At 32.0% G+C, this 121,896-nt stretch overlaps 1 pseudogene across 1 annotated transcript; it reads right to left on the bottom strand.

Annotated features, from left to right (window-relative positions):
* Positions 1-1,897: 1,897 nt before the first annotated feature.
* LOC118200716 (uncharacterized) lies at positions 1,898-105,150 on the bottom strand (annotated as a pseudogene). The gene is made up of 3 exons (XR_015042701.1): positions 104,683-105,150; positions 49,801-52,615; positions 1,898-9,112 (listed from the first exon to the last, which is right to left on the bottom strand). The product of XR_015042701.1 is annotated as an uncharacterized LOC118200716 (transcript).
* Positions 105,151-121,896: the final 16,746 nt, after the last annotated feature.

The raw sequence follows: 121,896 nt of genomic DNA, 5'->3' as shown, positions 1-121,896 counted from the left end.
GGTTTTGGTATGCATTTTCAGGTTTTTCTAATTTTTAGGTTTTAATTTCACATTTCTTAAATTCTTATTTTGTATAGTTATAGGATATTTTGAAATTTATTGGTACTGAATTTAACTTTTTGGAGTCTTTGTTTAAAATAGGTTTTAAATTTCTTACTTTTTGTCTTATATGTATATATACAGAGCCATTCGCTACCTGACCAACAAACTTGCAGGGTGTGTAGGGGGTACAGAGATGACTCGGAATCACATAGGAATGCAAGGTCGCAAATGCCGTAGTTGCGTTGTTGTTTAAGGAAAGCTATAATGAATCGACGTAAACGCGCAGGTCACCTGCCAAAGAGGAGGCTGTTTTGCGCCTGGCAGAAAACAATCAAAGCACGAATGCTCGAGCGATAGCCCAACAAGTGAGTTTATCGCAATCCGTTGTCTGGGGAATACTCACTGCAAACCAAATGAGTGCATACCATCTTCATCCCATCCAATCGTTACAGCCTGAGAGTTATCCACTCTGTAGGATTTTGCTACATGGTTTTTGCAGCTACAGATAGCACATCTGCTGTGCCCATATTGTTCACGGATGAAGCATACTTCACATGTGAGGGAGGTTCTGGAGAACCCTCATTGTACGCAACCACATGTAGCTCAAGAGCGTTTCTCGGTCAATGTTTGGGCTGGCATTCTTGCAGACTACCTCATTAGACCGTTCCTTCTGCCCAGTCCTACCAGACAGTAGGGCATAACTAATGGTACCAGCATGACAGAGCTCCTTCCCATTACACGACTGATGCCCACCAACACCTCTGGATAGGTCGTAGTAGCCCGGTTCATTGGTCTGCCAGATCACCGGACCTACCATGTATGGACTGCTTCTTATTCTGGGATCACATGAAGAGTGTGTAAGAAACGCCCATTCCTTCAGCTGAAGACTTCGTCACATGAATATCTGTAGCTGCCGAGAGGATACGTGACATGCCAGAAAACTTCCAGAATGTAAGGAATTCCATTGAGTGCCGCTGTCAGGTCCGCCGTTACGACTGTAATTTCGAACACCTGTTGTAGTATAACCTTTCAATAAAACGTTTTCTGTCCCATTAAAGTGTTGCTGTTTTTGTTCTTTTCACCATAACTCGCGACTACGGCATTTGTGACCCTGCATTCCTTTGTGATTCTGAGTCGTCTCTGTACCCCTACACACCCTGCAAGTTTGTCGGTCGGGTAGCAAAATAGCAAAGGAAAAAAGAGTTAAATTCCTTGGTTTTCATACAGATAAATAATTGATTGAAATATGTTTTTACTGCGAAGTCCATTTCAATATAAAACGTTAAAGAGAATTTTTTTTTTTTTTTTAAATTAAGGCAAAGCATGAAAGGGCTATCTGTCGAAAGGAAAGGATGACTTTGTGGAGGACTTTCTAGCTAAAAAGAAGCACAAGTGAAATTTAGTTACTTCTTTTTTCTTCTTAGATCTTTTGCAGTGGGGTCTTGTAACATAACATAGATACAGATATAAGTAAGTGGATATTTAGAAAAAAATCTGTGGGGATTTAGAATTCTTCTATCTGACATTAAAAAATAAGTGAAGCAGTAATACTTGCATTTTGTATTACTAGATTTAAACTAATGATCTAAAATCTGGAATCACTTGAGCTACCAACTTGAACTTTGTACTGTAAATTACAATACAGACAACTTGCATAGTGATAAAAAATTCTGAACAATATGGCTAAAAGTAAATAAGGATTATGTAATAATAAGCAAGCATTTATTTTACAGTGGTACTGCCCCCACCTGTCTAAAACAAAGACACGCTATAAATACTTTATGTCAAGGAATTAAATTTACAGGTATAAAGAATTTATTAAAAAAAAAAAAAAACTTTGAAACATCAACTCATAGAACCTTCAAGCCATTAGATTTTAATAAATATTTAAGATTTGTTGCATATCCATGTTTGTCACATCATATTAATGAAAGAACAAAACCATTTTTATTAAGGTATTTTACATTCAACAATGGAAGTCACAACAATGTACTTTTCAATGCTTTCATTGTTTTCAAAATTTTAAAGAAAATCTTATTTTAGCAAATTAAAAAAAGTACATATTTACAAAATGATTATTCTTAAACATCAATACATTTTGCAAAACATATTTACAAGCAAGAAACAATTTCAATTACATATTTAAACTTATTTAAAGCAACATATCATTACATTAAATATAACCATATGCATTACACTACATAAGTAACAAATAAGCTGAAAAAGCAATAAAATAAAAATCTGACATAATGCTACAAACATTCATTTAACTGCAAAAATGTATCTGAATAAAAATTCCTAATTTTACAGATGAGGATTTACAGAAGCACATTTCACAACAAATCTTTTTAAAGAGAGGGATGCAAGTTAAAAAATAATATATAATATCTTTTCATTCAATAAACACAAAATACTAGAATCATTTTCAAATTTCTAAGCAAAATTTTATCAGTGCAAGATTTATGTATAAGCTACACCAGCCATAGCTTAGGCCCACCCCAAAATTAAAATATAGTATAACAGACTTATAAAGGGCCCCATATTTCAAATAGCTTAGGGCCTTATCAAGTATAAATCCGGCTCTGAATTGTATCATAATACAGTTTCACTAAATACCTACACAAATAGATAATTTACATCCAAATGGTATAATATTTAATATTTTTCCAGCAATGAAAATAATTACCATGAAACTGAATCTGATGCCAAAGAAAGCTTAAAAAATTTTAAACTTTATTTTTTAAAAATAAAAACTTTTACTTTTAAGCAAAAAATACTTAGTCTTTGAAATATCAGAAAATTAGGATCAATTACACACATGCATGTAATATTTTACATATGGCTTCAGGTATGTCACAACTGCTTATACACTACTGGATATACAGTCAGTTTAGATACTTAGCATGCATCAAACCATGTATTAAGCGACTTCAGCCACCTACATGGTGACCACATTTATTATTAGTGTTCCACTGCACTTAAAAAATAATAAGAGAGAATTAGACATATGAATTTACACCTGACCTTGAGTGCAACAGAAGACTTAATTATTAAAATCACTTTTGTTTCAATTACATGACAAACTCTCTCAACTGAGGCACATTTGTGTCTCTTAATATTAATGCTGACAAAAATAATAAACTAGATTACTACATTTTGCTATATAGAACCTTCATTTCTATTAATTCATTAGTACGAAATATAATGAAAATTATCATGAACTATTTTTTGTCAATAAACTTGTAGAGACATTAGGTTATTTCGAAGCAGGAGAGATGAAAAATGAGAAACACCTTCACCAAGACTCAAACCACGGGCCTCTCGAAATGTGTCAAGCGTGCTGACCACTACACTATGAAAGCAGGAGAAATTCCTTATATACTTCCCTTTTCAAAGATTGACTGAGGATTAAGAGACCCAATCATCAAATTCTGGGGGTGAAGAATCATCACTAACCACCCTTTTAGTTCAGGTGCCACTGTAGAGACATTGGGTTATTTTGAAGCAGGAGAGATGAAAAGTGAGCAACGCCTTCACCGGGACCCGAACTACGAGCCTCTCGAAACGCGTTGAGCATGCTGACCACTACACTATGAAGGCATGCAATGCTTTTTCAATTTAGCTAATATACATTAAACAATGTGATATAAATCAAACTATGCTAAATTACACAAGAATTAAAAGCACATATGGGATATTAAAGAATCAAAAATAAATTTCACTGATAAGTGAAAAAAATAACTTAAATACTGAACTTACGTAGAAGTAGAGAAATTTTTGTAATTGATAGTAAGTTTAAATAATTATTGGGTACATATCAGCTAAACGACACTGTCGGCTTAATGCCCTGTTGACTAAATGTCCTGACAGTTAAATGTCCTGACGGCTAACTCTCTGTGTCACATAAATGTCCTGTTGGCTAAATGTCCTTGTCGGCTGAATGTCATGCACCCTTCTCACCAAATAAGCATATATCACTTAATCTATTTTTATACATAAACTTATTCATTGAACTTCAAATTATACTTCATGGAATAATGATTTGTATAGATATACATAAAGCAATAACTACTGCAGACCAACTATTCAGTAAATCATTCACATATTATCGGGTTGGCAAGCAGTTTGCACAAATAGATAACATTATGTTTGTTTTGTTATTCTTCTGTCCTTAGATATGTCTTCTGTTTTCTGCTTTTGAAATTTGACAGCTGACACTTTTAGGTTTCTACAGAAACAAATTTTGCATTCTGCATTTTGTTTACTAGGGGGTCAAATATAAACATTTTCAACATATGTTACATCTTTATTTCCACAAAGGCAAAAAAGCAGCTTAGGCTTAAAGAAATATGTAAAGTGTTTAGTGTTGATTATTTAACAGAAGCATGTGTCCGAATTGGTTTAAAAATTTTTGTTGTGAAGATTTTTAACTTGAAATTGAACAGCATTCTGGTTGACCTTCTGAAGTTGACAAAATTAAAGCCATAATTGAATAAAATCATCATATAACTGTACAATAGATTGCAGAAAGGTTAAATATAGCACACACAACAATTAAAAATAGCATAAGATGTCTTGGACTCGTTAAGAAGCTTGATATTTGGATTCCACATCGATTGGAAAGACATTCATTTAGCATAACAAATCAATATTTGTAACACACATTTCAAATGTAATGTAACTGACCTTTTTTGAAACAAATTGCCATTGGTGATGAAAAAAGGATCATTTACAGTAATATTCATCGAAAAAAATCACGGTCCAGACAAGATAAATTAGCACAAATCACACTGAAAGCTAAATCGTAACACAAAAAGATCACGCTATCAATTTGGTGGGAAATTGGTGTGCATTTTAAGTTTCTTCCAAACTACCAACTCAGATGTTTGTAGAAAACAACTGAAAAACTAGCCCAATGCTTTCAAGTAGTTCATGCCCACGAAATGTATATAACAACTGTAAATTCAAATTTGGACATAGATTAGGCTCATTAAGATCAGCATTGAATTTTTTCCCTTCTTCCCTTATGTACAAAAACTAATCCATAATCTATCTAATTATTTTTGTTCAATAATTGAGACATTATACAAACATAATGTCGGTTGTATTTCATGGGTATCCAGGATACCCATGAAATACAACCATATTTTGAACAAGAACATGGCAAATATTGCCAATAGAAAAAAATATAAACCAATGAAAATCATTTTTAAGAATTTAACTTGAAGTAGGTATTTTTTTAAATTTATTTTCAATTAAGCACTGGCCACATACATGTAATAATCTAATTATGACAATTTTATATTTTTAATTCAAAATAATTTATGTTTGCATTTGTTAAATACTATTAACAAAATTAAAATCTCAATGTGAACAAAACAAGTTTATAAATTGTTTAATTTCCTTTTATACACAGAAATCTACACAAATTATGCATTTTGGCAAGTAACAATTATATAATAATACAGCAGGACAGCCTAAATAAATTAATAAATTCACATATTATTATGTTAAAAACTGAAATAGTTTAAGAGTATTTAAATAATTAATCAAAAATGCTTTATTTTTCATCTAAGAAACTTCATATTTCAACTACGTTATTTCCCATAAACTCTTCTTAGAAAAAATATTACATAAATCCCAAGCAGTGTCATCTTTCCCATTACGCCCTGCTTCTAAAAGGAGCCCAATGCTATTCTAATATTTAATCTCTTTACACCAAATATTTTTAAGCAACTGTAGATAGTGTTTTAATAAAAAATAGCTGTTTAATTTTCCCCAAAAATTATTGCCACTGATAGATTAAAACAGCTACCAAAGATCCTTTTCACAATGAATTGGAAAGACATTCATTGTGAAAAGTTATGCATCCAACGAGTTTGGAAACAAGTAAAAGTAACATAAGTTGTGAAACTTTGTAAAAAAAAAATATAGAAAGATCCCCCCTTTAATCTGTTCTTTATTTAAAACTGTTATGTGTACATGTAAGAGTATCTTAACTAAAAATATAACATATATAATCTAATATTATAAAAAGTAAACCTAGGTAAGCAGAAAACAATAGCAATTGTATTGTATATTAATACATTTCTCATTTACTTTGATATATTAAAAGAACACACAAAAGTTTGGATGTTTCTCACTTTAATTAATAAAAGTATTCTTTTTTAATTACCTAGTTTTCTGTCTGTATGGATTAAAAGAAATGGTTATTTATCTTTTGAACTTCAAACCACACGTAAAGACGTTATTGGTTCTATGTACAACAACATGTTATTGACTTATCTCACATAACCAAAAATTGGCACTGACCACAATATCATTCTTAGAAGTTTATTTCATATTTACTCTTATGCTAAAGCGAAGTCTAATGATATTATTACCACTAAATATAAAATTGATACAATGATTTAAAACAATTCCTATTAATTTTAACAAACAATTTGGCATTTTTCTCTAACTACAGTTCAGTATAGCATAAGTCAATAATCTTGCATCAAGTTTGCCCTCTTCCTTGACAGGAGAGTGAAAAAAACTGCAGAAGTGAAATACTTCACGCACATACGCAATCAATGATTTACAGAAAATAAATAATAGATGCTCATATATGAATATGTAAATGCAGCTTTGAAATATTTGCCTATTCATGAAAGTACTTTGATCAACATTTCTAAAGGAAATATAGTTATTAAACCTTATCAATGAATAAATTGTATTATATGTAACATTTATTAAGCTGAATGAAGCTCGTCTCAGAAATACATATTGAAAAACTGGCAAAATTTCCAGAATAAATATTACATATCTTTACTTAACATTCTTTGCTAGCAGAGAAATATAACCACACACACACATACGTCACCATTCTAAATTGAATTAAAGATATATTTTCTTTAAAATAGCTTTTAAAAAATCATGGCTATTTTATATATACAAATCAATATTTAATATATATATATTCAGAATTTATTACAACAGATGCCACTTCATGTTGCCATTTGGATGCTGTTATGAAATTGCCAAGTCCCACCCATTTGTACACAGAAACATGAAAAAATATATTGCTTATTGCATTAAAAATTTGGTTAATATTATCAAAGTATTGTAAGATCTGTCTCTGTTATTCCACATAAACTAAATTAAATCCTACAATAAACTTGGCGAATTCTTGCACAGGCATGAATAAATTACCAGCACAGAAGAAGGTGAAAGTAACACTTTATTTACTTCAAATAATTAACAAAAAGGCATGATCTTCATGCTTTACAATGGCACCATCAACTTGCAGTGAAACTAAAATGTATATTATAATTCAAGTCAAAATCTAAAGTAGTGCTGGATTAGTACATTAAATTACAGATAACAGGTTGACTCACAAAAAAGTAACAGGCATGACGATAATCCGGAATGGCGAAGAGGCTTACTAGCAGCAAAATAGCAACGAAACATGCACTGGCTAGCGAACACACGCTCTGATTAAACTCAGCAGCAATTCACCCGTTTAAATACTCACTTCCCTTAACTTTAAATTTACATCCTGGCAAGAAAATGTGAGGGAAAGTTGAGAAGTGCAGTAAAGGCATCAAACTTAAAATAAATTTGTTATGCAAAATAAGGGACATCATTATAAAATATCTTTTTTAACTGATACTTGATAAGTCACCAAATATGGTCAAAACAGATTATAAAAACAAGCAAGTGAGGGATTACATCACTACACAGCTTGTTTTCAATATTAGTCAGCCCCTTAAAGCAAAGCAAAAAAACAGCCTTAGTTTGGCTTAAATTTTGAATAACTTCATCAATTTTGAGGATGATCAGACACAGGTCTCTCTTCTCAAGAGCAAAAAACATTTCTCCGGAATTTTTCCAGGATTCTTAAAAATTTCCCGGAAAATAATCTACGCTAAATTAAGGTTTCTTTAATTCCTATTTTTAAAATTTTACATTTGGATGTTCTCTTCCAGTGAATGAGGGATGTTCTTCGAGTATTAAGATTAGGGTTATAGCATTGATCAAATAATTTCCAAAAATGTTACGAACAGTTCATAAACAAGTTTTTGCATTTTTCTAATAAAAATTCTTTGAAAGTTCTTATTGATATTTTCTTCTAGTGTTTATATTAAATTAGTTAAATTTCAGCACTATTTTGAAGCTTATTTTTTCTCATTGTTTATTGTTATCACTCCATTAATGCTATCCAAATAAGCCATGATCACATTAAGCAATGCCTACTATATAGTCCTTTATACTAAATAATACATGCATATTTAAAATTTACACAAAAGTATATAGTTTTAGATAATCTAATTATCTTGCATATATACCGCCTTTACAATATCAAAGACATAAATGAGAAATTAAAAATCTTACATCATGATTCCATTAGTAAGTTAAACAATCTTAGATTCAAACATACACATAGAATCTCCACCTGCGCTGCAATCTTGGAATCAAGTGAATATTCCATATTTGATGTAATTGTATATAATGATGCAGACCTGTACATCATTTTACCATATGTGAAAAATTTGCATTGATATTAAAAAGCTTAGCTTTGCTGCAATTATAGAAAATGGGACACAGAAAATCAAGGGTATTAAATCCATATTAAAAACAAATAAGTAAATTATCTCCTGAAAGTTTTATAGCATCTTCATATTTTTCACTCATATGAGGATGATTTCACATACAATATAATCACAGCATGAAAATCCTTTAAAAAAAGAAAAAGAAAAGAAAAAACTGATATATCAGAAAACTATGCTAAATCAGAAATTTAAATAAAAAAAGAGTAGTAAAAAAATGTTTTACATATAGCTTTGATTTATATATTTATACAATTAGACAGGTTAGATTATTGAACTTGCCAAAGCACACAAGAGCTTTCTGTATTTGGAAAGGATCGCTTCGTGGAGGAAGTTCTAAGGGAAACTGTCTCATAGTCACTATACACATGATGAAAGCCATGAAAGCAACCATGTAGACAACCCATTTGCCTAGGATCAAACCCATGTCAAACTCCCAGTATTCAGCGGCCTGAGCCACTGGTAATGTGGGGGGGGGGAAACTAGATGGAAATGAAGAGAACTAATAAGATAAATAATAAAATGAATGATATAGAGAAAAAATACTAAAACACACAACTCATTTAAAATTTTGCACACCAAAATGCAGATTTCTATACAAATACTAAACAAAATGCTTATTAATAAATTAAATAAGTAAATAAATAAATAAATATACACAGTTACAAATTTTACACAAAATAATATCTTTCCAAAAGTAAATTAACTTGCTATATATAATACAGAAATATGACATTTATGAGCTGCACTAGCATTATAATTTATAATGTATTGTAATAATCCATACTCAGCCCCTACTTTGAAAAAGAATAGTTACTAAAAAAACTTATCCATAAAGCTAATTAGAAAACTAATTATTTTTTTCATATTTTTTACATATCATCCTGATTTGCAGAAACATCAAAAAATACTTCCCCACTTCAAGATAATATATATAACTGAAAACTTTCATTATTCTGTCTTTTTATAATAAATAAATACAAACATACAGGTTTTAAAATGTTTTCATATTTTCAAATCTGTATGTAAAATACATTATAACACTAAATGCTTTAAGTTAATTTATAATATTACAATGGCACTACAATGTGCCAGGTTTCTAAAACATGTATTGTATTCAAACATAAAACCAATATAGGAACTACATATAATCTTACATTTATTATTCAAGTTTCGTAATGAAACAGACCACACCAGGAGGGAATAAAAAAAAGAATTTATTTAATGCTTTTCTTTTCTATTCAACAGATAAGATACATAAAAAGTCTCATCAAGACAACAAACTTTGCAGGACAGGATTAAATGACTGAACAACTTTAACTCTATGACCCACAGCTTCAAGAAAAATGTGCAAAGAGAAGGATAACATAACCCCATGGTGTGCAGAAAATAAGCTTATATGCAGCTTATGTTTAGAATCATGAGTTACACAATGGAGAAACCTCGCAAGAGAAGATAAGGTCATCAAGTGCAAAGCTAGAAATCTGGCACATGCTTACCTCAGCTTGAAAATGGATAACCCTTTCTTTAACAATTGCTTCTTCCTGCATGAAGTCAACTCTCCAAAAACTGGAAGAGAGCAACTATTATTCCAATTAGAAAATCAGATAAGAAGGCTAGCTGTCCTGAAATCTACACACCTGTAACAAAGCTTTCTCCATTCCATGTAAAATCATAGAAAAAAATATTCTATTAGAGTTATTTTTTATCTTGAGTCCAGAGATATTTTGCCGAGAGAAAAGTGTGATTTTAGAAGAGATCACAGCACCAGTCACCAAGTTTACTTTGTACACAGCTGGAATTAAAGAGGTCATACCCATAAAATGTGAGGCTGGAAAGTTTGCTGAAAACACTGCCATGTGGTCTCTGATTCTGACATCAATCTTATTAAATCAAATATAAATTTTACCTTAAATGACATGTTAAAATGTGTTAATGAATACAAACTGCCATTCAATTTTTCACAATCCTAAATTAGTTTTTTTCAATACTAACAAGTATTAGTACTCATATCATACCTCGATTTATTGCAATTATCAGACTCTTTCATATGTTAAATATCCAATGCACTTGGATTTTGTCATGGACTCAAGAGATTATGGGCTATGGGCACATCGTAAATCTGGCTAAAAAGGAAAGTGGGAGTCTCAATATTCTTTAACTTATTTCTAGTACAAATTGAGGTGGCAATGCTAAAACATTCCCGAGAACGTGTACTGCCATTATAAGAAGTATCCTGGAATACGAGTTTCCGGTATAGATTAGTGCCTCCACTATCAATCTTAAAAAACTTGAGTGAGTTCATTTAAGTGTAGCTCGTACCAAAATATGTTTAAGAAACAGGTGCCTAAATAAAAGAGTACTTTATGAGGGAAAACTCCCACAGCTGTTTCATGAAGAAACTCGATCATTGTGAAATATTTCAATGAATTAAAAAGCTACGTAACTCACAGACAAATTTCTGAATATCTTTGTGAATGAAGAAATAATCAATGTTTAAAGAACAACACACAACACATTTAGTTGGGGGGGGGAATGAATATCATCTCCCATTTAGTGGAGCTTACCTTACTGAAACTCTGCATTTGTCCAGCAGAGAGCTTGTCGGGTGTGTTGTTGCATAGAGAATTTATGTCTTACACAAATAAGAATTATCAGGTCCTTGACTATCTATAACAAATAGGTCTCAAGTCTATAAATGATATTCCGAATGATGCCATTAGGATATACACAAATGGCATTAAAAAGAATATCAATAATAAGAATTATCAGGTCCTTGACTATCTATAACAAATAGGTTTCAAATCTATAAATGATATTCCGAATGATGCCATTAGGATATACACAAACGGCATTAAAAATGAGCTAACTGTACTGGATGTAGTGTTTTTATTAAATACAATGATTATACTGCTGAACTTTCAACACAAAATACAGATAACAGCTCAGTTTTCATGAATAAATTAACTGCAATAAATGAAAGCCTGAGGGCCATTTTAAGCGATACTGGTTTCAGTAGTATCTACAGACAGCTGCAGCTCTACTCAACATTTACAGAATTGGAATCCAGCTGAAGATCATGTGGTTATTCAAATACTTATCAGTTGAAATACATGACAATGATCACAGATATCCACTTATTGGATATTTTCTCATATAAATGTATCCAGCAATGAAATCGCCTATAAACTGAGTAAAAGGGACATTATTGAGAAAATGACTACTGATTATTCTATTAGTTTTTTTAGCGATTTTCTCTAATTAAAAAAACTGTTGTTCAACAGTAATGGAGATTGGCCCAAATGAAGAAAGAAGAGAACCTTTATATGAAAGACAACGAAAACAGTACTCCTTGCCACGAAACTTTTAAAGAGTTGCATCTGTTAATGTTCCAAACAAAAAGACCCAAACTTTTTTAAAAATTAAGTGTACCATGTACTTATTAAGCAGTGCTAAAACTCCTTTCAATTAACATTTGTTTCATTCCCTCTCCCTTTAATTAAAACAATATTTAGGTTTGTTTAAATTATACAAACTATCTTAATCTGAATTATACCCAATATATTTTTTCATAAAAAGTTAACATCGCGAAATGCATTTTTGTCATTCATTGCAATTTATTGATGATAAAATTCCCACAAGAGTTTACTGTGGTCTAAGACCAAATATATATATATTTTTATTGCAGATAATATATATAAATTTTAATGTAAAATTAGAAATACTATATTTTATTATAAGGTTGCATATAATAACAGAATTGTTAAGTAGAAGAGTAGTAGAAGAAAGATTATTCGTTGCTGAAAAAATAATTTTTAAATTTTTGACTAATAATGTGCAACCAGGACTAAAAAGACAATAATAATAATGTACATAAATGTTTATAAAATAAGCTTTTATTTAAAACTCATAAAATGATTAATCAAATAAAAGAACAAAATAATTTATCACATAGTTGTGAACAAATATTCTCTACAATTGTATTTCACAAACAACAAAAGTATGGATGCCTAAATAATGAAATATAATAATCAAACATTTTTATCATTTGTGATATAAAATTGCAGATGAATTCTGTGAACAAAATTATTTAATCATTTGTTGTATTAAACTATATGGTAAACTATTTTCTTCTTTTAGTATATTAATTATTTTGTGAGTTTTAAATTAAGGTTTATTTTATAAGCACTTTTTTTTTTTTTTTTATTTGATATCTTCAAGCTGTGTTAATTTTTGCAGACACCCTGCAGATGAACCTTGTCTAGTTAGCCATTCCACAGCTTGTAATAGTACGTTTCACTACAGACATTTCTGCCATCAAAATAAAATAAAGATTTAAATTGCTAAGAAATGCATTTTAAGCAATTACATTTTAAAAGATGAATTGTGATGAAAAGATGAACTGAGAGGCAGCACTCTGGAAACTTGCTATTCCTAGGCTGCAGTGAAGATTAATATGTGTGCTGGTCATTTTGAACAAATTCACATTTTAATATCACATGCTTATACTACTAGTGTTCGTATTTTATAGAAATCCTATTTTTCGAATATTGGATGAAATATCACTTTCTTTGTATTTTTCTCAAAAGCTATGGCATCTAGAGGTATGGTTCTTGGATCTTTTTTTATGCACTTCAAAGGTTCATTTTTTCCCAATTAAATTAAGACTGAAAATATATTGAAAACATACCAAACTGAACATTTGTTATTAAAGTTTGCTTTGAAAACATTAATTTATGAAGATTTCAATTTAATGAAAAAGAATCTGCTTTCCAATCAAATTTTTATTTCAATGAACCAACAGATTGATTCATTAATGAACATGAACTAATAAAAGTACTACAAGCATGCACACTTCCATTTTACACAACAAAAGAAAACTCAAAAAGTATGAAAGTCTTACCTAAAATGTCATTTTAGAATTCATATACATGCATACTTTTCAGATATAACTGCTTTAAAAGCAATGACTCAGTTTTATTGATCAGGAAAGCTTATCTGACTCTTTTTAAGAAAATAAATGAACAAAGAATGAAAAAAATTCAGTCTCAATTTCATTTATTCTAATAATTTTGCATCTTCTTCAGATGAAAATATAAATAACCTAATTAAGAATTTACAATTAAAAGCACTAAAACAGAAATAACATTAATATCATACATACACTCTTCCTAATAGTTTTTTACTTTGTATGCATCATAATTTAGCTCACATTATTTAATAAAGAACGTACACTGCACTTTTCTGTTTACTATACAACAGAAAGACTGACAAAACTGCACATTACTTATTGCCTTTAAAATTAAACCATAACAAAACCAATACTTAGGCATCCCTCCTTTGCAACCCCCCCCAGAAAAAAGATCACAGGTATTATTTATATTTTTTCTAACCTTCTCGAAAAAAAAAAAAAAAAAAACTTGAAAGTTTTTATTATTTGACTATTAAAAAAAAGAGGCATTAGAAAGATGAAATCAAGTCTTTTTAAGTTTATATCAAATAATATGTAAAACAAATTAAGGAAGAACTAACATTTTATGTTGTTATAAATATCACGTGGTACTTAACAAAGACAGCTTGAGAAAATAACATATGGAGATAAGTGGAAAAATAGCAAACCTTCTCATACATCTACTTAAGAAGCATAAGAAGTTAAATTACACAAATGGATTTTCAAACCAATAAGTTATATATAATATATGAAAAGATTTCAAGGCTAAATAACTCTAAAAAGGTCTATCACGTGCCCCTGGTATAGTTTAAGAAATAAATTAAATATGAAGCTTTCACTACAATTCTGTTTATGAAATTTCATTTTGCTAAAAATTCTACATATACTCTCTCAAATCACACTAATTGCTAAGCTATTTTTTTATTTTACTAAAGAAGTTTTTAAAAGATGAAAGGGTTAAAAGTTTTAGAATTTGACCTTGAAAGCATCAAAATTACATTATAAATCAGTTTTACTTAATGGAAGAGACAAAAATATTGGTTTTATAACAAAACCTGAATTCCATCAATATTAATTTAAAATTTTAGCATTTCTATGTATAAAAAATTGATATCCATGCTAAAGTACTGCATTCTTAGGCCAAAAGGATCTTTTCGAAATCTGTGTTTACAAATTCAATATGTTCAGTATATCTTTCATAGTGTTAACAAACACTCCAGTCTCCAAAAATTTTAAATAATGGTATGTTAAGTAATTTTAACCATATGAAGACAACTCTTAAATAATTTCTCTACGGAAAACATTCAGACATTTTGTTCTAAGAGGTCAGTAATAAATTAAAGTTTTATAGATTTTTACTATAATAAAAATTAATTTTCATACATTTTTGGTAATCAAAACAGCCAAATTTTCAAATTTATCCATCATTCATTTTTTAATTCGAACACTATAAATAAAATACTTTATAAACCACATAAATCAAACCAATCATTCAAGAGATTAAATGCAGTTGTACAAATTTTAGATAATAGATAAATAGGTTGTCAAACTTCCCTTTATAAGTGCTGGCAAGTATTTCTAGAACTCTTATTTGATAATTAAAGATAGAAAAATATGTCTATATAGTTCAGAGACATAAGCAATAAATTTAAAAGAAATTACAATAAATATGGCATAGAATATAAATAGCTAACAAATTATTTTGCAAAATACTCTTCCAGATTTTAAGCACACAATCCTTATCCATTATCACAGGCAAGATGACTAATGCAGGTATTAACAACCTTTTTACAGCATGCTTTACGATTTCAAGAACACAAATATATCCCGATAATAATAACATTTTATATTTATCTTGGGAATGGCAATTTTAATTTTTAATTCATCACACACAACAAAACATTTCTGAAACAAATATGAAACAACAGCATTACAAAACTAAAGCATAACAGGTGTCACACATAAAGTATTTACTGAGTAAATATACTTTGTGCTATAATTTCTCCAGTAATTACTGTCTGAGTGCCTTTTTCACTCATACAAGTTCTTTGTGTATCAGAAAATCTTACATCTGTCTGATCAGTATTAGTTGGTCTGTCTTCTAAATCAGTCTGTATTCCTTTTTCTGAAATGCTTGTACTTTTTATTGAAGAAGCCACAGATGCTTGCCCCAGTGAAGTATTCAATATAAAATTCACTATATCAGATGATATAATGCTTAAAGAATCCTGCATACAAGAATTGGAAACATTTTAACTGCATATGTAATTATATGTTCAGAAAATAGAACAAATATTAGAAAAATAAAAACATACCTTAGAACAATTAAAATTTGAAGTCATAATAAATTACTAAATAGTTTCATGCATAATAACAATAAAAATCAGTTAAAATTTTTAAAATATATATATATACATTGTTTTATTCTCTGCTGAATTCTGAAAATAATGGGTGGCCATAATTAAACTGACAGTGCTCACAGTGTTCTGTAGTGCGATCTATTTGTGAGAATGACGCCACATTTTGTAGGAAGATTAAACAAGACGGGGGGACAAAGGATTCCGTGGAAAAAAAAATAGTTTCAAAAGTCACTGCTAGGAGAATATTTGCCGCTGTGTAATAGAAAATGGAGTGTTAGCAAATGCAAATCAATACGGAAATTACCTTTTATTTTGCATTCAAATGAGGTTCAATGTGGCTGCCATTGTTGTGGACCCCATATTGCATTCTGTGCACAGTATGCACAACAGCAGAAAGTAACATGTCTGCAGGAATCTCCCGTACAGTCCGTGATATGTTATCCTTCAATGTAGCCAGGTCCTGGACCACTACTTGATAGACCTTGGACTTAAGGTAACCCCATAGCCAGAAGTCGCATGGGGTAAGATCAAGCGACCGAGGTGGCCATGCAGTTGGAAAGTAGCGGCTAATGACTCTTTCTGTTGTGAATTTCTGTCGTAGCATCTGTTGCACCCGTACAGCAACGTGTGGAGGGGCTCCATCTTGCACGAAAATGATTTCCCCCAAGCATTGTGTTTGCTGAAGTGCCGGAATAACAAAGCTGTTCAACATGTGGCGATATTTCTCTCCGGTAACAGAACAGGTTTCCGGTCCTGTCGGGGTAATGTTCTCATAGAAGAATGGTACATACCTCATAGAAGAATGGTATTATCTCATACAGCAATAAATTCCGCTGTGAACCCACACCAAACAGTTACCTTTGGTGAATGTAAGGAAATTGCTGTGACTGCATGTGGTGATTTGTCATCCCAAGTTCGGCAGTTCTGGGTATTCACAGTTCCATTCAGGTAAAAGTGGGCCTCGTCTTCCCATAAGATCATCCATCACGGCCAAGCATCATCCACCTCCATTCTGACAAGAAAGGTAAGAGCAAAAGTCAATCGCTTATCATGATCGGGGTACAGTAACTCCTGTACATGGCTGATCTTGTACGGATAGAAGTTGATAATCTTTCGTAAGATTTTCCATACCGTACTGTAAGGCATATCCATATTCCATACGGCATATCCATAATAAAAGGTAATTTTATTCCATATAATTTGCATTTGTTAACACTCTATTTTATATTACACAGCGCCGAATATTCCCTTAGTGGTGAATTCTGAAACTAATTTTTTTTTGCGGAATCCTTCGTCCCCCGTCTTGTTTAATTTTCCTACAAAAAGTGGCATCATTCTCACAAATAGATCGTGCTACAGAACACTGTGAGCACTGTCAGTTTAATTATGGCCACATATTCATCAAATTCCTATCAATGGTAAAATTAAAAATTATCTGATGTGGACACCACATGACTTTCTTGTGCAGCTTACTAAATTATACACTTCATTTAAACTTCATTAAAATCCTGAAATTTCATTAGAAATATATTTCTCATTCGATCAGTTCAGTTCTGACTTTGCTGTGGCATAGATATTTGCCGTGTCACTGTTGGGGCACACATGGGACATCTATAGAAACTTAAATAATTATAGATTCTTTGTAAATTTGATTTAACAAAATAATTAGAGCATTCTCGGGTATGCTTTGTTTTTGTCCCATTGAATATTAAACAGCCTGTATTTCCTTTTTTTTTTTTTTTTTTAAAAATTTTAAAAAAATTTTAAAAACATTTTAAAACATTTTAAAAAAAAAAAAAAAAGATAATCAAATAAAAACGTGAACCATTTCACATGCTGGAAATTTGAGATGAAAATAACAAAAAATTTAGCTGAACTAAAATTCAGAAGTAAGAGTAAACTGGGAGAAATATGTTGTAAATCGGATGGAGGGCAGACAAAAATTGGGAGAGTTGGCAAATCTAAGTTATCCTTGATATGATACAAACGAGTTTGCATAAGGAATTTAAATCATCGTTTTGTCGGTGTCCTTTGATGAAAAGCATGATTTGTATCCCCTGAAAGGGGAAGATGCTAAATGTACATGCAGCAGCATTTTTTCATCATTCTATCACATCTTGATGTTACTGTGAAAGACCGAAATTGGAGAATGTGGACTTTCACCGGAGAATGTCAACATTCACCAAAACGTCGGTGAAAGATCGAATATTGCATTACATTCTTGTACATTCGGATGTTCACCGGTGTATGTCGACAATCACAGATATGCTCTGGTGTAGGTCGAAAAGATTGACTCAAACTGGTGATACTGTACGAATACAAGTCCCTGATGTTGAGTGTGGTTGTACAAATAACCGAAATGTGTTAGCGGTTGTTGTTGGAATAGAAAAAAAAAAGATAATCAAATGAAATCTATAAACTTGCAAATGAAAAAGGTACTCTCAAGTAGCTTTACACACATAACCAGTAAAGAAAAGTTATATTCCATAGATGAGATTTATTTACAAGAAATGTCACTGAGAGAAGCAGCTGCAGCTTATTCAAGAAGCGGTGCGCAAGCTGTACACGTTGTCATTGCAAAAGGAAGTGTTCCACAAATAAATGCAGACGTAAAAGCAAGGGCGTCTTGTGCAATTCAAAGTGTCATAATAGTTTAAGTTGTTGCAATAAATAAGATTTGAATCACATAATTTAGTAATTTTTTTATTACTATTATTTTATTTTCTCATTTAGAACGTACTGTATCATCGAGTAAGTTTTTAACTTCTATTATTTTCCTTTCTCATTTTGAATGTACTATGTGTTTTAAGTTCTTATGTTCTTAAGTTCTTATTTTAAGTCTCAAGTGCATTGTTTCATGACTGAATTATGGAGAAGAAAATATAATATTCTTATTTGTTCAACATTTACCATGTACTAATGGTGAATGTCGACATTGACCGGTGTAAGTCAGAAATAAGAGTATTTGGAAAATATTTTGGACATACACCAAGCGAATATGTGAATGTTGACATTCACCAGTGAAAGTCGACATTCTACAGATTTCGGTGTTTCACCATCACATTGATATAGAACAGCGAAAAACCAAATAGCTAAAACATCAGAAACCTTTACTTTTATATTTTCAAGACTGAGAAACAAGACGCATATCAGGACCAGTTTAGGGGCCCTGAAACATCCACAGTTGTGGAAGGCCTCAACCTTGAATGAAGTCCTGCAAATTGTTTTGACATTACTTTTCATACATTTACTGCAATTCTGAATAATAATTACAAATTGCATTGTGATTTTGTGGGAAAAATAGATGACGGACTAAATGTCAATGGGCTAAAAATGATACATAACAAGCATGAGCAAAAATTAATCAGAATAAATATAATTTCTCATTTTAAAATTATTTCTCTTTTATAATAAATAATAATAAATAAATTATTTCGCTCTTCACTTTAATCTGCAATGATATCGTTTTTGTCTTTTCCGTTAGCACAAGCTCTATTAATAGTATTTGCTGGTATTAGCGTTTAAGTGCTTTTTCTTTGAACACCCAAATTCCTTGAAGTATACTGAAAGCATATTCAGGGTTCACAGTCACATTTTAGTTAAAAAAATAAGCACCTATAAGCACTTTTGAACCACATTTTAAGAAAAAAAATAAGCACCTGTCTAATTACATTATACACAACTCCATAACCTTCAAAATTAGACTCGTAATTTAAAATATGAGAAATGCAGTATTTATTAAGAGAGAATAAGCATTACCTCAACCATGGAAAATAATTACTTTTTTTTAAATTTTAAATAACAGTTCAATTTATAGAACTAGTTTACAATGATAGAAAAAAAAAAACTATGCAGAACTAAACTATATTACAATATTTAATGATGAAATTTCAGTTCAAAATAGAGGAAATAAATAATAATATGGCATATTTATTCTATTCGCTTGGAACCTAATAATAAATACAATTTATATTGATATTTAAATAATTTAAATCTAAATTCTGAACATTTTCTAATTTTTCATTCTACATCAGTTTTCCCTTAACAGATATTGCAAGCAAAGTAATTTAAGTAAAAAAGAGGCACATTTCTGAAATCAGAAGACAGAAATGTGCTTCATGCAGTCATCCTTTAACAGTAAAAGCTTAACTACCCACATACTTGAAAACTGGCTAATATTCGGAGAGTCGAGTGGAACTTGAAAAAGATGAGTGGAGGGAGGGGGATAGATTGTAGCCGTTCTTTAGATTTTCCCGTTAAATAAATGCTTTTGACATTTCAATACGTGCATCATATAAAAACAAACCAACGGAACAGAAAAATATTCTGCTTTGCACCCTACTAAAAATGCCCCATAGAAACCAGTAAAACTTTTTATGGATACCCATTGACTTTTACTGGTTTCTGTTGGTCTCTGCGGGTTTTTTTTACTGGTTTCAAAATGATCCATAGAAACCAGTAAAACTTTCTACTGGTACCTATAGAATTTTTGATGGTCTCTATTGACTTTTACTGGTTTCTATTGATCTCTGTGGGTTTTTCTTACTGGTATCAATTGACACCCATACAACCAACATTCAATGGCAGAACTTTGTACTGGTTTGTATAGGTTTATATTGACTTTTGCTGGTTTTCTTACTGATATCAATATAATAATAAATCTTCTGTTGGTTTATATGGGTTTGTGCTATTTTTTTATCTGACGTTAATATACTTCTTGTAAACAATAAAATTAACAGAATGAAAATATGATCTCTTTAAGACCACCAGAGTAACCTGTAAACGCAGGTGGCCGTTTTAGAGAAAGTTTTTACTAAATATGCTATTTTTTTTATTTAATTTTTTTTCAGAAAAATAACAGTAATCATATACACCACACACAACGAGGTCTCTCCAAGGCGACCAGCCGCAAATAAAAATTCATCTTTGCAAGTGGTCGCCTTAGAGAGGTGATACTCAATACCAATAGATACTCATGTTCTCAGAGATACGTTTATCTTTTAGAGGTGGTCGTCTTAGGGAGATTGCATCTACGGAATGAATCTCTCTAAGGCGACCAGACACACTTGCAGAATTTTCTTTGTAAATGGTCGCCTTACAGAGGGAATATTCAATACCAAAGTATATTTATGTTTTCAGAAATACTGGTCTCTTTCAGAGGCGGTCATCTTAGGGAGGTGGTTTTTGCTACGAGTTGGTTCTCTGAATACACACACATAAGCACTTACATTTCTGATATTACAAATAAACACCAATCAACCAACATCTCTTTAACTCGAACAAGTTCATTCACAATCGCAAAACTTTTCTCCCTGTTAAAGTTGACGTGAAGAAAAAAATTCCCCCTCCCTCCCCCACTCTCAGAAGTTTCTCAAACAAGCAATATGGCGCCGCTCTAGTTGTTGTGTGATGGTGGTGTTATTTTCTTCATGGTTGTAGTAATGCAATATATTATTTACTAGGATTTACTGTATTACAAATTTTACTATGTTTTACTGTTTAGAAATTAGTAATAAATAATAAAATACCAGCACTGACTATGAATATACCACTAAAGCCATGCACGTGTAATCGTGTCTAATGTTTTAGAGAACGTTGCTGATAACTGACTAGTTGTGAAATGGAGTTTCTGAGCGTTAAATTGATTTTCCATCTTTACTTTTATCCTGAAAAACAATGTGCTTAAAGACTGAAAAGTGATAATTTCAGGCTTGATAATTTGTTTCAGTGTGCAGATGCAGAAATGTAGTTTTTGCATTCTACTGAAACTGTATTTTGGAAAATTTATTTTTTTGATTACAGTTTAGAAATACTTTTTTAAAGCTTGTTCATGTAGATGCTTTATCATTTGAATATTATGTACTAATAAATTTGAGCATACCTTACTTAAAAATGATCTTGCATGATTCAATTTTGAATTTTTCGACTAATGTTATGTGGCCGAGCAAAAAGAATGTTTTTTTATGTTTTAAAAAATGTACTAATTATATTTCGCGAGCAAAAAAGGTAAGTTTTATTAATGAAATAAACATTGAAGTATTTAATGTGTAGACATTGAAGTATTTAATGTGTACTTATTGAATGGGGTAGACAAGACATACAAGCTTAAGGAATCTTTTTTCCACTATTAAAATTATGTGAAAATTTAGATGATCATAGTAGCTTACATTGTTTTTTCTTTTTGGTCTATTTTTCTTTACAAGTATGAGACTAGAACCACATTTTTACATTAAATATTTTGTGCTATTTTGTTAAAACACATATAATCATTTTTATGCATACTTTAATTTTCATTATTATTAGTTTGATGAAGAAAATTTCAAATGTGTTTTTCATAAATTGCTTTTGAAATAGAAATAGATTTGTGAATAAGATTTATGTAATATCAAATGTACTAGTCTTGGGAGTATAAAAAGTGAATTATTTATTTGAAAAAAATTACATTTAGTTGAAACCTCATATAGTGGTTATTTTCTTAAATGACCACCTCTGATAATGGCACATTTGTCAGGACAATAATTAAATAACAGGACTTAAAAATCATTCATAGTTTTGTCAGGCTACAGGAAACTCGCATTATCTAGAATTGTGGAGTTGATTGTTTTAGGAACGTTTTGCTGTATAATCAATTGACTTCGGTGTAGTAATTTTTACATGGGTATGAATTTTACAGAAGTAATTGAAAGTTTTTACGAGACATTTTAAACCAAAGTTTTTCGGATCATGAGTCTTATAAGGGCACTGTTATAGCATTGCTTTCAAATATAGTTAGAGTAATATTTAAACATTATTTTCGGAATCACTTCCACAGGGAATCCGGTTGTTCTCTGCGGATGAAAACCCATATAAATAAATCTTCTGTACAGCCTTATACAAATGCAGTTAAAATTACTGTCATTACAATTAAGCGAATATAGCCACATTTGTTTACAAAAAGTTATTATTGCTAAATACTGCACTATATCAATTTCATTTCGCATTGCAATTTCAGAAAATGCTCAGCATGAGGTGTTTTATATTATATAATCTACTGTCAAAAACAATAGCTACCTTTTCAGTACTTTAAATTTTACTATTGAGAATTTTTATGGTTCAAAATAATATTTCTATACATTATTTCAAGTATTCTTTCTACAATAGAAATCTAAATAACTTGCACCTAAAACACTGACTCAAATTTATTCCAATAATGCATCGCTTTAATTAAATTTATGTTCCCTTGAGATGATATATGAAAAACCTTGTGTAATAATAAATTATTAATATATATAGGTAAATAGTATTTTTATATATTTTTTCGGGTAAAGTGCAAAATCGCCCACTTATTTATTTGGCACTTTGTACAAAAGTAAAAGGAATTGGATTTTTGTCAATTTTCTTTTGACTTTTAAAGTGAAAATAGGTTGATGTGTACATGGATAAAGTCAAAGGAGTGCACAATGGCATTTTTGTGCAATTCTAAGATGTTTTTTTAAGTGAAAATAGGTCGATGTGTACATGGATACCGAGTATGTGCAATTCTTAAAAACACGCCAAGCAGTGGGCGATTCTACACTTTCCCCATTGTTCTATAGGAATTTAGTTTCATTAAATTAGTTATTTACTATAATTATGTGTATATGAGTATATTCATACTTATTCACATAGATGGAATTTTTACAGTACGAAAGTTTATCTTTTTTACATCAAGAACTACATATACTATAAATACCCATTATGTTATAGACTTTATTTATATAAAATCTGTGGAAGATTATATAGCACTAAAAGTGAGATACGGAATAAAACATTATACGCTATGAGATATTTTCTTAATTCCCGAACTGTGCGTTGAGAATTGGTATTTGTTGAAACTTGTAAATTTTTTAAAATTCATTTTGTTACAATATAACTTATTGTATTTTGGGTACTATTAAGTTTATTATATGTTATCTTCATGTTGCATTTATCTTTTGAGAGATACAGGTAACATTCAAAGTATTGTAATAAGGGGTCGACACAGTGTTTGTATATTATTATTTCTTCACTACATTATATTCTTGGATTCATCCTTTCTTCCATGCAAAACATCTATGTGTATGCATGTCATAATAAGCTGCAGGGTGTTACTATCATTGGTAAGCGAGCTTTAAGGGGATAGCAAGTATGTTAAATTTGAACTCTATGTTAAGTTTCTAATTTGCAAGTCCCGTATTCTTTTTGCTTGCTTGTTAATAATGTTTCTCTTCCTGAAAATTTGGGTTTCTTCTAGTTTTGTTTTTTTAATTTGGTTTAGTGCATTGTAGGTAACTTAAAATTTAAGCAGATGCTAGAAAATACCATCCTTTGGCAATACATTTCTCATTAGGTATCAAATTGTTAAACAAGCTGATGTGATTAAATACAATTGTTTAATTTCCCAATTAAAGAACTGAAATACAAATATATGCAGTGAGGTACAGTACTATATGTATATATTTATAATGAAATCAATAATATATATACAGTCAAAGTAATGATTCGCAACCACTAAATGAAATGATATTATATATATATGTAATAGATTCTGTAGTCGAATACAAGCAGCTGAATCCATAATGAACAGCAAGAATTTTGATGGCTTAGAGATGTTGAAACTCCAATCCACAATGAATAAGAAATTTGGCAGTCGAGGTAGATTTAATTCAACTTTTCTTTCAGCAAATATGTTGCAGCCACAAACAAGTTGGCACATTATTTATGCCTATTCCAAAAATTAACATTTTTGATAAATGTGTAGTAAGAAACAAGGAGCAGACAGACTGCAATCCAGCTAATACAAAGCGTAAAAAGCAAATGCGTTACGTTAAGGGTGAAATCTTAATTCAGACCGAGTTAATTTTGGTTCTCGATGCATTTTTACTTGTCTTTGATAGTTAATACTGCTGTAAAATTACTATTGGCTGTTTGAGTTTTAGTTTCTTTTACAACATCAAATTATGTAAGAGTCATATGACATGAATTAATCTCCAAATGATGCAGTGCAGAAAGATTACTGTTTTTAGAATAGAGAAGGAAAATTAATTTTACACTGCTAATTTAATCTTTTGCATATTCCTTATTTTTCTTACATATATGTAAGTACATATATCATTCGATGGTTGTGAATCATGACTTTGGTTATTATCTTTCTATTCATTTTATTTTCAGAATTATATAAAGGTAGTTTAAAATTTTGTAAAGAGAATTTAAACAAATATTTTGTAATATGTTTATAGATATTGACGTGCATTAAGAAGGACAGGCTGGTAGGCTTCTAGATATTTTAAAATTTTTATTTATTCGCATTGAGTTTTATTTAAAATTACTTTACATACTTTCTCCGCAATTTAGTTCTGTACATTCCATCAGTGCTAATTATGTACTTCTGCTGGTTTATGTTTTTATGGAAATTTGATTTACAGTTCTATTTTTGTGTATTGTTTTTTATAGGGATTCTGTATATGGATACCCGTTCTATGTACGATTCTATGTATGGATACTCCACTATGGTATAATGCTATTGGTTCTGTTTATGGGTTTTGTGCAGCGATTTTTTCAAGAGGTACCTTTATTGGTCTGTGGATTTTTGTGTAGTGGTTTTTACAGGATTTGGTGTATGGGTGCCTGTATAGGTGTACATGCTTTTGTTTACTGGTTTTTACAAGGCATAGACCTACGGAATATCCATTTTTTTAACGGAAATTTGGCCAATGGATATGCATATAAAGTTTTGATTTTTGGCTATGGGTTTTTACTGGGATTTTGTTTATAGTGCCTACAGTTCTACAGAGATTTTGCCTACTCGTAACCGTACAGTCGTACGGGTTTCCGTTTACAGGTTTTTTACGGGTATTTCGCCTACAGGTACCTACACAGCCGTGCAGGTTTCTTTCTATGGGTTTTTACGGGTATTCGGCCTATGGACACCCGTACAAACGTACAGGTTTCTTTTTATGGGTTTTTATGGGTACCCGTACAACCGTACAGGTTTCTTTCTATGGGTTTTTACGGGGATTTGGCCTACGGGTACCCGTACAACCGCACGGGTTTCCTTCTATGGGTTTTTACGGGAATTTGGCCTACGGGTACCCACAGAGCTGTACGGGTACCCGTAGGCCAATTCCCCGTAAAAAAATTTTATGGGTTTCTACGGGGCATTTTTAGCAGGGCAAGCACAGTAAAATTCTTTTAAGTGTTCATAAACAAATCTCGGACCGAACATCAAAATTAATTATCTCTGCAAAATATCGCAAATGTTATTGTGCAATACGTGCACCGTAATTCTTCCCTACATAATATTATGCAATCGGATTCAACAGCCGCCAGCATTGGGAGAATAAAGAACTAAAAAAAGGAAAAGAAAGAGACTTACCAATCTGGGGTGTTTTTCATTCTAATTTTCAACAGACTGCATTAAATTTCCGGAATAGAATCATTCTTCGCTTGGGTTGGTAGACCGCAGAACTTTTAGTCAAATTCAATCCCGATTGGAAAGTGACAACAGAAAAAGGTCCGTTGCTTGTTTTGCAGCGAACTGTAACAGTTTCAATATTCAAGATTTTGCGGAGAAAGGGGAGAACTTCCCAACCTTCGTACTGTATAATGTATTGGCCAAAAAAATGAAATTTTTTTTACTATTCGATTACTTTCCCTTTATTTAAGCCATTCCTTAGAAAGCTAATCTGTGTTAAAACACAACCATTTTTGGAAGTTTACTATAACTTCAGCAGTTGCTGCAACTATGTTATTATAAACATTCATACATATACTCATAATATAAGCATAACAATCATAATAAACACGAATATGAACTGACCAAGCAGAACGAGAATGCAAATTATTAAGATCTTGATAGAAATTCAAACGTGTGTCATATTTGGGTGGGAGGAGAAGAATGCCGAATGTACCGGAATTTTCTACAGCATTCGCAATTCTTTGACCAACAGAACAACAGGCACCTGTCTGTACTCTCCGCGCACACCAAAGGTTATGTTAATGCAGAGACAGGGGGGAAAGCTATTTCCGGGAATATGATTCACCATCTGACATTCCATATTAGGAAGAAAAGTTGTTTATTTAGTTTCAGCTTTGGTACGGGGTAAAATTACGAGTTCATTTAAAAAAAAAAAAGAGCACTAAAAGCAAAAAATAAGCACTAAAAACAAAAAAATAAGGTCTTTAAATAAAAAGTAAGCACCTATAAGGGCCTTTATATTTTATTTTCAAATATAAGGACTTATAAGCACTTATAAGGACCGCTATGAACCCCGATATTCAAAAGCATCCAACTTTTCGAAACACCTTGGTATTTCTGACAGCAAATTTCAAATTCCCCTTCAAATTTTTGCTTACTTTTCTTCCTAATTTTCTGCTTTCCTTCTACATTTATTTTCAGTGCTCACCACAAGAAATTTAAGATTTTGTTACACTTCCATAAATTTTGCATTCTTGTCAATTTTTCTTAAATTCCCGGAAATAGCTTTTCCCCCTGTCTCTGCATTAACATAACCTTTGGTGTGCGCGGAGAGTACAGACAGGTGCCTGTTGTTCTGTTGGTCAAAGAATTCAGTTGAAGACAGCTTTTCATTTTCTAAGCATTTTAACTACAATAAATAAAGTTTAAAGCAAAGTCCAAAAGATAAATATTTTAATAAAAAGATTTTTTCCTAAATGATAAAGAAATAAAACAGTCCAGCAGTGTTAACCCGATTATTATATCGGCAATAAACAATCTAAATCATATTAAAGATCATGTTTTTTATACAATCTACAACACAAGAGAAAATTAGCTACTTAAAAATTCTTTCGAAGAGAATTAATGTAAGAATTTATATTTATATATATAATTTTTAAAGCTGGAACATGACCGAAACTGTCAATGTCCTGTTTGCTTAAAAACATTGAGAAAATAAACATCAAACTAACTTTTTCAATTTTAGACAATTCAATTTAAATGCAGTCAAAGTAAAGTAGCAGACGATAATACAGCAAAGGCAAAAATTTACTCTTACAAATATTTTTTTTAAAAAAAAGGAAGAAAGAAATTTTTAAGAAGTTAAAAATTTGAATAATATCATCTATAATTTTTTAAAAAATAGCTTTTCATACAGTATTAATAAATATTTATTTGAAATTGAAGGTTAAAAATAGCTATGGCAATTCACTGTAACGAAAATTCATAAACCACATTTGGCGTTATTATCGTTAAAAAAAATTTCAATACACGAAAATACGAGGGCTATCCAGAAAGTAGATTATGTTTTGAAATAAAAAAATAAACAAAGTATAGGAAACAAATTTTATTATATACAGATGAAAGCCACACTCAAATACTACTTTTCTACATAGTCACCATACAAATTAAGGCATTTATCGTAGCGATGTACGAGCTTGGAAATTCCTTCGTCGAAAAATTCGGCCGCCTGCGCCTTCAACCACTTCGTTACCTCTTCTTGCCTTCCATCTTGCACAAAACTTGTGGTAACCAAGCTTTTCGCTGATGATTTCGTGCAACAAACTTCGCGAAATTTGTGGAAAACTCAAAGAAAGTTCCGTTATTGTGAAATTTCGATTTTCACGGACTTTAGCATCGACTTTTTCGAGAAGTTCGGCGGTCACTATGCTGGGTCTCCCACTTCGATCTTCGTCGTGAACATTGGTTCGGCCATTTTGAAATCTTATGACCCACTGACGCACTCCACCTTCAGTGATAATGTTGTCCCCATACACTTCACGAAGCTGCCGATAGATTTCTATCGGTTTACAGTTTTTTGCAGTCAGAAACCTTATTACTGAGCGCACCTCGCGGGATTTTCAATTAACGCAGACATTTCAAACCGTCACAGTATCTGAACGGAGCACAGCACGAACCTCTCACTAGCACGGCTAGATGCAGACTGAGCTGCGCAACGCTCTGACCCCAAGATGGCCGCGCTAGCCCCGCCCCTAGCGGACACAGACGGAAACGTAATCTACTTCCTGGATGGCCCTCGTATGTATATTCGTGTATATCTTAGAAAATTTTCAATAAAAAAGTCTAATTTTTTGCTTGTATGCTTAGAACTAAACCTACTTTAAGACGATGGTAAAAATTTTATAGGTTATAATTCAAAATGTTTTTAAAAAAATTTATAAAAATTATTCAAAAATAGAAATTTTAAAAATAAAACAAAAAATGGCTGAATTTTATTTGGAATGAACCTAAATTTCGAAATGTGAAAAGAAGAATAAAAAAAGTTTAATAAAAAGAGAGATATTAATAAATATATGCCAAATTCAATTAACATTGAGGAGCTAAAATTGTGAGAGTTAACTTTTTAAAAACTACTCATACGATTTTTTACAAAACCTGGCAGTCTGGCATAATCTGAGTTGTAGAATTGAAATATGTAAAAAAATTGATATGTTATTTCAGAAAAAGTCCGATTTTGTGTCAAAATACCTATGTTGGAATAGTGCTATGCATAAATCTAATACAGTCAAAAGTCTTTAATCCGGACTCGTCGGGACTGTGATGATTCCAGATTATCCATTTTTTTCGGATTATAGATCATCATTTTAAATCTGGTAAGATGGCATGCAGAAATTATAAAATTAAAAATATGAAACCGTAATTTATGAAATAAAGAACATTTATGATCTAAAGGGTATCAAAATTTACACACAAAAAAAAAGCTTAATATTTATTTGTTTACTTTACTTTCTTCGCTATCGGAAGCGAATTATAATGACGAGAAATTTGATTTAAATCATATCAAAGACAAGTACATCGAGATGAAATACATTTAGTAAGGAATTATAAGCCAAATAAGATAAAAACATCTTCCCTGAAGATAAGGATAGTGCTGACAGATCAACTTCCAATTCATTGCGCGCCGCGGCGTCTTCCCGCCGCAGAGCAGCGTAAAATTGATAAACAGATTTCGGAATGGTTAGATAAACAAAGGATATGCCTTTATCCATTTTTTTGCAGTAATTCCACTTTTTGTTTGATGGACTTCGAAACATACTTTTGCTTTGTAGATCATTTACATATTAGTAAATATATATCGGAAATTCTATCTGACATAATCGAAAGTTCAAACTTACTTTTATGAAATTGCTCTAACAGTCTGCAAAAATAATAAGCCGGATCCAATTCGAAGATTAAGGAACAACGCAATCTGCAACATTAACTGAATTAGATCATTTTAGCTTAGCTTATACCGTCCGTTATACATTAAACGCGCATGCGTAAATATATTTTGGGCATGCGCACACGCATATTCGCTGCCGTAAAGGTCTTATACGCATGCGTCAACGCGAAGCATGCGCAGAAAGTTTGTATCTTTGAGGTCCGGATTATAGATCATTCCGGATTATGGGTGTCCGAATTAACGACTTTTGACTTATCTGACTCAATCTCTTTATGTTTATTTGATAACATAGAAGAGTAAACATATATACATGTAGGATAAGTTATGTAAGTCTTGCAAGTTATTAGAATATTATAAGACACTGATTAGCAAGGTAAAAATCATTTGTTTATTATTTTACACCAGCAATAAGTTTTTCATTCAAAATTTTTAATAGTGAATACCAAAACAGGTTATTATTGGTGCCTGTGTTGCAAGGTCAGACAAAAATAAACTTGATTTAGCAAATTTCTGAAAATGATTCAAGCTTGTCAGGAAATAACTAGTTTAGAACCAAATAAAGGCATTTTATCAGCATTTTTTGAAAAAACTTTGCAGGAAATATTTCATTGTTACTGCTGCTAATATGAGATTAATAACAGCAGATTCGACTGAAATATTATCACTGCTAAAATGTAACTTGTGTATCATTCAATGGCCAGTGGATAATACTACTGAACATTGAACGCTCAATTTCAAATCCTAGTGAGCACATTGGGTACTTGAGCATTTGTATATTATTTTTCATGTGTAATAGAAATAAACGTCAATGTGCTTAAGAAAGTCTTCCACTGAAGTATCTGTTCCTTTAGGCGAAGAACCATCGGTTTTTAACATATTTGATTAAATAGCAAGCCATATATGAATTGTTCATTAATTAAACATATGATATGTACAGCTCCAAGAAAACAGTAGTTTTACATCATTAAAACAACTAAGCAAAATTTATTTTTCAGTCCAACATTAAAATGTCTCATTGTCAACAGGGATGAAAATACTCAATTTATATATGGTTGGTGTGATTTGCATACATATAATATATTCATCTTAAGCATTTAACCATAAGTAACCTAAAGTTTTCGTAATTCAAAATGAAGGATATGGTGGATGATGAAAACAGAATTAAAATCAATAGCATTTAATTACAGTTAGATGTATTTAATGATTTTAATTAAACTTTAAGAAAGCAACTGTCTAATAAACTTCAATTCTTATACAAAAACTGAGAAAATGAAGATAAAGTGACTAAGATAAAGTGACTAAAATTAAAAATATGAAACCGTAATTTATAAAATAATGAGCAATTATGATCTAAAGGGTATCAAAATTTACAAAAAAAAAAAAAAGCTTAATATTTATTTTTTTATTAAACATTTCTTTCAATGCGCGCATGTGTAAAGCATACATTACGCATAGCCGAAATTAGAAAATTGCAACCAGAAAACTATTTGATTTGTATTCGTGATATTTATAATGACGAGGAATTTGATTTAAATCATATCAAAGACGGAGTACATCGATATGAAATACTACATTTAGTAAGGAATTATAAGCCGAATTAAATTAAAACATCTGAAGATAACGATAGTGCTGACAGATCAACTTCCAGTTCATTGCGCGCCGCGACGCCGCAGAGCAGCGTGAAATTGATAAACAGATTTCGGAACACTTAGAACGCCGCGTCGTTCCCCCGCAGACCAGCATGAAATTAATAAACATATTTTGGAATGGTTAAAGAATCAAAGGATATGCCTTTATCCTTTTTTTGCAGCAATTCCACTTTTTGTTTGATGGACATCGAAACATACTTTCGTTTTGTAGATCCTTTGGGAGCTCCAGCATCGGAAATTCTATTTGACATAATCGAAAGTTCAAGCTTACTTTTATAAAATTGCTCTTACAGTCTGCAAAAAATAATAAGCCAGATCCAATTTGAAGATATTACGCAATCATCGACATTAACTGAAATAGATAATTAGATAATTTTAGCTTATACTGTCCGTTATACATTAAACGCACCCGTGAAAACGTATTCTGTGCTCGCGCACACTCATATGCGCAGTCGTAAAGGACTTGCGTGCACTCGTAAATGCCTATGCGCATGCGTCAACACGGCGCATGCACAGAAAGATTTTAGCTTTGAGGTCCGGATTATGGGTGTCCGAATTAACGACTTTTGACTGTATATTTCCTAGGTCGTACTTTCGAGACATGAAAAATGCAATTTGAATTTCGTCAATTGGCCCAGTAGAACGGGAGATAAGAACTGTCCCCCCTTTTTTGTGTGTGTGTGTGCAGTCTACATAATATATTTAACGATTTGAGGTATAATAAATTTTTCATTAGTTAGAAATTTGGTTCAATGAGGGGGGTATATGAAACCCACCCACCCCTTACGCAAAAGGCTTTCTTAAATAACTCAGGGTTCATAGTCACATTTTAGTTAAAAAAATAAGCACCTATAAGCACTTTTCAAGCACATTTTAAGGAAAAAATAAGCACCTCTCTAATTACATTATACACAACTGCATTGTTGGCTTTAGTTTTCCACATGCAAATTTTGATCGGAGGTCAATCGGCGGTAAGCTAACGTGGTTGCCGCTGATTGGCCGATGACGTCAAGATCGGCGGGTTGGCCGAATATAATATATATGTATGCCGGTATCGCCAAAAAGTTTTTGGTGTTCTTGTTCTCTTGTGTTATTATGAGTTAGCATAATGCTACTTTGCTTTCACTAAATGATTTTAAATGTAAAGGCTAAAGTGTTAGCTCTTTTATTTTATTTACGGAATAAAGCAAGGATTTTATTTAGTTTAGTCTTAGCTTTATTTTAAGGGAAGCAAAACATGCTTTGCCTTTATCACCAATGCCAACAGGGTTATGGGCCCAGCGTCAACAGCTAATCAGTCATCCAGTTCAACTCAGCTTTGAAGGAATGTAGGTGAAGAGGGCCGTTATCCACGAAAAGAAGCTGACCTGTCTTAGAAGTTTGTTTCAGTCGTTGTGCTCACACTTAATTGAAGATGTCATTACTACCTGAAGGTTTTGAGTTGTTAAACCATGACAACTGGGATCGATGGAAAGTCGACATGAAAATGCTGTTACTGGATAGAAATTGTTGGAGCTTCATAGAGGACAAAGAAGAAGAATTAGATAAAAGTGCAACAAAGCGTGAGAAGCAGGAGTTCACACTGAGGGAGAACAGAGCCTTCACTACATTATATTACGGAATTAAAGCTGAGTTCAGACCGCTGATACAAGAATGTTCAAGTGGTAAAGAAGCGTGGGAAGTTCTACAGAAGCAATTCGAACCCAAAACAAGAGCAAGGATAATTCAGTTACTGGATGAATTTTTTAGTATTAGATATACGCCAAATGAAGAAATAGGATTATTCGTCGCAAGGATAAGAATAACTGCAAAGAAGTGGGCTGAAGCTGGTCACAACTTGGCAGATCTTTTTAAAGGATTTCAGGCAATAAGGAGATTACCCCCAGAATATTTTGGCATTGTACAATTGATCTATAGGTGGAAAGACGAAGATTTTACGCTGGAAAGAATTACTGAAGAGCTGGTAAGGGAAGAAAGCCGACTTCGCCAGGTAAACGCCGATTTAGAAGACAGCAAGGTAAGCGTGTTTAATACTATTAGTTTAAACGCAGGGAAAGATAAAGTTAAAAATAAAACTAAATCTAAGAAAAAAATGGGGAATATGAAAATAGGACCTTGTTCCAGATGTCATAAATTTGGGCACTTAATTACTCAATGTAAAGAAAATGTAAGTAAAAATCAAAAGTTTAAAATAGACGATAAAAATGGACAGCTTAAAGATAAAGAATTAATGTTAGTAGAAAATTATGTAACAACTACAGATAAAGGAGGTAACGCAGATAAATTTAATTGGGTCGTAGATACTGCAGCTACAACTCATTTCTGTAATAATAGAAATTTAATGACAAATTTCGAAGAAATAAACGATATACGTATGTCTTTAGCTGTAGGAAATTGTGAAAGTAAAGTACTAGGAAAGGGTAGTGTCAAATTTGCAGTAAAAGTAGGCAATCAAATAAATTGGATTGAGTTAGATAATGTGTTATATAATCCAAATCTAAGAAGAAATTTATTATCGGGAGAAAGGTTAGAAAAGGCTGGTGCTCATTTTGTGATTTCAAAAGGGAAGATGTGGATATACTTTAATAATTGGGATAGATTATGCTACGCTAAACGATATGACGGACTTTATCACGTAAAACCATTTAGATATGCAACAGGTAAAAGGGAAGCTGGTCACGGTACAGAAATTGGAAAGTTAAATAAAATAGACGATGCAATGCTATGGCATCGGAGATTTAGCCACGTAAATTTTGATTATATTGAGAAAACTAGTAAGAATCAAAGCGTGAAAGGGTTACCAGAAATTGAAAAACCAATAGAGAGGTGTAAATCATGTATTATTGCTAAATCTAGTAGAATAACTTTTAAATCTGTTCCGAAGAGATCTTATAAACCATTGCAGTTGGTTTATTTAGACGTTTGTGGCCCACTACCAGTTCCATCTAAGGGTGGGAGTAAATATTTTCTTGCTATTATAGATGACTATAGTGGATTAGTAACAGTGTATTGTATGAAAAATAAAAACCAATTGTTCTACAACTTTAAGAATTATCATAGGCAAATGGAAAGACTGACAAATAGAAAATTAATAAGTATACGCACTGATAATGGTGGGGAACTCTGTAATAGGCAATTCAAAGTGTACTTAGCCGAAAATGGAATTAGTGTTGAACGCACGAACGCGTACACCCCAGAAGAGAACGGTGTGTGTGAACGTTTTAACCGAACGGCATTAGACGCAGTTAAAGCTATGCTTAATGACAGTAAAATGGGAAAAGAATGGAGGGCAGAAGCTCTTGGCTGTTTCGTACATACGTGGAACAGAGTATGTCATAAAAGCAACCGAACCCCTTATGAAATGTTCCTAAATAGAAAACCCAGTGTTGTTTATTTTAAGGTATTTGGCTGTAAAGCCTATGTTGGCGTGCCAAAACAGATTAGGAATAAATTAGAAATGAGGTGCAAAGAAGGAATCATGGTAGGATATGCGAAGGAAACTAGAGGTTATAGGATATGGCTGCCAGAAGAACGCAAATTAACAGAAACCTGTAATGTGAAGTTCTATGAAAAACTGTATGCAGCAAATGGCATCCTGGAACAGAAATCTAAACCTAAATTTAAAAGACTAGAGGAATCTGAGCTATTAGTAGAATCAAATGAAGAACAGAAAATTTCTAGAGAAGAAATAAAGTTGTCAGATGACAAATCTACTCCGAAAGAAGTATCAGACTTAAACTGGCAAAGAAAAGCAGTTAAAAGGCCAGATGGAACACGTACAGACATATATTATTATGTAGAGGGAACAGACACCCGTTTTAGATCCTATAATGATATTGAAAAGTATTGTGAGGCAAGAAATATTAAATTTGAAAAAGATAAGTTCGATTTTAGTGGAAAAAACGAATACTCGGGGAAAGTTAATTTCGTGGAACAGGAGACTCGCTCTGTGTCTGAAGAGGCAAATTCCGTAGAAATAGTTATCCCACAAAATTTTAAAGAAGCACGAGAATCAGTAATTGCCGAAGAATGGGATAAGGCAATGAAAGAAGAAATCGACACAATAAAGAAAAGAAAGGTTTGGGAATTAGTCGAAAAGCCAGAAAATAAAACTATAATAGGAAACAAATGGGTCTATACGCCAAAAAGAAATGAAAAGAATCAAGTGGTTAGATACAAAGCACGCTTAGTAGCGCAGGGATTCAGGCAGAAAAGGGGTGAAGATTTTGATGACGTTTACAGTCCTGTAGTAAATTTTTCAATCATAAGAATATTTTTCACTATACTGGAATGTTTATATGGATGGACTAATTGTCAGTTAGATGTAAAGAACGCATATTTATATGCAAACCTAAATGAGAAAATATATATGACCCAACCAGAGGGATTTATCGAAGAGAAAAATAAAGTGTGTTTATTACACACGGCCATTTACGGTCTACATCAAAGCGGCCGTGAATGGTTTTGTGAATTTGAAAGTACTTTAGAAAATCTACATTTTAAGAAAATACAATGGTGTAATTGTGTTTATAAGGGTTCAAATGTAATTATCTTGTTATATGTAGATGATATGGTGATTTTTAGTAAAGATCAATATAGTATAGATAAAGTAATTTCACAGCTGAGTAAGTTTTTTGATCTTAAACTATTAGGCAAAACTAAAACATTACTTGGAATTGAATTCTTAGAGAATGAAAATGGGTTTTTTATACATCAGCAAAAATATATCGAAGAAATTTTTGAAAAATTTAAACATTTCCAGATACCAATAGCTTCACTTCCCATAGCTAAGGGCACTATTCTTACAAAATTAGATTGTCCATCTACAAGTGCAGAAATTACGGAAATGCATACATTACCCTTTAGAAATCTGTTAGGATGTTTAGTTTTTGTAGCTAACAGGACAAGGCCTGATATTACATATGCAGTGAATATCTTATCACAATTTCAGGAGAATCCTGGAATTAGGCATTGGGAAGCATTGTTGAAATTGCTTGGTTATTTCAATAGTACTAAATTATATAAGATAAACTTATCAAAGATTAAACATCTAAATTTACATTGTTATTCAGATGCTGATTATGCAAGTAATAGAGATGACCGCGTGTCCATGGGAGGATATATATTATATTTAGATGAAGTACCGGTAATCTGGAAAACTGTTAAACAAAAATGTGTAAGTTTATCAACCATGGAAGCGGAGCGCCTTATCTGAAGCAGCGAAGGAATTAATGTGGACGAAAAATGTCTTACAAGATGAAATTTTAAAGTTTAATTTAAGAGAGTGTAAACTATTTTGTGATAACAAGTCTGCCATTGATTTTTCTAGATCGCCAATAGAAAATCGCCGAACTAAGCACATAGACGTAAAATATCACTTTGTTAGAAGACTAGTAAATGATGGAGTGTTTGACCTTGAATTTATCACCAGTAAATTAAATACTGCCGACTTATTTACAAAAGCAGTGACTGCTGTTAATTTAAGAAAGTTTTGTTTAGATGTTTTCAGTGTTTAAAGACAATAAGTATTTTTGTATAATAGAACTGAACTATGAACTTCTGTGAAAGTTTTGTTTTTGTCTTTGCATGGGGAAAAGAGGGCCGTTTGTTGGCTTTAGTTTTCCACATGCAAATTTTGATCGGAGGTCGATCGGCGGTAAGCTAACGTGGTTGCCGCTGATTGGCCGATGACGTCAAGATCGGCGGGTTGGCCGAATATAATATATATGTATGCCGGTATCGCCAAAAAGTTTTTGGTGTTCTTGTTCTCTTGTGTTATTATGAGTTAGCATAATGCTACTTTGCTTTCACTAAATGATTTTAAATGTAAAGGCTAAAGTGTTAGCTCTTTTATTTTATTTACGGAATAAAGCAAGGATTTTATTTAGTTTAGTCTTAGCTTTATTTTAAGGGAAGCAAAACATGCTTTGCCTTTATCACCACTGCCAACATGCATAACCTTAAAGGAAAAATTAGACTTGTAATTTAAAATATGAGCAATGCAATATTTGGCTAAATCGCAGAATAGGCTGCATCAATTGATGCTGTGTTTACTTCTCTTATGCTTGGACACGCCTTTTTATGACGTAATATTGGACACGCCTTTTTATGACGTAATATTGGTTACGCCTCTCCTTAAAAACAAGTTATAAGTATGCTATAGCTTCGTATTTAAAGAAAACTTAAATGAAGTTTTAACTGAGTGGAAACGGTAGGTTTATAATGCTCTGCGCGAGATTTTTTTAATTATAAATCTACTTTTGTGTGGTGTGTGATAGTGTTAGCATTTAACGCAACGAATTATCTCTGACAAAGGTATTATTAAGATACCAAACGATTGAAAACGATCATTACCAAACGATTGAAAGCATTGAATGCATGAGTTAAAAGTTATAACCGCAACTTCTGAAAATACAAAAAAGAATTCTTTTGCTTAAAGAATGTTTTGATTATTGATGAATGTGTCAAAATCGGTGCTTATTGCAGAATGGACGAGTATCTGAATCTGGATTTTTTTAATCAGTTGGAGCGAAGAGGCAAAAAGAGCGTTATCGAGTGGTGTATGGAGAAAAGTTTGATTACAATATCGTATAAGAGCCCAATTTGTGGAACAAATATGAAACTTAGTAGAGAGACGTATAGACGATTTTGTTGGCAGTGGTGATAAAGGCAAAGCATATTTTGCCTTAAATAAAGCTAAGACTAAAATAAATAAAATTCATGCTTTATTCCGTAAATAAAATAAAAGAGCTAACACTGTAGCCTTTACATTTAAAATCATTTAGTGAAAGCAAACTAGCATAATGCTACCTGATAATCACACAAGAGAACAAGAACCAGAACATTCGCCGATACCGGCGTACATATATATTATACTCGGCCAACCCGCCGATCTTGACGTCATCGGCCAATCGGCGGCAACCCGTTAGCTTACCGCCGATTGTCCTCCGATCAAAATTTGCATGTGGAAAACTAAAGCCAACAAACGGACTTCTTTTCCTCATGCAAAGATAAAAACAAAACTTGCACAGAAGTTCATAGTTCAATTCTATTATACGAAAACACTTATTGTCTTTAAACACTGAAAACATCTAAAGAAAACTTTCTTAAATTAACAGCAGTCGCTGCTTTTGTAAATAAGTCGGCAGTATTTAATTTACTGGTGATAAATCAGTAAAACACTCCATCATTTACTAGTCTTCTAACAAAGTGATATTTTACGTCTATGTGCTTAGCTCGGCGATTTTCTATTCGCGATCTAGAAAAACAATGGCAGACTTGTTATCACAAAATAGTTTACATTCTCTTAAATTAAACTTTAAAATTAATTCTTGTAAGACATTTTTTGTCCACATTAATTTATTTGCTGCCTCCGATAAGGCGATATACTCAGCTTGCATGGTTGATAAACTTATGTATTTTGTTTAAAAGTTTTCCAGATTACCGGTACTTCATCTAAATATAATATAAATCCTCCCATGGACACATGGTCATCCCTATTACTTGCATAATCAGCATCTGAATAACAATATAAATTTAGGTGTTTAATCTTCGATAAGTTTAACTTATATAATTTAGTACTATTGAGATTACCAAGCAATTTCAACAATGCTTCCCACTGCCTAATTCCAGGATTCTCCTGAAATTGTGATAAGATATTCACTGCATATGTAATATCAGGCCTTGTCCTGTTAGCTACAAAAACTAAACATCCTGACAGATTTCTAAAGGGTAATGTATGCATTTCCGCAATTTCTGCACTTGTAGATGGACAATCTAATTTTGTAAGAATAGTGCCCTTAGCTATGGGAAGTGAAGTTATTGGTATCTGGAAATGTTTAAATTTTTCAAAAATTTCTTCGATATATTTTTGCTGATGTATAAAAACCCCATTTTCATTCTCTAAGAATTCAATTCCAAGTAACGTTTTAGTTTTGCCTAATACTTTAAGATCAAAAAACTTACTCCGCTGTGAAATTACTTTATCTATACTATATTGATCTTTACTAAAAATCACCATATCATCTACATATAACAAGATAATTACATTTGAACCCTTATAAACACAATTACACCATTGTATTTTCTTAAAATGAAGATTTTCTAAAGTATTTTCAAATTCACAAAACCATTCACGGCCGCTTTGATGTAGACCGTAAATGACCTTGTGTAATAAACACACTTTATTTTTCTCTTCGATAAATCTCTCTGGTTGGGTCATATATATTTTCTCATTTAGGTTTGCATATACATATGCGTTCTTTACATCTAATTGACAATTAGTCCATCCATATAAACATACCAGTATAGTGAAAAATATTCTTATGATTGAAAAATTTACTACAGGACTGTAAACGTCATCAAAATCTTCACCTCTTTTCTGCCTGAATACCTGTGCTACTAAGCGTGCTTTGTATCTAACCACTTGATTCTTTTTATTTCTTTTTAGCGTATAGACCCATTTGTTTCCTATTATAGTTTTATTTTCTGGCTTTTCGACTAATTCCCAAACCTTTCTTTTCTTTATTGTGTCGATTTCTTTTTTCATTGCCTTATCCCATTCTTCGGCTTTACTGATTTTCGTGCTTCTTTAAAATTTTGTGGAATAACTATTTCTACGAAATTTGCCTCTTCAGACACAGAGCTAGTCTGTTCTACGAAATTAACTTTCCCCGAGTATCCGTTTTTTCCACTAAAATCGAACTTATCTTTTTCAAATTTAATATTTCTTGCCTTAAAATACTTTTCAGTATCATTATAGGATCTAAAACGGGTGTCTGTTCCCTCTACATAATAATATATGTCTGTATGTGTTCCATCTGGCCTTTTAACTGCTTTTCTTTGCCAGTTTAAGTCTGATACTTCTTTCGGAGTAGATTTGTCATCTGAAAACTTTATTTCTTCTCTAGAAATTTCCTGTTCTTCATCTGATTCTGCTAATAGCTCATATTACTCTAGTCTTTTAAATTTAGGTTTTGATTTCTGTTCCAGGATGCCATTTGCTGCATACAGTTTTTCACTGAACTTCCCATTACAGGTTTCTATTAATTTGCGTTCTTCTGGCAGCCATATCCTATAACCCCTAGTTTCCTTCGCATATCTTACCATGATTCCTTCTTTGCACCTCATTTCTAATTTATTCCTAATCTGTCTTGGCACGCCAACATAGGCTTTACAACCAAATACCCTAAAATAAACAACACTGGGTTTTCTATTTAGGAACATTTCATAAGGGGTTCGGTTGCTTTTATGACATACTCTGTTCCACGTATGTACGAAACAGCCAAGAGCTTCTGTCCACCATTCTTTACCCATTTTACCATCATTAAGCATAGCTTTAACTGCGTCTAATGCCGTTCGGTTAAAACATTCACACACACCGTTCTGTTCTGGGGTGTACGCGTTCGTGCGTTCAACACTAATTCCATTTTCGGCTAAGTACCTTTCGAATTGCCTGTTACAGAATTCCTCACCATTATCGGTGCGTATACTTATTAATTTTCTATTCGTCAGTCTTTCCGTTTGCCTATGATAATTCTTAAAGTTGTAGAACGATTCGTTTTTATTTTTCATATAATACACTGTTACTAATCTACTATAGTCATCTACAATAGCAAGAAAATATTTACTCCCACCCTTAGATGGAACTGGTAGTGGGCCACAAACGTCTAAATAAACCAACTGCAATGGTTTATCCGATCTCTTCGGAACATATTTAAAAGTTATTCTACTAGATTTAGCAATAATACACGATTTACACCTCTCTATTGGTTTTTCAATTTCTGGTAACCCTTTCACTCTTTGATTCTTACTAGTTTTCTTAATATAATCAAAATTTACGTGGCTAAATCTCCGATGCCATAGCTTTGCATCGTCTACTTTATTTAACTTTCCAATTTCTCTACCGTAATCAGCTTCCCTTTTACCTGTTGCATATCTAAATGGTTTTACGTGATAAAGTCCGTCATGTCGTTTAGCGTAGCATAATCTATCCCAATTATTAAAGTATATCCACATCTTCCCTTTTGAAATCACAAAATGAGCACCAGACTTTTCTAACCTTGCTCCCGATAATAAACTTCTTCTTAGATTTGGATTATATAACACATTATCTAACTCAATCCAATTTATTCGATTGCCTACTTTTACTGCAAATTTGACAGTACCCTTTCCTAGTACTTTACTTTCACAATTTCCTACAGCTAAAGACATACCTATAGCATTTATTTCTTCGAAATTTGTCATTAAATTTCTATTATTACAGAAATGAGTTGTAGCTGCAGTATCTACGACCCAATTAAATTTATCTGTGTTACCTCCTTTATCTGTAGTTGTTACATAATTTTCTACTAACATTAATTCTTTATCTTTAAGCTGTCCATTTTTATCGTCTATTTTAAACTTTTGATTTTTACTTACATTTTCTTTACATTGAGTAATTAAGTGCCCAAATTTATGACATCTGGAACAAGGTCCTATTCTCATATTCCCCATTTTTTTCTTAGATTTAGTTTTATTTTTAACTTTATCTTTCCCTGCGTTTAAACTAATAGTATTAAACACGCTTACCTTGCTGTCTTCTAAATCGGCGTTTACCTGGCGAAGTCGGCTTTCTTCCCTTACCAGCTCTTCAGCAATTCTTTCCAGCGTAAAATCTTCGTCTTTCCACCTATAGATCAATTGTACAATGCCAAAATATTCTGGGGGTAATCTCCTTATTGCCTGAAATCCTTTAAAAAGATCTGCCAAGTTGTGACCAGCTTCAGCCCACTTCTTTGCAGTTATTCTTATCCTTGCGACGAATAATCCTATTTCTTCATTTGGCGTATATCTAATACTAAAATTTTCATCCAGTAACTGAATTATCCTTGCTCTTGTTTTGGGTTCGAATTGCTTCTGTAGAACTTCCCACGCTTCTTTACCACTTGAACATTCTTGTATCAGCTGCCTGAACTCAGCTTTAATTCCGTAATATAATGTAGTGAAGGCCCTGTTCTCTCTTAGTGTGAACTCCTGCTTTTCACACCTTGTTGCACTTTTATATAATTCTTCTTCTTTGTCCTCTATGAAGCTCCAACTATTTCTATTCAATAACAGCATTTTCATGTCGACTTTCCATCGATCCCAGTTGTCATGGTTTAACAACTCAAAACCTTCAGGTAGTAATGACATCTTCAATTAAGTGTGAGCACAACGACTTGAACAAACTTCTAAGACAGGTCAGTTTCTTTTCGTGGATAACAGCCCTTTTCACCTACATTCCTTCAATGCTAAGTTGAACTGGATGACTGATTAGCTGTTGGCGCTGGGCCCATAACCCTGTTGGCAGTGGTGATAAAGGCAAAGCATATTTTGCTTCCCTTAAATAAAGCTAAGACTAAAGTAAATAAAATTCATGCTTTATTCTGTAAATATAATAAAAGAGCTAACACTGTAGCCTTTACATTTAAAATTATTTAGTGAAAGCAAACTAGCATAATGCTAACTGATAATCACACAAGAGAACAAGAACCAGAACATTCGCCGATACCGGCGTACATATATATTATACTCGGCCAACCAGCCGATCTTGACGTCATCGGCCAATCGGCGGCAACCACGTTAGCTTATCACCGATCAAAATTTGCATGTGGAGAACTAAAGCCAACAGATTTTGAGTGGTGCGCAATGTCGAGTTTGTGCAACTCTGAGATGTTTTTTTAAGTGAAAATTGATCGATGTGCACATGGGCAAAGCCAATGCTGTGCGCGATGGCGAGTTTGTGCAATTCTGGGATGTATTTTTTAAGTGAAAATAGATCAATGTGCACATGGGCAAAGCCAGTGTGGTGCGCAATGCAGAGTTTGTGCAATTCTTGGATTTTTTTTAAAGTGAAAATAGATCGATATGCACATGGGCAAGCCAATGTGGTGTGCAATGCCCAGTTTGTGCAATTCTGACATGTTTTTTTAAGTGAAAATAGATCGATGTGCACATGGGCAAAGCCAGTGTGGTGCGCAATGCCGTGTTTGTGCAATTCTGGAATTTTTTAAGTGAAAATAGATTGATGTGTACATGGGCAAAGCCAATGTGGTGCGCGATGCTGAGTTTGTGCAATTCTGGGATGTTTTTTAAGTGAAAATAGATCGATGAGCACATGGCCAAAGCCAATGTGGTGCGCAATGCCGAGGTTGTGAGTGATGCCGAGTTTGTGCAACTCTGGGATTTTTTTTAAGTGAAAATAGATCGATGTGCACATGGTCAAAGTCAATGTGGTGCGGAATGCCAAGTTTGAGCAATTCTCTAATTTTTCTTTAAGTGAAAATAGATGGATGAGCGCATGGACACCGAGTTTGTGGAATTCTTTGATGTTTTTCGAGCGAATACTGATCGTTGTGTAGAAGAGAAAATGAGGTTGTGTGTGATGCCAAGCAGTAATGTAACTTTATTTATGTGCAATGTTTAACATATCGTTAGTGTATTTTAAATTTGTATTGTTGTTTTAATTGTGAATTATATTTAAGACGTCATTTTTCATTTAAATCATATTTTAATTTTTTGGCTTTGATATGTTTATAAAGTTTTCCGACTTACGATATATATCGATAGCCCGACGATTTACTCAACAGTAGCAAAATTGTGAACTTTAACTCTTGAAGTAACGTTTACCTCATATTTTAATACGTAGTGTTTGGTGTCGTAATTGCACTTGATAATACGAGTTCAATGATAATATGTGCGTGTGTGCGTATGTGAAGCATTGCTTAGTGTTCCAAGTTTGTAGTATTTATTTTATTATATTATTTTCTTTCATTCTGAGGAATTAGATTTTTTTTTTATTTATTAATGCGTAGAATTCTAGCATGCCTACACAGAATATGATGTGATTTAGGAATTTTAGAAACTGATATAAAAGCTGTGTAATGATTTCATATGCAATAAAAATATTCTTCTTTTTTTATTAATGTAAAGTTTAAAATTTTTAGAAATAATTAAAATTGTCTAATTATTGGTATGTAAGGAATTATGTCGTTACGTAGCAAGAAGGTAATTTGTAAAAATGATAAAATTGAAATGTTCCACAATATGAATTAAAATTTTTTAAAAAATTATTTTATTTGTATAATAAAAAAATTAATAAAAATAATAATAATAATTTAATAAAAATCTTTGAAAATATTGAAGCTCTACAAGTATTAGAGACTGTGATGTTGTTTATCGTTTTAATAATTGGTAGAATTCGCTCACTGTATCATGGTAATTTTAAATATAAACAATTTATTATACTTATTATCAGTAACGCCTAAGCTTAAATGTTAAAAATGTAAATTGAAAGTAAAGAATTTGATATTAATTTACAATAATAAACAATTTATTATTGTTATTTTTAAGAGAAAATAGAAAGTACACATAGTATAAATGTGACACTAGATTGTGACGTCATAAGCTTAGTCCCACCCATTTATTGACGTCACACAGCTCCTCCTACTGAACTTTGTTGATGCAGCCTATTCTGCGCTTTTACCCAATATTTATTAACAGAATGAGCATTACCTCAACAATGGAAAACAATTTTTTTTATTTTTATTTTTATTTATTTTTTTTTTTTTTTAATTTTGAATGACAGTTCAATTTACAGAATTAGTTTACAACGAGAGGAAAAAAACTATGCAGAACTAAATTATATTACAAGATTTAATGATGATATTTCAGTTGAAAATATAGAAAATAAATAATAATAAGCCATATTAATTGTATTCATTTGGCACCTAATAATAAATACAATTTATTTTTCCACTCATATTAATATTTAAATAATTTAACTTAAATCAAAATTCTGAACATTTTCTAAATTTTCATTGCATACAGTTTTCCCTTAACATATATTCCAAGCAAAGTAATTTAAGTAAAAGAGACGCACATTTCTGAAATCAGAAGACGTGAAATTGCTTCATCCAGTCATCCTTTAACAGTAAAAGCTTATCTAACCCGTATTCTCGGAAATTCCCGAATATTCCAGATAGTAACTGGAAAAAGAGGAGTGAGGGAGACTGTAGCCGTTCTTTAGACTTCTCGGCCAAATAAATGATTTTGACGTTTCGATATGTGCATCATATAAAAATAGACCAACGGAACTGAGAAATATTCTGCTTAGAAAGTACAGTAAAACTCTTTTAAGTGTTCATAAACAAATCTCAGACTGAACATCAAAATTAATTATCAATGCAAAATACCGCAAACGTTATTGCGCAATACGTGCGGCATAATTCTTCCATATGTGATATTACGCAATCGGAATCAACACCTGCCGGTATTCGGAGAACAGAGAACTAAATAAAGGAAAAAAAAAAAAAAGAGAGAAAGAAAGAGACTTACTAATCTGGGGTGTTTCTGATTCTAATTTTCAACAGACTGTATTAAATTTCCGGAATAGAATCAATCTTCGCTTGGGTTGGGTAGACCGCAAAAACTTTTTAGTCCTATTCAATCCAGATTGGACAGTGACAAATAAAAAAAAAAAAAAAAAGTCCGCTGCTTCAATATTAGAGATTTTGCGGAGAAACTCCCAACCTCCGTACTGTATAATGTATTGGCAAAGAAAATGAAATTATTTTGATTATTCGATTACTTTCCTTTTATTTAAGCCATTCCGAATATTATTCCTTAGAAAGCTAATCTGTGTAAAAACACACCCATTTTTGGAAGTTTATCTATACTTCAGCAGTTACTGCAAGTATATTATTATAAATATTCATACATATGCTCATAATATAAGCATAACGATCATAATAAACACGAATATGAACTGACCACGCGGAAGGAGAATGCAAATTATTAAAATCTTGATAAATATTCAAACGTGTGCAGTATTTGGGTGGGAGGAAAAGAATACCAAATGTACCGGAATTTTCTACCGTTTTCAATTCTTTGGCCAATAGAAACGACGTGCACCTGTCTGTACTCTCGCGCGCACCATAGGTTACGTTAATGCAGAGGAAGGGGGAGGAAGCAATTTCCGGGAGTATGATTCACCATCTGACGTTGCATACAAGGAAGAAAAGTTGTTTATTTAGTTTCGGCTTTGGTACGGGGAAAAAATGCGCGTTCATTAAAAACAAAAGATTTTTAAAAAAAAGCACTAAAAACAAAAAAAATAAGGGCTTTAAAAAAAAGTAAGCACCTATAAGGGCCTTTACATTTTATTTTCAAATATAAGGACTTATAAGCACTTGTAAGGATCGCTACGAACCCTGTTCAAGACGTTCTCCAAAAAGTAAGAAATTCATCGCAAACTTTCCGTAAAATGCATCCATTACATGTTGATATGTTGATACCATGGAGACATTTTGTCACATATTTCTCGAATCTCTAGAATCGTGGGTCTATAAATCTTGCCTTCAAATCCTTCTAAACTTTCCATGCTGCAATGTCAAAAATACTGAAGAAAAATTATCCCAACCAATTCTGTAACAGCAAAAAGACAGAAATATTTCGGGGAAAAAAAGGAAGGAAAATGTGTAAAATTAATTTTATAGAGGAAACTGATGCATATTCTGAGAATTTTGAATAATCTGTGACAATTACATGGGAAAAACACTTACCATGAAAAAATTAAAAAGAAGACATTTTTAATTAACTACATAGCTAATTTTGCTTTTACCAAGAGCTGTTTCGTAAATTATGCTTTATAGCTATATACCTTATTTTTTCAGATTTAAAATAAATCATAAGTTGCCAAAATGAAGCTTTATAATATGACAGTGAAAAATAAAAATGTTTTATTTTAATGTTATTTTTTAAATATAATTCTAATATATTACCATTATTTTAATGAAATTTATCAATGTTATGATGTTTAAAAAAAAAAAATCGCTGAAAAATTCTCAGATCTCAAAATTAAAATTTTTCTATAGAAACTGATCTTAAAATCGCCAAAATGTTGACAAGTAGTCAAATTTAGAACCATTTAATAAAAGAATTCACAATCCCCAAAAGTGTAAAGTTGTTTAGGAGCTCTTTATTAGAAAAAATGAATTTGGAAATGCTTATGTTTCACTTCTTGCTTAGAAACTCGAGTATCCCATCATTTATATTAGAAATACAAACAAATTATAACCCATAAACCCATTCAAAAGATACCATATATGTCAGTGAATCACGTAAAATATTCCTCCAAAATGCTAATTCACACTCAAAATGACAGTCGTAAAAACAAACAGAAGTTTCAGATGATTAAAATTAAGGACCTTCTACTGATTTTGGCCAAAATTAAGTACTTTTAACGACCAAAAATCAATTTCAAAAAGTTTAAGGACTCTTAAGGACCGTACGAACACTGAAATTCCAATTGGGGGGAGGGCACACAAAGTACTTAAACCATTTCTGAATATACGAGGGCTATCCAGAAAGTAGATTACGTTTTGGAATAAAAAAATAAACAAAGTATAGGAAACAAATTTTATTATATACAGATGAAAGCCACACTCAAATACTACTTTTCTACATAGTCACCATACAAATTAAGGCATTTATCGTAGCGATGTACGAGCTTGGAAATTCGTTCGTCGAAAAATTCGGCCGCCTGCGCCTTCAACCACTTCGTTACCTCTTCTTGCTTTTCGCTGATGATTTCGTGCAACAAACTTCGCGAAATTTGTGGAAAACTCAAAGAAATTTCCGTTATTGTGAAATTTCGATTTTCACGGACTTTAGCATCGACTTTTTCGAGAAGTTCGGCGGTCACTATGCTGGGTCTCCCACTTCGATCTTCGTCGTGAACATTGGTTCGGCCATTTTGAAATCTTATGACCCACTGACGCACTCCACCTTCAGTGATAATGTTGTCCCCATACACTTCACGAAGCTGCCGATAGATTTCTATCGGTTTACAGTTTTTTGCAGTCAGAAACCTTATTACTGAGCGCCCCTCGCAGCTCGCGGGATTTTCAATTAACGCAGACATTTCAAACCGTCACAGTATCTGAACGGAGCACAGCACGAACCTCTCACTAGCACGGCTAGATGCAGACTGAGCTGCGCAACGCTCTGACCCCAAGATGGCCGCGCTAGCCCCGCCCCTAGCGGACACAGACGGAAACGTAATCTACTTCCTGGATGGCCCTCGTAATAAAGCTACAATGCAACAAACATTTAATTTACTGCTATATTACTGGCTGTTATTGTCTTTCTGTGCATATTTTACCAGCCCCACATTATGAATACTGCATTATACAGAACATCTGATATTCACTGTAAACTGAATGCATTCCCTCATAAATACAGAGATGCTTCTGCTATAAGGTATTATGCTAATTAACCTAGTTAACTTCTTAGTTTGCTTGCACTTTCATTTCTACATTTGTCAATTCTCAATTAATTAGTGCAAATTAGTATAATGCAAGTATATTTTTTACTCAGTTCAATATATATATATATATATATATTGATTTTATATATATTTATATATAAATTATAAATATTTATTTTTTTGATTTACTCTGTTTTAACTACCTATTTGTTAAATTTTACTTTCTCAGCTTTATCTTTGGTAAAACATTTTTATTTTGTGGAAAGTTAGGGCCAAGCCAAAGCTACTATGATGTGCTGAATTTGAATTTCCATATTCAAATAGAAACGTGTGTTCTGATCTAACTGCACACAGCAGAGTTATGTTAAACTTTTTAAGCTTTGCATAAACCTTTTTTTTTTTATTATTTTTTTTAACAGATTTTATTTTAAACATTCACTTTGAGTTGTGATTCGCATAATTATCAGAAAGACAAAATGACAAGTCATGTGATTGCCTTTATTGTTCTAACAGGCAATTGAAGAGTTGAAAGGGAAATTGAAAAAAATAAGTTGGGAAGGAGGAACTATGAAGAGTGAGAAAACGTACACTGTACTTCATGTGAAGAGATCTAGATCAAAATATTCATTAATAGAGCATCTTAACATTTGTATAAAATTTTCAAGAAAATTAATGCTTTTAATGCTCAAATTTATTGCATTTTACTGAATGATTCACCAGATTACATGAAAAACTTCAAAAACAAATATCCGAAACAGTTATAAAATAAAAGAAGTACGAGAGACAACTTTGAATATGCAGAAAACAGGCTCTTATGTTCCATCATTTCACAGACAGTTTCAATTAGCTGCTTTCTGTTTGAAGTTGAAGATGATGCTACATCATAATTTAATTCCTTTGGTTCTGAAACATACCTTGATTTATAAACTGCATTTCCTGATAAAGATATAATGATGCTGCTCTTTTAGACTGTTCATTTCAGAGTGTATTGATACACTCTGTTCAGTATCACTACTTACTTCATCACTATAAACAACAGATAAAAATTTTTGAGGTGCTTCACTTTCTTTGTTAAGAAGTCTTATGCTCTCAGATATTACTTCATCTTGCTTTTCATCTGCTTTTGCTTCAACAATAGTAACTGACATATTATTCTGCTTTATATACTGTTCAGGTGTCATTAGTTCAATTTTAGGTTTTGGACCACTCCAAACAACAGTCACCTTTTGACAGAAATCTCCAAAATCATCAACTATTTCAAAACAATCAAATTTAACAATATCTCCAATTTTTATAACTTCTCTTAAATCATCAAAATGATCCAAAACAGATACTCCATTTCGATATAATTCATTCCAAAAGAATGCTGCAGGTTTTTTCAGCAAGCTATTTTCCATTTCAGCATACCTGTGATAAACTTTTGTTATTTTACCATCAATATCTTGAAAACGCTTAATGGATGCTTTCTTTTCAGACTCAGATGCAACCGGTTCATTCATTAAATCAGACTCTACCACTATATTTGCATAATTCTCTTCAAGATTATGTGCATCTGCTTTTGCTTCAAATACCTTTATAAATTTATTACCCACAGATAATAGGTCTTTTTTTGTTTCTGGTATTTCCTTTTGCTTATTTTCCTTATTAAAGTTATTTGAATCAGAAACACTATGATTACAGTCTTCAAATACTTCAGTATCTAAGTTTTCACTATTTTCATCATCTGGGTAGGGTGTATCACCCCAGTTCAATGTTTCTGAATGATCTAAAGTTGAACTGTCACAAAAACTAAATTTTTTAAAGTTTTCTACATTTTCTTCAGAACCTGTCGGTGGCAATTCATCTTGAATAAGATCTGATTTATTGAGACTAGCAGCAGAATCGAAAGACTTTCTGTAATTTGAAATTTCATTATCAGAATGAGGGGCATAACTATACTTTTTCTTTTCCCCAGAACCAGCCAAAGAGTATTTCTGTTTTAAATCCTTAGATTTTCTGAAAGGGGCATAATTAGCATTAGAAGATAATCGCTGTGAAGAATGAGTTGAAGATTTCAGAATTTCAGAACTAAAACTTTTGTCGGCCAACTTTTGTCGATTATCATAAGAACTTGATCTTTGATTCTGCTTAAAATCTTCAGATTTTTTGGATGAAGAGTCAATACTAACTTCCGATAACACGGAAATTTCTGATGTCTTTGAAGTACAGCTACCAGATTCTGGTATATCATCAAGATCATCATCATCATCTATGAATGCACTAAAGTCACCTATACATGTTGGTAAAACTACATCTGGCTTTTCACCAACCCATACCAATACAGCCTTCCAATAAGGTGCAGATTTGATTTCAACAGCATCAAAATACACATCCTGACCATCAGAAAATTCCCAACATACATCTGTCACTTGATTACCATGAACATAAAAAAGACTAGAATCAGCATCAACTAATTCTTCAAGGTTCTTACCAAATGTAATTACCGTTCCTTTGTTATTAGGGCTAATTTTACCAGCAGTATTTTTAATCATTTGAGGAGTAGCTTTATCTTTTTTTTACATCACCATTTTCTTTTTTAAGCGATCTATTTTGTGTGGATGACTTTCGACTCTCAACATCTAATGTGTCATCTAGATCAGAATCTAAATCACCATTTTTTAATTTAGTGCTTCTTTCCTTTTTAAGCCATACTTGAGTCGCCTCCCAACGAGCTCTTGCCTCTTTCTTTGTACTTCTTATAGCCTTAAAATTAACAACATCTCCCTCTTTTAATACTTTAGTTAAATCCATAACATTTTTAAATTTACACACATTATGCCTGTGAAAGAAAACTGTATTTTTTATGTCACCATCAATTATAATAAATCCAACAGAAGGAAAAATTTTCTGTATTTCACCAAAACCGTCCAAAAAATTTCCATCATATAATCCAGTTTCACGTTTTTTACGTGTGTTAGGAATAGTAGGTTTTTCTTCATCATCAGAAACAGGAGCAAACCATACGCTGGTGGCTCGATATTTACTTTCATAATTCATATTTCCTTTTATAGCATTAAAACAAACCTTACGTCCAATAAAAAGTCCATTAAAATCTGTAAGAAGAGTTTTCTCTTTGTCATTAAAATTGGCTGGTGTAAAATAGACTGATGTTTTGAAAGGTTTCTGTGCATTTATAAAACCATAAGTAGGAAATATTCTTACAACAATGCCTTCCCCCATCATTTATATTAAAAGGCAATGAGCCACCTGACTCTGAACTGCTATCATAAGAACCATTTTTTGACTTTTCTTTCTGAACTGAAATAATGGATGAATTTACTGTCACTATACCATGCTCGTCAATACTGAACAAATTTTTATGCTTTCGGATGAATTTCATCAGCTCTGATTTACTTGTACCCAAAGCTTCTCTTACTCTGAAATCAAGCTGAGAAAGATGACCAGTAAGATGCTGAAACTGAATTGATCCACCAGATTTCTGAATTCTCTCCTTTATGAAGTCTGCATACTCTTCTTCTACACTTTTTAATGAAGAAACACTTTTTTCACTCATGTTTCTAATGAATTGGATGCAAGTCTCCAATTTATGACTGTACTATAAACCTAAAAGAATGAAATAATTAAATCTCAAATTGATATTTACTAAAACAAACATAAAAGTAAAACAACAGCCAAAAGTACAGTAAAAGCTCAACTATATACAGTCAAAAGTCTTTAATCTGGATGTCCATAATCCGGACCTCCAAGCTACAAACTTTCTGTTCATGCGTAAACGCATAATGCATTTCCGCATGCACGTAATACCTTTGCGCATAATACGTTTACGCATGCGTGTTTAATGTATAACGGACAGTATAAGCTAAGCTAAAATTATCTATTTCAGTTAATGTTGCAGATTACGTTGTTCCTTAATCTTCGAATTGGATCCGGCTTATTATTTTTTGCAGACTGTTAGAGCAATTTTATATAAGTAAGCTTGAACTTTCGATTATGCCACATAGAATTTCTAATTCTGGAGCTGCCAAAGGATCTGCAAAGCAAAAGCATGTTTCGATGTCCATTAAACAAAAAGTGGAATTGCTGCAAAAAATGGATAAAGGCATGAAGAAAGTGACAGAGAGGTGATTTGTTTCTCTAACCACTCCGAAATCTGTTTATGAATTTCACGCTGCTCTGCGGAAGGGGGAGGGACGTTGTGGTGCGCAATGAACTGGAAGTTGATCTGTCAGCACTATTCTCATCTTCAAGGGGCAGATGTTTTTATTTTATTCGGCCTATAATTCCTACTAAATGTACTGTTTCATCTCGATGTACTCCGATATGATTTAAATCAATTTCCTCATCATTATAAATATCACGAATACGCATAAAACAGTTTTCTGGTTGCAATTTTCTAATTTCGACTATGCGTAATGTATGCTTTACGCAAGCGCGCGTTGAAAGAAATGTTTAATAAAATAAACAAATAAATATTAAGCTTTTTTTTTTTTTTTTTTTTTTTTTTTTTTTTTTGTGTGTGTGTGTGTGTGTGTGTAAATTTTTTTACCCTTTAGATCACAATTGCTCTTTATTTCATAAATTACGATTTCATATTTTTAATTGTATAATTTCCACATGCCATCTTACCAGATTTAAACTGATGATCTATAATCCGGAATTGCCGAAGTCCCGACAAGTCCAGATTAAAGACTTTTGACTGTAGAATGCGGAATCAAAGTTACTTGAAATTTTCAAATAGTTGAGAATATAAAAAATGCAATTCACAATAGAAAAGCATAGGAAGGGGTTAATGCAGTTCCAATATCAGACTGCTATTCACTTGCATCTAATCATTTGACTTTCAGTTTCAAGCACAATGTAATTTCATGTTGCTTTACTTTCCTCTCCAATCACCAATTGTAAAAACAAAAAACTGCCACATTTAAAACAAAATAAAATATTATGTTTGCATCTTTATACACGCAATAATATCAATAATTGATCATAAATCAATTAGGATGTAGTAAACATGCATTTGTACAGTAATGATATCACAAGCTGCAATGATATTAAAATTGAAATAAATAGAATATTTGAGGTTAGATGTTACTATGGCCTTAAAAAACAATTTAAAGCCAAATTAATGTAAAAACTAAATTAAATTTATATAAAATTTTAATAAGGCTAGTTGCCATTTACGGAAGTGAATGTTGGATACTTGACAGAGCAGAGAAAGACCTGATATCAGCTTTTGAAAGAAAAATCCTAAGCAGTGGCATAGCGATGGGGGGCCAAGGGGCCATGATGCCCCGGGCACCGCTCGTAGTGGGGTGCCAAATGGTCTCCAAACAAGATTTTCCGAAAAATTTCAGTTTTTATTTTGATAGATTTCTGGAAAGTATATTTAAAATTAATAACTATTGTAATATAATTAATTATTTATTTTCTTGATTTGCCTGATAAAATGTGTAATAAAATGTTTGCAGTACCTCAACCAAAACGTTCTTTCTGACCACTTTATTTCTCCAAAGTAGAAATATATTTGTATTTTTTTTAAATGAAATGCACATATATCTCCCGCTTTTTATTTTAAAACGATAACACGACCTTGTCCCGAATTTCTCAAACATATCCAATTTCCAAAATCCGATTCCATAATCTGGAAATGACATTTTGGGGAAATCCTAACGCTTCTGCTACAATGGATTGCATTTGACTCTCCTGTAAACGACTGATGACCTTCCTGGCTAATGATTCAACTAGAGACATCGTATACTCACTGCTACGAAGCATTCAACGCATGTCAATTGTTTTTAATGTCCTATTACAAAAGGAATACTGCAGGTCGCTCCTTACTCCTTATCTAAAACGCATAGTTTTTGACGTCACAGACTAAATTTGCATATTCCCAACTTTGTAAACGTTATAATTTTCCTTTATAATCTTTTCTATTTCCTTTTGTTCAAAAAGGTTATCGATTATATGGTTATTTCATACCAAACCCACAATATCCCCTAATTGTTTTGAGCAGTGAATGTGACTGCATGACGTTACTCCACAGCAGAAAAGAAACGGAACCTAAAACTCCACTACAGATTTATAGAGAAAAAGTTTTTAAAAACCTAAGAGTCGCACTTCAAATACTACTTACTATTTCATTATCAAATGCTAGCTATGAACGTTCGTTCAGCAAATTAAAATAAATTTTCAGATATTTACAATCAACGATGGGACAAGATCCCCTAAGTCATCTAGCATTTTTAAATGTGTAAAGAGAAAAATTTGAAAGGATCGACTTTGACGAAGTAAATGATAAATGCGCTTCTTCCAAGGTAAGAAAAATGTGCATTCATGTATTATATTAATTAATAAATATAAGTGCCCAATCAAGTCGAGGTGCACGTGTTTGAAGTAAGATGAGGGCAAATTAAAACTTTTCAGTTGGCTGGTGGTGTGTCTGACAATTTTTTATCTTTGGCACTCCAAGCACCAGTTGTGTCCAGTTGGCTATGTCTTTTGCATGCTAGGCCATACAAAACGTTTCTGTATCAGTTTAATCGAAGCCTTGATGCCAAGATGTGACAGACGATGTAACTGACTAAAAATGACATGGCAAAACCCGGAGGGAACATAAGGTCGAAATCTTGAATCCCGAACATCACAATAAAGTGATTTTTCAGGTGACAGCTGCATAGGCTGCAAGTTGAGATTGGTGGAAGATTTGCTTTTCAAGAGGGTTTGTAGTTCTGAATCCTAGTGTTGTTCATCTGCAAGGGCAGCAAAGTTTATTGGAGAAGGAACGGCTAGTTCTTTAATACGAGACAAGGTGTCTGCTACAATATTCTGCGATCACTCAATATAACGGATATATGTTGAAAATTGTCCTATGAAGTCTAGTAGGTGTCTCATTTGACGAGAAGCTTTATCCGAACATTGTTGAAAAGCATAGGTTAAGGGTTTGTGATCTGTGAAGATCATGAAAACGCATCCCTCTAGCATATGTCGAAAATATTTGACAGCTTCATAAATTCCTAATAATTTGTGATCATAAATATTTGACAGCTTCATAAATTCCTAATAATTTGTGATCATAAGTGCTGTATCTAGTTTGTGCTGGTGAGAGTTTTTAAGAAAAATGTGAAAGTGGTCTCCATAATTTTTTATCTTTCTGTTGTAAAACTACTCCTATACTTGTTGTTGATGCGTCAATGTGTAGAGACATTACGTTATTTTTTGGAAGCAGAAAAGATGAAAAATATGCAACGCCTTCGTCGGGAATCGAACCACAGACCTCTGGAGTACCGGCCCAGGGTAAAGAACCACTACACCACGAAGGCACGCTAGGCTTATACTCCCCTTTTAAAGGGTGACTGGGGTTTTTATGGGACCCAGTCACCAAATCCTGGGTGTGGAGAATCCTCATCCAACACCCCTTTTAGTTCGGGCGCCACTTTAGAGACATTGGGATATTTGGAAGCAAGAAAGATTGAAAAATTAGCAACCGCCTTCACCAGGAATTGAACCGCGGACCTCTGGAGTACCGGCCCAGCGTGCGGAACCACTACACCACGAAGGCACGCTAGGAAAGCGGGAGAAATACCTTATAAACGTAGAGTGATAATAGTTTCGATGCGGAAGGATACTGCAAATTTGTTGCCAAAATTAAATCATTTTCGCATTTTTGGAACGCTTCGCGAGATTCTGTGGTGCAGGTTATAACACGTTCATCATTTTTCTTGCTTCCAACCAAAAAAGAATTTAGAGGTGCTTGTACGGTTGCTGCATGAGGTAAGAAACATCGATAAAAATTGAGCACAGCAAGAAATCTTTTTAAGTCCTTCACTGTAGATTGTTCGGGCATATCGCAGATAGCAGTGACTCTATCTGGAAGGGGTCGAATGCATTCAGTGGAAATTTTATGACCAAAAAAGGATACTTTTGGTTGGCCAAAAACGCATTTGGTAGGATTAAGACTGACACCATACATTTGAAAACGTTCAAAAACTGTTCTCAAATATGATAGGTCTTCTTGCTCTGAAGAGGAGGCGATTAAGACGTCATCAAAATAAAGTACACAAAGTTGAGGTCGTTTAACACCTTCATTCGTCGTTTAACATTCATGAAGCGTTGGAACATTTGAGCAACATTGCATAAGCCGAAAGTCATGACCGGAAACTCAAATAGTCCGAAAGGCATAATAACCGCAGTTTTTGGAATATCAGCTGAGTTAACAGGCACTTGGTAATACGCCCGCTCAAGATCAAGGGTTGTAAAACTAGCTTTTCCCTCTAAAACTTGCATACATTCTTGAATTTGCAGGACTGGGTAACGATCAGGAATTGTAGCTGCATTTAATCAGCGATAATCGCCACTTACCATTTCGTTTCCGAACTACATGGAGCGGACTGGCCCATGAACTTTTTGAAGGACAGCAAATTCCCTGTTCCATCATGTGTTGAAATTCCTCATTGGCGGCTATAAGCATGTCCGGAGGTATGCATCTTGGTTTAGCGGCAATTGGAGGTCTGGTAGTTTCAATATAATGTAGTACATCATGCTTGGGTTCGGAAATACACATAACTGAGTGCGTGTTTGTAGGGAATTCTCTGAGAAGTTGATGCCATGGGGTGTTACCCGAAATCAGTTTAATGCTCAAATCTTGACTATTGCGAATTACTCCCGGATAAGTTGGTTGAGAAATCTATCAAAAGGCGATTCTTAAGATCGACAAACAAAGAAAATTTTTGAAAAAGTCGGCGCCAATAATAGGACTTGAAACACTAGCAATAATGAATAGCTATTGGAAGCAATTCTAAATCAACAGATATCAGGCGTTCACCAAAAGTTTGAATAGGAGTTCCATTTGCTACATAAAGTTGTAACTTGGTAAGGCGCTTTTGTTCGTGAAAATGTGGTGGAACAACAGAAACATCAGCTGCGGTATCTACAAGAAACCTTAAGCCCGAATTCTTTTCAATGACGAAAAGCGTGCAAAATTCCGGCCTCTGTCGTTCAGAACTTCGAGCAACGGCCCTTCTTGTTTCCCTGGTCGTTATAACGACACAGTGAGTGGCATCCGTTTGCCTTGTTTCCAAATTTGTGGTGGTAAAAACAAATACCCGGAGGAGGGCTTTCATAACGTTTCCTCAGTGAGCTACGACCTGTATTTCGACCACGTGATGTGGATTGGTTGTGCTGTAAAGGCTCAGCTCGGATAGCTACTGTTACTGGCGGCTAAGTCTGACATTTTAGACAGCAATTGAGAAGGCCTCATATCACCCAACCGTAAATCGTGCAACAGCTGCTTGATTTTAACTGTCTCGAATTCTTCATAAACAGAAATTAATTTTAAAAAAAAATTTGTATTTGTCCGTCGCCGGTGGATTCAAAATTATTTCGCGAGCTAATTGCAGTACCTCTGATTCTAAGGTCCCAATCACATTGTTTCGGTTATGCGGGACTTGACGTCAAAAGGGACAATTCTCAGAACCCGCACAATTCCAGGAAACACATGTAGCTAGATTACCATTCTCACTTACTACAAAGACTTGAACGCCAAACAGTAACCAATTATCGCTCAAATTGGGATCACGTGATCCTTCAGGAGCAGAACGTACGTCTGATTGGTCGTCTCTACCCTGGACCCGATACATTTTTGGTGAGGTTTGAAAAAATCCCGCGTAGCCGCAACATTTTTCCGTAGCTAGGCGGGACTTCGCTTCTACCGGGATTCTTTTTTTTAGGAATCCTCCCATTTAACCCAGTGCTACTAGAATCTCGTTTCTCAGAAAAGTCCCGTCTAGCAGGGACTGTAGTCACATGTGATAACCTCTTAACGCAGTGATCGCTGTATAAAATTGAGTTTCGTCGGCAGTAATGTGACTCAACTGCACATCCAATTGAATGAACCATAACGATGGATCTCTGCAACAAAAAGGCGGTGGCTTAACTGTCACTTGCGTCAATTGTGAAGCAGCATCGTTGTCAACCACTTTAGATCAATCAAATATGCACAATAATAATATGTATAGAAAAATAATCAATATATTATATAGTGATACAGTTTCTTGTTACTTGAAATCAGAGAAATTGGCAGTTCAAATGCAGCAGACAATACATATATCCGCTGAAATTATGATAGAAATATGTTGACTCACTGGAATGCGGCACAACGCTTGAAATGACAGGTGAAATGTTTTACTTGCATCTCATCACATTGGATAACTTACTGCTGCTCAGAATTTTGACATATAAACTCCATATTCGTGCAACATTGAAGGTTGCTATTTGTAATAAATATGGGTCACCAATTATGGCAGTACAATTTTTCAAGACAGATCGTTAAATAATTATAACAATAGAATATATATTAATTGAATAGAACAAATATTATTTTGTTTTTGGTTGCTATGGGTTACCAGACTAGCTGAGTTGAGTTGTAGTAGGCAAGTTGCCACATATCTATTTATCTATAATGTATATTACACTTTTAATTGTTTAAAAACTGTACTTTTAAAAAACACTTATATAAATATGTAAAATAAATAACACCTTTTTAACTAATTATAGATCATTGTATGTCTGATTTTTCTGCCGACACAGATGCATTTCCGAATCCAAGCCTAATGTAGTTAAGTAGTGACTATTCTTAATATATTTTTGAGTATTTTATGGCAGATTGAGCATTTTATTATTATTTGCATTATTTTCTTATTACGAATAATTTCTATACATTATATTACTGAAAGTTTTTTTTTTGTGGGGTGTGGCCAAAAAGGTATTTTACCCCGCGCGCCAGTTATGCTTGCTACACCACTGATCCTAAGAAAGATCTTTGGACCAGAACAATAAAATGGCATGTGGAGGATTCTCTATAATCATGAACTACATGGAAAATATTGGAAATATGGTGAAACTGATACTGTGAGAATTGTAAAGGCATCTCATATCAGATGGCTGGGCCATGTGTTTAGATATGATGAAGCCTTTTCAACCAAAAAGATAACCTTCTCGAGAACTGAGGGCATAAGACGAAAAGGTAGACCACCCACTAGATGGATAGATGATGTTGAGCAAGATTTAAGGTTAACTAAAGTTAACCGATGGAAGGCGATTGTGTCAATGGTGTCAGGTGGAAGAAACTTGGAGAAAAAGCATTGAGCTGTAACAGGCTGTGGAGCTTATGAAGAAGAAGAAGAGAATAGTAATGATATTGTGGCTACCACTTCAACATGCTCACCTTGAAACCAACTGCAAAAAATTAAGAAGCCATGTGTACTGTGAAACAATGGGCTTCACTGATAGGCTAAAAAGCGCTCGCATTGATACAAACTAATCCAGCAATACCAATACCACATGCAATTTGGTAGAATACCAACATTAACACATAATACTGAAACAGCATTAAGGTCTTACTGTAATCAAACAAATGTAGATGTTAAAAAACAGCTTTTGAGTACAAAAGAAATAATGAAAAATAAGTGTTTCAAGAAAGGCACTACACAATAAGACAAATTTGGATGACCATTATAAGAATAACGAAGGTGTTTTAAATCCAAAGCGCAAGAAGATTCTAGTCTTAATGATGAAGATACCATTAAATATCATTTCATAAAAGATTGCTTTAAGAAGAAGAGTATTTGAAATATTTCAAAACAATAAAGTTCTGAAACTGATCAATTGACATATACTACAGGAGTTCTCAACCCAGGAAGGAATTCCTCTGGAGGGGTTTTCATAGTTTCAGGGCGGATGCAGTCAGCTTTTAACTGATTATTATTAAGTATTTAGTTCCAGTTTTGGGACACTTAAAAACTACCACTTTTATTCAAATTTTAGTATTCACAACATTTTCTAAACTTTTTGTTGTTTAGTTCGTAAAACACATTAAAAATAACCTAAATCTAGGAAAATGTATACATTTATTTTCGAGTGTTGGAAAGGAGGGGAGAATGATCTGGCAATGGTGAAAGGGATGCACGAGATAAAAAAAGGTTGACTCCTGATATACTATCATGATTCAAAAAAAAATATTATTTATTTATTAGGAAGGTAAACAAAAAACACAGAAAAATTATATACATATAATTTCTCAACAGACGCACAATGCACATATTTCAACGCTTTAGAAGTGCAAGACTACCTCTTGAGAAGAATACTTTTGGTTGCAACCATAGCCACTTATGTACCACAATTTTCATCCCTTGGAAATGATTACCTCCCATCAACTCTCTCAGGCATCAGAATGCATGAATTTGATTGAGGACTCTCTCTCTATATATAAAGTGGATATTCGAGACATTCAGATTTCATATCCTGGATTGTAGCAATTGTTAAATAGGAAGTATGGCATCAAGTATTCTCAAGCTGTAAAAAGAATCCTTAATCCCAAATCCCTTTAATGCTACAAAATATTCCATTTTGCATCAATAGTCTGAGCTTATCATGGTTAAGCAACGTAACAAAAGTGATGTGACTTCTTATACAGAAGTGATTAGACTTCCTACATCACTCATACACTTGCTGCACCTGCACTCACACATATAAATCATTGCACTGCAATCTCATCCTGTGATACACTTCAAGAGGTTTAACACCTTCATTACCCAAAAAGTATATCATAGATGGCTATTCTAACATGGTGCATGTTGAAAATGCTGTGAGCGAGGCATCTTTGCACTAACAATTGCTTCCTTGTTCTGCAATGCAGCATCATAAAATCACTTGCTGGTCTTCTTTGAACTACAATGATAACACTCCTAGCACTTAAAAATCAATCATATAGCATTTCAGAATTTTACTACACTTTTAAGTTTTTCATTTGAATCAGTCACATAATTAGTCAAAGTTTTAAAACAAATTCTGAAGTATATGACCACTAAACTAAATCCAGTTTTAAAACAAATGGCCAGATAATGAATGTTTGGAAGAAGTCTTTTTTATGCTTTTTACAGGGTTCGTACACATTTCTGCAAACGGAAATTAAGTACTTTTAAGGGCCATTAATGAAAAAAATTAAGGACCTATGAGCAACTGGGAACTAAATAAATTCAACTGAAGATATTATCTATGCCTGAATTTCACTTTTGTAATACCATTCTAAAAATAAAATAGATCCCTAAGCATTATTACTAAACATGAATTAACTAACATAATTATTAATAAGTTTGAGAATAAAATAAACTTCATACAGTTTATCAAGTAGCATTAAATATTTTAACACTTATAATAGTTGGACATATAAGTGACATTTACATTTTACTAATAGTTAGCTTTATGGTGAATTTTTTTTTTTAATGTCTCATTTTGTCACATAGTTGGTCAGTCTAGAGGTTTAGTAAATAGTAGGGAGATTTTATGTTAAACGGCATAGGTTAAAATGGGAATTAAGATCATAATCAGCATGATTCATAACAAAAGACTGAATGTTGTCCCTCTGCTGCTTGTCTCAAGAGACACCTGCTGATTGGAACAAACCTGAAAGGCCTTATGTAGGCACGGTTGGGAAAGTGTTGAAAGTTAATCAGGCTCTGCTTAAAGCAGTTAATGTCATAGCTTTGTGTAGAGTTCCAGGGGCTGTAACCCAGTTTATATACTTATGTTCCAATAAGCCATTAAAGCACCAGAGGTTATAAGTTGTTTTGTATATATTAAAGGCAATAACTCGCTTTAATATGTAGAGATAATTTTTAAGGGAAAGTAGTTACTAATTCAGAAGTCAAACAACAAAAATCAGCATTATATTTTCAAATTTTCACAGGACTAGTTTTGATGGTTTTATCGAACCACCATCAGCTGCAAAAGCGCAAATAGGTATGTCTTAATTAAGATAAGTAGTTAGTTATAAATAATTAAATTCGGTAATTAGATAACCTTAGTCATTATGGATTTACATGGCCACTATTAAATTTTATTTTTAACAACATTTTTTCACAGGACTAGTTTTGATGGTTTTATCGAACCACCATCAGCTGCAAAAGCGCAAATAGGTATGTCTTAATTAAGATAAGTAGTTAGTTATAAATAATTAAATTAGGTAATTAGATAACCTTAGTCATTATGGATTTACATGGCCACTATTAAATTTTATTTTTAACAACATTTGTTAAAAAAAAGCCTAAAATCAAAATCTAATAAAATTTCACAGTTTAAAATACATGTAATTTATGATAGTGGTTCTTAAACAATATTAAGATAATTACACATTTGTAACAACAACACTAAACTACCGGTATTCCAGAGATCCGCAGTTCAATTCCCGGTGAAGGCATTGTTAATTTTTCATCTATCCTGCTTTCAAAAATACCTAATGTCTCTACAGTGGTGCTCTAACTAGAAGGATGTTGGATGATGGTTCTCTACAACCAGAATTTGGCGACTGGATCCCCTAAAAATCCCAGTCGCTCTTTAAAAGGGAGAGTATATAATGTATTTCTCCCACCTTCTTGGCGAGCCTTCGTGGTGTAGTGGTTTGCACACTAGGCTGGTGTTCCAGAGGTATGTGGTTCGATTCCCGGGGAAGGCATTGCTAATTTTTTATCTTTCCTGCTTTCAAAAATACCTAATGTCTCTACAAGCCTTTTCAAACATTTTGGCTTGTTTATATCGAATTCCTTCTCTTTAAGAATCTTTTCTAACAATAATTAGAAATTTGTCTCCAATATGCAAACCAAGGTTCTCGCTTGTTTCTGTGTACTTTATCTCCTAACTTGTCAACCTCTCCACAATGTACCTATGAGGGTTTACTTGATCTTGTAAAAGTTAAATAGTCCCAAAGCCCCCGATAGATGTGAAGCAAATTATCACTGTGTCTGAAAGTAACTACAATATCAGACAAAGGTTTAAATAAGCCTCTTATTTAAAAGATCTTAGAACATAAAGGCATGTTCTGATGAAAACAAAGTCAATTGCCGCTCATGCTGACGTAATTAAACAAGAGCAGTGAAATTCAAACTCAATGTGGACTAGTGGTCACAGACTATACAATTTAATTTTAATTTAATCTGGCTCAGTAGCTCTGTTATACGAGGAAAAAGAAATGGAAAGTTATAGTAAAGGATGAAATCATAAACACTTGGGTAATTTGCATAATAATAACTGCACACATCTTTGAAGAATAATTTTCTTTATGTAATCAGTTTCTTTCTTCAACATGAAGTTAGCGACACACAGAACAACAAAATCTAGAAATGGCAAAACTTTTAGAATTTAGAGCAGGCATTGGAAGCAAAATTAAAAAAGGCACTAGGCAGCAGAATTTAGGATCCACAGAGTTTGCATCAGGTGGGAAAATGCCTAGTATGCCAGCTCTGTGTATGATGCATTAAGGAAAATTACATGAATCTTTTAAATTGCAAGTTTTCAATTTCTTTATTAATAAAAAAGTCTCTTTCTATAATGCTTGCCGATGTGATAAGATTAGAAGCATTTTTCATATTATCCATGCTTGTGTCTAGTGAAAAGTAGAGAAAATACAGGGAAGATAAACATGTTAAGAAAACGATTCTAGTATCAGGAGTAAAACATTCAAATATTATGTTTCCATTGTTCTTCCAGACATTCTCCAAAAAGTAAGAAATTCATCGCTTATTGCCACATATTTCTCGAATCTTCTAGCATCGTGGGTCTATAAATCTGGCCTTCAAATCCTTCTATGCTGCAATGTCAAAAATACTAAAGAAAAATTATCCCAACCAATTCTGTAACAGCAAAAAGCCAGAAATATTTTGGGAAAAAAAGGAAGGAAAATGTGAAAATTAATTTTATAGAGAAAACTGATGCATATTCTGAGAATTTTGAAAAATCTGAGACAATTACATGGGAAAAACACTTACCATGAAAAAAATTTAAAAGGAGACATTTTTAATTAACTACATAGCTAATTTTGCTTTTACTAAGAGCTGTTTCTTAAATTACGCTTTATAGCTATATACCTTTTTTAATTTTTCAGATTCAAAATATTGTACAGTCAAAAGTCTTAAATCCGGACTCGTCGGGACTTCAGCAATTCCGTATTATCAGTTTTTCCGGATTATAGATCATCAATTTAAATCTGGTAAGATGGTATGCAGAAATTATAAAACTAAAAGTACGAAATCATAATTTATGAAATAAAGAGCAATTATGATCTAAAGGGTATCAAAATTAAAAAAAAAAAAAAAAAAAGCTTAATATTTATTTGTTTACTTTATTAAACATTTCTCTCAACGCGCGCATGCATAAAGCATACATTACACATAGTCGAAATTAGAAAATTGCAACCAGAAAACTATTTGATGTGTATTCGTGATATTATAATGACGAGGAATTTGATTTAAATCATATCAAAGACGGAGTACATCGACATGAAATACTACATTTAGTAAGGAATTATAAGCCAAATAAAATAAAATCATCTGCCCTGAAGATAATCCCCCCCCCCCGCAGAGCAGCGTGAAATTGAGAAATAGATTTTGGAGTGGTTAGAGAAACAAAGGATATGCCTTTATCCATTTTTTGCAGCAATTTCACTTTCTGTTTGATAGACATCGAAACATGCTTTCACTTTGTAGATCCTTTGACAACTCCAGAATCGGAAATTCTTTTTGACATAATCGAAAGTTCAAGCTTACTTTTATAAAATTGCTCAAACAGTCTGCAAAAAATAATAAGCTGGATCCAATTAGAAGATTAAGGAACAACGCAATCTGCAACATTAACTGAAACAGATAATTAGATAATTTTAGCTTAGCTTATAGCATCCGTTATACATTAAACATGCATGTGTAAATGGATTATGCGTATGCGTGAAGGTTTTTATGCGTTGACGCATGCGCAGAAAGTTTGTAGCTTTGAGGTCCGTATTATAGATCATTCTGGATTATGGACGTCCGGATTAAAGACTTTTGGCTGTATAATAAGTTGCCAGAATGAAACTTTATAATATGACAGGGAAAAATAAAAATGTTTTACTTTAATGTTATTTTTTAAATATAATTCTAATATATTACCATTATTTTAATGAAATTTATCAATGTTATGATGTTTTAAAAATATCGCCGAAAAATTCTCAGATTTCGGAATTAAAATTTTCTATAGAAACTGATCTTAAAATCGCCAAAATGTTGACAAGTCATCAAATTTAGAACCGTTTAATAAAAGAATTCACAACCCCCAAAAGCAAAAAGTTGTTTATGAGCTCTTTATTAGAAAAAAATTAATTTTGAAATGCTTATGTTTCACTTCTTGATTAGAAACTCAAGTATCCCATCATTATTTATATTAGAAATAGAAACAAATTATAACCCATGAACCCATTCAAAAGATAATCATATATGTCAGTGAATCGCCAAATATATTCCATAAAATGCTAATTCGAATCGCCAAATATATTCCATAAAATGCTAACTCACACTCAAAATGGCAGTCGTAAAAACAGAGAGAAATTTCAGATGATTAAAATTAAGGACTTTCTACTGATTTTAGGCAAAAATTAAGGACTTTTAAAGACCAAAAATTTATTTAAAAAAATTTAAGGACTTTTAAGGACTCTTAAGGACCGTACGAAGCCTGTTTTTATCCTTATTTTCCTTTGTTTGGGGCTTATTCAGCTCTTAAAATTGCTCTTATTTCTTTGTTTGTTCTTTCTTTTTCTTTTAAATCTAAATGTAAAAATGTTTCTTTTGCGACCTGAAGTACAGAAAATTAGAATCCACATAACCATCTGGTCTGAAACTGAGCAGATTTTTGGTCTATTATATTTTTTTAAAATGTCCAATCAAGACCAGTGCCAGAGCATGTACAAGCAGCATGGCCGCACCAGGCGATAAAAATTTTTTAATTCAGGAAGAAAAAGTGCTGCAGAATTTTCGAGTTGCAGCATTTATGTCAGGAGGCAAAAAGTATAACTACTGGCTATTCCAAGAAATGTAAGATTAACATGTCAAAAAATTAAAAGTAAAATTTTTAAGTACTCAGTGTATTCATAGCATGTGAATTAATTCTGATATTTAAACTAATTAATCCCTGAATACTGATAGGTTTAGTTAATGTTTAACTCATACCCCCTCCTCTCATAAACAAAATATAAATTTCTTCTTAAAATGTCCACAGAAAAAGCAGTTAGTGTTTACACACATGAAAAAAATTCAATGAATATTGAAAGTAAAACAGGAAAATAAATAAAATTCTAAAAATATAACATGTTTAAAGAATGGATATCTAGATATCCTTGAACTACACTAGGTTTCAAAAATGAATAAAAAAGGGCAACTTAACATTGCCAAAAAGAGATATTTACTACATATATTACTACATACACATTTTGAGATTTAAATTAGATAGTTATCCTAAAGATTTTTGTTATAATGGAAATTTTGTAACAATTGTTTTAAGAACAATTTAAAGTAATTGTTTTCTTTAATTGATTTTGCAGCAAAATACTGTATTTCTGCAGACATTTTGCAGCAGTTACTTTTACTACAAACAAATCCCTCAAGGGTATATTTTAAAATTTCTTTGAAGACAAAAATTATGACTTTTTTTTATAAAAGCCATCTGACTGCAACAAAAACAACACATACAAAAATGCCAAAAATGGTGACATTTTTGTATGTGTTGCTAAAACTGAAAAAAATTTTATGAGCATGGTTGCAACATACTTGTGCATTCTAAAAATTTGGTGATTTCTACTAAGATGGTACCATTAACATGTAAGCACAAAATTTTAAAATACACACATCACAGATCATGAAAAGTTGGCCCATTGTAAAAAACATTTTATGGCTTTCTGCAACTAACAAGGACAAGGTTAAAATGAATTTAATGAGAAAGATAAAAATACTTTACATGAACATATTTTATACATACATATATTTTATACTAATTACAATAAAGCATGCATATATTTTAGCACAAAAATTTCCACTACGGAAAAGTATTCAAAGAACTCAATAAAACACTATATAAATCAACTTTATTTCATTCAGTTTTACATAATTTCTCGAACAATCTGAGATAAATAAAGAATCCACCAATAAACTTAGTTTACTTGGTACTTTTTGATTCACACCAAATAGCCATGAAAAAGCGTTCATGAGGCAAAGCAGTATGCAGCCAAAGTAACTATGCAACAACCTAGAATGTCATCAAAAAGTATTTATGTGGCAACCCACGTATGTGCATAGCATGTATGTTTTGATCGGTGTGCGGAAGTTGTACAAAGCCAAGTCTACGCAATTCTCTAACATTTTATGAAGTAAAAACAGATTGCTGTGTATACAGGGTATACAACAATGCTTTAAAAAAATGGAATTTTTATAGTGCTGCAATTTTGAAAATAGCTTTTGCCTTTCTTGCATTAGCTTGGCAAAAAATTAGCCAAGTTCACAAATGCTCTCCCAAAATCACCAAAGTGCTTGTTATTGGCGGATGCAGATAATTAGAAAATGCCCTTTACTTTGACTAATTCAGCGACTGATTTTTAGGTTTGTTTTATTCCAAACAACTTGCATCTCAATACAAATTCAAATATTAATTTTCATAGTTTTTCATTGATAAATTCTGTAACAGTAATATTACTATTTCAAAATCTTTTAAAACATAGTGCAAAAATTACAGACTGGAATGATGAATGGAATAAGTTAGTTTACCTTCCAGCCAGGTAAAATATGGAAAATCTTTCTGCAGCTCACCAAGATGAAGTGAGAGAAGACTAGATTATTTATTTAGAGCAGTGATTCTTAACCAGTGGTACACGTACCAGTGTTGTATGCAAAAGAAAAATAGGTGGTATGCAAAGAAACAAAGTATTTTTAACTATTAAGTTCAAAAATTAAGTATCCCAACATCCTGTTTAAGTTTTTTTCTCTAACAGTCATAAATTTATGGGATCTGAGCTTTGTTCAAGTTCAATAGCTGCAGACTTCAGCAATATAATCTGTTTTAATTTTCACAAATATTCTTTGAGCCACAGACATAATAAAATTTGTTATAAATGATGTTTTTAAGAGGAGTAATAGAAATAGATGTATTTAATATAAAATAAAATAAGTTCCTATAAAAAGATAACAGTATCTTGTTAATTCTTTTAGAGTTGATCAATTTATTAGCATGTCTACACTTTATATCACCACCATTTCCGGGCTCATATTGCTCTTTTTTTCAATTAGAATAATTTCTTTACTACATTCTGCTTATCTAACAGCAGGTATACTGTCTTCTTTTTGCTTTGTATTCTTTACTTTTCTACGCAAATTAAGAATACTGTCATCTGTTTCGGAAGAACTAGTAATATATCATGAATTTAAATATTTGTGAAAAAATAATAAAACAAACCTAAATTTTTAAAATGGAAAAATGACTGATTGACTAAGTGGAAAATTGATGATTCACAGGTGATGGATCTATGACAATCTACTAGTACTAATAATACCGAAAAGAAAATTGTTTGTAGAAAATATGAAAGTTATTTATCATGTGCATTTACTTATAATGGAGATGAAATGGACACTCAACCTCAATGTGTTATTTGCAGTGAACTGTTATCCAATCAAAGTACGAAACGATCGTTTTTTTAAAAGCATCTTGAATCTATGCATGCCAATTTAAAGGATAAATCTGATGAGTATTTTAAGAGGAAATTATTGGAGTTAAAAATTAATAAACAAGTAATGAAAGGTTTTGTTACTTCAAGTGATAGAGCTTTGGAAGCTAGTTACCTGGTAAGCCTAAGAATTACCAAGACTGGGTAGGCTCACAATATTGGAGAAAAGCTTATACTACGGGCAGCTTTAGATATCATTTTAATATAACCAGGGTTTGTACACATTTCTGCACACGGAAATTAAGTACTTTTAAGGGCCATTAATGAAAAAAATTAAGGACCTATGAGCAAATGGGAACTGAATAGATTCAATTGAAGATATTATCTTGGCCTGAATTTCACTTTTGTAATACCATCTTAAAAATAAAATAGATCGCTAAGTAGTACGCATTATTACTAAACATAAATTAATTAACATAATTGTTAATAAGTTTGAGAATAAAATAAACCTTATGCAATTTATAAAGTAGCATTAAATATTTTACACTTATGATAGTTGGTCATATTTGAAGAAGATAAGTGACATTTACGTTTTACTAACAGTTAGCGTTTTGTTGATTTTTTTGTCTCATTTTGTCACATACTTGGCGAGTCTAGAGGTTTAGTAAATATGCAGGTAGATTTTTATGTCAAACTGCATAGGTTAAAATAAGAAGTAAGATCATAATCAGCATGATTCATAACCAAAAGACTGAATGTTGTCACCGCTGCTGCTTGTCTAGAGAGAGACCTGCTGATGAGAACAAACATAAAAAGCCTGATGTAGGCAAGGTTGGCAAGTATTGAAAGTTAGTCAGGCTCTGTTTGATGCAGTTAGTGTCATAGCTTCATGTATAGTTCCAGGGGTTGTAACCCACTTAATATACTTTAAGATTCCAATAAGCCATTCAAGCACCAGAGGTGATATGTTGTTTTGTATTACTTTAAGTCTAAGTAGATGCACTAGAATATGTTTTACTTGAACTTTTACATTTTTATATTTTATCTTGTGACCACAGTGAGTATTAATGAAAGGCAATAACTCGCTTTAATATGTAGAGATAATTTTTAAGGGTAAGCAGTTAGTTATAAATAATTAAATTAGGTAGTTATTATGGATTTACATGACCACTATTAAATTTTATTTTTTTACAATATTTGTTAAAAAAGCCCTATTAAAATCAAAATCTCATAAAATTTCACAGTTTAAAATACATGTAATTTATGACACAGATTTTTAAACAATATTAAGATAATTACACATTAAAAGCTACAAAACATTAATGTTCTGTAACATTTATATCGATTTCCTTTTCTTTTAAGCATCTTTTCTAACAATTAGAGATTTGTCTCACTATGCAAACCAATGCTCTCGCTAGTTTCTGCATGCTTTATTTCCTAACTTGTCAACCTTTCCATAACGTACCTATGAGGGTTTAATTGATCTGGTAAAAGTTAAATAGTCCAAAACCCCCGACAGACGTGAAGCATATTATCGCTATGTATGAAATTAACTACAATATCAGACAAAGGTTTAAATAAGCCTCTTATTTAAAAAGAACTTAGAACAAACATAAAGGCATGTTCTGATGCTCACAAAATCAATTACAGCTCACGGTGATGTAGTTAAACAAGAACAGTCAAATTCAAACTAATAATGTGGACTAGTGATCAAAGATTATATAATTTAATTTTAATTTTATCTGGCTCAATAACTATCATATGAGGAAATAGAAATGAGAAATTATAGTAAAGGTTGAAATCATAAACAATTGGGTAATTTACATAATAATAACTGCACATATCTTTGAAGAATAATTTCCTTTACATACACAGTTTCTTTTTTCAACACGTTTCCTTTTCATTTTAGAATTTTTGGATTTAATTAAGGATTTGTTATTCTAAAAAACACTAAATGCATTTAGAATGTACAGAAAAATCAACTAATTTTATTTCTTTAGTAATATGAGCATTCAGAAACAATATGAAATATATAAAGGCAAGTTACAGAGCTGATGTGGCAGAATTTCTAGAATTAAGTGACACACCGAACAACAAAATCTAGGAATGGCAAAACTTTTAGAATTTAGAGCAAGCATTGGAAGCAGAATTTAGAAAGGCAGTAGGCAGCAGAATTTAGGATCCACAGAGATTGCATCAGGTGGAAAATTGCCTAGTGCCAGCTATGTGTATGATGCATTAAGAAATATTAGACGAATCTTTTAAATTGAAAGTTTTCAATTTCTTTATTAATAAAAAAATCTCTTTCTATAATGCCTGCCCATATGATAAGATTATAAGCATTTCTGATATTTTCCATGCTTCTGTCTAGTGAAAAGTACAGAAAATAAAGAGAAGATAAACATGTTAAGATTCTAGTATCAGAAGTAATACATTCAAATATTATGGTTTTATTGTTCTTCCAGATGTTCTCCAAAAATTACGAAATTCATTGCAAACTTTCTGTAAAATACATCCATTACGTGTTGATACCATGGAGACATTTTTCATTTTGTCAGATATTTCTCGACTCTTCTATAATCGTGGGTCTATAAATCTTGCCTTCAAATCCTTCTAAATTTTCCAAGCTGCAACGTCAAAAATACTAAAGAAAAATTATCCCAATCAATTCTGTAACAGCAAAAGACTGAAATATATAAAAAAAAAAAAAAAAAAAAAAAAAAAAGGAGGGAAAAGTATAAAATTTCCAAGCTGTAATGTCTAAAATCCTACAGAAAAATTATCCCTACCAATTCTGTAACAATAAAAAGGCAGAAATATTTTGGAAACAAAAAAGGAGGGGAAAAGTGTAAAATTAATTTTGTAGAAAAAACTCATGCATATTTTGAGAATTTTGAATACTTTTGACTGCAATTACATGGAAAAAAACTCTTACTTTGAAAAATATTAAAAAGAAGACATTTTAATTTGGCTCTGTTGCTGCGTATCTACTTGGCACACACATCTCAAACCGAAACACTCCACATAAATATCTGACACCAACCTGGCAAATCATTAATAATTATACTTTCCTTCCATTACCACGTGAAAACTTGAGTAATGACTCATGTAGCGATGCCTAAACAATTTTTATATATTAATAATTGAATAACAAAGAAATATGGTAACCTTTTATGTTGACATTACGCTCGCGATGATTACAGATTTAAGTTAAATGCACTAAAGAATGTTGCCGAGGATAAATTTAACAAAAGTTTCTTTCCATATGCTAAAAACAGATTTTATTGATGATACTCATAGACCCAAAGATTACATTTAGGGCTATTTGAATTAAGAATAAATGATTTGTTATTCACATAAACCCAGAACCAGCACCAGGGCTTGTAAGGCGGCACAGGGTCACAGAATTTAGGACCCACAGAGAAATTTATTCAGCACTCTGATAAGCCTTCAGCATGTGCAAGAAATACACATAAGTATAATAAACAACTAAACTAATACAATTTAAGCTTAATTGTCTCAGTATACGATGGAAGTAAGATAAAATTTAACAGAACAACTTGTCGTTAGTCGCCAAGCTCATGATACATAGCCAAACATGTATAGTGAATGATAGCTAAATTTTATGATGATAGCTGTGAATTTTAAAGGTTTTTCGGATATCGCAAACCAAAGGTGAAATTTTCCAATTAACAGATTTTGTAAAGAAATGTAAAGCGGTAATAAAAGAAGTTTTTCATTGTGATGATCTCAATCATTAATCAATTAATGAATGGCGAAATCTGTAGTACGGTTCTAAATCCAGAAAATACCGCTACCGATAGTGCAGTAAGTGACAGAGAAGTTGCTGAAAACGAAAAAATTTTGACTGACAAGTTAGTTGGAATTCTCAACACAGCAGTTACAGGACTTCAACAATGTCACTCAACAAGAGATTACGTCTGACTACAGAATTAAAGAGAAAGTATTAGCACAAAAAATGAAGCAATATAAACAACTTACATTGAAAGAAATGTTTAATAAGGTAAACAAATAAATATTAGTTTTTTTTTTTTTTTATAAATACTTCATTATTTCATAAATCACAATTTCATATTTTAATTTTACAACTTCTACATGCCATCTTACTAGATTTAAACTGATGATCTAATATTCGGAAAAATCCCAAATCCGGAATTGCCGAAGTCCCAATGAGTCCGGATTTTGGACTTCGTACTGTACATGGAGTCGGAGCTTGGGGTTGCCGAGCAGAAGAGGTACTTGGGATTAGAATGAAATGGGACAACCTGCAGAGAGGGTGGATGTTTGCCATTACAAGAGCCACCAGAACCATTTCGACTGAAGTTGCCTGCATCCTTGCGAGTGTTCTGCCCCACCAGATTTTATACAAATTATACTACAAAAAGTTTCTATTAGCTAATAAAATTATTATAGATACTGAAATTGGACAAAAAGTACTCACGAATAAGGCCTTTCAACAAAAGAATGAGGCTAATATTCAACCAATATCAAGATTTGGATTATTTTATGATCTTCCTTCTGCTGACAAAATAAACGTTTTTACAAGAGGTTCTGGAATTTATGGGGGAGCGGGTAGCACTGTGGTAATTTATTTTCATAGAGTAGAGATAGACAATTTGAGAATAAAACTTAAACCAATGAATTTGGTTTGTCAAGCAGAACTATACACATTGACAGAGGCTTTGAATTGGATTTTAAAAAAATTAACAGTTTGATGCTTTATAAATATTTATACTGATGTCCTATCTGCGCTACAGGCACTCTCCCAAACAGATCATAAAAATCGACTGATTAATGAAATAAAAGATTCGTTTAAAAAGGCTGAAAGAAAACATATTGTTAAATTACACTGCGTGAAAGCACACAACGGAACTGTCGGAAATGAAAGAGCTGCTTAAATGGCACTTGGGGATGGGACTGATAAGTTTAATATTCACGATTCAAGAAATAAGACCATTGCTGAAATGGAAAACTGAATTTATACAGAATGGAATTTTTGCTGGGAGTCATATAAAAGGAAAAAAAGTTAATGAAAAATATAAAGTTAAACAAGAAGATGAATATTATAAATAATGTTGATATAAATTATGTACTGACTAATCATGGGTGTTTCCTGTCTTATTTTAATTATTTCTAACTACACAATAATGAACAATGCTTAATATGTGACAAGTTTGGGGACATCAGGCACTTCGTTGATGAATGTACGCTTACCTGCAGTGCAAGAGAAAAATATAAAAAAAATTTTAAGGAAGATTTTAAAAGGAACTATTCAAATTTGAAAGATTTTGCAGAGACAATAATAAAAATTATAAAAACAAAAACAGAACTGGAATTTGACACTGAGACTCAGACTTTGGACCTATTTTCCCCTTATATTTGTTTTTTCTGGCCAGTCCCATTTTTTTATCATATGGCTAGCTAGGAGGATCAGACATCATACAGCTAGCTAGGACCCTTATAATGATAATGATAATGTATCCAAGGGGGAAAATATAAGCATATTGATACACTGAAAGAAGATACATAGTTTCAAAGAAAAGTTATAACTTTGGTGCCGATGATTTAGAAGATGGACTCTTAATTGCATCACTAAAATAAATCTGCATTTCAAGTATATGTAAAGAAATTTCGGATATAATTTGGAAATATTATAAAATCATTTGATAGGCATTTTTGAGGAGGTCAACAGAAAACTTCAGAAACATGGATTATAAATCCATACTCTTTCAATTTGGATAATATGTTGGATGCTGAAGAACTGAAGGAAGACGTTTTAGAATTGTGGGCAAGCGCAAACAATCTTCTTGAAATGTAGTTTGAAGGCAATATTTTGGAACAATATTGGTATTTGGCAATGAATATGTTCCTAAAACCTGGTGAAAAGGCATTAAATGTGCTCATCCCATTTGTGATGACATACTTACATAAGTTTGGATTTAGTGTCTTATTGTCAAACCAAAGAAAATTCAGAAATCATTTGCAGATGCAGGTATGCGAAAAGCTATTGGCAACAAAGTGCCACAATTTGAAAAACTCTTATCCAATAAACAGGAACAAATAGTCACTCATTATTTTTAAAAAATGTATGGAAATGTTAATTTTTGCAATACTTTTTTTTTTATTTCTGTGTCTCATTTTTTATTATTATTATTTAAATTTAATGATGTAACTTTTTTCAACGGCTTTAAGGCAAAGGTCTCAAACTGGTGGCCTAAAAGTAGTTTTATGCACCTTAAAAGGCATTTGAAGAATGAATTTGTTGCATTCTTCAAATATTTTAATTATTTGAAGTCCAAGTTTGCATTATTTTCATTGCCATTAAAAATTAATGTGAATAATGCATCAGAGAATCTATAAATGGAGTTAACTAATTTATAATATGATGTAAATCTTATTCACAGATCTGATGATACAGATTTTTATTAACTTTTAATCGTATATGTCAAAAAACAAATAAGGTCAGTTATGGAATTTTGTACAAAGAACAATCTCTTTGGGGATATATTGGGTCATATAAGAAGTCTCCAAGGTTTTTTGCCACTAGATAGTGTTGATGTCTGTATATCCAGGTACACTCAGCCGATTATCTCAAACGAACATGTACATAAAAGGTCACATTCAGCCTCCACTGTTTGTGAAGATAGTTTTCAAATTCGTTGTTTATGTAAAAAGTTATACTGATTTGAAAATGAGTAAAATATCTGAAGAAATACTATGTGATGCTTTTTTACTATAAAAAATGTAAAAATGCTGCAAAAACATGCCAAAAAATTTGTGAAGTGTACGGTGGGAATGCTGTGAGTGAATGAAGGACCCAGGAATGGTTTTCTCGATTTCGTTCTTAAAATTTCGATGTCAAAGATGCACCTCGCTCTGGTCGGCCAGTCACTGAAAAAGGTCAGTGAAATTTTGCAACTGGTGGAGAAAGACTGGCATGCAAGCTGTCAGGAAATAGCGGAGGCACTAAACTGCAACCACATGACAGTTTGGAATCATTTCAAGAGAGCAGGTGACAAAAAGAAGTTCAATGTTTGAGTAGCTCATGAATTGATTGTCCATTATGAGCTGCTGCAACCTGGTGAAATCATCAATTTGGCCCTGTATAAGCACAACTGGACTGTTTGAATGAAGCAATCCAGAAAGAGCGACCAAAATTGGCCAACAGAAAGGAAATTGTGTTCCATCATGACAATGCACGGCCATGCACATTTTTGATGACGTGGAACAAATTGACAGAACTTGGTTGAAAAGTTTTGATGCATCCAACATGCAACCCAGATCTTGCACCTTCTGACAACCATTCGTTTCAGTCTCTGCAAAACTCTCTTGATTATAAAAAATTGGCCGACTGAAGGCTGCTGAAAATCACTTAGCCAAATTTTCCACTGCTAAACCACAAAAGTTCTACACTGATAAAATTATGAAGCTACCCGAAAAATAGTAGAAGGTCACAGACAATAATGTTTAATATGTTCTTGATCAAAATTAATTTTCAATAAAGAAAATTTTTGTTTAAAATTGTACCAAAAAACACAGAGACTTTTTATATGGCCCAATATTTATATATGAGCAACTTTTTTTTCCCCCACACTTGAAAATTAATAAGAAAACACTATAGACTTAAGAGATATCTACAGTCCATAATGAGGATAATTTCCAATAATTTCTGGTCTTTCTACAAACTTTATCAAAATGCCATCAAGCTGTAATAAGAAATAGAAGTTTGTAATTATTTACATACAAACATATATTTTTTATCTATGCATCAAAGAAATATTTAATAAATAAGAGAAAGTGATTAGGTTGTCATTCATCCTCAAGTTTTGTCCTACTTGGAAATTTCTCCGAAAAGTTAAGATCATAATTTTTTCATAAAAAATAAATAAAAGTTTGAATTTTTTCATTTGCTATATTGAAGCAACTATCCAGTTCCATGGAATATGAATAGTTAGTAATTTAAAATGGTAAATTATGTTGTTGCATTAATTTACAATATAAAAATTTCAATATCAAAGAAGAAAAATATTGCCATACATAAGGGAAAAAAGGAGAGAGAGTAGCAATTTAAGTAGACCCTAATGGAAACACTTATGTATAAAAATTGCATATCTGTGCAAAAAGTTGAACAAACTTATGCCTTTGTGCAAAATTTTATGAATCACTAGTTCATAATAAAATCATATTGCTAAATTTATTATACAGTCTAAATGGAAAAGAAATTTTGATCAATTGAAAAGTTAACTTTGTATACAAAAAAACTTACAAATAATTCATTTTTCTCTACATTTAAAAAAAGCGAAGGTTAAAACCGCACTTGATTTAGTATTGTCACTGAATTCTACATTTTGTAGAATAAAATAGCCAAGCAGATTTCAAGATATATAACATTAGATATGTTTCCTACAATAATAAAGGGGGGAACTGTAAAATTTCTCTTGTAGCTGACGAATTGCAACATCATCAAAAATAAACATTTTGGTTATTTATTAACAAAATAAGCTTTCAGAGCTGGAATAATCTTTATAGATCTGGAGTTATTATTATTGAACATTTATATGCCTCTATAATCAATGCTTTAAATTTATGAGTTTTCAAAACTATTTAAAAAATTATTTAATATCATTTATTTCTGATGAAGCTAGTGCAATAGTAGGAGGAGGAACAGAAGGTTGTAACCAAACTCCTACAAAAATTTCTTAATGTTGCAATCTGGCACAGAGTAGCTCATCACTTACAACTAGAATTAGACAATTTGATTTTAAAAAAAAGTTAATAAACTGAATCATTTCAAAATACTTCATGACAAATCATGTTTTTTTTTTTTTTTTTTTTTTTTTTTTTTTTTTTGGCCGATCACATAAAAATATAAAAAGTCAACCAATTACTTGGACCAACTAAACCGAAAAGAAATGCCTCAAGAATTAGTAAAAAAAGAGAATCGCAAAAGGTGAAAATGTTGCTTTTCGTCGAGGTAAAATTCTTGCCATGAAGTGGAAAGATAAGAAAGATGTTACCATGTTACTACAGTTCACACAAATGATATGGTAGATGTGCAGTGTCATAACAAAGTTGTCAAAAAAACCTACAATTGTCACAGATTACAATGAAAATATATACAATGAGCAGTAGATATTGTAGACCAGTATCTTGGAGATTACTCTATTGCTCGAAAAAGAGGAAAGAAATATTATAAGAAAATATTTTTTCATTTGTTAGACCAAACTATTTGAACTCGTATTTTATTTACAAAAAACAGGGCGGAAAAAAATCCCAATTGATGTTTCGTTTATTTTTAGTAGATGAACTTATTGAAATGTATCAGTCATCAGACACCATTTCAAAAAGAGGCCGGCCAAGCTTGGAGAATAATCCAAACCGTTTGGTTGAAAGACATTTTAATAGACAGATAGACATTTTAATAGACAGATACACCCAACTAATAAGAAACAGCAACCATCAAGAGAATGCAAAGTTTGTTGTTCCAGAAGAGATGAAAACAATAAGAGATGTAGGAAGGAAACTCGGTACTACTTTTCAGATTGTGACGTTGGCTTTGCATCTCTTGCTTTGAAATAAATCACACAAGAAAAAATTACTAAGCTTTGTTTATATTATGTAAGTTTAATAAAATTCTCTTTTAATGTTTAAAACACATATCTCTGAAATTTCCCTGGGTTACTAGAAAACCAACATTCAGTCAAAATAAACCTGAATGTTGGCTTTTCCTAAAAAATTATATTTTAAAAATTTCAAGCTAAAAAAAATCCAGAAATTGAAAATGAATGCATATACTGTACATACATTTATTTCTATACAATTTTCTTCAATAAAAAAATAGGCACTTTTATGACCGTTTTCTTGAAAAATATCTGATCGTTAAGGTGTTAAGGGTGATGTCACAATAGCTGGCTTTTATGGGAAGTTGGGCTCTTTTTTTTTCTCTTTCTTTTTTCATGGAAACTGGCTTTTTTCTTTTCATTCTTCTTGGCTTTTTTCTTTCTGGCTGGCTTTCTTCTTTTGAGTTCTTGACTTGAAAGTTGAAAAGTTGAATTTATTTTGTTGTTTTACTTCAAAGTTGTCCAAATATTGTACTGAAGTTTTTAATTCTCAATTTGAATCAGATTGCTGAATTAATTTTTAGATTATTTTTAGTATTTAGATTAGGAACTAAGCAAGCATGAATAATAAATGAAATAAACAAACACATCTAAGTTTTTATCAACTTTTAAAGAAAAAATAAGTTGATTCCACTTCTTATGATGTTAGTTCCAGGATAGCAAATGATAATATTCATATTGATGTAGAACACCATACTTATGTGCCTGCACATGAAAATTTTACAAAATGTGTAGTGACTAGCGTCAGAAGTTTTATTCATTGCGAATATATTAGAGCTATATGGCTTGTATGTCGATAATACAAACATAAAATCTGACAAAGAACAATATATATAATGTCATCCATGGCTATCAAAAGAAAATTACAAATTTAGGTGTGTTGAGCAAGGAAAGAAAAATCGGTCTTTTAAATTATTTATTGGTTTAAAGAATTTCCAAGGCCATCCTAATGTCATAAATTTGGTAATGGCTTGTGTAGATCATGTGCATTGCTTGGGACAACCGAGGAAGGTTAAAATCATGGTAAATTAGGAAAACTGGTAATTACATACACCTGTAACTTCATATAACGCTGCTAAAGAAGCTATTAAAGCACATCAAAAAATTATTATCATAAAAACAATGTTAATTGAAGCTCAGAATTTTGTTGACACCATTAAGGGTAAAAAAATAAATACTAACATGGTACAGTCAAAAGTCGTTAATCCGGACTCGTCGGGACTTCGGCGATTCCGGATTATAGATCATCAGTTTAAATCTCGTAAGATGGCATGCAGAAATTCTAAAATTAAAAATATGAAACTGTAATTTATGAAATAAAGAACAAAATTTACAAAAAAAAAAAAAAAAAAGCTTAATATTTATTTGCTTACTTTATTAAACATTTCTTTCAATGTAAGTTGTTTAAGTTGCTTCGTTTTATGTGATAATACTTTCTCTTTAATTCTATAAACAGACATAATTTCTTGTTCAGTTACAAAGTTCCACTGTTCAAGTCCCGTTAATTGCTGTGCCGAGAATACCGACTAATTTGTCAATCGAAATTTTTTCGTTTTCAATAACTTCTGTGTCACTTTCTTCTTTATCGGAAGCGAATTATAATGACGAGAAATTTGATTTAAATCATGTCAAAGACGGCATACATCGAGATGAAATACTACATTTAGTAAGGAATTATAAGCCAAATAAAATAAAAACATCTGCCCTGAAGATATGGATAGTGCTGACAGATTAACTTCCAATTCATTGCGCGCAGCGGCGTCCCCCCCCCCGGCCCGCAGAGCAGCGTTAAATTGATTAACAGATTTCGGAATGGTTTGAGAAAAGAAGGATATGCCTAATTAATGACTTTTGACTGTATCACAATACAGTCAAAAGTCGTTAATTCGGACACCCATAATCCGGAATGATCTATAATCCTGACCTCAAAGCTACAAACTTTCTGCGCATGCGTCACGTTGACGCATCTACATAGGCGTTTATGCGTGTGTGTAAGACCTTTACGGCTGCGAATATGTGTGTGCGCATTGCACATGCGCGATTAATGTATAACGGACGGTACAAGCTAAGCTAAAACTATCTAATTCAGTTAATGTTGCACATTGCGTTGTTCCTTAATCTTTGAATTGCATCCGGCTTATTATTTTTTGCAGACTGTTAGAGCAATTTTATAAAAGTAAGCTTGAACTTTCGATTATGTCAAATAGAATTTCCGATATATATTTACTAATATGTAAAGGTTCTACAAAGCGAAAGTATGTTTCGAAGTCCATTAAACAGAAAGTGAAATTGCTGCAAAAAATGGATAAAGGCATATCCTTTGATTATCTAATCATTCCGAAATATGTTTATCAATTTCATGCTGCTCTGCAGGGGGAGGGAAACGACGTGGCGCACAATGAATTGGAAGTTGATCTGTCAGCACTATCCTTATCTTTAGAGCAGATGTTTTTATTTTATTTGGCTTATAATTCCTTATTAAATGTACTATTTCATCTCGATGTACTCCATCTTTGATATGATTTAAATCAAATTCCTCGTCATTATAATTTGCTTCCAATAGCGAAGAAAGTGACAGAGGTTATTGAAAACGAAAAAATTTCAATTGACAAATTAGTCGGTATTCTCGACACAGCAATTATAGGACTTGAACAGCGGAACTTTGTAACTGAACAAGAAATTATGTCTGTTTAAAGAATTAAAGAGAATGTATTATCACATAAAAAACGAAGCAACTTAAACAATTTACGTTGAAAGAAATGTTTAATAAAGTAAACAAATAAATATTAAGCTTTTTCTTTTTGTAAATTTTGATACCCTTTAGATCATAATTGTTCTTTATTTCATAAATTACGGTTTGATATTTTTAATTTTATAATTTATGCATGCCATCTTAACAGATTTAAACTGATGATCTATAATCCGGAATCGCTGAAGTCCCGACGAGACCAGATTAACGACATTTGACTGTATAATTCTATTTCGGAAGTTGGAAGCTTAAGTTTTTTCAATTGTAAAGAATTGTTAATGTTAAGTATGTATTTTAACTCATCATCTCTTGATTGTGCTTCAGCAATTTCTTCATGATCAATAGGACCAATAATTTTAATTTTTTGAATGCAAGATAATAAGTCAGCAACAATATCATCAGTTCTTTTAATGTACTGAATATCAGTTGTGAATTGAGAAATAAAATCTAGTTAACGAGTTTGACTTAAGAGGCATTTTTCAAGTTTTTCTTTGAAAGCAAATAATGGTTTGTGGTCAGTAAATACTGTAAATTTGTGTCCCTCTAGCACGTATGTAAATTTGCAAATGGATGAGTATACTGCTAATAATTCTCTCATACTTGTTAACCTATGACACTAAAAAATCAGGAGACTTTTCACAATGTTAAAAAGACTTTTTAAATGATAAAAATATAGTTTTTAATAATGAATTAACTTTAAATAGTTTCTAAGTCTTAAATGCAAGCAATACAAAAATACCTTAGACATAAAAAACATTTTTATTACTTGCATCGTTTAACCCGGCAGAAGGCCCGCACCCAACACTGACGTTGGAGATCGCGCGGGGTGACAGCGTCACCTCAAGCAGTTTCATTAGGAAAATGTGTTATATATTTTATAGAAATCATTTGATTATAAACAATAATTGCAATATTTCATTTAGAAACTATACTTCTTTATTTAAAAAACTTATTTCAATATTTAAGGAAAAAAATCCACTCAAAATAATTATATACCTAATCAGGAGTCAGAAGCTAACATACACTTCTGGCAAACATAGGAAGAATGAATTTTACATGAAAAATTATCACATATTTTGCAAGAAATTGTAGTTTTATTGTCTTTGGATCTTGGAAACATAGCACGTTGGCCTTTGTCGAGTTTTGGTTTCTTTGATGGGTGTTCTTCTGATACACTAAAAGTCGCATTATCGATGCTTTCACGAACCACTTTAGGAAACATTGAGATATTTTTTGTAATCTCTGTGTAAGGCACTGTATAAGAGATATAGCCAAATTTTTTAGGAATTTTCTACTATTTCCATATTGTAAGGGTTCTTTGTTGGGAATAAAGCAACTCAGGTATTTATTGCAGTGAAGAATAAGAAAAAGTCGGGAGAAATATATTGTAAATCGGGTTGGCGGGTGAGCGGTCGAAAATCGGGAGTCTCCCGCCTAAATCGGGAGAGTTGGCAACTCCGATTCTCTATCACAGGCACTGTATTTTGTCTCTATGGTGTTTAGCTTTCTAGGAAAAAAAATTGCTAGGAATTCGAGTCCTTGTTTAGTAACATGATTCAGAGATCCACCAATAGCGTACTTAGATGAATCAACTTAAAGAACAATGCATGCATTCGATGAAGGACGTGCTAATAATGTAGCATTTGCTAACTCTTGTTTAGCATTTCCAAAAGCTTCACTTGTTTGAAGAGACCAAGAAATTTTGCACTTGTCATTCTTTTTTTAACCTTTTAAATATTCACTGAGTAATTCCTGATTAGGTGCTGCATATAGCAAGTGTATACAGTAAAAATTTAGTAAATCTATAACTTCCTTCAGAGTTTCACATTTCATGGTCTTTTGAAGTTGACGATTACATTCACCTGTTCAGAGAAAGGTTTAGTGCCATCCTTGGTTATTAAATGGCCTAAGAACAATGATTTCTTACCCTGATCTTCTGAACATTTCAGAAACCATGAAAATTTTATTTCTATTTCAGAAAAACACATTTTGAAGTATTTAAGTCCATATTCATTTAATTTATGTAAAATTTTAAAAATATGTTGTTTATGAAGTATTTTGTTTTCTGAGAATATTAGACTGTCATCTAAGTATGTGTAACAAAAATCTAGTCCTCGTAATACTATGTGCATTAAACGCTGGAATGTTTGAGCAACATTTCCGAGTCTACAGTTTAAATAAGGAAATTCAAAAAGACCAAAAGGGATAATTATCACTGTTTTAGGTATATGCTTTTCATAGATGGGTATAAGATGATAAGCCCTTGCAACATCTAGTTTAGAGAACACTGTCTTGCCATAAAGATATTGAGCGAAATCTCGTACATGTGGAATAGTATATGAATCAAAAACTGTAACCGAGTTAAGTGCTCTGTAATCTCCAACTGGTTTAATGCCAGTCGGCTTTTTATGCACTACGTGTAGATGTGATGAACATTACTGTTATAGGGTCAGCAAATTCCATGTTCTACCATAAATTTAAACGCCTTTTTTGTTTCCTGATAAACTTCGGGTTGGAGTCATCTTGCTTTGGAGTGGACTGGCTGTCCTTTAGTTTCAATATAATGAATTGTCATGTTTCATTGCTTTGCTATGAATAGACAGATTAGCTAGTTATGAAAATTATCTAAGAATTTGGTGATATTGAGAGCATTCTGAAATAGTCTTATAATTCACCCGAGTGTCGTGCTCCAATTTGGCACTACCAGCAAGAGTTGTTAAAATTTTCCGGTACGCTACTTTTTAAAGTTGGAATTTTGATAAAAAAAAAAAAGGTCTAATTAGGCCTAGAGGAGTACACAAGTAAAATTTTATGAAGATAGCACTTATCGTTTTGATTCTGTGGGTGTGCCCGAAGCAGGCACACTGATTGAATGGAGCTTCGAAAAGAGTGCTGAAACGAGCATTGCTGGGAAGCGAGTAAAAGAGTAAGAGATTTTGCCTACAATTAAAAAACACTAGATTCTGAATACCTAGCAGATTTAGCATTACCTAGGGCAGTGCTCCGCAACCTTTTCTCACCTGCGACGCACAAAAAATCTTTCTGGAATTTCGTGGCACACCAAAAGCTAATGTATATATGTATTGATTTATACACAAAATTTACAATAAATTTTTGATTTTAATTTTAAAAATATACAATTATAAAACCATAACATATTTATTTATATGCAATCATAATAATTATCAATGTGATACCTGCGTTTAAAAAAAGTTATATATTTTTGAGTTCCGAGTTATCAAGGAAGTGCCGAAAAAATTCAAATGCTGACACACTTACAATCACACACACAACAGTGAAATATATAAAAACATTTAAAATAGACATTATTAAGGAAAAAAATTGTCATTGTGTATTAAATACATGATAAAAAATTGCGAAATGTCAAATACATGTATTTGATTGCGGCACACCTATATCCTACTCATGGCACACCAGTGTGCCGCGGCACACCGGTTGCGGAGCACTGACCTAGGGTGTGCCATGGGAAGACCTGCTACTCTACACCCTCCTAAAAGGCTCTTTTTTGGTTATATGATGATTACATGCACATGAATTGAAAAAAAAAAAGCGTAACTTGGGTATATGATATTTACATTTCATATTTAAACTTTAGTCTATTTTTTCATGGTGGTACTTTTCGCAGAAAGTGACACCACCTTTAAAAAAGCACAACCCAATATAGTATGTTTTGCACATGTACCAGGATCTGTATCAGATTCACTATCTTAAGCAATTTGTGTAGCACTTTCAGTGCTTCAGAAATGGTCAGCCCTCTCCAATCCATTTGAAAAATAATTAAAAATCCGAAAAAATAAACTATTATATCTACAATTAGAAATTATAAACTGTAAAATAAAATTAAATAAACGTCTACAACTCAAAACTACTTAACGTAGTGCTAGCGAAACTTGGAAGGAAAGCTAAAGAGAACTGTTCTAGCGAAAAACCAAACAGCTAAACTGATAAAATAACCTTTGACCTTTAGAAAATCACCCCAACAATTTGTTAGTTAATAACCAAATGGCCCTTCCCCCCCCCCAAAAAAAAAGAAAGAAAAAGAGAGAGAGAGAAAAGAAGAAAGAGAAAAACAGGAAATGAAATGCATATGTGGACCCATCTTCTGTTGTCAATGAACTAATAGATGAGATGCGGAGAAACAAAGAATACAGTCTCTCAGTTGTCCTAGGGTCTTGGTGTGCCTGATCTGGGCACACCTGAGGTTTGCTGTTTGATTTTAAGCATGATCTCAAGGTAAAAATTTAAAACTAATATAGAATAAAGAGATTAGAATACAGTCAAAAGTCGTTAATCTGGACTCGTCGGGACCTCAGCGATTCCGGATTATCGATTTTTCCGAATTATAGATCATCAGTTTAAATCTCGTAAGATGGCATGCAGAAATTCTAAAATTAAAAATATGGAACCGTAATTTATGAAATAAAGAACAATTATGATCTAAAAAGTATCAAATTTTACAAGAAAAAGCTTAATATTTATTTGTTTACTTTATTAAACATTTCTTTTAATGTAAGTTGCTTCATTTTATGTGATAATACTTTCTCTTTAATTCTATAAACAGACATAATTTGTTGTTCAGTTACAAAGTTAAGCTGTTCAAGTCCCGTTAATTGCTGTGCCGAGAATACCGACTAACTTGTCAATCGAAATTTTTTCGTTTTCACTAACCTCTCTGTCACATTCTTCATGTCTTTATCCATTTTTTGTTTGTTGGACATCGAAACATACTTTCGTTTTGTAGATCCTTTGGAAGTTCCAGCATCGGAAATTCTATTTGACATAATCGAAAGTTCAAGTTTACTTTTATAAAATTGCTCGCTCTTACAGTCTGCAAAAAATAATAAGCGGGATCCAATTCGAAGATCGAGGAACAAGCAATCATTAACATTAACTGAAATAGATAATTAGAGCTTACACCGTCCGTTATACATTAAACGCGCAGGCGAAAACGTATTCTGCACTTGCGCACACGCATATGCACAGTAGTCAAGGTCTTATGCGCACGCTAAAACGCCTGTGCCAACGCGGCGCATGCGCAGAAAGTTTTTAGCTTTGAGGTCCGGATTATGGGTGTCCGAATTAACAACTTTTGATTGTACAGCAAAAAAAAAAAAAAAAAAAAAAAAAAACATAGAAATTTCTTTTCAAACAATTGCTTTTATATCCTAAAAAGATTCCTTTGAAAAATGAGAGTCTTAAAAAACTAAACATGGCTAAAATATATGGACTGGTTTGTGTTGATCTGCCATCTACTGTAAATAAAGAAGGTTTAAAGTAACCTATAGTAACCTCTAAAGCCTTTTTTCGCAAAGGGTTCGACGATTCTCTTTTTAGTCCAAAGGGGCTTTGTCTCTGAAGGACTATTGTTTAAGTTTTGGGATTTTGTGTTGAATCACTATAAATGTCCGTTTCACTTTTCAAACTGTTGCCACCAAATGTTACAGTCCTGCATTATATTTGAAGAAATTAAATAATGAAAAATCTGCATAAATATATATATGTTTCTCATGTTGTGATAAAACAACGGTACCTACAGTCATCAGAATTTGAATAATGTAATCTTCCATAGAATATGGGCATGTGGAAGCCCTAATTTGAACTTGAAATTGGCTTTATTATCAATTTCGTATTTTGTAACACTTAAATTAATTTTTTATTAACAAACTAAACAACGCTGTACGAAAAAAAATTTATGTAAATTTATCTTATTTATTAAAATCTGTATCGGAAATTCTAAAGATATGTTCATTTTAAAAATATTTTGCAACATTGCTATTGAACTGAATTTTACAGTTTAAGTGCAAAGAACATGATATTTAATAAATAAAGGTAACACACAAAACGTTAAAAAAATGTCCCTTTGGACATAATTTAAAATCTAAAACCTTTTTTTTTTTTTTTTTTTCTTAATCAACTAGCAATCCAAAATAGGTGAGAAAATTGGCAACTATTATGGGAATTGAAATATCAGCTATTATGAAATCCCATTTAATAATTCGCCTGAGATCGAGAGTCAAGAGATAGCTGCTTCCCACTGACGTTTTAATTTTAGTATTATTTGCAGCAAATAGCTGTAGAGAAGTAGTCCTTTTGGCACCAGAAGGCAAGAAATGTCATTAACTGTGTCAACAAGAAACTTCCTGTTTGTATGCTTGTCATATATGTGCAATCTGTTGGAAATGTTCGCTGTTATTCCAGTACTCATGACTTGTTTCGGAATAGAAGCGAAATTTAGTTTTCTGCCTGAAACAAGTTATGGAGGAATACATTTATGAGCTCTAGCTTTAAACATTTGGTGAAAATAACAACAATTAGAGTTGGCATGATCTGCATGCAAATTACGTTGCCTACATTTTGAATGATTGTATTGCGGTATCTTGGATTTTTATTGTACTGTTTCCGAGACAACTGTTCAACTTGCTTAGTGCGAGTCTCTATTTGTTTGGACATTAAGCTTAGTGCTGAGCTTAAAAAAATCTGGAAGATTTCTTTGAAAAATGAGGGTCTTAAAAAACTAAACATAGCTAAAATATATGGACCAGTTTGTGTTGAGCTGCCATCTACTATAAATAAAGAAGGTTCAGAGTAACCTATTGTAACCTCTAAATCCTTTTTCATTCAATTCTGAAAGATATTTGTTCAATATCTGATGCTGTGCAAAAAGAGAGCTGTGCATCATTTGTGATTTACTTTACCTGCTATCTGGGATAGATGGTTTAAATCTGCATCCGAAGCAAATAAAATTGCTTGCATATTTTAAGGAAGACTTTGTATCCACAGAATTTTTTAGAAAATCATCACTGTTTGATGCTATCTCTTTCATTTGTTTCAAAAGGAAACTGTTTTTGTCACCTAATTGTAATTCCGAAAAAATTTTACAGATTTGCTGAACTTCCAAATCTTTTTAGAACTTTTGGTTCCGTTAATGCGTTTCGACTGCAGTCCTCAGGTAGCTCAGTGGGAGTCCTAGTTCCCCTTCCATCTACAGATAATTTACTTTCTTTATTCATCTTACAACTAAGAAAGGGACTAGTAGTTTAGCATGAAAGTAATTCAGACAGAAACTTACATAACTGAGCTCTATCTTGGTAGAAAATTCGTATCCTCTATCCTTATAGGAACTTAAATTTAGGCTGAAAGCTCCACATAATTAATAATATAAAATTTTTACAAACTAATTATTCATCCAGATGTTAAATTCAGGCTTAAAACGAAAGAGGGAAATGTACATCATTCCTTCTTAAATTATCTTAATAGCTTTTGTTGAATATTAACTAATTATGACACATTTGTAATTCGGTACCAAAATTTTAAATTAAAATATGAAAATATAATAGGTAATTTATAAAAAATAATAATTTGAAATTAATTATAATCTGAGGAGACTTAATAAACTTACTACAGTACAAAGTCTGAAATCCGGACATCCATTATCTGGAATGATCTAACATCCGGACCTCAGAGCCACAAACTTTTTTTTTTATTGATTGCTTTACGCATGCGCATTTGATTTTTTCTTCCATAATAAAACATGTGGAAATTTTCACTTAAAAGTTCCGATTCTTAATTTCACTTAGCCTCGTTATGGAAAAACAATCATGTAAGCATAAATTTGTGAGATTAATAATTTGGCTCTGTATCTGAGTATCTACTTGGCATACATCTCAAATCGAAACATTCACCTATTTTATATCCCTGATGCCGACCTGGCGAGTCATTATTTATTATATTTTGCTTTCATCATTGCATGTTTATCAATGTATGACAGCTTCAGTAATAAAATTATGCGAATAATAAGTCATGCTGTGATGTCTAAACTTTTTTTATATTAGTAATTGAATAACAAGAGTATGGCAACCTTTTATGCTAACATTACTACTTTTCTGTTTTGCCGGCGCAAGCGATAAAGTTGCCAATAATGGTACAACCGATGCCAAACGGAATATTCTCGCTGGTAACCTTTTACGCCTCATTTTCAAAACAAGTCGCAGCTTTTTCTTATCAGATTGATTGTTTTTTTCAATACTGGCATATAATTGCATAGAATTTTTATCAGATAGTTCAGCTTTATGTCTAAGGCCATTTTCGGTAATTAGGTCAATTAGAATGCAATTACAGTGCTTACCTGAAGCCGAAAATATAGAAAAGGTAAAGTCAAGGGTTAAATTCAATTCTAATGAGAATGCATTAGCGAAGTAAAGCACTGCAGTTTTACATAATTTCTGAGTAAGCTATTCGTACGAATTGAAATATTTCTTGCATATAAACTTGTGTTCCAAATTAAGATTTAACTTGAAATTAATGTAGATAATTACTAAGAGCAGAGAATTTTGTAGAGTAGTTTACGTGAGATGAGATCGCTTGGGGTCACGTGATATGAACTGGCGAATCAGGATGGTGAACCATGAAAGCATAGTAAATTCTTAAATTAATGTTTTTTTACAAATTTATTGTCTTTATTTATTGGCTTTTTATAAAATTTTAAGCAATATTAAAATGTTTATGCCTTCAAAAAAAGAATTCTTAAAACTAACATTTTTTAAATATTTTTTATGTGTATACTGTATGTTGTCGCCAATAAAGTCTGCTTGGCGAGATTTGCGCCGGCGAAACGGAAAAGTACCCTTTTTTTATATTAGTAATTGAATAACAAGAGTATGGCAACCTTTTATGCTAACATTACACTTTGTGATGATTACAGATTTTTAAATGCTCTAAGAAATGTTGACAAGGAAAAATTCAACAAAAATTTCTTTTCATATGCTAAAAATAGATTTTATTAATGAAACTCATAGGCCAAAAGATTACATTTAGTGCTATTTTAATTAAGAATAACTGATATGCTATTCGACACAAACTCAGAAGCGGTGGCAGAATAGAAGCGGCAGAATATGTCGGCACCGGCCGGCAGAATTTAGGAAAGACAAAATTTTTGGAATTTGGGGAAGCAAAATTAAGGAATGAGCGGCAAAATTAAGGGATGAAAAGTTTTTATGATTTAGGGAAAGCACTGGGATCCAAAGTTTAGGCACAATGAAACTTTAGAACTTAGTAAAGCGCTTTGTAGCAGAATTTAGGACCCGTAGAGATTGCACCAGGCGGTATCGAGCGCTGGCCCTTGATAAAGACTTAAGTATATGTGGGAGTTTATTTAATCAGCACTCGGATTAGTTTGAAGCATGTGCAAGAAATAAACGTAGGTATAGTAAATAATTAAGAGAATTCAGGCTTAATTCAGTATGCAATAGGAGCAAGACAAAATTTAGTGAAACAACTTGGCTTTCGTCGTCAATCGTGCGACACACAACCAATAATGTATAACAGACGCTATTAAGCTAGGCTAAAATTATCTTTACTCATTCTAAGGCATTTCAATTAATGTAGCAGACTGAGCTGCTCTTTGATCTTCTAAGGTGATCCAGCTTATCATTTTTTGCAGACTGTTATTATTATGGCAATTTTATAAAAACTAAGCCTTGAACTTTTCAATTACGTCGAAAAGAGATTCCAATTCTGGAGTTGCCAAAGGATCTACAAAGCAAAACCATGTTTTTATGTCCATTAAACAAAAAGTGGAATTGCTGCAAAAAATGGATAAAGGAATATCTGTCTCAAAATTATGCGAGGAATATGGCATTGGAAAGTCCACTGTACATGGCACAAGAAAACAGAAAAGGAACTTTTTGAATTTTTTTTGGAAGCATCTTAAATAACTTACATTGAAAGAAATGTTTAATAAACTAAATAAATAAATATTAAGCTTTTTTTCAAAATTTTGATACCCTTTAGATCATAATTGTTCTTTATTTCATAAATTACTACTTCATATTTTTAAATTTATAATTTCTGCACGTCATCTTACCAGATTTAAATTGATGATGCGGAAAAATGTCAAATCCAGAATCACCGAAGTCCCAACCAGTCCGTATTTCGGACTTTGTACTGTATTAATTTTAAATCTATATTACGTTTTCATTTGTGTACTGCATTTATCTTTTATCCGATCTTTTCCCGAGCACGGTCCCGGTCAAGTCATACTCACAATGCAGTGACTCCCGTTTAATTACGATACAATTATGTCTAATTTGATAGCTCTTATATTTTTATGATTTTTTTAGGTTTGTTAACTCTGTTAATTTAAAGTTTAATTAGTAATATTAACTTTGTTACGGATTCACCAGTTAATATTGTAAAAACACAAAAACCCACAATATTACATTGGTATTGTTTGTTAGTTTACGGCAGGGATGTTAAACTCATAGGTACACTTGGGCCAAACAAACAAGGTTTAACTTCAGGCGGGCCGAAAAAAAAAAAAATCAATATTCATAGAAACGTAGATTTATTTTGAATAATACAATAATAAACATATATATATATATTTATACAGAAAAGAACAAGAAAAATTTAATGTTTACGTCCTGATACTTGACATCTCTTCTCTGCTATTATCTTTCCTATTTCGGGAGAAATTTTGTTTGCAGTGATAACTTTCAATGCTGACCCAAGGTGAGCATCATTAGGAGACTTATTACCTTTCATGACTGAAAATAACTGTTCGCACCGATAAGTGCTACCAAACATGGAAATAATTTCATATGCGAATTTTCGAGTATTTTCAAACCTGGCTGGTAAATATTTGTAAAAGTCAGGCACGCCCACTTCAATGAATTTTGCTTTCAAATTTGAGTTGCATTGAATCTCGATCACCTCCATTTGCATATGGCTGGGTACTGAGTCAATACTTATTGAGAAAATCGAAGAAAACAAAAATAATTTGTCTTCGAGGGAACCAAAATCATTAAACCTCATTTCAAAATCAGTTGTTAAATTTGCAATTTTTTCTGCGTATTTTTGATACGAACAAGTATCATCTAAACTTGATTTGTTCATGCTGCATGTCGAGAAGTGCGTCAAATCTTCATTTTTAAGTTCTTTTTCCCAAAGAACTAGTTGACATTTGAATGCTTTAATTATGTCACACATGTTCGTAATGATATGATCTTTTCCTTGTAACGATAAATTTAAATCGGTTAAGTGTTTGGTTATATCAACCAAGAAAGATAAATCTTGTATCCATATTGGATCGTAAAACAAACTTACGTTTTAATTTTTTGTTTTTAAAAACTGACATATTTCTTCTTTCAAATCCCAGAATTGTTTGAGAATCTTGGAGCAAGAAAACCAACGTACCTCGGTATAGTAGGACAAACCCGAATATTCACTACCTAACTCACTTAAGAAAGCAGTGAATTGATGCTGATTTAAACCTCAAGATCTTATAAAATTTATAACTTTTTTTATATATGACAAAACATTCTCCATATTTATTACTTTCGTGCATAGAACTATAATATATTGATATATAAAACAATGCATATGATGAATGTTTGAACCGTGAATTTCACTAAGTTTTTTTCTTAGTAATGCTACGAAGCCCTTGTTTTTCCCGGTCATTGATGGAGCGCCATCTGTAGCTACAGAATTTAATTTTGCCAAAGGTAGATTGTATTTCGTCAGAAGTCCAAAAACACAAGTAAATATATCTTCTCCTGTGGTAGTACCAGGCATCGGTATTAGTTCCAGTAATTCCTCAAAAATGTTAAATTTCTTGTCACAAGAACGAAGAAACACTGCTAATTGAGCTTTGCCACTAATGTCCGTGCTCTCGTCACAGGCAATGGAGAAACTTTCGAAACTAGATGATTTTGCTTAGATCTGATCACTTAAATTGGTGGCTAAATCAGTAACTCTTTCCGCAACTGTATTTCGAGACAATGAAATTGATTGAAAAGCCTTCACATTTCCAGGACAAACAATTTCTCCAGCTTTCATTAAGCATTCCTTGATGAAATCACCGTCAGTAAAAGGCTTCGAACGTTTAGCTATCAACTCGGACAAGACGTAGCTTGCATGTACTGCCACTTCACTTTCTTGCAATACTTTACTAAACATGGACTATTGCTTTTTCACTCCTAACTTGAGCTATTTCAACTTTTCTTCTCTCATTAATCCTTCGTAATTGTTATATTTCGATTTGTGTTGTTCGTAATGACGTTTAATATTATATAACTTTGGTACATTAATAGTATTATTACATATCAAGCAGATTATTTTATCTTTTATTTCACAGCAAAAATATTCTAATTCCCATTTTACTTGGAATATTCTATGTTCGTCAGTGATTTTTCGTTTAATTTTACTAACACTTGGTTTTGATATAGACATACTGAATACAAAGGACTGGAATAAACACGGTTAACGTTAAAAAGTTAACAAAAATTTATTCTTTCCACAAGAGATAAATCAAAATGCCGAAATATTTCTTCAAAAATATTCTAACAATATCACAAAATGTCAAACGTTTAGCAAAAATCAATTCAAAACAGAGAAACTAATTCTATCTCACAGCGAAATCGCTACAAATCAATCACAGCATTAAGTAAACAAGCAGTTCGCTAGAACTACGGCTACTACTGAGATGAGTTGTTTGTTCACGGCTTTTATAAGCTTTATAATTAATTTCTCAAATATAATGGAAACATCTATAAATATCTGGATTTTTGTGGATGGCAACAGCAATTACGAGATATTTATTTATTAGGTATTAAATGCACGCACTGTTCTATTTTTAACCTTCCAACGCAGCTGTCTTTTCAAAAATCGTCTGCGTTGCTAAGGCAACATGAAGCAAATCTAATTACAATTCTAAATAAAAAAAAAAAAAACTAAATAAATAAATAACTATGAAATCCGTAACAATATGAATTAAGGGTACAACTCTGATAAACGCCCTAATTTCACCAAATGTGGCGATATGTTTTGCGCTGGTTTTTGGCGCGATTGCGTGTTCTTTGGCAACCATGTCGACGTTGAAAAATCTTTTGGTGGAGTAGTTTAATTGCTAGTTGGCAAGGTTGGTTCGTGTTGTGTGTGAAATGGCCTATGTTGCGATGAAAGACGTGGTGGAAAGGTTTCAGCCGTGTATTTTAGATTGTGTGCAGAGTTATTTAGTACGAAAAGGTACGATGTTGGAGTTGTTAACGAGTCTTTTGTTCACGGATGTATTTATGGGGATCATAGCGTATTTTTGGAATTTCTGTGGGAGTCGGGACTTTTAAAACGGAGTGTGACATGTCCGAAATGCGGAGCTGATATGAGAACTCGGACGAAAAATGGTGTTTCTGATAGACTTGTGTGGATTTGCAGTAAAATTGTTGCTAATAAAGTATGTGGGTGTCAGCGGAGTTTAAGGTTTGGATCTTGGTTTTCGTGTAGCAAGTTAACGTTGGAGGAAGTTTTTATTGTTACTTTCGAAATTTTGAATCGTAGGAAGGCATGTGATATAGCAAAATCGTGGAAGTTTTCTTCATAGACGTTGTGTGACTGGCGAAATTTTATTAATGAATGTATTTTGGACTTTGTATGCTCTGTATCTGAGAAGATAGGGGGGAAAGATATTTCTGCTTTTAAAAGAAGCTTTCATTACGGTAAGTGCATTTTATTTTACTGTTTTTATTTTGTAGAATGTTATAATCATTCTTTTTGTATGAATTTCCGTTTTTATTGTTGTTTTTTGAATTGTCTGAAATTTATTTTATTTTAGTTTATTTTCTTGATTTGTTTTTAGAGTAGATTGTGCAATTCGTAGATGTTTTTTAAAGTTGAAACAGAACGCTGTGTACATGTTTTCTTTGAAATTTATTAAAGTGAGGTGTGCGTAGTTCGTATTTGTACAGTGTGCCATTCGTAGATGTTTTTTTTAAGTTAAAACATGTCGCTGTGTACATGGATTCTTGTCCAAATACTTTTGGTTAGAAACTTTACGTTTTTGCTATCTAAATATTTTGTTTCGGATTTTTAGCTTAAATCGTGTGTTCAAAACGTAGTTTTTGCATGTGCGAAAACCGCGTTTTTGGAGACATTTTAGGCTTAAAGTTCGAAATGTAGACAAAAAATTTAGATAGTAATATGGCCACATGAAGTTTCTCGCCAAAAATGTTTGGCGAGAAATTTGGCGACTTGAGGGCGCATATCAGAGTAGTTCCGAATTAAGTAATAATTAATAATAAAGCAAAGTGCATGCACATGCATGCACCAATATATCGTACAAAACTATGATTGGAAAACTGAGATCATGAGTTCGGCCACATTTGGCTATCGGGGGATGCGTACAAGTTCTGAGTGCACGTGTCCCCCCAAACGCCGAAGGTAGCTGAAAGCAAGCTACTCACACACATTTGTAATTTAAGTAGTGTGTGTGTCAGCTCCTGTGAGTAATCTAACAACACTGAATAAATTATCGTTAATTACTTAGCAGTAAACATTTCATTTTTTTCTTCGTTGATATGTTATTTTATTATTATATATTATTATTTGCCGATATATTGGTCGGGCCGCAAAAACATATGTTGTGGGCCGCGAGTTTGACATCCTTGGTTTACGGAATCACCAGTCAGTTTTTGTGATGGTATTTTCATTTAGATACCAACCAGAAACTGAACAAAATCACAAAAAAAAAAAAAAAAAAACTTTTTAAGGGGACTTGAATTTAAATCATGAATAACAAAAATTAAAGCTTTGAAAAAGAAAATTAACAAACCAAGTAATTATAGTCATTGATCAGAAATTAGTTGACTTTTCATGGGGAACAAACTAACTCCCATTCAATGAACAATAATTAATAAATGTGAAGGTGTTTTGTCTTACTCAAGTAAGAATGATGATACCAAGCTGGCAAATTAAGCTATGTCAAAATTGTAGTTCCGTTAAGTGATTTGATTTTTAAAAAACTTGAGACACTAAAGCCAAATTAGAGTACCAAAGAATTATACAAAATACAAATAATGAGAAATACCATGACCAAACACTTTAAAAAAAAAAAAAAAAGACTAAGTATTCCTTTCCTCGGGACTTGAGAAAGCAATCCCGCCATATAACACGTAGTTAACTTTTGATTACATGATATTACAAGCATTTTTCTTTATATTTGCCGTACAAGTGTTTAAGATGGATGAATACTGATACAGTCAAAAGTCGTTAATTCGGACACCCATAATCCGTAATGATCTATAATCCGGACCTCAAAGCTTCAAACTTTCTCTTTGACGTCTCTTTCAAACGTCTCTTTGACGCATGCGCAGAAAGGCCTTTACGGCTGAGAATATGCTTGTGCGCAAAATACGTTTACGAGTGCGCCTTTAATGTATAAAACGGATGGTATAAGCTAAGCTAAAATTATTTAATTATCTATTTCAGTTAATGTTACAGATTGCGTTGTTCCTTAATCTTCGAATTGGATTCGACTTATTATTTTTTGCAGACTGTTAGAGCAATTTTATAAAAGTAAGCTTGAACTTTCGATTATGTCAAATAGAATTTCTGATATATATTTATTAATATTTAAATTTTATATGAAGCGAAAGTATTTTCGAATTTCATTAAACAAAAAGTGGAATTGCTACAAAAAATGGATAAATATCTAAACTTTAACGTTTGTTTATCTAAACTTTGTTTATCTTTAACGATGCCGCGCTGCTCAATGAATTGGAAGTTGATCTCTCAGCACTATCCTTATCTTCAGAGCAGATGCTTTTATTTTATTTGGCTTATAATTCCTTATTAAATGTAGTATTTCATCTCGATGTACTCCATCTTTGATATGATTTACATCAAATTCCTCGTCATTATAATTTGCTTCCAATAGCGAAGAAAGTGACAGAGGTTATTGAAAACGAAAAAATTTCAATTGACAAATTAGTCGGTATTCTCGACACAGCAATTATAGGACTTGAACAGCGGAACTTTGTAACTGAACAAGAAATTATGTCTGTTTAAAGAATTAAAGAGAATGTATTATCACATAAAAAACGAAGCAACTTAAACAATTTACGTTGAAAGAAATGTTTAATAAAGTAAACAAATAAATATTAAGCTTTTTCTTTTTGTAAATTTTGATACCCTTTAGATCATAATTGTTCTTTATTTCATAAATTACGGTTTGATATTTTTAATTTTATAATTTCTGCATGTCATCTTACCAGATTTAAACTGATGATCTATAATACGGAATCGCCGAAGTCCCGACGAGTCCGGATTAACGACTTTTGACTGTATTTCAGTCTTGGCTCAAATCCTGGTGAACAAGTTAGCTGTGCAGGTTTTTTTTTTTTTTTTTTTTTTTTGTGTGTGTGTGTGTGTGTGTGATTGTTTGCATGTGTTTTGTGAATATGAGACAGTTTCCTCTATAACGTCTTTCATAAAGGCATCCTTCCTCAGGCTGATAAACAATGTACTTAGCCATATTCGAATAACTTAACCTTATCTTTCCTTCAGATTCTATATTCATAAGTTATATCTTGAATCTGCTAAGATTCGTTCAAAGTAGGACAATGATCACCAATCTGGCAGCAGCATACTTAAAACATGTCAAAACTATACAATTTATTATAAAATCTATCATGTTTTCACCTCACAAATCTTTATAGATGTTTAAAAATTTCTTAAGGATTTTAATAATATTCTTAAGGATTCTTAATAATCTTATTATTTAGAAATGTGTTTATTGTTGGTTTTATATTTACAAAAGATATTTTCCTTTTTCTCCGGCTCACTGTATTCAAGTCAATAAGAAGAATGACTGGAATGACAACCTAATGATTTGATGAACCTAATCATTTGAATGATAACCTAATCAGTTTCAAATTCGGTGAATGGGCTGGCTGTTTAATCTGCAATTTAAATTTAACAAAGGGCTCGTACTTTATCTTCTGAAAAAAGTATCAGTGTCTAACTAAATGTTTCACTTCTTAGGAAAACAGAAAATGTAAATGATTTGAATAAACAAGAAAATACCTTAAAAGCATAAAAAAAAGAAACTAAAATTTAAGTTTACAAAACATTACAGAAATTATATAAAACTGCAAATAAATGTATGTGAGCCAAGCTAGTTTTTTATTTAAGGACATTGGCATTAAATCTATTACACCTCTTCTTATCAGAAAAATACTGTTCATCAAGTTAAAAGGTTATTCACACTAACAATTAAAGCTCAATGAGTAACATGCATGTTTTTCTTTGAAAAAATAATCTAAGGAAAAAAAGGAACCAATGGCTTGAAAATTATAGGCAAATTTAACAAAGGGATTGAGCCTCCTTATTTAAGCTTAAAAAAAGGATAAAAAGATGTCTAATGTACAGGGTTATTAAGCCTCTGAGCGTTATGACCGGGTTTATCCGGTCATCAGAAGTTTTGCTACTTTGCATATATTAGCTTATAATTTAAGATATTTTGCTTTCTTACTTTCTTTAATAATGTAAATATCATCTTAATGAATGTACATTTATGAAAATATAGACTAAAATAAGTAATTTAGAAACTCAATTAATAAAAGCTGTTTAAATCCCGGCCTTCATGACAAATCTAAAATCCTGCGCCGCTCAGAGGGTTAAGTGAATGTAAATATAAGCCTATTTATGAAAGCATGCCTTTTTCAGCTAGCCCTCACATGCTTTGCATATTGAATTAATCTTTTGAGGCCGGGGCTTTGGTAGCAGTAAAAGCTATAAAAGGACTGGGAATCTTGAACCGAATACTTTCCCCCTTTAAGAAATTACCTCCTATTTGCAACAAAGATTCTTGTGTGTAGTTTACTGGATTCTCAGAGGGGTGTATCTGTGTCGCAAAAGGATGGGAAGTGTAGGGATCAGTGACCAGACTTCAAGATGCTTTTCGTCACTGAGAGAAAATTTCGTATTACAGTTGTTCCGGATTGAGACTGGGAAATGTGTAAACCTCCGTAGAAGAAAATGCCATTATTTACTTTATAGGACGTTACTTTCGCTTTTATAAAATTTTGGTTTGAATTTTAAATTACACTGCAAAACCCTGTGTCTTTACTAAGTGCTTACAATAATTATTTCCATCGTATCTTTATATTAATGTTATGTCAAAACAGTGGAGTAGGGAGCATAACTGCCCCCACCACCCAAAAAAAAAACACAGTGATATTATGAAAATCTTGTTTGGAGACCATTTGCCTCCCCTCTGCGAGCTGCGCCCGTGGCATCATACGACCCCTTGCTACGCTCTTGTGTCAAAAAAATTTTTCAACTATTTGATTATTTCCTTGGACAATTTAAAATTTAACCAGTCTTGAAGAAAGTGCAGAATCACGCACTGCTTGGCGTGTTTTTAAGAATTGGGTAAAATCCTAGTATACGGTGAAGCCTTGGCGCGATTTTGAAAATTATCGCCAACACCAAAAATGATCCAAAGAACGTCTGTACTATACACTATATACTATGTGTGTACATGACATAGTATATACACTATATATATAGTATATAATATTCTTTGAATGACCTGTTTACTGCTCATCGTATATGTCGCGTTTTTACTGCTCATCATAAAGTCACCAAAAGTAGCCAAATCCCGTGTGCACCGGATACTAGGATTAAACCAAGAATTGCACATACTCGGTATCCATGTACACATCGACCTATTTTCACTTGAACAAATCCCAGAATTGCACAAAAATGCCACTGTGCACTCCCTTGACTTTATCCATATACACATCGACCTATTTTTACTTCAAAAGTCAAAGAAAGTTGACAAAAATCCAATTCTTCTTACTCTTGTAAAAAGCGCCGAACAAATAAGTGGGCAATTCTGCACTTTACCCCTTTTTTCACTTCTTCACTTCAGAAATAAGATTTAGAATTAAGAAATAAGAAGAGAGAACAGTATTTATGACTAGAAAATAAATATATACGTAGGCTAGCAGAAGAAGGATACCTTCGTAAAGGTTAGGTTAGGTTATTTACTTACGGCAAAGCCTCGAGGGCTATCTGCCTAAAGGGAGGGATGCCTTCGTGGAGGACTTTCTAAGGGGAACTGGTTCATATACACGTTACACATGGGGAAAACCACGAAAACCCCCATGCAGCCAGCCCGTTCGCGGGTTTCGAACCTCGGACCGAACTACCAGTGTTCAGCAACTTTACCGCTCGGCCGCTGGTGGGCCCCTTCATAAAGGACTTGGGAAAAGTGAAGAATTGCCCACTGCTTGGCGCATTTTTAAGAATTCCACATACTTGGTATCCATGTGCACATCGACCTATTTTCACTTAAAAAAAACATCCCAGAATAGCACAAAAATGGCATTGTGCACTCCCTTGACTTTATTCATGTACACATTGATCTATTTTCACTTAAAAAATCAAAGAAAATTGACAAAAATCCAATTCTTCTTATTCTTGTAAAAAGCGCCACTCAAATAAGTGGGCAATTCTGAACTTTAGCAACGGACTTTGGCACAGCTTTAGTATTAGTCCTTTTTGGCAAGAAATTTGTTTGGCGACATTTTGGAGCGATAAATAAAAAATTATGATAACCTTGGTAACCCTAAATACTGAGTTTCAAATATGCCGCTATTTCTGTCCACGTAACTTTAACGAATTTGATAGGTATCAGAGCTTTGATGGCAGGAGGGATAAATTGTGTGTTTTTCTTAAAGTTACTTTTGTGTTAGGAAAGCACAACATTTAAAATATTTTTTAAAAAGACAAATTTTTGATAGTTAAAACTAGTGCTTTTAATATTACATCACATGCGTCTTGACATTTTTTCATATGTCAACTCTGCATATTATTATAAACGCCACCCCCCCCAAGGAAAAAAAAAAACACATTTTCAGTAGTATGAGGTAAACTCTTGGTGTTTCCTTTGCTAAGGAGATCAAAATTACCATGGTCTAAAAATACTTGTATACCTCATATTAGAACTATATGGATGTGTAATTGCATGAATTCATAGGTTCAAATCAGGTTTCATTATTGCTTTTATAACATTTTCATAATTTGTCTGACTATAAAAAAATATAATGTTGCTTAGATTATGGAATATATTGCTTATAATTTAGAGTTCTCAAATTTTGTAAATCTTACAACCTAACAGCTGTATATGAATAACCTTCACTGAGTATTATTACTTTCATTAATAGTATGTTGACATAACAGTCAACTTTTTATTTTAAATTTTATGCAAATTTTCTACATTACTTAAACATTTTATCTAACAGAAATCTGAATTTTTTGTAATAAAAACTCTATAATAAAAGTAAGAGTACAATTTATATATAAAAATTTGACTACATGGCAAGCACTTAGATACTGATTTCAATGTCTTTAAATGTTATTATCATAAAGTTTAGATATATTCTTATTAAGTTAAGATATACTTTTATTCTATTATAAAGTTTAGATGTACAGAACAGAAGGCACACTTTGTACTTACGACTCAGTCAACCACTTGTGGCAAGATAACTTATGATAACAATTAATTTCAAATGTAAAATTTAAATTCAAATAAATTTGTAGCCCAAAGGCTGCACAAATCAATTTAATGCAAAGTTGGTTAAAAACTTAACTGGCATGGAATTCAACTATCAGCAATTATAATGCAAGGCTGAAGACTACAAATCTTTTCTTATCTAGCAACCTATTAATGTGGCCTCAAAAGGCAAAAAACGGTTTGTTTTACAAAATAAAAACTTCATTTGGATTCTGGTGAGAAAACGGATGGAGGAAATTGACAGTAAAGATCCCAAGAATAAAATAACTCTGGTTACAAAATAAAGGAACGTTACAATATACTTCCCTGATTAATTATTCAATACATGAAATAGTGTAATGCATTTTTGTTTGCATCACATACAAATTATTTAGTTTATTTAAATGCTTTCCAAAACTGACAGGATTTTGCAAACATATTGACCATATTTTTTGACCTATAGATGCAACACTTCTTCTCTTCAGAAGAAAGATTTAGAATTAAGAAATAAGAAAATTAGAGAGAATTATGAATAGAAAATAAATACATATGCTGGCTAGCAGAAGAAGGATGCCTTCATAAAGTACTTTTTAAGAGAAACTGGCTCAGATTCACATTACATGTACGGAAAACTACTAAAACTCCCATATAACCAGCCTGAACTACCACTGTTCAGTGGCTATCACTTCACCACTAGTGGATTCCAATGACTGTTCAAATTTTTCACAGAAATCATCATTTACGATGATTGTTGTATTATTACCATTGGTACAAAATTTACTCATTATGATAATTTAATTTTAGCTTTTAAATTATAATCATAAATTACTTGTAATAAATTGAGGGATTAAAAAATACACATTTCTTAATATTTTTACCATTTACAATATTTAATCATAAAAAATATTTCTAACACTGGTACAAAACTTGCCCATTATAATTGAATTTGATTTCCTTCACTTTGAAATATTTTTTTATTTTCTTTTAATAACAGAATCTAAGAAACTAAAGTAACATATACTAGTTTGAAATGCATTTATTAACCTTTTGTAAATTTCATTATCCATAAACATAAAAATTAACCTTTTGTAAATTTAAAATATAAGTTAAGTACTAATATAATAAAATATAAATATGAACTAACTACTTAAAATATTAATGTTTAATACATTATATTTTATAATTAAAAATATTAACATTTTGTAAATTTCATTACTCATAACATGATAATTGTCATAAATTCATTTACAGTAGTGTTTCAAGAATTTATCATAGCAGTACTAGAAATATTGAAAATTAGAGAAAGACTGTTTATTCTGATTAAGAGCTTATTTTTTAGGATTGTTATTTAGTCTAGATCGGGTTTTGTTGACAATCCGCCATTTTTTTTTTCGATCTTCAAAACCGGGTCTACCTTGGCGACCGAAGTTTGTCGCCAAAAGGACCAATACTAAAGCTGTTCCCGGACTTTTTAAGAGAAACTGGCTGAGATTCACATTACACGTAAGGAAAATCACAAAAACTCTTATATAGCCAGCCTGAACTACCAATGTTCAGTGGCTTATCACTCCACCACTAATGGATTCTAATGACCGTTCAAAACTTTCACAGAAATCATCAGTATTGATAATTGTTGTTGGGTATTATTACCATTAGAACAAAATTTATTCGTTATGATAATTTAATTTTAGCTTTTAAATCGCCAACGGGTTCTTTTCCAAAGCGTTAACAGGTACTGTCGGGTTTTATTGACAATCATCCGCCATTTTTTTCCGATCGTCAAAGACGGAATTTGTCGCCAAATCAAAAAATCGCCAAAAAGGACTGATTTCTCAAATTTGTTTATCAATCTGGGATTTAATTTTCCATTAGGTGTATTTCATGACAAAAGATTACGTGAACCTTTCTAACAATATGTGCATAACACTCACTATTCTTGTGATGAGTTTTCACATTCGAAACATCTGACTGTTTGTTGCATGTATGTAAAAATATTTTCCACTTGCTAAAATTAAAGTATTTTGGTGGGCATATTAAATCAGGTACTTTTGTTGAGACACCCTATACTCTTTGAAATTTTGTAATTTGATAACGAAAACTGATTAAAAAAGTGTATCAAGGAATCAAAATTTAAGACACTTTAGACGTTCTGTGTCAGAAGAATTCTGCATCTTATTAAGAAGTAAGTTTTATTGGTCAAAATAGTAATTGCTTCTTTTTACATCGTCTTCATTACAGAATGATATACAACCATTTTAATCACAAAATTCATTTCAATTTTTGAAATTGATAAAGGCAGATAGTCAAGAAAATAAAAAAATAATTTTAGTGTGAAGCGATTTAAAACAGAAACAACAGATTAATTACTGCAAGCAAACACAATGTAGATTTATGTCCATAATGACAAGAGCATTCAAAAATATATACCGTTTCAATTTCCAGATTGAAATCCAGCCGTACACATGCCCAGACGTAACTTAGCACTGTTGTTTCACGCGGTAAGCAAGATTTGTTAAGTTTCAGTTTGCAATTCTTAGACTGTTGCCACTAAAATTTTGGATATCTATAATGTGAAGTAGCAAATTAATAATATTCAGTAATCTGTAAGCATAAGCTACGTTCTAATCATGTTTTACTTTTAATACCTATGTTCATTCTGATATTAAACTACGCTGCGACAGAAAATATCCAAAAAATAATTCGAAAGAATTCAGAATCTTAATATACACACAGATCGTATTTTATTCTCGAGTGTCACGAAACATCTTTGATGGAGATGACTGATTATGCTTTCTCCCAAGTACCGTATCCTCTAGAGCCTAGCGCCGTATCCTCCTACCTTGCGACGAGATCTCGATACGAGATTGACGTAGCAAGCGACTCCTTCTCGTTCGACTGCTACTAACGATTGAGAGAAAACTGGTATCCTCAAGCGCCTCTACCGTGCGAAACTTTAAGGCTTTCGTCGATAGAAAGAGGTATTAGTTCCTCCTTCGCACCGCCCACATTTTGACTTCAAACGATAGTACAACAACCAATGAGAAGACTTGTTAAAAAATAATAGTAACTTAATTTTTTTATTTATTTATTTATTTTATTTTTTATTTATTTGTGTGTGTATGTGTGTGTGTGTGTGTGAGTGTGTGTGTAAACAGATTTGTAAACAACGTATCTTTTTTCATCTCTGTTTAGAATAAGCCGTCATCCCGGATAACTTCTCGTCAGTTAGAGACATTTGTGTCTTTCATGGAAAAGCACCATGAAAGATACTATTTTATACACATCACACACATGCATATATATGTATTATTATTTAGATTGCTGTTATTCATTTTCACCATGACATTTCTTGCAATAAATTTAGGATCAATAAATAACTAAATTTTGTGTAATCTTGTTCATTTGATGTTCTTTAGGCAGTTTTAAGTTTTTTAATCTAAGATGTAAAAAATTTTGTTTATTATTCTTTTTTTTTTTTTTAAGTTTAGGTCAGTGAATTTAGATCAGGTTTATACACTTTTTGGTTAGACTGCAAAAATTCAGAATAGAAATTCCATTATTTATAGTTTTAATTAACAGCAATGTCTTGCAGCACAATCTGAAGATATATTCCAATAATTTATGTATAATTTGAATGACTAAAAAAAATTGAGGCTAAAAATATATAATTTAATTATTAATTCCTAAATTGAAATGCAAGTTTTACATGTAAGGCAACCTTAATAACTCTGTTGTGGGTTGTTTGCTTGATTGCTAGAGACTCTGAATCTATTTGTGTTCAACAGAATGATTCATGTGTTTGGACAAAACAAGAAGCAGATGTTCAAATAATATGTTATTGGAATTTGCAAATGTGAAAAAGACGATGTTAAATGAAAATGTACTCAGGAAACAAGAAAATATTAAATACTGAAGAAATAAAAAATTAGAGTAAGTGTTAGAAGATAAAGTATGTTTTTTAAATACTTAAAAAATAACTCAAAAGTTTTCAAGTTATATCATTTTAGTTTAGTTCTTTTTCTAGTAAAGTAGCTAATATAAGAGACTTATTTCATTTACATATATCTCGTTAATATGTTAAAAATATAGCATAAGTAAGTTTTATGTGCATATGGAAAGGAGGGGGAAAAAGGCCTCAAATTAAAGCTTGTTTTAAAGCAATAAGTAAATAAATAAAATACACTGGTTCTATTAACACCTCAAAAAAGTACTGTTATGTACTCTAAAAACAAATCCCAAATATCGCATTATGATACATAAAACTCTCACAAAAAAGAAGAAGAGAAGAAATATGTTAAGAAATTCTTCTTTAACCCTCCGAGCGTTTTGAAAGAGATAAGGTATTGTTTTGTAAAGCGTCAGCAGCTTTGTCATCAAAGCTTTTCAAAAGCGTGGAAGCTTTCTGTCCATGTATCCACCGAAAGCGTTAAGCAGTTTTCTTTACCCCCCTACACCTGCGGAGAATCATCCAGATGAACTCATTAGTGTCGGCTCTAAAAATATCAATCACTGTCAGAACTTTGCCCATCGGAAGTTTTCAAGAAGTAGAATGCTTCGAAAGCGATCTGACCTTGTAACAGTAACTGTTCGCTTTATGCTATGGATTTTGTTATCAAATGAAAATTTTGAGGAAACTTGAAAATCAAGACTTTAAAATATATATATATATATATATATATATATATAATTGTTTTAATTTTTTTCCGTTCATAAACCTCCATTTTTATGTATGTATACATGTACGTGTGCGTGTATATATATATATATATATATATATGTCATAATAAAATCACAAGAAAAAGACGGAACATTGTAGATGCGTGATTAGACCCATACTGAAGAAGAATTTGATTGCGTAGTATGCTAGTAATGCTAACTTGGTAATATCTAAAGAACTTGGCAGTCGAAGCAGTTTTAATTCCATTTTTATTTCCAATTAATATTTGTGGCCACAATCACTTGGCACTCTAGTCGTGCCTTTCCACAGAAGATTTACATTTTTGATATTGTTGGGATAGAAAGCAAACCAGCGAAATTACATCTTAGCACAGTAGAGAGCAAAAGCTGAAGTGCATAGTTATGAAAGATGGAAGCAAGCGAAGAGAAAAGTTTTGGTTTACAATTCGGTGATTAGTTGTCAAGAGGCATCTGGTATTAGCGGTTACGTTATCAGGTTCAGTGTTCCGCCTTACTTGCTTTGGGAACATGCAAAGACCTGACTCGGAACAGGGAGCTTACTAAAGCTATGTTCAATAAATGTGGGAAGTAGACAAGATACACAGGAAGGGTATACGAAACCCTTTATTTTTCACTCTTTACAATAATTTCCGAACTTTGGAATACAGAGACCAACCACTTGTGGTCTGAACGTAAGAATATAAAAATATTAACTAAACTCTAACTTAACTTTGGAATAATAAACAAGGGCCTACGTGGAATATTGGCCGTATATTAACAGGAAGCCGTATGTAGTACAGAGAACTGTTAACACTACAATACGTTTAAAATTATTAAGAGGATTAAACCTCTGGCCTGGAAGGCAACCAGCAACCGAGTAAAAACTGCTAAGGCAAGCGGCCTGCTTCTACTAACTCCTTCCTCTCTCTTGCTTGGCAAAAAGTCACAACTTAAGTACTTGGCGTTCGCCAGACAAATTTGCATAAATAAGTTAAAGCTTTTAATTCTGGCCGGAAGTAGAAAATAAGAAGTGATAGTAAAGATTTAAAATAAAATAAACGTTAGTAAAACTTAAGATCCTTACAACGTAAGATCGCATGATTAATTTGAATGACGCAATGCAGATAAGTTATTACGATTTTAGAATAGAGAGGAAGAATTAATGTTTATAGTTATATTATAATTCTGATTCATACATTGTTATCTTACATATATATATGTAATAATAAAATCACAAAGGAAATGACGGAACACTGCAGATGCGTAGTTATCCTATATTGAAAAGGAAGTAATCTGATTGCGTCGTAAGCTAATGTGTTGACTTCGTAAATAAAACTTGGCAGTAGAAGCGATTTTAATTTCATTATTATTTCTAATTGACATATTTGTGGCCACAATCACTTGGCACTCTAGTCGTGCCTTTCCACAGAAGATTTACATTTTTGATATTGTTGGGATAGAAAGCAAGCCAGTGAAATTACATCTTAGCACAGTAGAGAGCAAAAGCTGAAATGCGTAGTTATGAAAGATGGAAGCAAGCGAAGAGAAAAGTTTTGGTTTACAATTCGGTGATTGGTCGTCAAGAGGCATCTGGTATTAACGGTTACGTAAGATCGCATGATTAATTTGAATGACGCAATGCAGATAAGTTATTACGATTTTAGAATAGAGAGGAAGAATTAATGTTTATAGTTATATTATAATTCTGATTCATAAATTTTTTTATCTTACATATATATTTAAATTTTATGGAAATCAATGTGCATACGGCAGTAATATCGAAATATTTTTGTGTTTCTAATACCCTTCACTTTAGTTATTGAATTTATTTCTCATATACGATTGCTTGCTAGGATAAAAGGAGTACTTTCTCACTAAAACAATATGATTTTCGATAGTTTCCAAGATAGTTTACTTTTTTAAATAAAGTAAAATATCTTGTTAACTTGAAAAATTTCTTATTTTATTTGCAACTTCGGGTATTTTTGATGCAGAGTTTATTTGAAGCTACGGATATAAATAATATTTCACAATTTACTTGATATAATAACAGAACTAATTAACTAAACATGAAATAAAAGACTTGTTTATTTGCTAATCCATAATTACAGACGTCTAAGTTTTTGTCATGCAATTTTCCGCTTTTGTGTAATCCGCTTCCATGGGTAAGGAAAGCCGCGAGTTTATTAATTGTGCCATAATGATATTGTTTTCTTTAAACTCTGAGAAAATATCAGTATATTTTACTATTCCGCTACTTATTTTCTTTTTTTGGGGGGGGGGGGCTAAGAGCAAATAAACAGGTGCTCTTAGAAATTCCTGCTTTGAAAAATTATAAGAGCATTAATGGAAAAAGGCATCGGATTTTGACATATTGATTCTTATGGTTTTATTAATCTCTATAACTTTAATTCTTTCTCTTTCTATATATATAGAAAGAATTAAACAGAGACATTAGTCTAATGCTCATAATGCTTACATATTTTTTTTAATTTTATTTAATTTGACTATGGCAAAGCACTCGAAGGATACCTGCCTAAGGGTAGGAATGTCTTCGTGGAGGAATTTCTGAGGGATACTGTCTCATATACATGTTGCAAGTGGGGAAAAAAAAGAAAACTCATACGCAGTGAGCTCGTTCCCCGAAACTCGAATTCTCAGCCGAATTATCAGTGTCAGAGACTTTATTGTTCGTTCGCTGATGGGCCAACGCTCTTGATGTGCTTTATTGAACTTATCAGTATTACTTTCACTGTAGTTACCTAATGCAGAGACATAAACTTTTATAAATATTTATATTTATAATTTAGTTTTCGATATAATGAACTAAGATTTTCCAGAATTCTATACATTCTTAAATTTCATTTTTCAGTATAATAATATGCAGTTACTTTTAAAGGGTATAAATGGTGAAAGTTTTGAAATATGAAAAGAAAACAATTATGTTTGCGCTCAAAAAATGCAAATGATAACGAATTTTAAAATAAAACTGTGTAGACATGATCACGATTCATCTTCTTTCAGTTTGGTTTTTCTCGAGAATATTTATGTGTTCAAGAATATACATGCTCAAAGTGCGAATATTAGAAATTATATAAAACATGCACTGAAGTAGAAGTAATCTTTGTAACAGAAATTCAACTAATTTCAACGAATACCCGGGATAATATGATTACAATCTATCTGAATATTTAAGAAAGTCTTGGCAACAGGTTTGCTTCCTATAAGCTCATATTTATTTATTATTACGTACATATGTGATGCTATTTTTTTATACAAAGTATGTTTTCCCCATATAAGGTTTGCAACAAAAAAATTAAAGATTTTAATTTCCGTAAAGCAAAATACAAAACAGACATTCTAAGGCGAAACTGAAATGTAAAACCCTTTTTATTCACCAAAACGCACAATATATTTCTACTTAAACTAAAATCTATATCTTTTTGTTATTCTGTAATATCAAGAATACATTTTTAGAACTGGAAAAGAAAATTATATTTAGAATTGAAAGAAAATATGAATTTCACAAATTTTTCGCATTTTACAAAATATTTAAGAATTAATAAAGCAATACTGAAATAAAATATGAAAAGATATTAAAACACAAAGTAAATGGTAACAAATGACCCAGGTATAAAATAATTTTGCTTTTTTATAATACTTATTTCATCAATTCTTTTTTATTTGTCCCCAAATTGATTTCTTTCTCAATGTATTTTTGCTCCGAAAGTGAATACCAAATCGTACGATTGGTATCATTGACAGTGACAAGAATAATATTACCACATTTGTATTAGTTACAGAAATATGAGCCAGTTCCGCTTTAAAAGCTTTGTTGCTTTACTGCTCTTAGGCACAGAGCGAAGAGTATTAATTACGAGATTAACATCACTGGAAATGTAAATCACAACAGTAAGCATTGATTGTTATTGATGCCTATTAACTGGTACATGTTTCATTCCTTCTGTGACACTGTTACAACGTTTAAATAGCATTATTTATTAGTTCTCTTGAATGTTACATTATTTTTCAATTTTTTTAGCATAAATTAAAAATCTTTAAGAAATTAATCTTTTTCTATATTTTTTATTTGCATGCAAATAATAATTATCTTTTAACAGTTTTATAATTCCTTATAGATATATTCCTTTTTATCTTTTTATATTTTTAAGATGTTTAGCATAATATTCGAATAATTATTATAAAAAATGGTGTTTTATGATTTCTGCAAGTTTAATCAACGGAATATGATGTGACTTTTAAAACTGCTTTTTAAACAAACTGATAGTGAAAAATAAGGTATATTTCAAACTTTAGGCTTCTCTTATGCTCAAATTCGAATCTTTTTTCGAAGGAATGGTGTTTTCTGGAAAATTATTTTTAATTTGTTTGTTTATAGTTGAAAAATTTATAGAAAAGAATTTTTAAACAAATTTAAATATTCAACAACTTTGTGACTTTATGACTAAATGTCTAAAATTCAGTGTAAAGGAAAGCATTTTAAAAATTATACGCGAATTGCTGATTTGAAAGAGGATAGGTATTAAATATGACTTATTTAACGAAAACAAAGATTTGGATTATTTAAGGACAGTTGTTTGAATCTCAATGCAAACTATATCAGCTCCAAAATAATACACTTTTCTTTTTAAGGATTGCATTTTTAATGGTATTCTTGCAGAACTTAGAAATTCATGCAGCTTAGAAATTTATTATTAATTGACTGAGTTTATAAATTCTTACTTTTCTGCCACTGAAACACTAAACTTGACATGAAATAGGATTAAAACATTACTTTTATAACTTATAAGGTATTTTCTCACTCTTTTCTTTAGGCCTTCGTGGTGTAATCGTTAGCACATTGGGCGTGTATTCGAGAGGTCCAGGTTCGAGTCCTGGCTAGGGCATTGCACATTTTTCATGTTTCTTATTTCAAAAATAACCTAATGACTCTTCAGTGGCACTCGAACTAAAAAAGGTGATGCATGATGATTCTTCACCATCCTGATATGGCGATTGGGTACCCTAATCCCCAGTCGCTCTTTAAAAGGGAGAGTACATAAGGTATTTTTCCCCTCCTTTCTTTATACCTTTGTGCTGTAATGGTTCGCACACTCGGCGCGTATTTGAGAGGCCCAGGTTCAAGTCCTGGCTAGGGCACTGCACATTTTTCATGTTTCTTACTTCAAAAAGTAACCGAATGACTCTACAAACTGAAAGCTCCAAAGGAATTATATAACATAATTAATATCACTATGCAATGTTTTATTACACTTTATCTAAGTTATTATGCATGAACTAAACAATGTTATTGTTTATTAACTCACATAAGTAATATAATCGTTCAATATGGTATTTTTGTATAGAAAAGTAAAGTATTATTGTAAAGAAAGTGTATTGTCGAATGTTTTGTAATAAATAAAGATTGCATTTAATAATTATGATAATGTGTTTAATAAAGGATATGAGTAATTAAATATACATTATGGGATTCATTATCAGGGAGATATTTTTTTTCTAGTGATAATTTTCCCAGTATTCATTTTTTGCAACATTAAGCTCTAAATAAATGTCTTGTTTGAATATAGCATTAAGTATTTACACCAAACTCCTAACCAAAGAAAATGCCATATAAGGAAGGATCATTAACTTTTATTTAGAACAAATATTTTTATTATTTTAATGCTGTTAATAATTAATATATAAAAAATAAATTAAGTTCATTATAGTGGATTGAATAAGTCTGCTGAACGTTGGTAGTTTGTGAAGAGTTTGGGTCCTGGCAACCAAATTGGTTAACTGCTTGAGTCTTTATGATTTTTCTCATGCGTAACCTGAATTTAAATCATTTTTATTTAGTTCAATTTCAAATCTTCCTTTTTTGACTGAACCGCGGAAATATAAATTTTTTTTTCTATTTTTCTATTGCAATTTATATTTCTGTTTTTCAGTACTTTTTCATTGTGAATTGAAACAGTAAAACCTTTAAAATCTTTCTTATTCTCCATTTATGTATTAGCAACAGTTATTTTAAACAACTTTAAAATTGTTGATTCTAAAAATATTGCATACAGATTTACTAAAGGCATAAAAACCTTAACCGGAAGATAAGAACAACATAATTCAATCATTTTTAAAGCAAAAAATGTACAATTTACAAACATATAAGAGTGAAGAACCTCAGATTACTGAACCGGGTAACAGAGTGGATATATATATAAATATATTTATATACGTTTGGTGCGGCCGATTGCAACCAAAATACGCGGTGCACATCTACATGTCCTATATACTAGTTTCGATGGTTTTACCGAACCATCATCCTCAGCTGCAAAAGCGCAAATGAACGAGATAAGATATAATGAAAATTAGATTGTGAAAATTTGAAAATATAACGCTGATTTTAGTTGTTTGACTTCCAATTTAATGTTTGTTCGGCTTGTTATTGTATCTTAATTAAACAAAGCAATGTTGTTACTTATTAGCTTAAAATATAATTTATTCAATATGGTATTTTTGTAAAGAAAGAGTGTTGCTGTACATTTGGTAAAGTATAAATAAGCATTTCATTTAAATGCAACAATAATGTATGTAATTGCATTTTAATTCTTAAGTCTTACAATTACAATGCAATGATAATCACAAACATTATAATTATATAATATAATTACAATTACAAATTTTATTGCATCTAATCACAACTACGGTAATATTAGCTAATTACAACGTAAATTTAACTGCAATTGCAGTAGGTAATTATAACTACGTAATTAGGAAAGTAATTGTCTCTGATAATTAAAATTACTTAACATAGTGAAATCATGATCATAATTGTAATTCTAAGTGTAGTATGCAATTACTAAGTAGTTATAGTTAAAAAGTAGCTGTTTTTTAATTACAATTACAATTTACGTAATTTCATTTAAATTACAATTACTCTATATTTGTGAAATCCAATTTCATATTCAATACAACTGCTATCATATAATCTAATTACAATTACACTGCCATTGTAACTCCAGTAAGTAATTATAATAATGTAATTAGGATAGCAATTGTTTCTGATAAAAGCAGTTACGGATCCCAGGAAAATCATGATCTTAATTGCAAATGTAATTGCAGAATGCAATTGAAAACACATAGTAATTACAATGTAACAATTTTTAATTACATATACAATTTACTCAAATGCATTTTAATTATAATTGCATTTTAATTGTGAAATCTAATTGAATAAACAGTATAACTGTAATTATATAATCCAATAAAAATTACAATGCTATTGTAATGACCTCTTAGTTAAAATTGCGCAGCAGATGATTGTAACTATTTAATCAGAAAAACAACTGCCCCTTATAATTTCAGTGACATAGGCTAAGGAAATCGTGATAATATTTGAAAATTACAGTCAATAATATTATATTCGAAATGTTTCTGCATTTTGGATAATGAGTTTTTAAGTAATACAACGGGATAATCATCTATAAGAAAAATATTAATATTTTCTGTCATGTCTTCTGATATTGTAGTTTGTGGTACCAGCATAAATAGGAGTTTATTTAAAGGAAATATTTTATATAGACCGAAATGCACATAACGTTAGTAAGCAAATATGTATGTTTATGATCTTCGACATACATGTGAACTTCAATTACAAGATTAAGGGAAAGCAAGCAAAGAGTTTATGCCAATGCAAAGGGATGTTTTCGCAAAGGATTTGTTACGGGACGCTTGTCTTGTTTACATTACACAAGAAATAAATCATAAAAATTACATTTATCCTTTTCTTTTCAGAAAGGAGATCATCAAGGACTAAACTAAGTCTCATAATTTTATCCAACCTATTGCTTTAGCTGGTAAAAAAGGATTCTGATCAGCAATCAGTATGCTTAATTGCTGTGTGTATTAGACATTTTACTAAATCCATTTATTATGAATTACCGCCCAGACAATAAAGCGGTTCGTGACTCTGGTTGCCGTACCTAAGAGCCTGGGTTCGAATCCCGGATAGGGCATGAATGTAATTTGTTCGTCCTCTTCATAGGTGGCAACGGTGGCCCACGTATTAGCTCCCTCCTTAATAACATGACCGGCCTTAGTAGTGATCAATGTCTATAAACGGCTACTACCTGCCATTGGAAAAAAAAAAAAAAAAATACGAATTGGTCTTTTATTCAACATAACACACATTTTCCATAAATAGTTAAAATGCATTATTCAGTTACAAGAGAAAGTACTTGCATGAACTATTTTCCATCATTGTTTCACGTAAGAACAAATAAAAGTACAATTTTCTTATGCACCTGTGATTGTCATATTATTTGGATTACGGTAAAGACTGCAAAGATGCTTCTGTGGAGGACTTTCCAAGGGAAACTGGCTCATGTTCACATCACCCGTTAATAAAAGCAGGAAAAGATCTTTATTTAATTGAATGCAACGACACGTTTAAGAAGAATGATGTACTCATAGAGAACTTTCTAAAATAAAATGATTTGTATTCATGTTACACATAAGGAAATCCACGGAGCTATCTAAACATTTAGATTGTTTGCCAAAATGGGCATCCGATTTGAACTAGTAGTATTCAAAAGACGACTTATTACTCTGCTGAGCGAAAAATCTAATTGCTTTTGAAGTTATATTGTAATTCGAACAATCATTGTATTACAATTATTATTATTTTATTTTTTCCCCAATGGCAGATTGGGAACAGTTACAGTGCAACACAGTCCATTAGTCTATACAAGGCCAGAATTTGCAGTCACTTTATTATGGAGGCATCTGATATGTGGGCTGCCATCGCCTCCTATGAAAAGACGAACAGTTAAAGCCATGCCTTCTCCGGGATTCGAACCCAGGCCCTTTGGTATCGCAGTCAGGCTTCCCTAACCACTATACCATCTGGGCGGCACAATTACAATTATAACTGCATTAGTTGTAGTTTTAACTACAAAGTAACTACAATGAATTACCAGCTTTTCTCAGTCAATAACAGATAGCTTAAACTTTAAAGATAAATGGAAGGTCTTATAATTTCTCGAATGGGAATATTCTAAGAAAGTGTAGTCTCCAGGATGGTCGAAGTTTAATTACAGTCTTACATTTCGCATACTCGCAGCACTTGCCCAAAGGCTGTTCCAAGATTATTTCTGTTCACCTCATCCATTAATTTTGGAGACAGAATCATGTCTAGAGACATTTTTTTCTGAGGACAGTATTTTATAAAATAGAAAAAAAAAAAAAAAAAAAAAAAAATGCGTCTTCCTCAAGGTGCAGGAAACAACGAGTACTGATAAATTTAATTGAAATTACAATTATAATTCTAGTTAATACAAATACAATGTTACTTTAACGGTTAGAATTACATTATAGTTCTAATGGCAAAAATATCAAATGAGTGTTATAGATTAGTATACTTTTACTTATCACAATATTAAACTTTTAATACCGTTTTATTTTATTTAGCTTATCACAACATTGAGCTTTTTAATACCGTCGGTACTGAAAAAATGTTTTACTACTGTCATGAAATGTATATTCGATAATAGTTTCTCATTGATGTTTTTCTTATATATTTTTCTGCATAATTCATAAATGTTTGCAATGGAAATAATTCTGAGGCTTTTATAATACTTCTAAATTTTCATGAAATAAAGTTCCATTAAGGTTTACTTGAAGGAGACTCTCAGTGCAAGCACTCGAAAAGAAGTTATGCTACATTTACATATTATGAAATGGTTGAATGTACAGTATTTACTTGTAACAGCGGTGCTCAATATATCGCGTTTTTTGAAAGAATGCATGTGTTGCCTAAAATCGAATTTAAATCACTATAATCAAAATAATTGGCTAAAGTATTAAATTGTAATTTTTACAGCATCAATCGAATTAGTGGATTTTATTGAAGATAAAAATGTGTTGATATTGACAAGCTATATTAGTTTTTGTACTATAATGAATGCTAGCTAGTAGCTATATGAATATAATGAATGTACTATAATGAATGCTACCTAGTAGCTACTCTAGCTAATAGCTACAGTAAAACTCAGGATATGGTAACATTAAATAAATAAATAAATTAAATTAAAAAAAAAAAAAAAGAAGAAGCAGAAAACGAAAGCGAAAAGGAACTAAATACATTTGGAAAGAGAAGGCTTACTATGGTGAAACATTAGAAACGTGTAGACAAAGTGTTAATACTATATGTGAGAAAATACTAAGGACAAATTGAAATACATCATAGTTACGTTTGGTGCTTTCTATATTATTTGTATTAATATTAATATAAGTACCGAAAAATATTTAAAAAATAGGTATTTTCGAAACTTTAAAGGAACAAAATTGCAGTCTGAAAATTTATAGCAGCGGAACTTTTGAAGTAATTTGATGCCTTCTGAAGGTCGCCATGAACATAACAATTTATAACTGTCAGTTTTTACAACTAGGAATCAGATAAACTCTATTGTTTGGTAAACCGGACTGTCTAGTAATGTTTTCGGTACTGTCTAGTTTCCGGGAATGGCGATGTATGCAAGCTTTTTCCTCTTTCTGCCCTAAGAATAAACAGCTCATAGGGGAATTCTGAAAAATATATAACCTTTTCATATATGTACTTATACCCTGATATTCACAATAGCGTTTCTTTATTTAGATAGCTTTGAGCATGCAAATTCAGTAAAAATCAGAAAACAAGTACCATACTTATAACAAAGCAGGTTATCTCAGTAAATGAAGGGAATTAAGTACCGGCGATGGCAAGATTTTCCCAAGGTTTGAAGACTAAGTAATTTATTCCTTTCAGAAAATTTTCTCGGAAAGCAAATCATCACTTACGGATAGAAGAATGTTCTAAGAACTACAGGATAAATTTATAATGGGAATAAAAGAATGAAAGAAATCGGAAACTCTTTTCTAGTAATCATTTTACTCCTCGAAAGTTGGTTTCAGTATCACCTTTTTAAGGAAATGACACATGAAATGGATTTCAGAAACTGAATCTCGAAATCATCAATAACTATCGAATATTCTGCATTTGTAAATATTTATTTAATTTGCATTTCAACCAAATGTTGAAAACAGAGCGGAAAACAATCTCTTTACAAAAAAAAAAAAAAAAAAAAGATTCCCATTCTTTTACAGTGATATTCCATTAAATTATATCAGAAAATCATATCACTGTTGGATGCAATACATACTAATTTCAGACATGTTGCCTGTTTATGTTGTTAACTCTCTTTTGCATCTGAACACTGGTAGTTTCGCCTAAGTTTGAATTCCGGCGAATGCGTTCGTTGCTTGGTATTTTGGTGAATTTTAGGTTGAATATACCAAACCAGTTTTCCTGAAAAAGTCATCTACAAACGCATCCTTTTCCTCAAGCAGGTGCCCATCGTATGCTGCCTGACGAATGTGCAAGAATTTTTTTTCTTTTACACAGCTTTCATAATCATATATTATCCACCAGCGGCCGAGCGGTAAAGACGCTGAACACTGGTAGTTCGGTTCGAGGTTCGAATCCCGCAAACGGGCTGGATGCATGGCACGTTTTCGTGCTTTTCCCCATATGTAACGTGTATACGAGCCACTTTCCCTTAGAAAGTGTGTAATGGGGAATTAAAGAAAATTTCTCAAAAGTATCATCATGTTTTCGTAAACTGATATATAGTGTTAAATTATTATATTAAATTTCAGTTTATTATAGCAGAAATCGTAAATAGCTGCATTATGTATAGCTCTTGCTTCACTGAGCTTTCGGAAGTTAATCTGCGTCCATCCGCATAATCGAGAAGCAGGTCGATTTGTTTCTCTGTGCAATCGCTGTGGGATCTTAATTCTACTGACCGATGTTCAATAAATTTAAAATATTTTGCCCTGCCTAAATTATGTAGCTCTCTACATTCTAAAACTTTTGCCGTTGTCAAGTGCCAAATTCTTAGAATTTCGCCATCCCTAAATTTTCTTGTTCGATGCTTCTTTAAATTTTAAGAATTTTTCAGCCATTAATCTGCCTCCTGGCCAGACGTGTTTTTCGATGCCACATATGTCACTGAAAAAGGTTGAAAAATCGGAATTTTAAAAGCAAACTTCCTACTTTTCATCAAATAAATTTTATCGATTAGCAGTGCTATGGAAGCATTAAAACATTTATGTAATAAATACACAGACACTTCAGAAACATTTTTTTCTCTCTACTGAAGAAAGGCCTGTCTCTGACTACCTGCGAATTTGATTAAGTTTTATCCAAAATCTATGTCAAAGCGTTTCTTTTTGGCCTAATATTAAATTTTACATTGGCATGTTCCTGTCCCTGCTTGATGTTGACAAGATTTATTCAAAACTTACTGTTCTTATTTTTTATTTTAAAACAAAGAATTTAAATGGAAATCCTCAGCTTGCTTTTATTTATTTAAATAATAACATTTGATAATGTGAATTGAGATCTCTAAGGAATTTGCGTATTTGAACCCAAAAAAATTTTAAACACCAATTTTGAAGCTTTTGTTTTGTTTTGCTTTATTTTTCCTTCAAAGCACGCAAGAGCTATCTGCCTAAAGGGAGGAATGCCTCCGTGGAGGACATTCTAAGAAAAACTTACTCGCGCCCACATTATGCACAGAGAAAACCACAAAAATTCCATTTTGAAAGGTAAAAGTGTCTAATTTTTTAGAGATTTTTCTAACAATGAATTTTAGCAATTTAGTACAAGTGCTATATTTAATTAAGAATTAAAACAATGTTCTTTTGTGATTTACGTAAGGTAACTCTTTGTGTCAAAAATAATCATATGAAAATGCATCGAATTTCAGTACCATGTAATTTAGTTCGGGAACTGAGAGTTATCTGTGACATCTTGTCTATATGTAGAAAAATTTTAATAAGGTTATTATGAGTGAAATTTGTTTCAAAATATTCAATATTTCATAACTTCTATCAACCAATAAATGCGATAAAGGTAAACTCCCCTTTTATAAATATGAAACAAGATAAACGAAATAAATTTGTGGTAAAATGAATTACAAACATTATGTCGAAATGACTGACACTGAGCATGTGTTTGTTATTTTAATAGTAATTTAATAATCAATTACATGTAGCTTTCAATAGGAATTAGGTATTTTAAGCCTCTTATAAATTTTTTCTTAGCGTTAAAGCTCGATAACATGAATCAAAAGCAGAAAATTAGTTAAACTACACTGTCTCACTAGTCGTAAGATTATATTACTGTAATATGCATATAAAAACAAATTAACATTCTATAAACGTACATTAAAATACCGAAACGCAATAAAAATCAATAACATTTATACTTAATAAGCTACAAAGCCGGGAAAAGAGTCAGGCATGTGAATCACTAGAAGGGGCGCCAAATTGGCTATACGAATTCGAAAATTACTTTAATTATTAGGGGAGATAGGCTTCGTCAAACTTAAATCAATAAAACAAACCAAAAAAAAATTGCAAGAAAACCTGGAAATTAATGCAATATGCATTTCAGTGTTATTTCTTATTTATCAAAAACGAATTTTTTAACGTTTTCATTTGAAAATTATAAATAATTGGCTACATTATTTCTTTGAATTTATAAAACTACGATTAAAAATACTTTAAGAATTATGGTATAATTATGCTATAAGAGTTATGACATATGGATTTAATACAATTACTTTTGCTTAATACAAGTGTAGCTATTTTTATATTTATATGGACGCGCATTGACCTTTCTGCCTCAGGTGAAAAAATATCTTGGCACGGCTCTGATAAGCAATTAAGATTAGAAATATGCACAAAATTAGTAACAAGGCAATACAAAACTTCCTTTTCTGTTTTGGATTTCCAGAAAAAAATATCTTTTTTTGTCTAACCAAAGCATGGACACAAAACGTGTTCCTTCCTCCGTAAGGGGCAAAAGCAGCCCATCTGCTTAATCGCCTCTAGGCGGTAATCAAAGGACAGTAGGAAACCATCACTTAAAGTGAAACGACTTGTTGATCGCCCTACAAGGCATGGAGGTAGGAAGTAACCTCCATGCTCCATGCTCCCTTTCCTACCTCCATTCTACAAGGAGGGGGGAAGAAAATCTAACAAAGGCCGTTTTCAGGACAATTTGGGTTCACTCGAAATGAAAAAAAAATTGTAAACATGGTTAATTTTTACTGCAGTTTTCCAGACGTAAATAGATTTGAATGCGAGCCGCCCGGTGGGTTAAGTCCCTTTTTATTCAACTTAAGAAATTACAATTGCGTGCTCTTGACGCTCACAAACTACGCCGACCCGGCGGTAAAATAAAAATAAGAACCTGAAAAAGAAATAATAACAAGACTCTAACTACGAGGCTCTCTAAAAGTAACTAACCTCACCGCGTTTTACAATACCGCTGCTAATTCAGCAAACTTTGAATATCACGTTGAACGATTAGCAATTCTCAGAGGCAAGCACACAGGCCGAAACGCGGGGTTCTTCAATTTCTGGCTAACTACCTCCGCGCTCGTGAAGTAAGAACAGCACATCTCGAACTCGTTTCCTTTCTATTTAACTCAGAATACTTCCGCTGATAATTTGAATCCTTGCGCGTTCTACTAAAATTGACATACTCTGGCATTGGCAGTTCCAGGGGAAAGTAAGGCTTGACAGGAAAGATAGTTTGAACTTAAAATAAATGTTAGTTAAAATAAATGTAAACCCTACATTTGCCGCTGCCAGAATTTGGAAAACTTGGAAGCAGGTCCTACAAACGACCTGTTGTAAAGTTTCTATAATTCTGAACTAACTCTCAAGAGCCTCGTTTACACAAAAAAAAAAAAAAAAAAAAAAAAAATCTTATGTAACAAAATGTATACTAAATTTCTGTCGATACTTATATAAATCTCTCTTCTTACAGCAACTTTTCCTGGACTTCATCAATCAATCTTGTTCTTTTCCTTCCAGCATCTGGAAGGAATAAGTATCAGTATCTTTCTATAT

This window comes from Stegodyphus dumicola, chromosome 8 (assembly GCF_044657685.1).
Source record: "Stegodyphus dumicola isolate Sdum_Otavi_A_Nest chromosome 8, ASM4465768v1".
NCBI classification, from domain to species: domain Eukaryota; kingdom Metazoa; phylum Arthropoda; class Arachnida; order Araneae; family Eresidae; genus Stegodyphus; species Stegodyphus dumicola.
Note: the sequence above shows the minus strand (reverse complement) of the source record. Positions and strands in the feature narration are given on the sequence as shown.